At 42.5% G+C, this 120,182-nt stretch overlaps 3 protein-coding genes across 6 annotated transcripts; 2 read left to right on the plus strand and 1 right to left on the minus strand.

The window, feature by feature from the left end:
- The first annotated feature begins 17,905 nt into the window (after positions 1-17,905).
- PRDM11 (PR/SET domain 11) lies at positions 17,906-82,496 on the plus strand. Of its 4 annotated transcripts, none has more exons than XM_090032994.1 (8): positions 17,906-18,102; positions 44,462-44,580; positions 45,472-45,575; positions 46,806-47,068; positions 48,153-48,220; positions 67,982-68,169; positions 71,219-71,866; positions 72,794-82,496. In XM_090032994.1, the coding sequence occupies exons 2-8, from the start codon at positions 44,465-44,467 to the stop codon at positions 74,956-74,958; spliced, it is 3,552 nt and encodes a 1,183-aa protein (XP_089889120.1). In that variant the 5' UTR covers positions 17,906-18,102; positions 44,462-44,464; the 3' UTR covers positions 74,959-82,496. The 4 variants fall into 4 exon arrangements, with proteins under 4 accessions (XP_089889120.1, XP_089889119.1, XP_089889122.1 ...); XM_090032993.1 differs by lacking the exon at positions 17,906-18,102 and adding an exon at positions 18,185-18,458; XM_090032995.1 differs by lacking the exon at positions 17,906-18,102 and adding an exon at positions 38,973-39,058.
- Positions 51,993-62,365, plus strand: LOC149871704 (uncharacterized). The gene is made up of 3 exons (XM_090032997.1): positions 51,993-52,013; positions 56,167-56,579; positions 58,450-62,365. The coding sequence occupies exons 2-3, from the start codon at positions 56,171-56,173 to the stop codon at positions 59,034-59,036; spliced, it is 996 nt and encodes a 331-aa protein (XP_089889123.1). The 5' UTR covers positions 51,993-52,013; positions 56,167-56,170; the 3' UTR covers positions 59,037-62,365.
- A 9,366-nt stretch (positions 82,497-91,862) lies between the features above and the next one.
- On the minus strand, positions 91,863-119,982 carry SYT13 (synaptotagmin 13). Its single transcript, XM_090032998.1, has 6 exons — positions 119,455-119,982; positions 107,569-107,791; positions 105,390-105,530; positions 103,030-103,343; positions 98,971-99,100; positions 91,863-98,423 (listed from the first exon to the last, which is right to left on the minus strand). Exons 1-6 carry the CDS (start codon positions 119,635-119,637, stop codon positions 98,119-98,121), a joined length of 1,296 nt encoding a protein of 431 aa, XP_089889124.1. The 5' UTR covers positions 119,638-119,982; the 3' UTR covers positions 91,863-98,118.
- Positions 119,983-120,182: the final 200 nt, after the last annotated feature.

Below are 120,182 nucleotides of genomic sequence, written 5' to 3' on the forward strand. Positions count from 1 at the left end.
AACAACAGAGTAATAAAGACATTTTGACACATGTAAGGATGCAATAACAGAGTAATAAAGACATTTTGCTATGACTCTAGCAATGTGAGTTTAATCCTTGTTCTAGACACATTCTAAATATGATGCTGACTACAATGCTTCCTTCTCTGCCATTGACTGCAGAAAATAGCATGCCTACACCATACTAGGACTATGGACTAGTAGGTTGGATGGACCTTTGAACTTCTTTTGGAGTTACATGTGGGTCTAACCTAGTTAAAATTATTATGTGCGTGCAGAATACAGTCTTAGCCATACTTATATATATTTGCCAATTTCAAAGTGATAATTTCTCAAAGCTAAAAAACTTATGAACAAAAGTGATTGAAATGCATAAAGCTGGAAGATGTTGAAGAATATATATCATATTCCCAAAGCAATAATTCTTCACTCAGAGGACTCTTTTTCAGTTAAACCCTGGTTCAGAGGGACATGAAAAAAAGCAGATTAAAAAAATACTCAACAAAGAAAAGGGGAGAGCTGATAGCAGTGGAGACAGTAGATAAAGGAAGATAAAAGTATCAGTGAAATACCTCTGGAGTCAACAAAGTTAAGGAAACTACCGCATCATTTAAAAAAAAATATGGACTCATACAGTTTGAAGGGACCTCAGCAGTCTTCTATCTGGTCCAACCCCCTGCATGAAAGTAGAAATGCTGTTCCTAAAACATCCCTGTCAAATGTTTTTTTCCAGTTTGTCAATATCAGGTAAAATGAATCCTAAAAATGGTATAAAACCACTATTAGAAGGAGATGATAAAATAGTAATGATGAAAAAGAAGTCAGAAGTGGTCAGTGAATTTTTCCATCCTGTATTTGGAAAGTTTATGAATGGAAAGACTCTGGAATTAATATCCTATAATGATGATGAAATACTTTCCACTCAAATGGAAATGAAGGAGGACATTAAACAGCACCCATTAGGGTTAAATATTTTTACATTAGCAAGTCCAGATATTAATGCTTGGAAGTTTTAAAAGTCTTGTCTGAGGAGTTTCCCAGCCCATTAATGTTAATGTTTTTAATAGATCTTGGAAAACCTGTGATGTTCCAAACATCTTCAAGAAATACAACGTTATACTGATACTTTAAAAGGGATGACCTAAATAATTATAGGTCTGTTATTCTGGCATTGGTCCTGGTTAAAATAATGGAACAGTGGAAACACAAAGCAATTAAAGAACTAAACGGTAGTAAAAGAATTCTTACCAATTAACAATAATTCATAAAAAATAGATCTTGTCAAAGTGAAATAAAACTGATGTAATTCCTAGGGGTGTGCAAAGTGGGCCCTATTCGATTTAGATTTGAATTCAGCCCGAATCAGGGACAGTGATTTGATTTGATTTGGATCACTGTCCCTGATCTGATTCGGCTGAATCTGAATCTGAAGATTCAATGCTTTTTTCTACATACCTCAAGGTACCAGCGTGGCTCATGAGCTCTGTGATGCTGGGGCACATGGAGCTTCCCATAGGAGTGCGGGGGGTGGGGGGGCCCACGTGTTCAGCAGTGATCCTGGAAGTGGACCAGAAGTACTTCTAGTCCACTTCTGGGTCCGCCGGGGAGCGCACTGGGCCCCCCACCCATCCACCCACCCACACATCCTCCTGGCTTGGTGATCAGTCATAGGAGGACCCCAGGTCCCACCCCCCCCGGACTATAAATAAATAGTTTCTCATCTATTCCAAATGTTAAACATGTGCATAAACTCCCCCACTGTCCCCACTGGTGAGGGGAGGACAGATGCAAGAATGGGACTTGTCAGGGGAAGTGTGTATTTGATTCCTTCTTTCCATGTTGTTCAAAACAATCTTGAACCTGGCACTTCTCTGGGCACCAAGAAATTGTCCAGCAAACTCAGTGGAGCTGTACAAGTGGTGAGGCTGCTGGTTTCAGCTAAAGACCTCCCCTGCCCCTTGGTGGAGAAACAGGGCAATGACAGTTTTTCAGAATGCACAGCTCATCTGCCTTGGTTCAGATGAGCCAACTTTATAAAAAAGCCAATTCTATCACAGTTCTGTTTCTCAGTGGAGAGGGGGAACTTCCCTTTTACCCTAATACAAAGAATCATTTAAAATGTCAGAAAGATCAACACATATCCAAGTGGAAAGGAAATTACATCATTGCTATGCTTTGGCAATACATGTTTGATGATACACAGTGGGGGCATCTACATGTGTGCTTTACTGTACAACTGACTAAATAGCTCCGCAGTAAAGCATCACTGTCTACACATGCAGCACTATTAGGCCACAGTAAACTAATGAACTCCGCTCTAAGACAGTACTACCCAACACAAGTTATTTAGTATACCATGACACGTGTAGACAGTGACCATGGCTGGTTGGGGCAGGAGGGTGCAACAGTGTGGGCATTGCTGGCCGGCTAGCCCCACATTGTAGCACCCTCGTGCCCCAGCGAGCCCCTCTGTAGCACACTGATCTAGGGTGGAGCCTCCCTGGACTGGCAGGCTGACCCCCCAGATTCCCTGCCAGCTGGGGATGTGCTGCCTCAGCTCAACATGTTGCAGTCCCAGGCATACATGTAAACACTGTGCCCAGAAGCAACTGCACTGGAATTTATTCAGCTGCATTAATTACATGTGTAGATGCACCCAGTATATATTCTTAATTTTTTTTAAGGCCGGAAAGGATCCTTTATAATCAAAATCTGACCTCCTGCATAACATAGGCCATAATGATTACATTTATACTCAAGCTAGCTTTAAACTAGCTAGGGTACCAGTCTAACTGTAGCAATGTGGAGCCCAATGCAGGTTGGTGACTGCAGTGTAGATAAATATATCCAACATTTCATTCAGCAGTTCCTGTATCAAGCTTGTAATAGAATTAGCTTATATATTTTTAAAAAGTATTCAGTCTTCTTTTGCAGCATTTAAATAGGAAACTAATCTGACTGATATTAATGTTAAACACTAACAGATGTACCCAATTTTAATGCCAGGGCCACCACTGCTGAAACCAGTTCATGTTCCTGGTTCATGCTGGGCACACTTACACGTGCATTAATGTGCTTTGCCTAATGGACATTAAATTTAGTACATCCAATGTAAAGTACAAAATTAATGTGCATTTGGCTGCCCTAATGTGCAGTAGCGCAATCGCACATTTTTTGTGATGCTTAATGCACAGTAGCTTCTTTTGCTGCGAATTAAAGTAATGGCACAGTTTTTTACACAATGGTTTAATGCACAGTAAAATAGGCTACTGCACATTAAAGCCTACATGTAGACATGTCCACAGTTTACTTAAGCCTCTGTGTAAGGTGGGTGGTCAAGGTGTTTTTTTCACCAGGTTCACTATTGCATTATATTTCACTTTTGATGTCCTCTCCATGCTCTCTATTGATTCTTCTCACTCTCTGCTTTACGCCTGCCTCCCTTGGTTTTTCATTTCTCTACTTGCTGTCAGATCCTTTCAGTATCCACTGTGTAACTTCTCTCTCACAAATAACTTTGAGCTGTTACTTTTCTTGAAACAGAGCAAACTGAATTTAGGCTGGTGAGTCCCTACTTGATCTGGCCACGAGAAAGGTCTTAGAATTCATCAAAGAACATATCTGATGCTTAATCAAGAAAGAGGGAAATATGAATTATGGGAAAAACTATGTTTAGATACCACAATTTTGGGCATTACATATAAGTATACCAATAAGTGCCACAGAAAGAATGCACTGTTGCTTTAGTATTCTTTATGAAGCTTGAAAAAAGTTCAAATTATCCTTTGCTCTTTGGCAAATGTAACTATGGTGGTTTTCAATTTAATGTGTTCGTAATGAAGCATAAAGTGAATGAATTTGACTTTTAAAATTTCATTTCCTCCTTTGTGCTTTTCTGTCTCCAATGATGGCAACAGAGGAGCCCAAAGGAAATTCTGCAGCAGCCCAAAACAAAACTCTTTTTTAAATCTCTGTCTGACATAACTATTTGCTAATTTTCTAATGCTGTGCTTATTTTATATTTGTGTATTTCTGTGTTAAAAGCAGCATTACATTTTGACACAACCATAAAGGGATGACACAAAATTAAAGAAGAATAGTATTTTTGAGGAGTCAATAGACTTCCCTATTTTATTGAGTCCTTAAATAATCAAAACAAATCTCCAGAAAGTATACATGAAATCACAATGAGGAGGAAGAGATGAGAAGAAATACAGCTATGTTAGAATATGATAGTTGAAAGGCCTAGTTAGGAACAAACAATAATCTAGAAGGAAATACTTGGCCTCTGGCAGAGATGCCTATTACATTGGATATTCAAATTCAAATTGTTTAAGGTCAGGCAGGGAGGATGCATCTATGTCACTTGGTAGGATTATTTGTTCCTTGCCATATCATCATAAACACTCGGTAGGGATAGAGTGTGTCTTACAGTACAACGAAGAGCTATGTACCAAGACATTGGCATCCTTAGTTCTGTCACAGACATGCAAAGGCAGGCATTACAGAGGAGGACTGTGCCAGTATTTTGGAAATTAAAAACTAAACTATTCCCATTATTTACTGAAGCTTCAGCCATGTGTGCAGCCCTGGTCAGTGCAGAAGAGTTGCAGGTTGGTGCACTTTCTTTGACACAGTTCTCTGTGCCCAATGATTCCATTTTTGAGAGGTTCTGTGGATTTCCATGTGTTAATGTAGAGGTGGGCAAAAAACAGCCCATGGGCTGGATCTGGCCAAACAAGTGATTCTATCCAGCCCATGGCAGGTCCCCTGGCTCTGCCCAGACCAGGCCCAGGGGGGACCCTGGGATGTGGAGCTTGTGGCCAGCCCTGCTGCCCCGGGCACAGAGGTGCCACCGGGCACAGCCTGCCCTATCCCCATGCACGGCTCTCAGGCACTCTAGGAGCTGTAGTCCATGGGGCCAGGCAGCTGGGTGGTGGAGTGGGGTGATCAGACTGTTCTGGATTACATCATAGAAAATAGGGGTATGTATATGTGAAGGGTAAAGTCAGATACAACAATGGTACCAATATCAAAGGAAGCTGATTATAAGCTGTTACCATGCAACTATTATGTCTGCCTGATCCTATAATGATATCAGTCGGTCCAACTTCTAAGTGCCCAGGGGCTGCAAACCATTCAGGCAACACCAGCATGAGCCACAGATGCCCCAGGCTACACACCATACAGGTGTGTCATCCCTGGCTGCACTGTGCCAGGTGGGGGCCTTGGTTTCCCTGGCACTGTGGGCTGCACCACACTGTCCAGTCCCATTCCCTGGACAGGGACAGGAAGCAAAAGCCAGAGGAGGAAAGGGAAGACCAGAGCAGCTGGAGCAATGAGGGAGCAGTGGCCAGTTAGGAGTTTGTAGGCCATAAATTAATCATTTATAGGCATCTTGTAGCTGCCAACTGGACAGCCCTGATATAAGTATAGCAAAATCACTCCAACTTTAACTGTATTTCCTCCAGGGTAAAATGTAGAATGATTTACTTAACTTGTAGTGCTAGAGGCTTATGCAGACATAGCAGATCAGCTGCTCCATATTCCTAACAGTAGTTCTCCAGCACCCCTTAACACAGCCAAAATGTACACTTGTCCATATCCAACGTTTAGTAAATAGTCCTGTCCCCCTTCCAACATAAATATTCCCACCACAAATAGAGAGAACGATGTGAAGAGCCAAAGAAATGTGAGCAGAACATATGAGTATCCAACAACAGGAATTTTTATTCCTCCCAATAATATACCCTAGAGCTGGCCAAATGCCCAGCAGTCAAACCTTTAAATCTTCTTTGGACTGGTTTATGCCTCTCTTAATGCTACTTTTCTCTTTAAACCCCAACTCACAGCATTGTTTCTTGGGAACACCCTTTGCAGTATGACTCACTGCTAACTACCTCTCCCTTCTCTACCTGTCATCACTCATCAGCAATGCAAACTGTAATTTTGCAAACATCCACGTGGGGGAGGAACCATTGCATCTCCCTGGAAGGCCTGGAATTCTGCCTATGCTCTCATTCCTGCAAACCTCTATTTAAGCAAAGATAAATCTACCCAAGCTTTCATTTAAAAATAATGCCTCACATAAAAATTTAAAAGGCTTCATTTAAAAATCATGCTTCACACAAATTATGACACTAAGATGTGGGGATGACACTAAGATGTGGGGGGGTGTGGGCACGCTAGAAGGAAGGAACAGGCTACAATCGGACCTAGACAGGTTACAGGAGCGGGTGGAGAATAGGATAGGATTCAACACTGACAAGTGCAAGGTGATGCACCTGGGGGGGAAGAACCAGCAGCATACCTACAGGCTGGGGAACTCCCTTCTCATCAGTGCAGAGGCAGAAAAGGATCTTGGAGTCATCATTGATGCCAAGATGAACACGGGCCAGCAGTGTGGGGATGCAGTCAGGAAGGCCAACCGCACCTTGTCATGCATCCACAGACGCATCTCAAGCAGGTCCAAGGAGGCGATACTCCCCCTCTATGCGGCACTGGTCAGGCTGCAGCTGAAGTACTGCGTCCAGTTTTGGGCGCCGCACTTCAAGAGGGATGTGAACAACATGGAGAGGGTCCAGAGGCAGGCCACTCGCATGATCAGGGGGCAGCAGGACAGGCTATGGGACCTGAACCTGTTCAGCCTCCACAAGAGAAGGGTGAGGGGGGATCTAGTGGCCTGTTACAAACTAGTCAGGGGGGAGCAGCAGGCATTGGGGAAGTCCCTGTTCCCCCGAGCACTACCAGGTGTGACTAGAAATAATGGTCAGAAGCTGGCAGAGGGTAGATTCAGACTAGACATCAGGAGGGACTACTTCACTGTCAGGGTGGCTAGGATCTGGAAACAACTTCCAAGCGAAGTGGTGCTGGCTCCTACCCTGGGGGTCTTTAAGACAAGGCTTGACAATCACCTTGCTGGGGTCATTTGACTCCAGTACTCTTCCCTACCATGGCAGGGGGTCGGACTTGATGATCTGCTCAGGTCCCTTCCAACCCTACTAACTATGAAACTATGAAACAATATAAAGTTATCAGAGGAAAACTACAGAGATATTCTTAGTGAATTGGGAAGAGTACATCACTTCATCAAATATGCATAATGAAACACTTCCAGTTGCTAAGAACACACATGAAGTGGGCACAAAAGTCTCATCACTTAGAAACAAAAAAGGTGTTAACTACGAACAGCAGGATGAAAACAGCCTTGCACTGTGTTACAGTGCAGAGATAGACTCTGATCAACATCGTCCCTGGGTCCAGTCCCTGCAGAGTTTTTGGAGCATTTGAAATCTGTTTCAGTGGTACAGCTTGAGCTCATCCCTAAACTCAAGATGGCCTTAGCTCTTCTTGGAGAGAAGCTGATGGACTTGTCCTATCAAAAGCTTTGAGGAAAACCCATGGAGACCTTTGCCTCCCAACAGCTTGAACAATAGAAATCTATAGAAGTATCCACGCTCTTTTAGCCAGATCCTCATATAAACATGGTTCCTGCTAGAAGGGAGACACAATGGTTTCCCTGGCCAAGGGAATAGGCAGGGGTAAGTTGTGATATGAACCATGATACAGATCTGAGCTGTCCCAGCTCCTTATAAACAAAATTACGTCTAACAAAATTCTGGCTAGTCTGAGGCCTGCTTCCGCAGCTCAATGAGCACCACTACACATGCTATTAGCATATAGCGGTAAACTTCAGCACAGTTTGTGCTGGAGTTTAGTGCTCCCAGGTACAGTGTTTACATGTGCACCCAGGACCACAGCATGTGGAGCTGGGGCAGCACAACCCTAACTGGTAGAGGGTCCAGGGGATCAGCCTGCCAGCCTGGAACTTTGACCTGGTTTAATGTGCTATGGAGGGACTGGCTGGGGCATGAGGGTGCTATAGGGCAGGGCAAGCCAGTAGGCAACCCTGCACTGTAGCACGCTCATGCCCCAGCCAACTCTGTCCTCGTCTACACATGTATTGTGGCAGCATTATTTACTCTGCCATAGAATAATACTTGTGTCTAGGACTACTATCCTATGGCGGAGTAAATAAGTTTATTCCAGCCTAATAGTTTTGAACTTGTAAATGCAGATGCTTTATTAATGAGCTAATTACTCTACTCCACAATAAGCGTCTTGTATAGATGCACCCTGTAAGTAGAATCTTGTGCTTGCACTAGGTCTATTCACTTTAATGGGGAACTACCAGTGTAGATTTATTGAAAGATGGAGAGTCACTGTTTGAATGCACATACAGGCATGCTTACTCTAGTTCAGCAAAGTCAGGAAAGTATTTTGGGGACACACACGCATTTAATCCATGCACAGTCTATTTAGTATTTAAGCAGTTTTAAAAAGAATTCAGAGTAGTTACAGATATTTGTGATTTTTGTAATTACATTTTCCTGTTTCTTGTTACTGAATGAAGGGTCCACACAAATAGGAAAAGGAATGACTATATGGGAAAAACGTTGAGAGTGAATGTATACAATGGCTAGCAAACACACAAAGTTGAGAAGTATATCTTTTTAAAATTCTGAATGTAGTGACTGCTTGTAAAACAGGAGAAGCATTTGCACACATTTTGGATTAATTTGCTAATTCCACTTTCAAAAGAAAATAAAACCACTTACAAGGACAGAGACCTTTTACAGATTCAAAAGCACCCAGATCTACTCTCCTTAGAACGAATTAAATAAGAAAACATTTTTGCATGACAATTTGAAAATGTCATTGCTGCTTCCATTCTGAATCATTCAAGATTAATCCTTTTCTTATTTAATTCAAACTTTTCATAACATTTTCTTCAATTTTTTTTACATGTTATCACTATGATTATTGGAAATATCATAAATATTTCCTTTGACCAAGAACCTGGTTTTGGTAAACAAAATTGTTTGACAGTATTTTCACTAAAAATGTTTTAAAAGCAAAATAGTTTTTTTTGGAAAACAATCAAACTTAATTTTAACAAAAGGAAATTGTTCCACTAAAAACTTTTAATCTGAAAAAAAAATTAAATGATTTTAAATTTTCCTCCTCCCAACATTTTCCTCTTCACAACATGTTCTTTTTAGAAACATGGAGCATGCAGCACTGGCTGTAAGGAACAATTAACTTCAGATGTTTAAAAATCCAACCACCTTTCTGCAACTTTTACTCATAGAAAGACAACCCAGTTACAGCCACCTCAGTAAAGCTCATTTAATGATAACATACTTACAACCCTGATAAAAGGTTGCATATTCAGGCTTTGTCATCATGTTTCTAAAAGTCAATGCACGTCTTTAAAAAAATCCTGTGTAATAATTCATCATTATTATATGTATTATTGTAGTGGTTGGAGCTTTCTTCATAGATCAGAATCCTATTGTACTAGACAAAACAGTCCATGCTCCAAACAGTTTACTGTCTAAAACAAGATAGTTGCCAACTTTAAAGATTAAAAATAAGCAATTGGGAGTCAAAAATCTAAGAAACTAGATTTACAATCATGACATTCAAAAAAATTAATAAGAAGTGGGGAGTTTTTATTTGCCTTTCAGCTTCTCAAATTTTAAGATGCACTTAGCTGATATTCTTAAACTCTCCTTGGCACCCTCATGGCTAGAAATTGACCACATTTTTAAATGAAAAACAAAATTCTCTTATAACCAAAGGATCTTAGTAAAAGACCAAATATCATGAGACCTGGCAATGCATTTGTTGTGGCAGTCATCAATATGACATTACTGCACTTCCAAAATACTGATTTTTGGCTACAATTATACAGCTCTGTCTTCTTAGTTACTTCTTAATAATATAGTACTGTGTATAGCAGTGTGACTCTCTCTGAAGGAATGCATCAGGTTAAAAAACATTTTAAAACTAAACATCTTCACATATGGCATCAAAAACAACATAGATTAATACCAATCAAAGGATTTTAGACATCTTTTTTTCCTTTCCCAATTTATATCATTTTAATTTTGCCATTTCTTTCAATGTGGACCTGAGGATTATACTAGCTGTTGGCTGTCTCAGGATTGTTTGAAAGGCAAGGTTTCTTAAGGTGATCTTTTTTATTGGATCAACTGCATATTTGGGATAGTCCAACCCATTCCAGGAATGTAACCAGGATCTGACAGGACTGGAAAGTATCAGTCTTAAGTGGTTACAAATTAATTGTAAATACTCTATTTAATATCATTGCGATCAACGTATAGTTTCCTGAGTGACTTGGAAGACTGACAGACAGTCAAGGAATGTGTAAAGTAGATTTAAATGGTAATATACTGAATGACAAGAAAAATTAATAGTATCTAGCTGTGTGTATCCATGTGCTATCCCTATGATTGAATCACTCAAAGACGAATATTTGTATAAAGACTTGTGCTTTCAGGAGAGTTTGGCATTTATGTGTATTCATTTATGTCATTTGGACTGACCATCCAACTGATAGGAAACAAAGACTATTTTGGTTTCTATTTGGTTTCTTTTACTCACTGGCAAACCAGCAGCAGTGGAGCCAGAGAACTGTCCCTGGAATTTGCAACACTGGTCATTTTCCATTTTTCTTATAATTAGCTTCTAGTCAATATAGCAGCTTGTACAGGAGAGCACTCATGTTCTCCTGTATAAGGGAACTGTAAGGTTGTTTTGGTTGCAAACAGTTCAGAAAAAAAGTTTATTTAAAAAAATCTGTTTTCACTAGTGTTTGAAAAATACTTGGAACATATTTCTTCCTTGTAGGTTTATTTATTTGCTCTAAACAAAACCTGATTTGGAGATAAATTTGCCTGCATGCCTCTAATTTGGAAGAGATCATCCTGAGATTTTGAGATCATATTCTTATGATGTAATGCTTGTAACATTGTACCCTTAGTAAAGCACTATATAATTAAAGTTCTGTCTGTAAAAATCTGTAGGAACCATTTCCTTCTGGTTAAAAGAAAATCTAATCTTGTAATGAAGCTGAATAGCCTCTGTTAATAAACAAATCTGTTCTGTTTTTAATTGATGTCTGAGCTGAGTACATTGTGTTAATACTTCTTGTAGCACAAACCTCATTCCAAAATAAAATGAAATATTGAAATGTGACTTATCCAGGAGGCTTTCATCCTAGCAAATGGTTATCAGATGCTCAGCAATTCAAGTACTGAGAAACCAGTCTCCGGAGAAATGAAATAGAAAGCTGCAGGGGATGTAGCTAATGGGTGCCTGATGGATGTTCTTGTAGTAAGAAACAAGCAGTTGACAAGAGGTCCTTCAGCTACTCTAAGAGGACAAACCATTGTCATCAGTGACACCATAACAGGAAAGGTGGAAAGAGAAAGTAGCAAGGGGCACAATGATAACAAGATACTGTGTTCTCTCCCTGGAGCAACAATATGAGATTTAACCAGCAAGACTGATTAGGATTATAAAGAGAGAACGGTAGATTTGCACATTATAGACTAACCAAAGCATATGTACAATATATAACAAGCTTTCATTGGCTGAATCTCTCTTCATCAGATGCTGTGAAAAGACATGCATAAAGCTAGTATAAGATTATGAACATGTATAAGATCATGAAGTCATCTGTCAAGTGGAGTCCTGGTCCATGACTTGGGCTTCTATGAGCTATGTTAATACAAATAAATAAAAATAAGTTTTGGCGCTGATGATGGTACATGCTGAATGACCTGGTATTACATGGAACTATACAGATTATAGAAGACTTCAGGGGAACATTAAAAAAAAAGAGGAAAGAGAAGGAAATCCAGGTGATCTGCTAGGAAAGCCTCTTCCCATGACAGAAAAAGCTGAGAGTGCTGGAAGTGAAATGTGGCTGAGCAGGTGATGTAAAGCTAAAAGCGCTTTAGTTATGTGGAACACTGAGGCACAACCTGAAACACAGACCGGACAGAATGCATCTTGCAGGTATTTGTAACCCCATTTTTAACATTATAAAGGGTTAGGAATTAACTGCCTAGTATTTGAGCATGTATGACTGGCAACACATTAGAGTCCACTCCCTAAGCTCAGTGACCAGGTATAAAAACCTTATATTAATTAGAAGTCATTTGAATAATGTAACACACTATTAATGTACAGCTAGATCCAGTACTCCAGTCCTGACATTTATATGCATCTGGTTTTATGTGATTAGCACATGCCGCCTCTAATTCCGTAATGAATAAAAGGACTTAGGTTTGACTTTGGATAGATCACTTAACTTCTATGTCTCAATTTCCTGGCCTATAAACTGAACATAGTGACATTCACCTACCTGCTGAAAGGCATTTAGACTTAAGTCATTTGTAGGGGTCTACCGAAGTTGTGGCAGCTGCCATCTGATTTTGCAGGCAGACCGTAAGCTTGGCAGCCATTTTCACAGGCAGCACCCACCCCCGCCCCCTAGATTGGCTGAGGGCCCCCCTGCCAATTGGCTGTGAAGGCTGTCCATCATATGGCCCCTCCCCTCATGGATGTGAGGGGCGGAGCCAGCAACCCCCCTTCCCTCCCTGGCAGTCTGCTAGCCAGGCTGCAGTAGCCACAAGGACTGATGGGTCCCCAGAGAGAGGCAGCATTTTATTTTCAGTGAGTTTTTTTTTCAAAGAGCCCACACTTTTTTGTGGAGCCTGCACATTTTTGCAGGGCCTGCCCAAAGTCAGTTTCCGATTTCAGTTGGTCCCTATTCATTAGCCTCTGCACAACTCACTGAGAGCCTCAGATAAAAGCTGCTAATGCAGTTTTAAATTATTATTACCCTCCTAATTAAAAAGAAAAAAGCACATGGTAATGGGGTGGATTGTTGGATGGATGGATCAATAAGAGGGCACCCCAGTTCCTATTTCATAGTGGAAATATGCAGACCTTTCCAGCCTACCTTTATCTAAGAACTTGCCCCAGCACATCTTTCTAAACGGACAGCTCTAGATGACAGAGCATCGCCATTCCTGTCTGAAGTATTTGAGTAGGTATGAAAGACACAAATTTAACTGCTAGCAAATTTCATTCTGTTGACAAGTGTGAACTTGATGGCCCTGTCGATTTTAAACCTTTTTGTACACAGAATGTAAACCTTTTTGCAAAGAGCCTAGATAATGACAATACAATCTCCTTCCCTACCTGTAATGCAGAGACACCAACTCTGAAGAATGAGAAATATTCAGCCTCCAGGAACTCACCCTGTCTTTGACTTGTTTGAGAAAAAGGTGCCTAGCAGGGCTAATGATATTCATTTGGGGTTGTGCATTTCTTTTAACATAAACCATCAATATGGCAATGACTTTTAGTGACTGTCAGTCCAATGTTGCATTCCAACAAGTGAGCTACCGATGAAGAATTTCTCTGTCTATAACTAACACCAGGAATTGTTTTCTATTTTCCCAAGTAATGTTGTTAGAAAGGGGGGGAAAAAAACTTCTTTCCCTTTAAAAGCAGTGCATATAATTGGTATGCCAGCCTGGGATCCACAAGAGAAGGCTGAGAGGTGATCTTGTGGCTGTTTACAAATTCATTGGGAGGGATGGCAAGGAATAGGAGACACTCTGTTTACCAGGACACCCCTTGGAGTAACTAGGAACAACGGCCACAAAGTAACAGAGAGCAAATTAAAGTTAGACATCAGAAAGAACTTCTTTACAGTATCTAGAATGGGCTTCCAAAGGAGGTGGTGCTCTCCCCTGTCTTGGGGGTCTTTAAGAGGAAGCTACATATACACCTAGCTGGGGTCATCTGACCTCAGGTCTCTTTCCTGCCCAGGGCAGGGGGTTGGACTCGATGATTCTTTATGGTCTCCCTTCTGACCCAAACATCCATGAATCTATGAATGAACTTTATATCTGAATCTGTTTTGATAGTTCTGTTATTGATTTCTATGGCAGCAAAACTAACTTCTTTATACACACAAATCACTTGTACCCTCATATTGCCACTTTCAAGGTAGAATGCTGCAGCTATTGAACAGAGCAACACTTACTTCCTAACAGTTTCAAACAGGAAATCATAGAATCATAAAATCATAGAAAATGGAGGTTTTAAGGGACCTTAAGGGACCTTTAAGAGGTCTCCTTGTCCACCCACCTGCTCAAAGCAGGACTATTCCCAACTAGATTGCCTTAGCCAAGGCTTTGTCTACCTGTGTCTTAAAAACCTTCAAGGATGGAGATTTCTCAACCTCTCTGGGTAACCTGTTCCAGTGTTTTACTACCCTCTTAGTGAAAACGTTTTTTCCCCCCTAATATCTAACTTAAACTTGCCTTGCTGTGACTTGAGACCATTGCTCCTTGTTCTGTCATCTGCCACTGAGAACAGTTTAGCTCCATCCTTTTTTGAACCCTTCAGATAGTTGAAGGCTGCTATTAAATCCCTCTCAGCCTTCTCTTCTCCAGACTAAATAAGCCGAGTTTCTTCAACCTCTCCTTGTAAGTCATGTGCCCCAGCCCCGTTTTGTTGCCCTCCACTGGACTCTCCAAATTGTCCACATCTTTTCTGTAATGGAGGGCCCAAAACTGGACATATTACTCCAGTTGTGGCATCACCAGTACTAAATAGAGGGGAATAATCACTTCTCTCCATCTGCACGCAACAGCCCGGTATGCTGCTAGCCTTCTTCGCAACAAGGGCACACCGTTGGCTCATATGTGGCATTCTCCAGGATATTCTTCAGACCAGCAAGATGCAGTTATGCAAACTGCAATGTTGACGTAATTCTCTTGATGGTAGCATTAGTTTTGTGGTAAAAAACAGTCATAGGACTGTTAAGTACAGAGGATCTGTGCATTGCATAGATACAACCTATTTGAAAGAGTGCCTCACATGCAGTTGAGTGGAAATGTTGTGAGCAATATTCAATCACTAAAAGTATGACCCAAACTTGTTGACTCTCGCACAACTTAAATGAAAGCATATTTGGCCATGAGCAGAGCATGTTGCTCACTGCCATCAGACATTCATTTCTTAAAGAACCACAATGTTTCTCTTTTTCTCCAGTTAATATTTGATTCTGCTCCCACTAACTTCAGTGGCCCTTTTTGTACTGGCAGTCATATTCTTCAATATGCTGTGTAGTTCCAAGACACGCTGAGTACCCCTAACTCTTACTGACATCATCACAGATGGATGTATTTGCTACCTCCCTTTACTGGGCTTGGAAAACTATTTGAACTTGGTTAGAGAATTATCAGGCATTTTTGTCATTTGTTTTAACATGCAAATTATGTATTCCTGTGGCCTTGGACAATGCCAAGTGCCAGTAAAAGAACTCTTTAAGATCTCTGTTGGAAGAATGTCCGATAAACTTCTTGATAGCCACAGACAGTAAAGACCCACTGGTACTTGGCTTCTAATGAGGGCTGCTGGTTACATAGCTCTTCTGAGCACGGAAGACATGAAGGCACCTAAAGGTATAGTGCAGCACATCAAAACACCTGGGAACCTGGGGGATTTTAAAAAAATCTATTTTCTTAGTAGCACGCAAGAGAGAAAATGGGGTTAAAGAAAGGGCTCCCTCTGTACGGAAAGTGTTTTGCAGCTATAACTCAAATTTACATTGTGTTCCTCCTGCAGTCATTATTATTAACATCACTTTCCAGACAGGAAAGAAGACAAAATCCCTTTCACAAGGATTTTACAGTTTGAATAGACAATGTATACTGAAAAAGGGCAAAAGACAGGGTGAGACAAGGAACACGTAAAGGAGAGAGCCATTCAGCATGAGTCTGTATTCATTCCATTTTTAATTTGTAGGGTTTTTAATAATCAATTTCTCTTTCTGTATATTTGTTAATCACTTTACCAGCCTAATGGCATATTATCACATACTTCAGCACACAAACAGAAATTACAAATTAAAGGTAAACTACACTGGGATTTCTGAAGTGTCTGGAGCTACTGACAGCTTATGGCATTTTTCCTCCATGATTATTTATGCACGTGCCTCAAAGTACTTCTAGTTATGATGAGAGGCTAGGGCTAAAATTATACAAGAGACTTATGCTGTATGCAGGACCATACTCATGGGAAGTAGGAAGTGGGGAGCACAAAATACACCCACAACTGGAGAGACTACAAAGTGATACACATTTGGAATTCACTGCTAGCTGGCTCTTCTGTAACTCAAGCTCTTGGGGGAACTCAGTTGATTGTTTTGCCGACCTTTTGTACATCTAAACCACATATCGGAACCTTATTCTGCACTCCCAGCACCCCCAAAATTCAACTGAAGTCAGGGAAAATTCAGGAGGTGCAAAAATCACAGGATTGATTCTTTATATTGGTCAAAACACCAATCTCTTTATTCCCAGTTCCACTTATGTTCTCTCAACCCATCCTTCTCATGTACAAGGGGATAGTCCAGAATGGGGAAGAATCTCATTTATCATGACAGCAATGAAGGGCAATAGTTCCAACAAATCCACTGTTTGCATTGACATTGCAGTCCTGTCCATGTACGAGCTGCGTGATAATGTGAGGAACTGGAAAATTGTGGTGTTCTATCTATCCTCCCATCATCCCCCTCCCCAAAGTAGCCAGGCAGCCTGCAGTTTTAAAGCTAATGTTTGGTTTTATGCAGAACTTGGTTTATTGGTGAAATCCACTTGATTAAATGATGCCTATTTTTGGCCATTCATTATATTTTCTTCCATTTGTACCCAGAGGACACACATAAAAGATTTGAAACTTCACATGCTGTGAACACTAGGAACCCATTGAACTGCCAGGGCAAAAGTACATTTTATGACAAAGCTGAATGAGTTTTCCAAGGCTCGTGGAATAGATATTTCAGGTCTGGCCCATGCCCCAGACTTGTTCAGTCCCCGCATTTGAAGGGATGACCCCCTCTGGTGCATTTTGCAGCTGTTTAAAAAGGAAAACAATCCTTTCACTAGTAAAGAGGTTTTTTCTCATGTTTCAAGGAGACCTTTAACACCACCTCCCTCCAGAAGGCTGCTCTGACAGCTCCATCTCAGGCTAGTACAGCCTCTGTGTTCCCCAGCTCTTTTGTGGAAGAATGGCAGGGCCATGCGATTCCCTTCCCAGCCATGAAGCTGCAGACACTTGGACACCTGAAAAAGAAACCCACAGGCTAAAAAAACAAACAAACCCAAGGTCGGGTTTTTCTTTCTCCCCAACATTTTTTATTCTGGCATCCTACAAACCCCTTTTCCAGTGCCCCTGAAGTACCCAGATAACACTTTCCCCTTGGGACAATCAGGGTTGTGAGGATTTCATTGCTATTTGAGGGTGTGCATGTGGATTTCATTGCCACGGGAGGGGAGGGGAGGGGAGGGGAGTGTGTGTTTGTGTATGTGGACTTCATTGCCATGGGAGGCGTGTGTACGTATGAACTTTAATGCCATCTGAGGGCGTACGGGTGTGAACATCAATGCCATTCAAGGGGTATATGTGGACTTCATCGCGGTGCAAGGTGTGTGTGTGAACTTCAATGCAATTTGAAGGGAGTGTGTGTGAACTTCATTGCCACGTGAGGGGGGTGAACTTCAGTGCCATTTTAAGGGTGTGACTGTGAACATCAGTGCCATTCAAGGGGTGTGTGTGTGTGTGAACTTCAGATCCATGGGGGGGAGGGGTAGACTTCATTGCTATGCAAGGTGTGTGAACTCCATTACCATTTGAGGGGTGTAATTGTGGACTTCAGTGCCATTTGGGGGGGCTGGAACTGATTGTTATTCAGGGGTGCGTGTGTGTGAACTTCATTGCCATGCGGGATGGACTTTGTTTTGCGAGGTGTGTAACTCCAGTGCCATCCGAGGGGACGCATATGTGAGGGGTGGGGGATGTGGGCTTCACCGCCAACTGTGTGTGTGGAGAGGGTGGAAGGGCTCATCCTGCGAGGCTACCCCAGCCCCGAGCAGGGCATTAGCCAGCAGCTAACGCGCAGCGGAGAGCATTTCCTGGGGAGGTGGCGGGGTCTCTCCTCTCGCACAACCGCGCAGCGGGCACAAGGGGCACCCGGCCGGGCAGGTCCGCCGTGCGGGAGCCCGCCTTCGCTGTCCTCGCTCCCTCCCTGCCCCTGCCGCGGAGGCCGTGCGTGTCGGTGCGCGTGTGCCCCCGGCCGGGGCCGCGGGGCGGGTCGAGCCCGAGGGGCTCCATGGGCGCTCGGCGGCCGCCCGCCCGCCGCGGCAGGTGAGACGCGGGCGGGCTGCAGGGGTGCCCCGGCTCCGCGCCTGCCCGCGAGGTGGGGGGGCGGGCAGCGGGGCCCGGCGCCTCCCTCGCCCCCTCCCCCCCCCGGCTCGGGGGGTCCCCGGGCTCGGCCCCCGGACGCCCCTCTCTTCCGTTCTCCATGTCATTTCCTGTGCTAATAAGATGGTGGTCACGGCCGGGAGGGAGGGAGCCGCCGCCGCCTCCGCCGAGCCCGGCCCGGCCCCGGGACCTGCCCTCGCCCGGCGCTAGCGAGCCGGGCCGGCCGGGCCGCGCGGAGCTGCGCGCGGGGGGCCCCGGGCGGGACACCGAGGCGGGGCCCCCGAGCCCGCCGCGCCGAGGTGAGTCAGCCCCTTTGGTAGCCAAGGTGGCCACGAAAATGGCTGCGCCGCGCGGGGGGGGGGGGCGGGGGGACAGCGACCTGCGGGGCAACTCCGGCCGCGGGAAGCGGGGAGGGGGTGGCCTGCCCCGGCGGGCGGCCGGGCGGGCGAGCTGGCCTCTGGCGGGCGCTAGGCTAGGCCCCCGAGCTCCGCGGGCGCCTCTTTTCCCCCCTTCCTCCCCGAGTTGTTACATTGTATCCGGTGAGTGACGCGGCAGCGGGCCAATGGGTGGCGGGCCCGGGCAGCCAGCGTTCCAGATTGGAACGCGGGGGCGGGGTTGCGGGGCAGCTGGAAGCCGCGAGTGTGTATGTATGTATGTGTGTGTGAGTGTGTGGGGGCGCTGGGGTGAGGATAGTAATTTTGCGTGAATGGATGTGAGCTGGTGGGATCCTTGCGAAAGGGACCCTGCACTGAGGGGAGAATTAATGTGCAGCTATTTTGGCACATGCGGGTGGGTGGGTAGGAGATCCTGCATTAAGGGGAAAGTTGATGTGCAGTTGTTTTTTTGGGGGTGGGGGAGTGATTGTGTGTGTGTGTATAGGTAGCAGACCCTGCACTGAGGGGAGACTTAATTTGCAGCTGGGGGTGGGGTAGGGGACCCTGATCTACAGGGACAGTTAATATGCAGCTATTTGGGGGGCTGATTATGTGTCATACACACACATGCACACATGTGTGCAAGTGTAATACCCACCTCTGCCCCTCCACCGTGCCAGTGTGTGGGCAGGTTCTTCTGCCACCACTCTCACCTTGAATGCCTCCCCTGAGTGCCTTTCACCTGCCCCTTGAGATAGAGGTGTAACTGGCAGCAGAGCAGCTGGCACCACTTTGCATCTTCTTTGCTTGCTGAAGGGCTTTCTGTGCTGAGTGGGCTGTCCCCGAGTGGCTGGGATGTGGCACTGTGCCGCGTTGTGCTTGGCCAGCAATTCTCTGCTGGCCTCCTCAGGTTTTTCAGGATGTTAAGCTCTTGTGAAATAATGAAAGAACTAGGATTTGGAAGTAAATCCCTGCCTCCAAGCATTCAGCTGTTCACCTGTGCTTATGCCTATGTCCCATTGCAGCATCTGATGAAGTAAGCTGCTGCTTACAAAAGAGCCTGCATCTCTGATTTACCCTGCCTTGTGCTGATGTAGTAACTGCAAGAGCAACCACATACAGGTCAATGTGTGTTGACTCTGAAACCTAAGCATGGGCACTGAATTGCCAGTGTGAAGTACTTCATTAATAGAAACTTCAAACTAATTTAGGATTGCAAGCGGAGATTGAGCCATCACTCCTCCCAATTTCCAAAATAGCAACAGTCATCAGCTGAGTTACTTTCCTTTATGGAGACAAGGATTCACAACTTAAAACAGAACTTAACAGAGCTTCAGGTACCAACTTCAACTTCCACTGTTAATACTAGGATACTTAGGGGGGTTTACAGAATATTTAGCAACTGATAGGATTGGGCCCAACTGTTCCTATATTTTAGTTTGTTAGGGAGTCGATGTTACAAGAGTGTAAGTGGAGAGAGAAATGACTTTGCTACTTAAATTGAGTTTACTGGAGTGTTTGTGTGTGTGGATTAATATTCATTGTTTACAAGTATTCAGACAGGCAGTGTGTGTGTTTACTGAAAATTTCTGCAAATGAATCTTTTCACAAGTCATCCAATAATAGGCATTACTACTTGCTATTCATCACTTATTTATGTCCCTATTTAAGTTTGTTGCCACTCAGGAAGCAGAAACAATGTCATGTGATTAATCACACCTCATGAATAGTGCGAGAGGCTCACAAACACTCCACGGGCTAAAATTTGTTCACATCAGGCACTGGTCAAACACTTTATTAATAACAAACAGATTTGCAGACCTCGCAATTGGGTTGCAAATGACTCGAAGCCAAGAGATGTGTGAAATTTGCAACAACAAAATATTCTCGTTGAATAATTCAACAAGCTCGAGCTGCCTGCTTTCATTGTGCCTGTTACTGTGCTATCTGGTGCCTGCATTTAGCACTTGAAAATAATTATTTACATTTTGAAAGTAGCTTATAAATTTAGCTTTGTAGCACCATATCTTTGGGATGTAATTCAGTGCTGTCTTCACTGCATACAGGTTCAGAGATGAAGTGGCTTACCCAAGGTCACAGAATAAGTCGGTGCCAAAGCCAGGAGTAGAACTTGGAAGAGCCTGGTTCCAATTTCAATTTGGACTCTGATCCATATATGCTTTGATCCAAGTGACTCCACTCTGGGGTCATTTAAACACTGAGGATGGGCCAAAATTAAAGTTCAAAAACTTTCTGAATGTGGTTATCTTTCGTGGCATACAGGGAAAAGACATGTGAGTTAAAATTAAATCTGGAAAGTACACAAAACTGTTATTAAATGGTTAGAAACTTGCCAGTTCTTATTTAAAATAAGAGTGTGTGAGAGAAGACAAAGGAGGTCTGCAATACGATGTAACTCTTTTCTATGCTTTTATACTGTTTCAGAATGAGTTAAGCTCCCTACCTAATAAATGATTTTTACTTGTTTCATGTATTAAGGGTTATGGCATTGCATGGGCAGATGGGCTGTCAAGTTATATGATGTATATAACATGTTTGATTGAGAATAGGAAATTCACTCAGCATGGATTTCAAAGAGGACCGAAAACTTGGGCTCTCATGTAAAAGATCATTTTCTTGAGTTAATAAAAGCTCATATTTATTTTTCTAGTGTTATGTCAGTAGGGTTCATCTTGTCTGCTTTTAAAATTAAAGCTATAAAAGCCTGTTTTCCCTGCCCAAGATCCCTTTGCACAATGCAATGGAAAAGTTATTGCAGCACTGTTGAAATAGTTTATTTAACCATGTGAAAAACTTCCACTGTCTTTTGTCTAAGTTGAATACATATATTTGGCATGTTCCCTCTATTTTCAGTAATTAAATCCTTGTTGCTTCTTTCAGAAGAACGCAAGAAGCGAAGAGCAGAGTTCTCAGCTTGGGAGGAAATTAATTCTCTTGTTTCCTGGGGCATTCCAGAGGGGAATGTGATAACTGCATCATTGCTATAGTATATCCTTGCCTTGTTTGGATGAGGAAAGAGGTGAAAGAGGAAAATTCTGCCTTTAGGCAATACTGCTGGGTCCAGTGTTCCCTTCTTTATTTCTAGTGGCTAGGAACTGGATATGGTAGGAGGGCTAGTGTAAAAATATATCCCAGCCCAATCACCGCCTGCTGTTTCTTCTCTAGTGCTGTGACACCATATAGAGTTTTACCCTTGGTGCAGTGTGCTGAACAACTGGTTTTTATTCCAAAGATCTTGCATCTAAAGGTTGAATCGTGTCAAACCACCTTCAGGTACCAACTTCAACTTCCACTGTACATAGTAGGATACTTGGGGGACTTAGAACATTTAGCAAGTAACAGGAGCTGGCGTCTCTTCCTACATTTCAGTTTATTAGGGAATTGGATGTTACAAAAGAGTGAAAGTGGAGGGAGAAATGACTTTACTGAAGTTCTTTAAATGTACTGCTTAAATGATATATGAAACTGTTTCTCTGATCCAGACAGGACTTTTTTTTTACTTTAAATTACAGCCATTGATCTAAAACAAAGTCTTGGATATATATTTATTTTTGGCAAGGTTCATTTCCACCTAAGTCATTACTGGCCTACAAACTGTTCTTCTGTTTCTGTGAAAAACAGTTCACATACATGCACACACATACAGCAAGCGCAATGCTGTCTTGGCATTTCATGGGTAGTTCTCTTGATATTTCTGTTCTGAGTCATACTGGTTTTCTATGGCTGGCAGCAAGTCGGCTTTTTGAGCAGTTCATTGGGAAGGATTTTGGTGAGGGTGACTTCCATTTAAAAATTAGTTCAAAAACTGCCTTGATCTGAGGCAACTCATTATTGCTTGTTATTTAATGACCTAGTTATGCAAGATTGATATATATATTTTTGTGAAGGGTTATACCCAACAATAAAATGGTTGGACTTGACAAAATCAGTAGAAGAGAGAAAGAGGTGGCAATACCTACTAGTGCTGCAGTACAGATCAGCAACAGGGAAAGCAAAGGAACTCCTGTAGTGCTACAGCATAGGGATGAAATGAGGAGCCAGCAGTCTTGCTGTAGCTTCAGTTGCCCTTCGGAGTGAGGACTGGGGAAAACAACATGCCTAGACTGAAGGGGTCTTTATATATAAACAGTATGATGCACTTTTCTTACCCCCTTCTGGTTTTTCTGTCTTTTTTTTCTTTTTCATCTTGCAGCTCAACTAACTGTTTGCTTTTGGTTGGGGGGGGTTAAATGCTTTTCTAATATTTAGCAGCAGGACTAGGTTGGCATTTTCCACTTACTTCATTTGTACAACAGTGATCCATGCCTTTTTTAAGTGGTAGGTTGGATGGGGGCTATGCCTATGTTTGCTCCCAGTACTTTCAGCTGATTCAGGTCCCTCTTCTGATATCACCGCTGTTACAAACATCAAGTTGTCTAATATCTGAGCTATTTCTAAGCAGTGTATTTCATGCTGTTAATGTTGACCAGGTGTTCTGAAGCTTTGCTTGGCTACTATTAGTAGTTCCAAATGCATCATTTGTATGCAGTGCCAGTCTCGTGGTAGATGCACTGAGGACTGAACCAGCAACCTCCAGACCTTAAAGAACTGTCAACTTCCAGAGCCTCTTCTCAAGAGCTAAGGCTCTTGAGGGTTGGGCACAGACTGGGACCTGTATAATTCCCTGGGAAGTGTGTGTTTCATAAGCTTACTGCATCAGGAGAATCTGTTGCATTTTCAAGTGAAGTCAAGATGAGCAAAGACTTTTTTCACTGAGTTTGGTTTGCAGCTCTATGGAATTTTAAGAATTTGGGAGTTCTGTAGAGTGTGTATGACATCTGTCTAACAAGTCACATGAGTTCCCAGTATTTTGAGTTTTCTTTTCTCTAATCATTCCCCATCTGGTTAATATCAAGCCTGAGCACAGTTTCTTCTTCAAAAACTGTCCTTCCAAAGGCAAGGATATCTCCAATTAAAATAGCAGGCAGTACATTCAGCAGCTGTCATAGTCAGGAAAACTGCAGCACACCCCAGTACCTGATGTTATTATGTTAGTGCCACCATTGTGCTAAGGGCTGTGGAGACTCCTAGCATCTGCTGCGCGGTGCTTAAAAGCTAAAGAGATAGAAGGCAGGCCTAGAAAGTGAAGTATGATGACATAGCAGGTTGGCATTCATTGTGGAAATAAAGCATAGGTCTTCTGATGCCCAAGCAGTACCCTAGGTGCAGCTGGGGTGGTGTGGGCACTTAAGTGCACAGTTGACAGCCCAGAGGTCACAAGTTGGAGGCCATAGCAGATGTACTCATGGCACAGGTCTGTCAGATTCCAGCAAATCTGCAAATTCTGCTAAATACCTTGTCACACAAGGACGTGAAAAAGAAGGAAGGACTAAATCCCTGCTTGCTGTACTTACATTTGCACTGTGTTCCACCACATGTGGTACTTCTAGTATCATACAGTTTTTCACTAGAAGGAAACCCTGGGCCCCAGAATGAGGCACAGAAGTTTTCCTGAGCCAGGGGCTCCTATGCATTGTTAGGATGTAGCACCTTCCTTAGCACTAGCCTCTCCTCCAATAATAGAAGGTGCTCATTTTACAAGCTTTGGCTCTTCTCCATTTTTATCCCTGTGGCCCTTTTCTGAGACTGAAGGTTTTCTTAAAACTGAAAATTCCTTTTAGAGTGGTGGTCCTTTTTATAAGTGCTAAGCAGAAGGCAGTGGGTCCAGTTGAAGCCAATGCGGGCAACTGGGAGGGTTGGTTTCTTGATTTCACTGCCTAGAAGAAAATGCTGAGAGGAGTTGAAAGGCAGGTAAGCACCACACAGGTAGAAACTTTGGATGAGAGGGGCATGGCAAAAGGGACTCAGAGGGGAAAGAGTAAGCAGGCAGAAAAGACCAAATAACACAGAAGAAACCCAGAAAATCTCTGAAATGTCCTTGGAGGGACAGAGTGAGAATGGAGAGAAGGATGAAGGGGTAAGAGAGGGAAGGAAACAGAAGCCCTGCACAGTACTGATCATGTATTGTATTTGTTTTGTAAAGTATCTGGTGTATGTCAGGCACTGTATTAATAATAAAAAACACTGGAATGACAAGAGCACAAGGAAAGAAAACATGGCAATTCTGAAACGCAAGTTATTATTTGCTGTTGGAAAACATTTTTATAACATTATTGAATAGAGAGTCCGTGCATAGCTTTCACACTGTAGACTGCAAATTTTGTTAAGGGATGCAGGCTACAGCAGGAATCTGGATGAGAGAAGTACTAGTTCTCCAAACTCTAAGCTCTTCCCATGAGGCAAGAACCTGTAAGTATCTGAAAAACTGAAGCAGTTCAGAATGTCAAGACTTAAACTGATGCCATTTAGGCTTTCCTTGTCCACACCACAGTGAGGTTAAGGGCTGTTAATGAAAGACTTTCTGCCTGCAGCTCAGGAAGGCAACATTTAAGCATTTCATATTCAAAAAGTTTTCTTTGCATGCAGAAGGTAGGAAGTTGCCTTTTTAAAATGAAAGCTAACATTTGGAGAAAATAAGGGCCTTTGAAGAAATGTCAGTAATGCGTACCACAGAATACTGCCTCAGTGCAGCCTTAGGTCACAAATACCCATCAGTTTTATAATGTGCCCATTGGCAGGGTAGCTAGATGCATACTTCTAATTTAAGCATCCTTATCACACAGGAACTATATTCTCCACTCCCCCTCCTCTTGCTGCTGCTTCTTAGATGGAGAAAAACTTAACTTCCGTTATCTATCCATTGACAATGAAGCCTATTCTGCAGATACTATCGTGAGGCAAAACACAGCATGTTCAATATGATGATAAAAATTTCTGCAGCATATTTGACAAACATGCTTTAGGCAGTTGTGAACATTTAACAAAAACACATCAGTAAAGAAATGTAAACTGATGCCATGCTAACTTACAGTGCTAAGATTATCTCTGCCTCATTAAAAGCCTTGTAAAAGATACAGACGCCTTGCCATGGGCTCTGGAGGCCAGCAGATTGAAACTCTTGGACAAAAGAGGGGAGGAGCGAGTTCCAGAGTCAGGGTTCTCTACCAAGAACATCTGGTCATTATTATATTTTCTTCTCAAGGACTTCAGCTGATCAGCTGCCAGTGCATAATGTGGAGAGAGAAGCTGGTCTTCTGGATTTTTGGGCATAAGTAATAAAAGGCTTCGGAAGTTAAAACAGCAGCTGTTAATCTCACAATTAGTGGGGAAGTTACTGCGGTTCATAGAGCATGTGACAATCCGCTAAGGCAGGGGTGGGCAAAATACAGCTGGATCCAGCCCACCAAGGAATTTTATCTGACCCACAGTGGGTCCCTTGGCCCTACCTGGCCCAAGCTTCGGGGGCAGCCTGGACTGTGGTGCATGCAGCCGGTCCTGCCATTCTCGGGCATGTAATGGGGCTGGGGCGGCACGGCAGCCAGACTTGCTTCCTGGCACCCTCCATAGTGGCAGCTCTTTCTAGCTGTCACTGCTGGACATAGCCCTGGGCACCTGGCCCATCCGCTTTACACCCACTGCCAGGGCACTGGACAAAGCAGGTGGGAGGGGTCTTCATGGAGACAGGATGGGATTGGGCTTCTGGTGGGTGGGGAGCAGCAACCGGGAGTGAGATGAGCAGGCAGGGCTGGGGTTGGGACTGGGATTGGGATGGCGAGGCTGTGACTGGGCAGGGCCGGGGCTAGGGCCTGGGGTGGAGTCGCGATGCGCTCCCTGTGCACCCCTGTGCCGGGTGTCAGTTCCGCAGACAGGTCCGTGCAGGGAGCAGATCACAGCTCTGCCTCAGGCCCCATGCTGCCCCTGCCCTGCGAGCCCAATCCCACCCCTGGCCCTGCTTGCCTGTCCAGCTTCTGGATGCTGCTTCCCACCTGCTCACAGCCCTATCCCATTCACTGAGCTGAGCATGCTCTGCCCGTGCGGGTCCAAGGCAGTCTCCATGGAGACCCTGAGTTCACTGGGTAGTGACGGTCAGGGCCATGGCCCAGGGCAGAGCCACGATCTGGCTCTGTTTCCCGCATGCCACTGCCCACGGAACTGGCACCCATCACAGGGGTTTGCGGGGAGCATATCACGGCTAGACCCATCCCTGCCCATCCTCCCTGCTCCCAGATGCTGCTCCTGCCTGCCCACAGCCCCATCCCATCTATCCAGTTGAGCACAGGGAAGAGCCACTTAGGGAGTTGTGGTGAGCTGTTGCGAGTGGTGGGGGGGGGCACGCTGACCTTACCCTCAACAGATTGCCAAAACTCCCTAAGTAGCTCTCCAGTGCAAATAATTGCCCACCCCTGCTCTAAGGCAAGATGTCCAGCCAAGCAAGTGAGTAGCCACATTTTGCTTTAGCTAAAGCTTCAAAATGTGTTGACACTGGTAGCTACTGATTATAACCAAATGTGCTTCCTTCCCTGCCATGACCTAGCACCATCTGTGATGCCCCATGTCCCAGGTATGCTGCATACAAAGTCTTGTTATTCAAGTTGACTGAACAGCTAAATAGCAAGGGGTGGTGTTGGATGTTACTGAGGAGTGTCAGCAGAGCTGTGTGAAGGGAGCTCAAGACTGGAATAGCAGGGAACATTATAGATCAGAAAAGTTGCACTGGCAACTCTGGGTGGTTATGGTTTTGTGTGCTCTGGCTGTGAGCAAGCACATTAGCTGGCTTAGGTATAAGGGTTATACTAAGGCCAAAAAATGGCTCAAATCCATGTCACTGGGGTTATACTCAGTGTAAACTGCACTATATCATATTAAGGCTTTTTTTCCTCCAGATATCCAGTGAGAGTTAAGGCAGATATAGGCCCATGAGACCAGAGATAGAGATCCAGAGACATTTCTGTAAGTGTTGTACACTGACATAACATTGATTAAACCTGTTTATTTTCACCTCCTTCCAAATACATGAGCCAGGTCACAAGTGTGCTTTTGGGTGTGTTGCTCCCACTCCTCTGAAGAATACGAGCATTACATATGTGAAACCATCACCAGGCCCTGATAAGTCTCATTTCCAGCTGTTTCTTATTGAATCTTAAGATAGGAGCTGCTGTTGCTCAGTGACCTCAAACATTTCCATGCTGACCAGCTAAGACGAAAATTGAAGTATGGAGTACATTCCCTTTCAGTACAATGAAGCTTCGTTTTGAACACCATTCATGTGAACAGCAATTGTAACTAGTGTTAAGAAATAGGAACACAGCTGAAAAATCCAGTAACATGGCAAGAATTACTGTGAATATGCACGAGAGAAGATGTATTTTTAGATGAATGTGTGGCTTATTTGAAGGATGGTAACTGTTTATATTTATCATATGTATTAGACACTGCACATGTACTTGCATTTGCATGGGGATTCATTTTTCAAGCCCCAGTGAGGAAAAACTGAAGCTTTCCTGAGCAGGTCACATCAGATCTAGAGAAATCTAAGCTTTCTTTAGAATCTAAGCTTTCACTTTTTAAATTATTGAGCTATCTATCCCTTATGGTAGTGAAGAAGACCTCCCAGTTGCGAACAGGATGAAACGTAATTAAATGTTTCTTGCCTAAGTTTAGGCTGCTCTCATGCCTGTTATAGTACAAGCACTTTTCCATCTGTACAAGTAGGCCTTGGAGCAGTGGGAAATGAATGACTTTTTCCCCGACCCCCAGATATTGTTTTTAATTTCCAACCTGTAACATATATATGTTTAAAGAGCTGTATATGTGTGGTGCATGCTGTGTTGTTCTCTGAGAAATCTATTCTGTACAAGTGTAACAGAAGAATTACCATAGATTTCTAGTGCAGTGGTTTCTGCTCAGTGCAAAGTACTTGCAGGGCAGTGTTGCTTTTATGCTGTTAAAAGTGAACTCAGCAAAGAAACAAATACTTCCTGGATCTCTTTCTTGGAGACTGGTACCAAGTAACTCAGATGCTAATATTTTGTTCTCGTTTCCATTGTAATTTGCTGATACTGTTTGTTGTATAGGTTTATTCTGTACCCAAGTTTTTGAAAGGTTGTCCTGGGGGCAGCTGGATGTTTTAGATTAGCTGATAAGGTTTCCATTTAAATTGAATTTTCAAATATATAATTAAATGGGATATTGTGAGTTCTGTCATTGACTTTTGGCAAATGAATAGATTAGGCTGTTTTGAAACTTTCCTTGTTTGAACTTGTGTGTGTTCTGACAAAGTGTCCATATCATGAAGGGCCTACATTTTTTTTCCTGTGTAAACTGCTTTCTTGGCTTATAAGATATCCCTTCAGAAGATTAAAGAAATAACTTCAGAAATGCCTGGTCTCTGCGGAAAGCTCTGTGCAATTAGAATAACACCATGAGTGAATGCAGTACCCAAACGTCCCCTCCTCTATATGGAAGGGAATGTGCAGATCAAATGATGGTGCTAGTGAATTCAGCACACGGATATCTGATTTCTTGGCAGATCCAACACCGGGAGTATCTGGACTGCTGCCTACGTTGAGAAAAAGGGGGTCGATATGACCTGTGCTTAGCCAGTACCGATGCAAGCTGTGTAACATGAACCACTAACCTGTAGACAGATTTACCAGCTCTGAATAATGTCTGTTGTACTGTGTGATCTTATCTTCTTAATGGCCTGCAAGAAGGTACAAATGAGAAGGAATACATATGGCTCTTGCTTTGGTTTCTTCTGCAGTGTCGACAACAGTTTATTTGCTCTTGTGACTGTTGCTGCTGTTCTGCTGTTAAACAGCTGGTCAACTTGTTAGAATTTTATAAATTCGTGAAAATTATATAAAGTTTGGATAATGTTACCCTTTTCCTGCCCAAAGCTGCTCCAACCCTACTTATTCAGAGAACAAAGCTAAGCAAAGCACGAAATGAGGTAACTGCACAATATGCAACATCCTGTAACATCAATAGAGGAGAAACCACTACAGTAAATGTAAAGAGCCTATCTCAAAACGTTATCCTAGAAGTCACAGATGAAAGATTTCTTGAGTCCTGCTCAAATCACTCTCTCTGAAATCAAAGGCCACCAAAAGACCTCTGTTGGATGGGGATTCTGCCATACCACATGCTGTCTGAACACAGATAGAAGGGGTCTAAGGGTCTCTGCTGTAAAGCATTTAAAATCTGAGGAGTGTTTCCTGAAATAAGTTTGTCATTTGGGCTATAGTTGTATGCCTATTGGTTCCTTATCTGCCCCAGGAATCAAGAGATTGTTCCTATTCTCTAACTTCAGGGCGAGGGCTCAAGATTGGAATAGATAATGCATTTTGGTTCTAGAGACCTGACTTGAGATGTGGGTGGATCATGTAGAAAAATGAATTTTTGTGGTCTCTGTTTAGTTCCTTGTGCTCCATATTTATCCTGTGATTTCTGTCACTTTGACAACATGACAAAAATCATCGTTCTGTGTAGAGAAACAAGACTGAAATGCATTAGGTCCATTATGAGAGTTGCATAGGACTCCTGGGTATGTTGAAATGTGTGGTGAAAACAATAAGTCAGAGAGAGGGAAACTGACTGATTTCTGCATGGGAAGGTTGCACAGAGCCTGCTCATCCTCTGTCCGCCTCCCTCACCCCCATATTCTCAGTTCATCCCTTTCACCAGCACTCAACTCTCAGGTATGTAAGGGAAAAGAAAATCCTGCAAATGAAGTAAAAAATCGCTTGGCCTTGTATGAAAATGGATGAGTGAAAGGCTGTCTCTCCAGGAGTCTGGCGTGCTGCTGTCTTGAGGGGTGAGTTCAGACACTTAAGAAATATGACGGAAATCGTGATTGCTGGCTGTATGCCATTCTGTGAAGGGCACCGGATGCTGAGATGCCGAGCAGTGCTGGTAGTGCTGGCACTTTGGCCCATGACGGTTGGGCTACATGAATTATCTCTCTACCTTCCAGCTAATTTTATCCTGTGGATTTTCATGAATCATTTCCCATCCCTGGGGGTAAGAAATTAAAATGGAAGCTTACCAGCTACAGTGGCCACATCTGCTATTTAAAAGGCTGTTTCCGGGGTCTGCTTCCTGCCCATACCCTTTTTCTCTTTGGGTAGATGTTGAAATGCATCAATCACTAGTGTCACTTAGCCAGGCATCTTACAGTAGCTAACCTGAAAAACTGCAGACTGACTCTTTAGGACTACATGAAAATGGATTTGGGATGATTTAAAGGTTTCCTTTGAGGAGTAAAGGAGGCAGTTTGATGTTGACCTGTAGTGACGAGTGTTCTGTAGCAAGGTCCCAGGGTCACGGTGAGCTGGCAAAACTTGGGAGTCCCTTGGATTCTACAGGTGCGTTTTATAAATTCGCAAAAACACTCGAGTGTCTCCCTTTATCTCCCTAAATGGTATAACAATCATGGTAAGAGAAATCCTTTGTTCCGGCACAGATTAACAAATAACGGGCACTTCCTAACACTGGCCTCCTTCTTCTCCACAAGTGAGACCTAAAAGCTACTGGTGGACTAAATCTTCCTATGTGCTTCATATGAGAACCTTTTAGCCTTTGCAGATGATTGATCACTGTTCTGTGGCAGGATGTAAGAGAAAATATTTGTTAAGAGACGGCGTCTGAAGCCATATAGTCCTTAAATTCCTCAAATGACATTTGCCTGGATTCATGATTAAAACTGTCAAGTTCTGAGAAAAGTGCATGGTGCAACTGGCAGCATTATTTTCTAGGAAATAAGATTGAAAGAGACCTCAATTTTGGTCCCCTGTTGTCATAGGCAACCAATCCATATACAGGCAGTCCTCTTGCTTACAGCAGGTTATGTTTCTGGAAAAGGTGTTGTAAGTTAAAACGATGCAAGTCAAATCTGCTTTTCCCATAGAAACAATGTTATAATAGGGGGCTATGTTCCTGACCAAGGACCTGATGCCCAACTTTTTATAGAAATAACCATAAGCACCATATTTAAATCAACTATTTAATCAACTATAAATTATATACTCTGTACAGTACTGAAAGCTTTCTAAAGTGTACTGTATATAAATCGATTAAACAGGGCAATACTGTAACTAATCACATAAACTTTTATTTAATTAGAAGATGAAGGAACACCATCAGGGTCGTGGAATTCAGAAGGGCTGCTTTGGGGAGATTTTGAGGAGACTTAGGGCTACTTGATGGCTCTTTGAGAAACTGATCCAGGGATGTTTGTTTTGCTGCCCTCTTTCTCATTGTAAATTTCCCTGTTGTGCCGTAAGTGCGCAGATCCAGCGCCATAAGTAATAACATGGGTGTAAATGGCGGAGCGCTGCAAGTGCAAATTGCTGTAAGTTGAGGACTGCCTGTAATCCCTTTTATTAACTGATCTTTTTACAACTTGAAACCTGCAATTCCTCTTGCATTCAGAACTTGTGTTGGTAGGCTATGCCCACACCTCAGTCCTCTAATGGCTAGTAATCTAATTTCCAGTATAAATGTATTCATGACAAGTTTATACTCATTTGCTCTTATACCAACTTTTTGTGCCTTAATTTTAATATCATCCCCTTTTTGTTGTTTATCCCTTTATGTATTTATAGAGAACAGTAGTCTTCTCTCAGCCGCAGTTTTGCTAGGCTAAGCAAGGCAAGCTATGTTAGGGTTCTTTCATAAGATACACTCTTCATTCCCCGCTCATCATCATAACCATTTTTTTTTTAATACCTCTTCCAATTTGAATTAGTCGGTGTGACCAGAAATGTTTGGAGTATTCCAGAAGAGGTCTGCCTTGCACAGGGTATTAATGCTTCCCTATCTCTGCTGGAAATGTCTCTCCTGTTACAACCGAAGATCTTGTTTCACACATTAGTGGTTCATAGGCTTTCTGTGATCTACCATTGCAGCTGTGTTTTAGGGCCATGTCATATGTTACACTTAGGACGTGTTGACTGCACTTAAAACATGAGTGTCCATGTGTTCAAGCAGTAAAATGGGTGCCAAGTGATATTGGAAAGTTATCAGGGATATTTGTTGTAGCCAGGTTGGTCTAAAGGCATAGGCAGATAAAACTCTTGGGGTAGAGGTGATATCTTTTATTAGACCAATTAAGCAGCTTTTTTACAAATTAACTTTCCTACCCAGGAGAACTGTACCATTTTTTAGTTCTCCTGTGCAGTATGAAGTTTTGTTTCTACGTGGGAGAAATTTTACAATCTTTGAATTCTCCTTTGCCTGATGAAGAATGTTTGCACCTGAAACATTGGAAAGTTTTGACTTTTTTCTCAGGAGGAGTATTTCCAGATCAGATTAAGTAATACATGTTCAGCCATTGTCTCACTGCTGCACAGCGATAATACAAATTCAAGACCCTGGTGCAGTGTGGGGGCTGGGACCAACAATCAGCTGACTGTTGGTCCCAGCCCCCCACACCACAGCGCACCACACTGAACCGGGGCTGGTTCAAGCTTGCCAATGACCAAGATGCTGCTCACCCCACAGATACTGTGGCAGGAGCAGGGCTCTCCCTTGGGCTTGCCTCCCTAAGCTTCCCTCTGCCCACCACCAGTGGCAGAGACCCAGATTACAGTGACATGGGGCAGGTGCTTCTAAGCTGGGCAGTTGTGGACCCACAGTGGGGATAGTGCTGGCTCCAGGCATGGGGGTTGTGCATCCTTATGTGTAAACATGTGAACTGCAGTGTCCATTGCTAGGGTCAGTGTCGGGTTGGGGGGGCACAGCCAGCTCCAGCCTTCTCCAGAGCAGTCTGAGATTGTAGTAAGTGACCATTCAGAACATGTTCTAACTTTTTATACAACACAGTAATGCTGCTACAATCTAAATTAGGGGTTCCCAACCCCTAGCCATGGCTCGGTGCTGGGCCTTGAAGGTTTGGCTGCCAGGCTTCAGAAGGGCTGGTTGCCAGACCAGAAGTGACCACAGACCAGCAAACGGCAGACTGGAAGTGACTGGCATACTGTGGACCAGCAGCTAACTGTTGGCTACCTGCCCACAGTATGCCGGTCACCTCCAGTCTGCGGCTGATCCACGGCCACTTCTGGTCCACAGCTTGCTGGTCCGCAACCTAAAAAAGTTGGGAACCGCTGATCTAAATGTAACTTGTGAAAAATCCCGTGTTAAAATGCCTTAAGTTGTGAGCCCCCCAGCTATAGCAGAGATTCTTGTGTTAGTCCCTAAATGCATTATCTAACACTGCACTATTGAGTTTTTGTCCCATTGCTGTTATTTCAGACCTCAAGTTCTTTATGCTATTCCAGTCCTCCTCTATTTTGTCAATACCTCCCAGCTTTGCGCTGGCTATAAATTTCTTTAGCATGCTCCTGCTTTTTATACCCAGGTCACTAATTAATATGTTGAATTGGTTTTTCAATGGATTTTATTTTTTCAGGATTCCACTGGGCACATCTACACATGCATTTGCATCGCATTAAGTTTACTGAACACACATACACACAGTGTTACAATGTAGTAACGCATATACACGTGCATTACTGTGCAGTAACTAATCAGGTGTAAATATGAGACCTGCATGATGCAGGTATCACATTTATGCCCAAGTCAGCGTAAGTCACCATAGTTAATGTGCAGTACAGGGATGCATGTGTAGATGCATGCCCGTACTGCACAGTAATTTTAGATTACTGCATAGTAAATGTGCATTTGTTCACATGCCCACTAATAACTTTCATCCAACCCAACACTTCTCCTTTCAGCACAACCCATTTAGGTTCTCTATTAGTTAGTTCTTTCTTCTTCTTGCAATCCTTCTGTTTCTAATCTTCTCTAGTCAGTATAGACAAGATGCTGAAAAGAAGTGTAGGACCAGACTCTTTAAAAGAAATCAATATATTGAGTGCCTGAACCCTTTTTTAAAAAACCTGGCACTTTTAGACCTCCCATCCTATGTGTATTTCATCTTCTACAGGGCTGCAGCGTGTATGATACCAGTAGCAAGGGAGGGAGGGGTATGTTGTACACTGATGCTACAGAGTAGTGTAGGTCTGCTCAGACAGTACATGTTCCTTTGAGATAAGGTGTCTACTAACTTGATAATCTAGTGGGAGGGGATCTCTGGCCCACTGCTGTTCATTTTTAATAAATCTTGGCAAGCAAGGAGAATTCCAGTAGAGTGGAAGAGTGCTAATGTTGTGACAGTATTCAAAAAGAGCACGTAGGATGACTCTGCTAATGATAGGCCAGTTAGCCTGACATCAGTCCTGGGCACAATAGCAGGAATATCATTAATGCCAGCTAATGTAATTATATGGCAAATATGCCTTGTCAGACAAATCTGTTTTTATTCTTTGAGAAGCTTACAAGGAGAGTTGATTAAAGGTAACTATATAGATATAATACACTTAGAATTTGTAAGGCATTTTACTTAGTACCACATGACAATCCAATTAAAATTAGCACTACACAATATCAGTAAAGAATAAATGTATTGAGAATTGACTAACTGGCAGATCTCAAAAGAAGAAATTACTGTAATGGGAAATTATCACCAAATAAATGGTGAGGGGGTCGGACTTGATGAGCTGCTTAGGTTCCTTCCGACCCTACTAACTATGAAACTATGAAATACATCCATCAGGGAGGTAAAAACCTGAGGAAAAAAGAAAAAACTGTTCAAGCTAAGAGACATTGTTGAAAAGTCAGAGGATGGAGGACCACCAAAATCACTGGAGGGCTGGAGAGACACTTTACAGTGAGAGAGGTTTAAATAGTTCTAATTTATATAGATCCTTATACTACACTCATCACCATAATATCTTAGTGCTTCCCAGAAGTGCTGTAAGCAACAAAGCTAACATCTGGCACATGTTGTTCTGTCAGCTTCTCTTTTGGGAGAGAAGAGTATTGAGTGGCATGTCTTGTTTTGGTAGGGTTTTTGGGTTGTTGTTTTTTTAATAAACACAGTGTTTGTATGTTTATGTGGAAAAGGCATTGACCAAAGAATTAGGCTTTGCACTTGGAGCAGAAAGTGATGAGGTTTGTGAGGTTTTTCAATTCCTGGGAAGTTCATTCCACAGCCTCAGAGTGGCACCTGTTAAATTCTGTCATCCCTGCAGGACTTTTTTCCCTCCTTTTTAAGCTAAGCAGATTTGTCCATGAGTTCTTGATAAAGAACAGATTGAGAAATGACTTGATTACAGAGTAGAAGTAAATTAATGGGAAGAAAATACCAGGTACTAAAGGGCCCTTTAATCAAGCAGAGAAAGGCATAGCAAGAACCAAAGGCTGCAAGCAGAAGCTAGACAAATGTAATCTTTTACTACTGAGGGTGATTAAGCATTGAAATAAACTACAAGTGAAAAGATTCTCCTATTGATATAATCAGATCAAAGGTGGATACCTTTTTGGAAGATATAAGCATAGCTAATGTGTGTTTTCAAAGTTCAGTACTAGGGTCACTGGGTTAAATTTCAGAGCCTGTGGTCTACAGATTAGAGTGGATGATATAATGGTCTTGCTTGGCCTTAAACTCTAAATATCTCTGAGATCAGTAGAGACAGGTCAGCTGGGGAAGAGGGAGAGCTGAGGATACCAGCCTGTACATGGTTTCACAGTTTGTTTTCATTTTTAACTTAAGGTTGAAATGTCCTTTTTTTTAACCTCAGATATCTTACTGGCTAGAATAAGCAGCTTTTTTTCTCCCATTTGCAGGATATGATACCACGCGAGGGGGCTGTTCTGTAGAACTTTCTGCCATGTTCACGTCCTTCTATGTTGTAGGGTCCTGATTCAGCTCTTACAGAAAATCCACACTAAATACTGTGGACACACATAAATATCCTGCTTAGAACAGCCTGTGCTCAGCCAGCAATGGGATGCCATGGATTGACAGAGATATAGGATTTTGTATCATTTCCACCCTAGCTAGAAACAATGGTGTGTAATGAGATGTGATTATAAAATCAATTGAGGATTGGTTTGATTCCACCCTAGGCTAGAATGTGGCAGAAGCTCATCAGCAAAGCATACCGTACAACCCTTTACAACTGATGGTGGTCTGACATGGTTAAGGGATTTTTCTATAGCTAGCAGCATGACAAATGAGTGATATAGCTGGCATTGTATCTACTTGCTTTGGAGTCTTCCATCTAAATGACCAAACACACATTTAGAACAGGGTTGACTGTAAGGTGGATAGAAAATGAACTGTAAGGTGAATAGAAAACTGGCTGGAGCATCAGGCTCAGAGTAGTAATCAATGGGTGAATGTCTAGTTGGCAGCCAGTATCAAGTGGCGTGCCTCAGGGGTCGGTCCTGGGGCTGGTTTTGTTCAATGTCTTCATCAACAACCTGGAAGATGGCATAGAGTGCCCCCTCAGCAAGTCTGCAGATAACATCAAGCAGAGAGGAGTAGTAGATATGCTGGAGGGTAGGGCTAGGATTCAGAGTGACTTAGACAAATTGAAGCATTAGGGCCAAAAGAAATCTCATGAGGTTCAACAAGGAAGGACAAGTACAAAGTCCTGCCCTTAGGACAGAACAGTCCCATGTATCAGTACAGGCTGGGGGCTGACTGGCTGGGCAGTAGTTCTGCAGAAAAGGACTTGGGGGTTACAATGGACAATAAGCTGAAAATGAGTCAACAGTGTGCCCTTGTTGCCAAGAAGACTAACGGCATACTGGGCTGCATTGGTAGGTGTGTTGTCAGTAGGTCAAGGGAAGCAATTATTCCCTTCTATTCGGCACTGGTGAGACCACATCTGGAGTACTGTGTTTAGTTTTGGTTTCCCCACTACAGAAAGGATGTGGACAAATTGGAGAGAGTCCAGCAGAGGGCAACAAAAATGGTGAGAGGGCTGGAACACATGACATCTGGGGGAACTGGGCTTATTTAGTTTAGAGAAGAGAAGACTGAGAGGAGATTAATAGCAGCCTTCAACTACCTGAAGGCGGGGGTTCAAAGAAGGATGGAGTTAGACTGTTCTCAGTGGTGGCAGACGACAGAACAAGGAGTAATGGTCTGAAGATGCAGCACGGGAAGTTTAGGTTAGATATTAGGAAGAATGTTCTCACTAGAAAGGTGTAAAATGCTGGAACATGTTGCCCAGAAAGATAGTAGAAGCTCCATCCTTGGATGTTTTCAAAACCTGGCTAGACAAAGCTTTGGCTGAGATGATTTAGTTGTGGAAGGACCTACTTTGAGCAGGGGGTTGGACGAGATGACCTCCTGAGGTCCCTTCCAACCCTAACTTTCTATGATTCTATGACTGGTGGCAACCTTCGGCATGAGTCTCAAGCAGAGCTCAAACTTGCATCTCTAGTCGTTTCAAGACACGTAAACTAGTGTGCCATAGTGTCTCAACAGGGGATAATATAATTGCACTGAATGGAATTGCAGGATGGGTACTTAGGAAAGGAAGGGTTGGTGCAGTGTAGAGCAGGTTTCTAAAGGCCCACAAGTCAGTGTTCCCAAGCTTTATCTGTGTTCTCACCACTTAAATCACTGTAATTTTGGACAAGTCTTTTGAGCTCTTCTGTGCCCTCAGCCTTACCAACTGTAAAATAGATTTAATAGCGGTTGGCCAGTGACCAAAGCGGGGCCTAGTACTGACTAGTGTCACAGAAGTACTGAACATCAAGTCAAGTACTGATACTGTGTCCGAACATTTAACTTGGACAGTGACTTGCTGTACCGCTAGCTATTCTAATCTGTAGTGCCCCTCAGCTGAATTCATAACTGACATTTTTGCCTATTATGACACCTCCACCTGTTCTCAGTGGTGGCAAGTGACAGAACAAGGAGCAACGGTCTCAAGTTGCAGTAAGAGAAGTTTACGTTAGATATTGGGGAAAACTCTCTCACTAGGAGGATAGTAAAGGACTGGGACAGTTTACCCAGAGCAGTTGTGGAATCTCCATCTTTGGAAATGTTTAAGACCCTGCTAGACAAAGACGTGGGTGAGATGATATAATCGCAGATGGTCCTGCTTTGAGCAGTTAGATGGCCTCCTGAGGTGCCTTCCAACCCTAATTTTCTATGAGTCTCTGATTCAGTTAGGCAGGTATCTGCACTTCTTTATGAGAGTAAATTGTGCAGCTTTCAGAGAAGAATCTGACTATGTCCCAGACGATCACCTGACAGGTCTTTGTTACACAATTTACTCTCATAAAGAAGTGTAGATACCTGCGTATCTGAATCACAGAAACCAATGATAAGAAATTAAGTGAAAGGCCCAAACATTGACAAGGAGATGGGGAAGAATTTAGGGGAGCAGGGTGTAATTTTAAGTGGCCTTTTCAAAATCTAAAAGATCCAGGTCTGTGTAACGAGACTGTATGTTCTGCCACACTGGTGAATGGGCCACATAGAGAATAAGACTACTACTGATAGCTGATGAAATAACTGCTGTCATTTCACTGGTAAAGGTCTCTACTGTGAGAGAGAAATTCCCAAGTTCCAGTTGCTGCTTGAACCCTTTTGGACATTATTTCTGCATTTCAAATTAACAGCCCAGAAACTCCTACATGTGTTTTTCTTTCTTTCATTCTTAGCAGAACCATAAGGCAACAAAATGTAGTTCAGAGTTATTCTTCCTTAACATAATTCTAGGTTTCTGCACACGCTGACACATCTGCCACAAGATGGTGTAAGTATCTGTATAGCCACATGTATCATGGAGGTACTCTCTTTTATCTCTTCAGAGTTAATAGAACGTTTCTTTTTTGACTTGTGTCTCTGTGTTACCCTAAATCTAAGGAAGCATTTCAAATTTAGCTATAAAAATTAAGAAATGGAAACAGGAAGCTGATAGCCATGAATATAAATTAGAAGATAGGCACTATAAAAAATGATGCCAAAAGAAAAAAGATTAAAGGTCAAATCAATGGTCAGCACACATAAGGACAATTTAAAGGGGTTTAAGTATATTAGGAATTAAAGGAATCCTAATAGTGATATTGCTCTACAGATGGAAATGGTAAACTTGTTAATAAAAAAGCAGAAGCCTTAAATAAATATTTTGTCCTATATTTGGAGAAGGAGCCGGATGATTTATCATATTATCATCAAATACTTCCCATTCCAACAGTAACTTAGATGCTGTTTAACATCTTCCTGCTGAAATTAGAGCTGATATTAGCTGGTCTGGATAATGTATATCCTAGAGTTTTAAAAGAGCTAGCCCTAAAGCTCTCTGGATCATTGATGCTGATTTTTCCAGTAAGTTGCACTACAGAGGCATTTTCAGTGGAATGGACAAAAATCTAGTGGACCAATGCTTAAAAACAGTTAAATAGATTTACCCATTTAATGTAACCTTAACATTAGTTGCAGGTAAAGTAATGGAATGTCTGATATGGGACTTATTAAAAGATATTAATGAAACCAGTGCCACTCTGTATAGGCTTATAGCAAATGGGTCTAACTTGATTTTGATGAGATTAAAGGTTGGCTTTAAAGAAACAGTATTCATAAAATGTATAAGACTTTTGATTTGATATACCATGGCATTTAGATTAATTGACTAGAAAAATTAAAATTCAGTGTGCTTTAAATGAAGTAAAAGCTGGTGTACTGCTAGATCTCAGTGTAATTGTGAATGAGTCACTCGCTGGAAGTGTTTTTACTGGTTTCCATTTATCAATGACCTGGGGAAAAATATAAAATCATAACAAATAAAAGTTTGCAGGTGACACAAAGATCACAGGAGTCATAAATACTGAAGGATCAAGTCACAGAAAAAGAGCAATCTGGATTGATCAGTTAGTTGGACACAAGCCAGCAATATGTAAGGCCATGTGAAAAGTCATACATTTGGTAGCAAAAAATGCAGGGTACATTTATGGCATGGAGGACTCTTTTTGTGGGGGAAGCAGCGACTCTAAAAGGTATTTGTAACTCTGAGCACCTAGTGCAATACTTGTGGCCGGAATCCAATAGTCCTTCCTTTTTGGGAAATCTTTGCTAAGAGAAGGATAGCAGTATTGCCTTTGCAATTAACACTAGTACAAACTCTGTGGGAATACTGAGTCCAGGTTTTGTGGCACCAAGTCAAAGGGAACAATGATAAATTCAGAAGTGTTCAGAAACAATATGCAAGAATAAAGTATTGGAAAATGTGCCTTAAGGTGAAACAATGAATATTGTTACCTTGTCTGAGAAAGGGAGAAAATGAGACTTGATCAATGTCTAAAAGAACCTGCATGAGGCTTATCATATTTCTATATGATAAGAGGGTCATTCGGTTTAGCAGACAAAGAAAGGTATAACAAAATTAAATGGTTAAAAATTGAAAATGGGTGAAGTCAGATGAGCATTAAGGCACAAATATGTATTACTGTGTGTAATTAGCAGGGATCCTGGTTTTCTCAGATTAAAAAAAAAAACAAAACCCAATTTTCTGTTTAAAAAAAAGTAACCCCAAATCCCCATTTTTCTGTGGTTGTATCTATATATTAGTGCTGTTTCATTTAAATCACAGAAAAATGAAACACCACTAATGTGGTAGATATATTAGTGGTGTTTCATTTTAATCATGGAAAAATGTGGATTTGGGGTTACTTTTTTTAACCGAAAATTGAGGATTATTTTAAAGCAGAGTAAACCAGGATCCCTGTTCATCACTGGGTTTTGGGGGGGTTGTTTTTTGTTGTTGTTGTTTTTTTTAAATCAAGACAAGATTTTTTTAAAGATAGACTGGTTTAACTGGAAATTAATCCAGTCCTACAGTCTGTTACACAGATCTAACTAGACAATTTGGTTCTGCTTTGTAACCTTGAAGGAAGTAGCAGGGAGAGGAAAAGTGTTGTTTGCTCACAATGAGGCATGCAAGTCTGCTGAAAGCCTCTGGTTTGTGGATGCTCAAACTTTAAGGGTTTGTCCTCTGAGCCTCTTCTGCCATGCAGTCATCTGAAAATGTAGTTGAATGTCTGTCCCAATACTGACATTATCATGTGCCTCCTGTGCTCTAAGGGACATAGTTCCATGTTGCAGCTAGCCACTAAGGGAGGATATTTGGGGAAGTATCCCTCACAGCCCTTTTTCTTCTTCATTGCTCTGCTCTATTATTTATTCATTATCTCCAATACATTCTTGTGGCAAGCTCTTTAAGCAAAGCTTTTCAGCTTCTCTAGGGAAGACAGGTTGCCCCTTTCTTCAGCCAAAGTACGTAGAATCAGTTATTTGAATTATTTCATCTCTTGGTGTGTGGAAAGGCAAACAAGGATCTTAGCGCCCTAAAATACACAGGCCCAGGGAGTAAAGGCAACAAAGATTAGAAGTTTAAAATTTCTTGGGGTATCTTGGACTTGTCATGACAGTTTTTGATTGTCTTTTGGACAAAAAAAGCATAAAGTGCTTCATGTAGATACGTGTGAATTATGGTACTTACAGTGTGGCTACACTTTCATTGCACTCCAGGGGTGCTTGTACACACAACAGTCTTGTCCTTCAAAGTGGCCCTATTGCACCACTTTAATGCCATCGCTGTTTACACCTTTGGAAGCGTATTTCGCTTTAAATGACCTTGTTACGTAGCAATATAAAACACGTCCGAGGTATTTTAGTTTGCTGCATAAAGTGCAGTGGCACACGGGCTGCTGGAAGCCCTGACATGGTCAGGGAAGCTTGAGGATGGCGGGTTTCCAGAGCCCCGTGCACTGTTCCCGCCACCTTCTCCCACCGCCTGCACATCCAGCTGCCCTCCTGCCATCTTGCCACACTGTCCCGGGGCAAGCCAGCCCATTCCTGGGCTGCCCCAGGTGGCGGGAAGGCAGTGAGGATGGTGTACGGGGCCGGGAGGCCAGCTGCCGGTGGACCAAGCAGCCCCTGAGCTGTGTGGGACCCCAGACCTTTCCTTCTGGGCGGTGGCACCCGGCAGGTGCCTACCAGAATCCCGCCCAAGGGTCGCCACCACCATGGAGGGAAGCACCGCGTGCCATGCAGCTCAGGGGCTGTGCGACCTGGCGGCAACTCATGCAAGGAGGCTCCACTGAGGGAGAACAAAACTCAAAAAGCGGCGAGGAGCCTGATCTTCTACATCCCCGCCCCAACCCCTTCCCAGAGCCTGCCTGAGCTGTGCGGAGCCTGGTGCTTCCCTCTGTGGTAGCGACAAACTGTTTCCCTGCCCTCCGGACCACCTGGGTGCACTGCTAGTGGGCAGGTGCTGCCCAGAGGGTACCGCCACTGCAGAGGGAAGGACCAGCGTGCCCCGCAGCTCGGGGACTGCTCGGCCTGCCAACACCTCGTTTCCCCCCTTCACCTTTGCTTTGGGAGAGTCAGGTAGGCTCTGCAAGGGGGGGGGGGGCAGGTTCGGGCACCTCACCACTTTTTTCTGGTGGAGCCTGCCCACGGCAGCACGGAGGGGGCAGAGGCAGGGGAGAGGTGAGTTGATGGGGGGCCGTGATGCACTGTGACATCACATGACATGACAGAAGTCCCTAAATTGAAGCAGTGGGTTTTTAAATGACACAATTAAAAACCCACTGTTTCAGTTTAGGGAGAACTAAATCCCCATCATGTGTACAAGTACCCCATGAGTATTAGTTGATGAAGTAGGGGATCAGTATTAGTCGTCCAGTTTACAGATTGACAGGTGGGGAAATAGGGTCTGAAAGCCACTGCCTGAAGGAGTTTACAAACCAAGAGTAAGAATTCCAGAATTTAGTCAGGATTAGAGCTCCGAGACCAGATTCTGGTCCACCCACGAGGTGTCTGCGTGGATTTAGACACCTGACTACATCCTATTCCATCCTGTTAGAGTCCCAGAAATTCTGTTACTCCAGAGGGTGGAGAAGTCAATCTTATGGGTAAGATGACAGCATGTTACAAAAGTAGATGTATTCATGAATTTTCAGGGACATGACACGGTGAAATAGGATTGCATTTAGGTGCCTAATCAATGGCATAGGGTCTGGATCTCAATTCTGTACTGCAACAACCGTTCCTCAGTGAGCATTTCCGAAGGAAGGATTCTGACTGTTAGAGGTTGGGTGCCCGCAGAGTACTAGAGTGTGTGAACATGACGCAAAAGAACAGCCCTGAGGGCCATGAAGTGTAGTACCCAGTCTGATAGTAACCACTACCGGGTGCTTTAGAAGAAGGCGTAAGAACAACAGAATAGCAGGTGATGGATAGTCTCTGTGCATACACACTCCCATTTGTGCATACCTACACATGTATGCATATTTGGTCTCGTTGGAAAGCAGGACATTTAGATACTGTCTTAAGCCACCGAACACAAAGTTTAATATCCCTTCCAAAATGTTGTGAGCATCAATTATGCTGATTCCAGGAATTCTTGATGGCCATATAAATGCCCAATCCTTTTCTGAATCTGGTTTAAGTTCTTGGTCTCAGGAGCATCTGGTGGCAACCACTGGTGAGAAAAAGCCTTTCCCTTTAATTGGTTTTGAATCTAAATCTGCCACCTTTTAATTTCATCAAATGTTTCCTTATTGCAATGAGCCAAGACGGTAACATTTATCATTAAAATAATATACTTCCAGGAAGTATGGTAATAACTGGTCTCCATTAATCACAAGGAGCAGAGAGCTGAAGAACCGTAAGGCATGCAGGTCTGGTGAATTCCTGCATGCCTTTGAACGTTAAGGATGCTTGACTGCATCTAGCTATGTATTACTCCTCCCTGGACTCTGAGTCAGGCTGGAAAGTTGTGTAACCATTCTGCTAGACAAGCTGTAGTTCATTGCCCCCTTACATTCTGTTTCTCCACGTTATTTAAAATTGCACTTCTGGTTATATGCTATAATGTTCTAACCAGTGATTTCAAAGGTTGTCGTTCTATATTAGCTTTGTCATTGTATTATCAGCACAATCCTGATTTCCAGTACCCCATTCGGTTCCCCACATCTTGCACACTAAGTCTACCTCATGATAGAATTGCTGTTGTCTCTTGGTTCTAGAAGGGATTTTTCACTGAGCGTGGCAGTGATTTCTTGTCAAAGGGAAGGTAGCAAATAACTAGATATTTGGGTTAGGAAGGAATTTCACAGCTTCTCTACCCTTCACCTTCCCCCCTCTTCTCTTTCAGAACATGAGTGAAAACCTGAAGGACTGTTTGATCCAGACCCAGACTTCCTTAGGGGAGATGGTAACAATAAAGACTGAGGCCTGTTCTCCACACCGGGACCAGGAATATGGACACCCCTGGTAAGCACTCTTGCTTTTCCTGTCTTCTCTTCTTCGTTCATAAGTTCAAAATGGATTTGATGGATTGTGCTCCCCTTAAAGCTACTGGCATCCCAGCAGGCTGGGATGTTCAAGATGTCTGTCTGAAGCCACTAAGTGCTGTAAGCATTAGTTACATAATACTACCTGAGCAACATGCTCTGGCAGGCTGGGGCATCAAATATCTTTAGATTAGATCATGGGATCAGCCTTGGGTACTTTTCTTTCCTTTAGGCCTGGGGAGCAGTGCAAGGCTGTTACCATCCCTTCTCTCTTGTCTGTCGGAGAGTTCTTCTCTATTCTCCATTCAGGATGTTGTACTTTAGGCTAGGGACAGAAGTTACACACAAACTGGCATAAGTGATTGAAAACTGGATCACATTTGTAACACAACAGAAGTTTAGTGCACATAAACCACGTTCAAAATGGCCACAATTGTTTTAAGATAAATCTGGATGGATGTAATATCAGATTTAGTTGTTTTAGGTTAAATAAATTTATTGAAATCTCTCAGATCCCCTCCAGATTCAAGTTAACTCACAGTCCCTCAGCATCCCAGGATGTTTTGCACCTCCCCTGCAAACTCCACCTTGCAGGTTGGGTGGGCTAGCCTTGGCCCAAGTTGTCTGCTCCAGCTGAGCAGGGAGGCATGCTCTGGCACCTCCCAGCTTCTTGCCTGGGCTACTGGAAGCATGTGGTTGCATTTTCAGAATCGAAAGTGAATGTCTGTTCACTTGCTTATTGGTTCAATCTACACAGCTTAAGAGTAACCAGCAAAGATTGAATCGATTCAGCCTTGGGCTTTTTAACTGTCTGTATGTAGGCCTAAGAATTTTTTTTTCTTCCCCCCACCTCCTTTTGCTATCTTTTCAGCTCTGGGAGGCCTGACCCACAGTCCATGGAGGTAGAGCCTAAGAAACTGAAAGGGAAACGGGATTTAATAATGACAAAGAGCTTTCAGCAAGTAGATTTCTGGTGTAAGTATTTTACCCTAGAGATGACTCCATCTAGATAGCCTTTCTTCTTTTCTGTGTCCACCCCTTTCCTCTAGAATGAGGGAATTTGTCACAGAATTGATCTAACATCTGCAGTTAAGCTGCAGTGAAGATGCAGATGCTGAAGCTGTCTGTATATGGTGTGTGTGGTCCCAGATTCACTAGGAAGAAGAAAAGAGTCAAAGCTCCAGGTCACTCCTTCTGGGTGCAGGTTAACCTCCCAAGGCATTGCCTGCTTTCAGCCTTTTGAATTCTGAATTTTCCTTGAACAAGGGGCCTTGCATGTCAGGTTCCCACCATAAATGAAGAAATGTTGTAGTCAGACTTCGTCCTAGCCCCCAAGGCATAGTAATGCCAATTGAAATCCATGGGAGTTACTTTTGCTTTGCTGGGGGGAACAGGATCCTTGACGTGGTGCTTTCTCCTTAGTGAGGAGGAAGAGTTTTTAGAAAGCTATTTTAGAAAGCTTTCTTTAAATTCTGTCTTTTGAAACCCTGTGTTTTCAACTGTATTTCATAGGGGAAACACTGCCAGCAGTGGAAACCATTATTTTATACAACCGGACAGTGGGTCATGTACTTAGCAAGAAAATGTCATGTGTGTCTCAAATAGTTACTGGTCTAAAGGGGTGAGACAGCATGGTACAGAACAGCATGTAATCCAGAGACCTGTTTCACTGCCATGCTTTCTGGAGCAAGAGTGCCTTCAAGATGAATTTCAAGGAGAGGATGCTAGGCAAGTTTCTCCAGGTGCAAGCTGTGGCAGGGATAGAAGCTGGGCTAAAGCTTGGGCAAAGTGGTAGAATGCTGTAGGAGGAAGTATGGGAGGAGGATTAGGTGAGAACAGAGTTGTAGGCATTCTAGAATAGAAAGAGGATTTATCTGATACAGAAAGTGAGCAGGAGATAAAGCCAAAGCATCAGGGAAAGGAAGCATTTTTTTCTACTGAAGTGAAACGGGTTGTGGTTTGATACATGCCCCTGCACACATTTCTGCACCCTAATGAATAGACTTGGAACTGCTGGACTGTGTCGTAGACCACGTGTTCATAACAGATTTTCCTTTAATTTGGGTAGCAGGTGTCTTAACTTTTGGAATAGGAAAATCTGCGCTCTGTCCTCATTGGGATAGTCTGTATGAGCTATTCATTGTTTTCAGATGTTGAAACTTCTGCTGAATCTAATCCTGTTTTCTCCCCACCTCACACCTACAGTTTGCGAGTCCTGCCAGGAGTACTTTGTGGATGAGTGTCCAAACCATGGTCCCCCTGTGTTTGTGTCAGACACTCCAGTGCCCGTTGGGATCCCTGACCGGGCATCACTGACCATCCCGCCTGGCATGGAGGTGGTGAAAGAACCCAATGGGGAGAATGACGTGCGCTGTATGAACGAGGTTATCCCCAAAGGTCATATCTTTGGGCCATACGAGGGGCAGATCTCCAGCCAGGACAAGTCAGCTGGATTTTTCTCTTGGCTGGTAAGTGTCCTAACTGCCTTCCTCATTGTGTACTATCTAAGCACGCATCTTAGCACAGTAAATTATGGGATGGGAAAGCTAGAAATTGAGTCTCTAAGAAAGCAGATGCCTTTCTGCTGCTGTTTGTTTACAGCAGCCTTAGGTTGGGGGTGGTGAGAAGGAGTCGGGATTCCAAGGTTATAGTCACAGATTTGGGAGGACTTGACCACTAGTGTCACACAGTGCATGCAGTACACAAAGGAGCATCTTTCGTGTTTTGTTTCATCAACTGAGAAAGCCACAGTTTTGTAGTAATGAACGTAGGGGGAATAAATAAGTAAGCTTGCACCTTCTCTCAACTTTCCTGCTCTCTTTCTTGCCTTGCCTCCCACCATTCAGCCTTGAGGAGCTTCTTCCTCAAGCATCTTCTTTCTCTCTGCTTATCCTGCATATTATTTCTAGAGATGGGTGAGCTGTCTGCCCAGCCTCTTGAAGTAGAACTTTCCAAGAGCAGATCAGTGAGTGGGAGAAGCTTAGGATTTAGGAGTCCCAGTATCTCGCAAGTCCATCCGCTTATCAGGAACAACTTCATCTTTTGCAGCCGTAACATAGTGTGGGTTGCTTTAAGCAACCTACAGGTAGATTTGGGATTGTGTTTATAAAAAAGTTGACAACTGTTTTGTAAAGTAGTTAGAGCAAGGAACTGGGAAGCAGGACTCCAAAGTTCTGTTCACAGCTATCTCCTGGGGATGCTTTATGATCTAGACTTAAGTCACTTTTATCTTAGTACCTAAGTCTAGCTGCCTGTAAAATGTGGGGATAAACCCCAGCCCTGCTCTGGAACAGGGCAGAGGAGGTGAGAGTTCAGTCTCTTGCATCTTGGTAAATGGAAAATGGCCTTAGACTATCAAATTCACTTCATGAATGGAAGGAGGCCCGGCAAACATCTGGTGGGAGTAACCTAGAGTCAGTAATGCTCCAGGTGCATTTGAATTGATGAACTAGAGATGAAAGACTACCTATGCTGACCAGCACCTGAAAAGTTCTGCATCCCATTCCCTGAGACAGCCCATTGACCTGCTGTCTTCGTTTTATTATTCTTCAGATTGTTGATAAGAACAACCGCTACAAATCCATAGATGGGACAGATGAAACCAAAGCAAACTGGATGAGGTGAGTCCAGCTGTCTTATGCCTTCCCTTGTGGGGTTTTATGGTCTTGACCATTTCTTGATCCTTCAGTGTGACAATAGCAAAGGTACTCTTAAAAGGTTCATTTATTTTTTCCTAGTAAGAGCTGTTGTGAGAGTCCTCTGCTGTCAGATTGAATGCAAGGGTGTAACATGGAAAGCATATTCAGGGAATATCTGTTGTTTTATTAATAGGCATGGTGAAAACAGGGAGTAGAGACGTACCACAACCCTCTTAAAAATTAATAGATCTGGCTTACATTATCTTTAATTTTTTTCCATTTTACTTTCCAGTGTTTCCAAAAGACTTCATATAACTTTGAGGAGAACGGTCGTAACATTTTTTATCTTTTCCCATTTGCTAGAAATTGAGAGAGAGATGCCTTTTTCTTTGAATTTCTAGTGGAGAAATATCCTAGGCATTCTCTTGTTTTGTTGTCCACGTAGTTTGCTAGCAGTACTGAGCATATATAAGAATTCATTAGTATACCTGAGCTCCCTCTACTGGCTGAGTGGCTCCACAGCAGTGGAACATAAATCGTTGGACCATGGGCAGAAGAATCGTTTTGATTCTTGTTCTTGGATGGAGCAGTGAGTGAGGAGTGATGTTTAGCATTTACACAGCATGACTAAGTTTGAAAGCTCTTTACAAGTATTAATGTTACTCATGCAGCCTGAACATGAGGTAGATGGATATCATTTCCTTTTCAGAATGGGGAATTTGAGAGAGAGTTGATATGACCTATCCAAAACCACTAAATGAGGCAATGACTGAGCTGGAATGAACACTGCTGGATGTGTGGCTGCCCCTTTTGTGCTCTGACCACTCAATCGCATTAGCTCTTCAAAAATTCACCACTGAAGGCAGATTGTTGGCCCAAATGAACAGTTTCCATTATTAACTTCACCAAGGAAAGACATGAAATATAGCATTTGTATGGAAATACCGCAAAGGTACCATGGAAGGCCTGGAGTATGACACAGTGTGTTCTGCTTGGCTTATTTCTTGGATAGCACTTCTTGTGTTGCCTACATCTATAGGGTTCAGGCAATGCCTGTGTTATGTGAGAACAGTTAGACAAGGAAGGCTGGATGAGTAGATTAGAAGGCTGAATGGAAATGACACAGACAATAATGGAGAAAATATGAGGTTGGATCACTTGCCTGTTGTAAGAGAGCCTGTTGTAGAATGCGTGTCAAGAGTCTTAAGATAGATCACACTCTAGGAAGCAATATCTTTCTGGTCTTTCTGTGTATAACATAAAGCTCTCTGCAATAGACAAAGGGAAAGAAAGAGTTAGTAGGAAGGGTTGACTGTTTAGGAATGTGTCTATATTCAGAAACTTTCAGACAGAGCAGGCATGCAGTGCCTGCCTTAGGATTTTACCTGTCGTTGACACCCATCAGAAACTATACCTTTAGGAGTGCTGCAGTTGCATCTGAAAAAAAGCGAGCAACTGTCTCCTTGCCATAATTTCTAGATCGACTGCTTTACAGATTGGATTGATTCACTAGGATGGGTGACAGTTGCATGTACAGAGCAGCAAGGGTTGATGCCAAGTTTGTTCTACATTTATGTATCAGTTTGTATATGTTTGACCCACCAAATCTGAGACCATTTTCATATCCCTGTGATGAAATTTTGGACTTCCAAGTGCTTGACATTCAGAGAATTTAGATCCTCTTTAACCAGGACAATAGACACAAGTAGGGAAAGAGCATAAGGCAGGGTGGGTGACACTGTCACAAGACCAATATAATGGAGCATTTCCCTTTTTGTCTTTCTTCATCTCTAAGAATTTTCTGAAGCTGGACTGCATGTTCTCCTGAGATGGCCATTATCAAAAGAGCAATTCCATTTTATCTTCAAAACTCTATATAATCTCCATTTAGCATGACAAGTTGTTGTAACTAGTATTGTGTGAAATTTAGTGACTTTGGTTTGCAGGGTTTTGTATTAATTTTTTCCTCTGTTTCAATTCCCATAGTGCTTGGTTTGAACAAATGCTGTGACTCAAAGCAAACCTCAGTTAAAATCTTTGCTTCTTCTGACTTGAATAGGAAACTAGCAACTTATTTCAAGTTCTTTAATTTTACAAGGGCCTTCAAAAAATCCAGCACCAGACCCATTGTGTCTGGTTACTTGTGGGACATGGAGAAAGAACTTTAAACAGATCCTGGTGACCTTTTATAATAGTGGATGAGGCAGGGGATTCTTCTGGGAAATGGTATGGTCTTTGCAATAATGCATGAAGGTGACCCTTTTTGTGGTACACCTCACCAAAGGATGGAGGAAAGGCATGGGTGGAGAGAAGTAACAGATATTGTGACAGAAATGAGCCCTATATTTCTCAAAGCCTATTGCATGGCCTAAGTCCCTTAACTTATGCAGTCTGTGTGGGGAAGCCATACGGGGAAGGATTAACCAACATACACAATAAGAGATTGCAGGAGCAAGAATGTCTTCATTTTTTTCCTTCTGCATGGAAATGTCTGCATGTGGGTTTTTCAGTGGGTTGTTTCAAGGCCTGTACTGTTACTGTAACTCCCCAGTTAGACTTTTCTACCAGGATAATCATGGCTGTCTATGAACATGAGAATAATAATCATGGCACTCTCTTTTCAACTTTTCTGCCCTTTGGATGTGGCCAAGGATAGATGCCTGATTCCATGAACTGTGCCCATTTAATTTAATTTAACACACCATTTTTTGTAAAAAAATTTCAGACAGGACTGTTGGGTTTTTAGGGCCCTTCTGTTTCAGCAAATTGCTGTAAAGGAGTAAGAAGTAATACACATGTAAATCCCTCTGAAACTACAGTAGAGCCATCAGCGTCCTTCAGAACCTTCCTATGGCACTCAGAAGTAGTACTACACTTGCTGCTTAGCAGGAGAGGGAAGAGAGGTGACAGCGTGTCTTGCTAATGGCTTTATGGGCAGAATGGTTGTGCATAGTGATCATTAGCATTTTTCAAACATTGCATCATAACTGTAGAACTTCAGAAAAAGCAAGCCCACAGAGACACCTTAATGAGGTATATAATCAAAATGGTGCATGAGCATATGTGGTTCCTGTAGAGCCTGGTAAAACCCATGCTCTGTGCCACTCTTCATTCAGTTATGCCACAGGACACAGTACCAGACTGATAAACTCTTAAATGAAGTGACAAAACTTTCTCAGCACTGAAACCAACTCCAAACTCATCCTGGGCTTCTGGAAACTATCACTGTGCTATGCAAGCTCTTTATAAGTCTGTGCAAACCGTGTCTGAAACCCTTCTGTTCACTGGATTCACAAAATTTGCCTTAAAATTGGCCAAACTGGCCTGTTTTTGTGGCATTTCATTTTGTGTTTCATGACTTAATTTGATTCACAGTGGACATGTCTCCACCTGCAATTAATGTTAATAATAAACTCTGGTGCAATTTGAGCCAAAGTAAACAAATCCCAATGTCACTGTCTACATGTGCATTTAAATGCAGTAATTTACTCCACCATCAGATAGTATCTGTCTGACAGGACTATCCTATGCCAGAGTAAATTAGTCTACTGCAAACTAATTGCAGCGCACATGTAGATGATGATGCTTCACTGCGCAGTAAATTAGTCTACTGTGCATTAAAGTGCACATGTATTCATATTCATAGATTGGAAGGGGCTGGAAGGGACCTCGGAAGATCATCAGGTCCAGCCCCCCTGCACCAAGCAGAAAAGACAACTGGGGTCAGGTGACTGCAGCAAGGTGACCATCCAGTCTCCTCTTGAAGATTTCCAGGGTAGGCAATTGCACCACCTCTGGAGGGAGCCTGTTCCACAGTCAGGACACCCTACCTGTGAAGAAGTTTTTCATAATGTTGAGCCTGAAATGGTCTTCCTGGAGTCTGTGACCATTACTCCTGGTTTTCCCCAAGGGTGCCCTGGTGAAGTTGTTCACCAAGCCCTTGATGTACGTCCCTGATATAGTGGTAAGCTGCTACCCAGTCCCCTCTCAGCCTACTCTTCTTCAGGCTGAAGAGTCTCAGGTCCCTCAGCCTTTCCTCATATGGCTTGCCATGCAAGTTTCTAATCATACGGGTGGCACCATCATTTAGATGTGCCCAGTGGGAGGAAAAGAGTGGTACACTCCCTGAAACCCCAAACTGCTTTTTTAGATACAGCTTGTAGCTGAGTGCAGCTGTTCCTTTTATGGTATTGGCATTGGCAGCAAAAATTGGGACCTGTAATTCACTGCCAGTGCAGCATACTTTGGCTTGAACAGTTAGCTAACATTCATGGTCTCGTGGGTTATTTCCATTGGGAAGAAATGATGAGGGCCTAATGGGGTTTTTTTAATGGAATCCTGTTTGCTTACAAAGAAAGGTCCTAAGAAAGTCCAGTCTCACTGAAAATGATAGGAAGCAGTTTCCATGCTCTGGGTTCCAAGCCTCTTTACTACTTTATCCACAAGCAAACTCTTTATCCATAACAGCGTTTCTTAGCTTTCTCTCTGGGTCCTACTCTAAAACTTTTTTGGTTCTCCTTGGCTTTGTTGTTACCTTCCCTGAATGCCTGCAAGCAAAACATTTCCTCATCACCCCTGCCAAAACTTTACCCAGACATCTGCCTTTTCTTTCAGCCCAAGTGAGACATCTTTGTCCATTTTAGCTCATCTCCTGACCCACCTTGCTTGTGGCCTGTATTTTGAGTGGTGGCTTATATTTGTTTAGCAACTTACTCCTGAAAGAGCTGAACTGCTTCTTACATTTATCCTGAACAAAGAGCGGCTATAATATCCACCAGCTTCCTCTAGGGTCTGGCAGAACAGCAGTAAGGAATCTAGATAAATGCATCTCACAGAGGTCCACTTACCTTTCCACATGTTTTATCATATTTCATATTTTGACTAGCATATCTTAACATATCCCAAAGCACCTTGTTTTGTGTTAGACATACAGCAGCACTGGAAGGCAGACACGTGTTAGGTGGCAAGTGGCAAGTATGTGACAACTGATGCATATCATGAAAAGGAGGCGAGTGGGAAACTTTGGGCACAACACTGACTCGTGCTACCTGTCCCTTCCAAAAGCATATTAAGATTTTTAACGTATGCAGGATAAATGGGATGCTATTTTAAGATCTGCATTTGACTCAGGCATACAACAAACTCCATAAAATAAAATATAACTTCTTCATAAGGTGGAAGGTTTGAATCAACTCAGCCCATCTTTGAACTGGTTGTACTAGCCATGTCATTACAATGAAGCCATTTTATTGTTGTGGTCTCAAATAAGATAAAACTTTAAAGCCACTTTAGCTTTCTTTTTCTGCATGGAGCCATTACGTGATAGGTATGAAATATTCTTATTTGCGTTTCCATACTTTATAGAATTTCTTTTACCCCAGAATTTCCAGAGTTAGTAATAATTGTGGGTGTGGTGGGTTTTATTTTTTCATTTTCTTTTTTCTTTTTTGATTATTTTTATTATCACCATTTTCTATCTTAAATTACTAGTAGGTATGCTCAACTTCCAACTTCATTTTGATATTTATTTTGTCTGTGATTCTTTATTTTTTAATGATCAGAAACTTCATACCTGAACACTAGGCAAGAAGCCCAAAGAGAACATTTCCTTGTGACATTTTTAATTATTTGAACATACATAACATCAACCTTAAATTACTGTTTTTCTTTTAGGGTCAGAGTCACCAGTGTACTCTGGCTGCTTTCCTTCCCCTGGAATAGCATAAAACAACTGCATACTAGTTGATTAACATGGGCTTACAACTGCTTATATTACCAAACCAGTGTGAAGACACCGAAGTGGACTCTGGTTTCTCTCAATCCTTTAGTCTTTCATATTCTGTGCACTTGTTGCCACCTCTTCTTCCCCCTCCCCAGCCCCCAACCCAACACACACATTGATTTACTATGTACACATACTTATTTCCATTGTTCCTTCAGCCTACATTCCCCTGCTCACACCCTGGCTGACTCCTCTCTTCTGTCTCCCACCATTCTCTGCATACACATGTACATACCCTTAGTTTCTCCTTTCCTTTGAGTAGTTCTAGTACAAGAAGTATGCTTTTTGGAAGGAGGAATTTAAGAGTTGTCTTTCACAATTGAATGCTTCTGTCAGTGGAGAATGAATTTGCACTGGAGAGCCAAAAGACTAATTGCTCTCTTCCAGAATGGCTGCCATTTCCTACTTTTCTCAATGACTTTGCACAGTTCGGAGGTGCCCTCTTTCAAAATAGCCACTGGTTCAGCTTGGGAACAAGGAGAGAGCTGCCTCTGGGCAATATGGTAAATCCATTGTGCTGTCAAGAGGTAGAAAGAAAGCAGTACTTGGCTAAGTCTTATTTTACCATCACATGCCTAAGTGGCAAGTACATAACCATATAACTGAAGTTGGGGGCTTCAAGTTTGTGTTTTAGCCTAGCTTGGCTTACTTTCACGTTCTCAATTCAGCAAGGTCAGTAGGCCACACTGTAGGTGTTTGGGGGCAGGGGAAGAAGGGGGAGAATTGAATCGTCCAGACACGTAATGTTGGGCAAGTCCCAAAATTTTAATTGCAAAGAAACCATAATTGTTGGAAGGAGAGAACCTCCCGTCTTTTAAGGCCCTTGTCCAGGGAGCAGGAGACTCAAGTTCTAGGTTGACTTCTCAGCTCATTCTCTGCCTCTCTTACTGCAGATGACATACAAAGCAGCCAGGAAGGCAAGATGGTTGGGGCCAGGAACCAATGTGCTAGAGGGAGGGCATTTCACTGAGAGACATGTTTACCTGGAAAGAAAATGGCTCTAGGGTTTAGCGTGGGCCCCTGTTCACAATGGTGTAAAAAATATTCCAGTGCGACTTTATCCAATGAATGATAAATACAAGGTGCAGTGGGCCAGTGTCAACTGGTGAGCACTCTGGACAACTCCTAGCCTGTGGCCTGGTGGTTAAAGCAGTTTGCTGGGAAGTAGGCAGCACTGGTTCAGACTGCCTTTGGGTGAGGGCAAGGTAAAAAGCCACGGTTCCCTGCTTCTAGGGCTTACTCCAATGTGTATACTATCTGGTGAAAAGGTGGGTGGTCCCCCTCCTTCGTTTCACTTCCAGAAATATGTATGTAGAGTGATACTGTTCAACTACAGTTGGGATAGTAACTATGTGACTGTCTACAGTTGCAATTATGCAGCTACATACATTCCACTTGGGAATGTGATAAATAAGATTTAGCCCATTGCAAATGGTGAATGGAAGCAGTGGCCACTTTTGAAAGAGGATAGTTCAGAGAACTCCACGGAGAGGAGCATTATTTCTTAGCCGTGCTGGAGAAGAAACTTTCACTGGTCAAAAATAAAAGTAGAAGAGAGACCACTATTCTGTTCTAAAAAAAAAATCTTCAGATGTAGCCCATGCATAAAGTATTGCTTTTAACAGTGAGGGAAGTTATAAGAGTTTGTATTATATTTCCTTATTAGGAACATTCAGAACACAAAAATAAGTCTGATACAGGATACTAAATTTCTTTATGATCTCATTTATAAAATAACAGTTAATTCATAAAATAATTGATTTAAGTATAAATTCTCACACTTTATTTTATACTTAAAGTGCTGTAGTATTAGCAAGGTTATGCTAAAATTCATATATACATTACAAAGACTTTGAATCCCTGTTTTATGTGTAAAACTCAGTTTAACCTCAGAGCTGAAACTGGCACCTCTATAAAAGTCTCATTTTCAAGCCTGAAAGCTTCCTTTAAAAAACAAAATGGTTGCCCTTTCCTATTTTGACCAAAGAAAACTGAAAGCTTGCTGTAGGTAGAAGAAATTAGTCCCTATCCACATCTCTTGCTGGGGTCAGCCCCACTGCAGCACTGGCTATATGGTTGGATGTGAGGGATGCCTCGCGCTGATTTCCTTTTACCCAATTTTGCTTTGTGGGATATTCAACCCAAGGAACATGGCTGAACGAAAGAGGAAGCCCAAGTTTTCCAAGGAAGAGCTGGACATTCTGGTCACTGAGGTGACCCGGAACGAAGCCATGCTGTTTGGGAGGGAGACGATGCGTCTATCCCATGCTGACAGGGACAAGATCTGGGAAGGCATAGCAAGGCAAATCACATCCGTCAGCCAGGTCCCTAGGTCTGTAAAAGACATTAAGCACAGATGGGACGACATGAAGAGAAGGACCAAGGACAAACTGGCATTCATGCAGAGGTCCCTCTCCAGCCCCAGCAGCATGGGGCGGCCCTCGGCCATCGTCCTGACCGCCCACGAGAGAGCCATCGAGTCGACGCTACATTCGTCACGCCAGATGCACGGCTTCCGGAGAGCGGATCTGGACGTGGTTGACAGCCCATCAACAAGTTGTAAGTATCATTGCCTTAACAACTCTTTGTCTTTATGCTTGCACATCTCAGTTTTGACATGAAAGTGCCATTTGTGTGTAATCCAAGATACTATGTTGCTTTCCTGGTCAAGACCCAACTGTGTAATAAGCCTTCTCTGTTGATCATAGTGCAGTGAGATGGGATGAAGGAAATTTCCTTACCAGTTAATATTTTCTTCTCTATCCACACCTTCAGTTCCTTTGCCCTTATTGCCTCTTCCCCTTTCCAGTGACTTGGTATTGCTGAGGTGCTTCTCTAAAGGACAGACATGGGCTATCAAATCTTTAACGAAGCCAGCTACAGCAATTGACAGCTCTGGGGGAGGGATAACTGGTCCCAGTTGGCAGACAGGCATTTATGAAACAAAATGCAGTTTTTCACAAATGGGCATTGCAATAGACAGGAGTCTTGAGCAAGCTTTCCACCAAGTCCCAACACTAAAGGATCTGCTGCACAGTAACCAACTTCTGAGAGGCTTTTTTTTTAGTGCAACAATTGACATTTGTGCTTTGGTACCTGGTCTCTGACTTTTCTTTTTTGGGTAGCGTAATGATTCAATAACAGTAATAACAATAAAAAGAGCATGTGATGAGTGCTTTTCTATTTATTTATTGAAATAAGAGGCAATAAAGCTATTATACTTTTTAGTTATAATTAAACTCAGTAATTCCCGTGAATGCTGAACACACAAGCTGATTTGTAAGGGCTTTTAGCCTTTGCTTATGATTTTTTTTCCTCCTGTGTGTATGTAGAATTTGCTTGGCTGTGAAATTTTGGTGAAGTAGGAGAGGAAAGGATATCTTTTATTCTAGAGACTGTAGTAGTTTCAGTTTTGGGGTTCTCTCACCATGTTGTATCACTTACCTTACCTCTTCCAATTAATTAGTGGTGTTAATAGAAAGGCAAGGACAGAACTCTGCAAGTACTGGCAAAATGGGGGTTAGTTGTGAGACAACTCTTTGCACCAGTCTTTGAAAGCTAGAATGTATCTTTCAGAGTGGAAGGAATAATGGGTACATTTCTACAGGGTTTATAGCCTTTCTCATTCAGAAACTCACTTCTAAACTGCTAGCCTTTTTAAAGTTCATAAATTTTACTAGGGCATCATCAGTAGGGAACTGGACAAGCCAGTTGTCAATCATCCTAACTTTTTGACTTGTGTACACCCATGAACAGGGTTCTCATTAGATTTTTATTAATATTGGTGGCATCAAGTTAAGTTGGAATTTCCTTTGGTGTCGTTTCTTCCATCATTTTGATGTGCCTAGCTAATGGGGGAGGCAGGTGGGGGTGTCCTGTTGCTATAAAAGAGTTTCAGCATTTGATAGGACCAAGGCAAAAAATGATGACAGTCAGTGAAAACTTAGGAAGCTCCAGGTGCTGTTTCATAGCTCTTTGTCTGAAATATTTTATGATAATGCATAACCAGGTGTTTGGCATCAGGTACGTGCACATTGCTGGTGTCTTTTGAAACACTAGTCCAAAAGCCAGCAACCTCCATTTGACCAAAACATGTGGGCACTTTAGGAGAAAGTGGATCATTGCTACTGTATACAGTTAATTTAGTTCCTGCCCCACTCGGTTATACTGGATACCTGCCAGTTTGGGTTCTTCAGAAAATTTGGTTTCTTCACTCTCGGCACTTGGTCACAACATTGATTGCCTCGGTATTCATTTTTGTGTCATGTGAGCAAGCATGTTTTAGGTATGCACCAGAACATGTAACCAGAGACTTGTCTCTAATACCAGAATAGTGAAGGGAAACTTTTCTGACTGCTATGAGATCTCTTGACACCATTGATGAGAAGTTTTCATGTTAATAATTTATACTTTTTGTTCTGTTTTTAAGCTGATGAAGATGAGGAAGTGCCAGGCCCCTCGCGGGAACATCATTTCTCATCGCTGCAGAGGGACAGTGCAGAAGCCAATCAGCTCTCTGGGCCCTCTCTCCTCTGCACCTCTTCTTCATCTGATCAGTCAGAAGCTGCCAGCCAAAGGCAGGAAGTGCAGCACCCATCCCCACGAGCCCAGTCGTCCTGCAGAGCCCCTCGCCCACGCACCAGGAGCCCACCCCTCTCCAGCTTTGACCGGCAACTTCTCCATTCCCACATACAGCAGACAGACCTGTTCAGGCAGTTCTGCCAGGAACTGGTAGCTATCCACAGAGACATGGCGGACAGCATGCATGTCATCAGCCAGAGGATGGCTGACCTGACTGGACAGGTTGGCCAGATGTGTCAGGCCCTGACTGAAATCCAGGATGGGATCCAGGCTTTTCAAAGGATGCGGGACCCAAATGCCAACCAAGGGACCCTTCAGCAGGCAGCCTGCTCAAAGAATAGTCCCGAGCCCAGTGCAGAATCCAACCAAAGTCCTCCAAAGCAGACCCGTCTTGCACGGACTACCAGGTCACGGAAGAGAAAACACCATTTTTAGTCAGCTTTATATTAAGTAAAGAAGGGTCTCCCCTCCTGACCTGTTGCAGATTTACAGGGCCTTCACACATGGTTCAGTATTACATGGAAAGGGACAACAGGCCTCCTTCCACCCTTAGGTATAAAGTAGTAAGAATTATGGCAGGTGAGTAGACCTGGTCCTGACAAACCAGAGCCTCAAACTCTTAGAATCTGGAATGTAGGGCAGCTCTACTACTTCCTAGAACAGTGGTTCTCAACCTTATTGGACTCAAGGCACCCCTCCATTGCTTCTATGAATTGTGTGGCACCCAATTTCAAAAACTGATTCATAGATTACAATGCTCACTTCCTTGCAGAGGGGTCCAGTAGTGAGGGTGGAGAGATGGCCAGGCAAGGACAAGCCTGAGCCTGTATTTATCTGCTTATCTCTACACAGCATCCTGGTTGAGAATCATGGGCCTGTAGCATAGAAGCTATTGTCACCCTTCTTCCCCCAGCTTAAGTACTCTAGACACTATGAGATGCAGTAGGGTTCCTTTTCCTGATCACTTTAATGCCTGGGAAATATTATTTACTAAAACAGCTTATTTGCAAAATTCCTAACTAAAACTCTCTTACCCCTGTCCTCCCGCCGTCATCCTGCCAACTGGCATGTGTGCTGTGCAGTCTTAATTAGTCAACGCATCATTACAGCTTTAAAGGCTCTTATTGCTCGTTAGTTCATCTTGTGCTCAGTAATAATAGGAGATCAGGGCTTTCAGCAATCATTACACAGGGTGTTGGGAAAGTAGTGTAAATGCTGAGAAGGGGAGAAAGTGGATGCAAAGAGAACTCTTCTTGCAGTGCTGCTGTGAGAGAGAATATCTGAGCACTATTTGACACATAAATCCCTTTAAGAAAGGGTGGTCTGACACTTGGCCAGAATCCTGCAGTTCTGCACATACTTGTACTGTAGGATTTAATCCTCCTGTTCCTCCTAGTGTATCTGAAGCCCTGATTATACTTCACAGCTGTAGGTAAACCTGGGTGTTTGTATAATATGATTGCAGTCAGAGTCGTACCATATTCTTTTCTTGCATGTTATAACCTTTTTATTTTTGAACATCCAGAAATGTGCAAGATATTCGGTAGAAACAAGTAAAGACACAGGGCATGAATCTGACCTCATATATGCCAGTTTTACTTCACTGTGACTCTTTGGACATTAGGGGAGTTGTTTTGCAATTAAACTGGAGTAATTTAGGGCAGAATTTGTGCAGTGGTCTCTGCCCTGAAAAGCTTACAGTCTAATGTCCTGGTAGACATCCAAGCTAAGACCCTAAGTCACACTTTCTTTTTCTACTCAGACAAGAGAAACCAATGTTGTAACATCTTAGTTGTTTAAGTGCAGTGTAGTCAGGACAAGAGGCTCCATCACTCCATCTGCCTTTATGTGTACACTTATCATTTCAAAACCAGGTTTAATGCTCTTACTTGACCTGGTTACAACATGTAGCATCTTTTTCTACAACACACCTATGTGTCTGCTTTGTTTACATATCCGTGCCATGTTGCTTAGATCTCTAGAAGTTACTCGGCAATTCCGTCCTCCATGGTCCCCAACATTTGTTGGCCCATTGGAGAGAATACCAAGTAAGTAGGGCAGTTGTAGGCAACCACATACTTTGTTCTCCCTGTCAGCATTAGTTTAAATATTTTAATTTCCTGTGGCCTCAAGCACAGGTTCTTGTGAGCACACAAGGCCTGCAAGCCATGGGTTGTGGACCACTGCCTCAAGAGGAAACAATGTATATATAACATTCATACTGAGTAGCACTAGCAGTGTGTAAACCAAGCTATCAAGGGTATCTTTCTGTTCATAGAGCTAGGTAGGACACAAATCAGATTAGGATGCCACAGTGTCACAAGATAATTACAAACTGAGTTAAAGGTTGTTTGGGCAGTGAAGTTAGGCAACAGAATAAGGCAAAACTATGGGTTGCATTACTTCCCTTAAATGTTTTGTTCTTTTAGCTGTTTACTGTTTCTCTTATATTATGGTAATTGTCAGAAACTGGGTTCAGTGTATGACTACAGAATTTGAACCATTCCTGGCACACAATTTTTTGTCCTTCATTCAGTAGTCATAATACAAATAGGTTATTTGAAATGGCATGATAAAGGGCTTTTGTTAAGACAGCCTAGGTCTGGTAAGAGCTCCTTCTTTCTTCCAGGAATTAATCTAGTCTGGAATCCTTTAGAGAAATTTTCACAGTGCATTAAGGCCAGACCCCTTTCACTTCCCTTCCTGGCAGTCTGTCATTTTGTCTCTGTTGTAATATTTGAAGTCAGTAAAAAGCCCCCTCTTTTTTCATTCTGGGGGGTTGGAGAACAAGGAGATATTTGATCTTGGCAGTTGTTGGAGAGTCTGCAAGAAACTGATCTAATATTGTGGCTTATGGAGAATCAAAGAAGTGGCAAACTCTTTAAATGGTTTTATGAGCAAATCCAGTGCGGCTAAAGAGTATTCATATGTTATATTTTTTATACAGTTGGTCCACACTGGGCACATTTACACAAGACACTACATTGCCAGGCACAAACAGTGATGCTGCAGCAACATCATCATAGCAACACACTCCCTCACTATAGCATGTTGCTATGGTGACATAGCAGCTAAAATTTACTGTGTGCCACCAGCACCAAAAGGAAGTACTAAATGATGGCACAGTAACAATGGCACCATAGGGACACGTGTAGACGTGCCCACTGAGGTCTTAGTGCCAAACCTGCAAGGTTGGCCACCTTGATTGCATTGTCCTTGGGGACCATGGGAGCTTGGAGACCTGGTCCCTGCAGCTGATAAGCACCCACAGCTCCCATTGACTGTTAGAGGAGTCATGGGTACTTTTATGATTAGGCTATTAATGTCAAGCTCAGACATACAAAAGCACTTAGTGTTTTGTCTGATGGTAGGCCAGACAGCTTTAAGAGAATTCCCCTGAAGTATCAGGGCCTGGTGGATTGGTTAGGAGAAAGCACTATGGATTATAAATTCAAATGACTAGTTGGAGATGTATCTCTGAACTTCCTCTGTGAGGTTACACAGATGGGCCCACTGCCTAGGGACAGATTGTCTGCCCTGTGAAGGTCCTCAATGAAATGGTTTCTCTGTACTATCTTGAAGTAGGGTACTTCTTCCTGTACATATCATGTTAACTGGTTATTGAAGCCTTGCAATTAAGTGCCCCTGTTAAAGCATATGGCTTTGCTTACTCAAGTATTTCCATTTCTTGTATATGCTGGAAAAGTATTTCTTTAAAAGTATTTTTGTTAAGATTACAATAAATATATAACAGTTTTAACACGCATGCTTGTTGAGTCATTTGTTTCTCCTATTCATCTCTGCCTGAACTTGTCCCAGGGAAGCAGTTGCTTAGTTAAAGGCATGCAACAAATTTTGCAAGGATATCTTCCTTGCTGTTGCAGATGCCCAGGCATCCCCAAAACTACCCAGTGCCACACAGCTGGAGTGACATTCATACATTTGCCAGCCCTCTTGCTGTACGGCTGGGTTGCAGGCAAAGACTGCCTGTGCTCAGCTGGAACGTGAGCGGCAAACTGCAGCTATTCAGTTGTGCCATTGGGTCTGATGCAGTTCCTGGCTTCCTTTACTTCCCATTCTGGCCCAATACCAGCAGAGGCAGCCCCTAGGGAGGAGACAGCATCTGATAGGGAGCAGAAAGGAGCAAGGTGGGATATGGGGCAAGAAAAAGAATGTGGCCATACTAAGGAAGTTGATGGGGAGGTGAATATGATAACTGAGACCCTGATCCCTGCTAAGGATCACCTCCCCAAGCTCTCCCATTATCTAAAAAAAACAGCACATCGTTGCAATGGCTCCTGGCTCCCTTCAGTACTTTAGACTTCACTGAGTACAGTGGTTCCCTCCAAGTCCCCTTTTTTCTGAGGTGTGCCTCTCTGTACCAGCTGCCACACAGATCAGAAGGACCCTGGGAGTAGCTTTTCCTCAAAGAAGGGATGCACGTGGAACTACATAAATACTATAACCCAGGCTACAAATTTCACCTAGAGAGAGAAGCAGGTCAAAAGGAATTTAGAAGAGCACTGAGCTGACAGATTGAAAGTATATACTGCAGGGACAGCTTCTGTATAGCTGGGGTCACTACTACTTACTTTTCCAACAGCTAAGGAATTGATGCAAGTCAATACATACTAGCAAGTACAGGAAAGGCTCCTCTATATCTCAGTACTACAGTGAATACCTGTCCACTCTTGGGTCATGGCATTTAGCTGAATTTGAGGAGGCTGGACAAAATCTTCATTCAGTCTTAGAGATGGCTTTGCTGTTACTCGGCAATTAGGCCTGTCTAAGCCAGGAAATATAGAGAATGAGACTGTCGCACATGAGAAAGCTCAAGCTAATTTTTTTCACTTTACTCTGTGTGCCTCTCACCAAAAGAGAAATGACTACATGAATAGGTTTGTGTGTCCAGGGTCACTAGTATCGTTCTCCGTGTGGAATGGCCAGTAAAACTTAGAACAGTTGCTTGGGAATAGGATCTTCCATTTATGTCTTAAGCTCTTGCCTAAACACTAGGACTGTGCAAAACAGCACCGTTTCGTTTTGACTTCCATTTCACTATTTTGAAGGGACAGTGTTTCCTTTCACTTTTGGCACATTTCAACATTTCCCCCATAGGCTATAATGGGACTTGCGAAAATGCCTATCACTTTGTCATTTCTTGCCTGATTTGGATGAAAATTGCAGGGAGGGTAGCCCCGCCTGAGGGCATGAAGCCTGTCAGGTTTCAAGGAGATAGGTGCAGGAGTTTCTGGGAAACTGCACCTTAAAATGTTCAAAACAAACTCATATCACTTGCCGGCAGCAGCAGCCTGCTGTCATCCCTCATCATCTGGGATCCCATGCCCCTGGGAAGAGCTGGGGCAAGTGATCAGAGAGCTGGGGGAAAGATCGGGGAGCTGGGGAACCCAACCGGGAACTGGGGGACCTTGAACATTCCCCCAGCTCCTTGTTCGAGTCCTCCAGCTCTCTGATCATTTCCCCAGCTTTTCCCATGGGGCGCGGGCCCCTGGATCTGCGCACCGGGTTTCATCAGGCTGCCGCTTCAGGCTAGGGCCGGCGGCAGCACTGCAGTTTTCCCAGCACTCAGCATAGGCAGCGCCAAGTGGCTGCTGCTGGCCCCAGCCTGCAGCAACAGCCTGGTGAAACCCCACACACAGATCAGGGGCCTGCACCCCCTGGGAAGAGCTGGGGAAATGATCAGGGAGCTGGGGGATCAAACCAGGAGCTAGATGTCAATAGCAGAGCAGTCCTTCCCCCCCACTTAGTTTCTGTTTAGCTGTAAGCAAGCCCACACAATTTGAAACTTGAAACGTTTCAAAACTTTCTGAATTTTCAAGTGCCCTTGTTTTGTTTTGAAGCTGTTTCAAAGCCTTTCATTTCATTTCAATTTCACTGTTTTGAGTTTGTAGCGCATAGAAGCAGCTTCGAAACAAAACACCTGTCGAAATTTTGCATAGCCCTACTAAACACAGAATTCATTTCAAGTAAATCTGTTTTGATATGACTCCAGCACCCTCATGTAGCTGGCCTTGCTTTGAGTTGAGTGCCTTGTGCCCACACAAAGGGGATGGTCTGTTTTAGCTACATCAGTTGCCAGAAACACTGAACTATGTCACTTTAGTGTGTGTGTAGACAAGGCGCAAGACCTAGACTAATCACTGGGTGGTGTCTAGTAGCTAGGGAAACAGCTGTTTCCAAGGTTGGCAATGACAACAGTGGAGTGATCTGCCCAGGAGGGAAGGTTTCTGGCAGCCTTTGCCTCATAAATTCTATTAGACTTTACCCAGATCTGTCTGGATAAGGTCTATTAGGAAAAATGCAGAATTCTTCCAACCAGGAATTTTCTGTCTCCTTCATTCAAACATGCCACAAAGTCTAGGATGTTCTTCCTTGCTCTGATGACAGTTCTTAGTTCAAGGACTTTTGATAAAACTGAATGTTTTAAACTGGTGAATAGAAAAGCGTTGTTGTTTGACGCATATCTAACACGTGGAACTCACTGCCATATGATAACCCTGAGGCTAGAAGCTTGATAAGATTCAAGGACAATTTGTTATGAAACTGTCTCCATTTAGAGTAGGTAAGGGAAAATATAAAGGCTCTAAGCCCTCTTATTTCAGGGTAAAAAACAACCACTTGCTTCCAGGGTTGGCATCCATTTCTATAATGGCCCTTTTTGTGCTTTTTGCACCTTCCTCAGAAATTGCTGCTATTGACCACTTTCCAACACTAGGTTGATATGGATGGACTCCTGGTCTGATCCAGGATTTTACCATCTGCTGCGTTTCTCTGTTTGCCCTTCCTTCTCTCTGTCTCTTCCCCTTTCCCTAGTTCACAGTACAATGGAGGTCAGGAAATGGCAATTTAAACAGTTTGTGTTTAGAGCCATGTTAGGGAAGAAGTAGTGCACAACCAGTGTGATTTGTAGGTGGGGAAGCTGGGCAGGTGAAATAGAAATGTTAAGGGAACATGAGAGGTGGAGTTTTGGGTCCTTAGAGCCTCTCATGAGCAAGCAGAAATGTTGAGTGGTTTGGGGAAGCCTGGTGAACAGTGAATGGGGAAATACAGTTTTAACATTAGTTGTTCCTGTGTGCCCCAGTAGGAAATGCTACCTAATTTCTTCTCGACCTCCTCCATATCACAAACTTTAACTTAACGGAATTTTCTTTGGCCAACTCCAGTTATGGGAATGTACAAAACTATAATGCCCAGAAAATGCACTGTTGTCATCAGCAAATTGAGATGTGGCCAAGCTGCAACATGGGTGCCACAAATGGAGGGGACAGGTAGCCCTGCAGTAGATAGAACAGGCAGCAGAAAGCAAAGCAGCAAATTGGTCCGTGAGCACAGGGCTGGGAGCAAAAAGCAGAACAGAAGATTGGATGGGAAAAGTGGATTAGAGTGGCACTTGGGTAGGGAGTAAGGCTAATTTGTGGCACAGCCTCCAAAAAGGTTGCTTCCCACTGGGCTGATGAGTTTAAACACTAGATGTTCCATTAATGTCTGGTGAAAGATGTTAAGTAGTTGACACTTGTGACAGCTTGTGTATAGGACCAGACTGACTTTGTCATTGTTCCCACTGAAGTCAGTGGGCAGTTGGAGATGCAGAGCAGCTGCAAAATCTGGAAAGCATCCTGACACTTTAGTTGTGCTGGGGGTAGCCATCCTCCTCTGCTAACCACTGACAACTGCAGTAGGGCATCGTATCTCCTGGGTGTTCTAGGAAGTGTTTTCTGAATGTCTGACTATATGTTTTGTGAAGTGACTAGCAGCATAGAGAGAGGATGTCCTGACACAAGCCAAATGTTAACTCTCACATTTGGTTTTGGTACTACATTCCTCCAACATGGTGCAGGAAACCATGCCTGTGGTTTGAACGGATTATCAATGATTATAGTGCATCACAGAGAACATGCACAATAGTCTAAAACACAGCTGATTACAGTCAACCAGACTGTTGTTTAGTATGAAAACCAAAGGTGCTTGAATTTCATTTCAGGCCTTGCAACCTCCTTTCTTGTATTTGCAAAACTTGGTCAAGTTTATGAATTATTTCCCCTTTGCAATTTTGTGGGAGTGTGAGAATTCAAGTGAAAATGCACACATTTTGCTAGCCAAAGAGAAAATTGTGCTATGTTTTGATGCTGACTCATAAAGAGTAATATAATAAGAGACTGTAGGAGGAGGCTTATGTTGAAGTTTGAATCTCTGAGATCTGGAGTCTTTTAGGGCTGAAGGGAAAAGCACGCAAAGGAGAAGCAGATTCTATGTTGTAAAATATTCCTCTGCACTGTGTTCAAAAATATCAAGCAGTCGTATGTGTATAGTGACAGGGGCCTGTATCCAATCCTATGTAACTCTGAGGAAGTTGGTGGTGGTAATAGTTAAGATCTTTAGGGCCTATGGGATGTTTTTCTTTCTTCCACCATTTAAAAAAAGGGGCACTAGTAGGAATGCTGTGAGCCTTCCTCTAGATTTATATATTGTCGTATTACAAACTGCAAATTGACTGATTTACATGTTTCTCATGTTCTCAGTGAGCTGAAATTTGAGAGCAGGTAGTCAAATCTCATATCTGAACTTCAAACAGTTCAGGATAGATAAACCAGCAGAATAGTATCAATATGGGTATCAGCTTTCAAGCATCTATGGTTTTTCCACACTGGCACCTTTTTTTGCATTTGGATACCAATATGATGCAAACCTGTCAGCATAGGAGTCCATGCTTTCCTTTTTAGCCATAGTCTAGACATTTGTCTCATATACATGTTATTGCCTACCAGGACCTCAGCCCTTTTGCTATCTCAGATATTGCTTACTCAGTAAAAGAGAGGCAAAGGAATATAGCTTCTACTGAAGGGAGAGATGATGTTTAGAAAGCTGTCAGATGGAGTGGTGGGAGTCCATGATGTTCTGGTATTTTAAGGAGATTCCCGGAATGTGGGGGACTCCTAGGATGGAATGGGGTTCGGTGGATTCCAGGCATTCACCATTTCTATTTAAGACATATTATGCAAGAAATTTGCTGAAGGTGAGTGACTGTATCACCAGCACTAGTTCTGATATCCCTTCAGGTCAGCCACGTGTTGTTACAGCAGCAACAGTCAGAACCTCTTTCCTAGGCAGAAACAAGCACCCCAGACCAAAGAAACTATTTAGTATTCCTCAGTTGTTCGTGTTCATTGTCCTGTATCTCTAGCAATTTGCATATCATTACCTATAATTCCATACCCTCCAATCTTACTGTTTCTCTGGCTCTCTTTGAAGGTCATTCTGGCATGATCGCGGTTGTGGTTCAGTAGACTTTGGCTGTGAAGGGTTGGAAAAACAGGATAGAAAGTTTTTTATTCAAATCTGCCTTATAACCTTACTTTCAGGTATGTGATCATATCCCGAGAGGAGAGAGAGCAGAACCTGATGGCCTTTCAGCACAGTGAGAGGATATACTTTCGAGCCTGTCGCGACATCCGGCCTGGGGAGAGGCTGCGGGTCTGGTACAGTGAGGATTATATGAAGCGGTTGCATAGTATGTCCCAGGAGACTATTAACAGGAACCTCACAAGAGGTGAGTTTCATCCTTCCCTTCATCCCTTTTCTTTTTTTTTTTTTTTTGCCATTCTCTAGCCAAGTTTCCTGCACTCTGTGATTTGGATCATAGACATAATATCAATAAATAATACATAGCATGTGCAAGAAGTGCTGAATTTCTAAAAGCAAAGCCCATAAGTAGAGAGCCCCATTCAGCTTGGTATGTGTGCAAAAGAAAATGCAGTTGTCCTCAGGGTGTCTGAAATCACAGCAGGACATCTTCACTTTATGTTTTGTAAGAAACTGAAATAAAACATGAATATTGGAGCTTCTCTCCTTCATAAATCTCCCTGTTGTGAAGCTGCTGCACTGACATATATTAGACTTACCCTTTGTAAGATGTCTAATGCTCTGGTTCCTGTGAATAACTGTTTAAGGGAGCTCTTTGGATAGGTTTGTGTGAATGTGAAAGTGAAGTTTTCTTGATATGTTTGTATCTCTGATTTCCTGGCTTAATTTATCTCCTCTTTCTTCCATGAGTTAATTTGAGACCAACACTGCATCAACAAGAGACTCCTCAAGCACACAGCCTTATAGGGCTTATATGACATATAGGAGATTTTTTTACTGTTCATTAGATTCAGACCAATTTTTCCCTGAATTAGAATTGGTGTCTCATTATAGGAATAGTCATGCTGGAGCAAATCCAGTGGTCCTTTAGGCCAGTATGAAATTACCAATGCAAGAAACTGTAGGAGAAGACAAGATATTGCTATGCATGTATTTATCTATCTGATGCTACAGCTTTGGGAATGAAGGAATTTCTTTCCAAGCCCAGCCACAGAATGGCAGGGCCTCTGAGAGGCAGCAAAACTAAATATAATTTTATCATTAAAAATTCTCTGTGTGCTATGGCACAGCTGCTGCTGCCTTGACTTGGTAAAAGGTGTCTCCTATTAAAATAGGGGGAGGACAGGGCCTCTTGGAAGCCCTGTTGATTCTCTGTCAACCTGTAGTTTTTACACTTTCTGAATGTCATGATATATCGTCGATAATATTTGGTGAATATGCATGTATTACATTAACAATTATATTAACTATTGTATGCGTATGCACAAGCATTAGGGATTTTGTTTTCATCCCATGTGCACACCAGATGCTCAAGTATTTTGAAACTTTCAGAAAATGTTAAAAGGAAAACAGTATGTGTGCAGGGTCTACGGTGGGTTACCTAGCAGGGAAGTCTTCCATTGATGTTTCTCCCAATATTAGTCTTTGTATGAATGCCCCTTACCAAATTTTATGTATCTCTGGCCCCCACCACACAAACATATGCACTTGCATTTGGATCTTGTGTTTCTACAGATTGAGAATTTTAAGTGATAGTCTACTTAAGTGAAGCGATGAGTGTAATAGAGAACTGTATCTGGGCTCACCAGAACCTACAGTATCCAGCCACTTGGAGCTTGTTATATTGAGATAGATGGGAATGCCTATATAAAAACCTCCAGCTGTCCTAGTGAGCTAGTCCCTTGCTACTCTGGGCTCAGCATCACACAAGAGAAATGCAGACATGATCATCACATGCATTTTTAATTTGGAACTCCTGGTGTCTGCTCTGAAGTGACTCACCTCATAAGTCATTAGAAAATAAGAATCTGTTTTAAAAAAATGTTCTGTTTAAAATGCAGAGTTGTCCAAAACATGTCAAGAAAAAAAAATGCATTCTAAAAAAGCTCCCAGTGAGTGACAGAGCTTCTGTTGTTTTTCCTTTTGTTTCTGCCCTAATTTCTTGGCTTTATGGGAGGGTTTCTTATGTGCTCAAATAGCGTAACGAGGCCACAGTATTTACTTAATTATAAAAGAGCAATTGATTAAAGGAGACCATCTCTTTTAAGGTCACTTGATCAGTGGTTGAAATCCTCTGCAATGAAGAAAACAAAAAGCTAAAAAATCCAAGCTCTGCCCTTAGAAACACAGTAGCAAAATATGTTGAGTCCGTTGCATTGTTTCATACCAGAAGGCAAGTGGGGATGCAACCTTACCCTAAGAACCCAGCATGAAATCTCTGCAACGTCCAGTCCAGCCCTCCATACAGTTCCATATCTAAGTTGTTTTCAGTCTTCCATCTTTTCTGCATCCTTAGCATTGTTCTCCTCAGCGAGACACTAGTAGCGCTTACACTGTAGCTGTTTTGAAAACATGAACTTATTTTAAAACCAAACAAAAAAAAATCAGCATAAAGCAACGTCTTGTTTGGGAAGCCACCAATGCTTGAAGTTATTTACAAGATAGAAGAAAGATGGAATTGATCCAAACCTATCATCCTTTGAATTTCCAGGTAAGGAAATATGGCTATTCCCTTTATTTTGAGCAATTAATACTTTGTGTAATGTCGCTTTTATTTTTTGTCTTTGAGTGATGGCCACTTTCTTAGAGTCCATAGGGACGAGCTAGATGTCCCAGCTTAGGAGAGAGTCCATCAGTTCTAGCTCAGTTGGAGACATGTACCATGGGGATTAAGAGGGCAACTTTTTGTTTCCTTTGCTCTCTCATCTCTGGAAAAGCCTCCAGACTGAAACAGAATGAGTGCTTCTAAGCTTCTGGTTGTTAATGAGCAGACATTTGTGGTTCTTGTGGAAAACTCTGAATCTCATGCTTCATGTGCTGTACACCTGATACCTTTTACCAAGTCAAAACAGTCGCTGTTCTTCCAGCAAGCCTGTAGGCATTTGGGCACAGGGCATAGGGTTCGACTGTAATCAGTAGTTGACCTTATAGTTTTAATCCAGCACAGGTTGGTTATACCTGTTACATAAAACAAGCTGCCTGTATTTTTACTTTTCTTTAAATGTGTGGGTCCTACTCCTGTGTGGTTATAGAGACTGTCTCTTTTGAAGGCTTGCCCAGTAGTAGAGCTTATCTTCTTGGTTTCCGCTGAATTTGCTGTCAGTTTCCTTATTTGTAACACCACATACAAATCTGTAGGGACTCAGCCTGCCTTTTCTTTTCTTTTTTAGTTTTAGATTGAGGAATATTGCGTAGTTCCCAGTGATAATCCCCGACACCCTCATTTTCCTTTCTAGGCGATAAAAAATCACAGAGGGAAAAGTCAGGAAAAAATGTGGACAATCAAGAGGACATGAGAGGCCCTCTTCAGCTCACCACATTGAAGCAAGGGAAGAGCCCTTACAAGCGCAGCTGTGAAGAAGCAGAATCCCATCCCCAGACAAAGAAAAAGAAGATAGATCTCATCTTCAAAGATGTCCTGGAGGCTTCCCTGGAGTCAGCAAAGCTGGAAGAGCACCAGCTAACCACGAGCACCCCACTTTCCATTAGAAAGGCTTCTAAATACCAGACTGAAGATGTCTTTGAAAGATGTGGAACTACCATTCAGCATAGCTCCCCAAACCTCAGCAGAAACCGAAGTGAGGGAGAATGGAAGGTCCCCCATAGTTCCTCTTTTAGCACAGCCAAAGAGATGGGTCTCCTGGAAGATGAAGAAGAGCCCCTGTCACTCAAGGCAGACAGCCCTACTGAACCATCTCTGGCATCCACTCAAGGCAATTCACATGAAATCCCCACAACTTCCTTTTGTCCCAACTGCATAAGATTGAAAAAGAAGATCCGAGAGCTGCAGGCTGAGCTAGACATGTTGAGATCTGGCAAGTTACCTGAGCAGCCTGCTCTAGCACCTCAGGTACCTGAGCTTCAAGAGTTCTCTGACCCCACAGGTAAGTCATGGAGAATAAGAATGTTCTTCAAACACTGCATAGGAAAATTTAGGACATCACTGTATACTGTGTGCAGGCCTAAAATGTTCCAGCTTGGCCATTGCGTGGAACACTGTATTTTATAGAAACATTAGAGCCATGTTCTGCCGAGTTGGGGGGCAGGAGCTGATACTGTGAGCCCACTGGGAAGACATTGTTTGGGAAAGTTTCTGTAATGACGACTTGTTCTATTTGTTTCCGTTGTAATGAATACACTGTCAATAAAAAAAAGAAATTCCATTGCAGCTGGCTTGTCTGCTGTATTTGTGATGCTTTCTCTTTCAGTGGCAGCAGCAGTGTGATCCTTTCGGAGCTACCAGGAAACTGTACTTGAAAGTCTGAATTACTTTAAATGTTGAAACTGAAACATACTGACTCCCTGCATGTGTGTGAAGCGTTACAAATCCATTCTTTCCTTTGGAAGCACTCACTGTGTACTCTGCTGTCTTAATGCAAGCATGCATTCCTTTCAGAGACTTGTTTCATTACCCTCAAGAATATGCTGTCAGTTACTAATTTTCTTTAGCAAAGCAGCATCATGTTTACTTTTGGGTACCCCCCAAAGTGGTCAGAATGGCATTTATCTTCTTGTTGACCAAGAGACATGATATGTTTAAGAGTTATATAAAATACCTCTTATTTCTCTTCAGAACTTACATTCAGGTGGCCATATTCTACTTTTAATGTTGGGCATGCAACAGAATTTGGCCAAATCATAGAATCATAGAAAATTAGGGGTGGAAGGGACCTTGGGAGGTCATCTCGTCCAACCCCCTGCTCAAAGCAGGTTAGCATTCCGTGTTATTTTTTTAATGTTTGCCATAGCTCTGAAGCTTTGTAAATATTTTTTCTCATTTCTTCCTTTTAACGTTTCTTCTTCTTTTGCAGCTTCGGAAAGCATCATCTCAGTTCCTACAATCATGGAGGATGATGACCAGGAGGTGGATTCTGCCGATGAATCAGTATCCAATGATATGATAGCTGCTACAGATGAGCCTTCCAAGATGTCTTCTGTGACTGGCAGGAGGATTCGACGCTTCAAACAAGAATGGCTTAAAAAGTTCTGGTTTCTGCGGTACTCCCCAACATTAAATGAAATGTGGTGCCACGTTTGTAGGCAGTACACAGTGCAATCCTCTCGGACTTCAGCCTTCATCATTGGCTCTAAGCAGTTCAAGATACACACTATAAAGCTTCACAGCCAGAGCAACCTCCACAAGAAGTGCCTGCAGCTCTACAAGCTCAGAATGCATCCAGAGAAGACAGAAGAGATGTGCCGAAATATGACCCTGCTCTTCAACACGGCCTACCACTTGGCTTTGGAAGGCAGGCCCTACTATGACTTTAGGCCTCTTGCAGAACTACTGAGAAAGTGTGAACTCAAAGTGGTGGATCAGTACATGAATGAAGGAGACTGCCAAATCTTAATTCATCATATTGCCCGGGCTCTTCGAGAGGATCTGGTGGAACGGATCAGGCAATCTCCCTTCCTCAGCATCATCCTGGATGGGCAGAGTGACGACTTGCTGGCTGACACAGTTGCAGTTTATGTGCAGTATACAAGCAGTGATGGGCCTCCAGCAACTGAATTCCTGTCTCTTCAAGAACTGGGTTTTTCAACAACAGACAGTTACCTCCAAGCATTGGACAGGGCTTTTTCCAGTTTGGGAATAAGATTGCAGGATGAGAAGCCAACTATTGGTTTGGGAGTAGATGGTGCTAACATTACTGCCAGCCTGAGAGCTAACTTGTTCATGACAATCAGAAAGACATTACCTTGGTTGCTTTGCTTGCCATTTATGGTACACAGGCCTCACTTGGAAATTTTAGATGCAATCAGTGGAAAAGAGCTTCCATGTCTGGAGGAGTTAGAAAACAATTTGAAGCAGTTACTCAGCTTTTATCGTTACTCCCCCAAGTTAATGTGCGAGCTGCGAGTCACTGCTGCCACTCTTTGTGAGGAGACTGAGTTCTTGGGAGACATCCGAGCAGTGAAGTGGATCATTGGGGAGCAGAATGTCCTTAATGCTCTAATCAAGGATTACCTTGAAGTTGTGGCCCATCTCAAAGATGTCAGTGGTCAAACACAAAGAGCGGATGCTTCTGCCATTGCCTTGGCTCTCCTGCAGTTCCTGATGGACTACCAGTCAATTAAATTGATCTACTTCTTGCTGGATGTGATCGCTGTGCTTTCACGCCTCGCCTATGTCTTCCAAGGTGAATATCTCCTTGTGTCACAAGTGGATGACAAAATAGAGGAGGCTATCCAGGAGATCAGCAGGCTTGCAGACTCGCCTGGGGAATATTTGCAGGAATTCGAAGAGAACTTCCGAGAAAGCTTTAATGGCATTGCTGTGAAAAATCTACGGGTGGCTGAAGCCAAATTCCAGTCAATCAGAGAAAAGATCTGCCAGAAGACCCAGGTGATCCTAGCCCAAAGGTTTGATTCACGTAGCCGGACATTTGTGAAAGCATGTCAGGTATTTGACCTTGCAGCTTGGCCCAGAAGCACTGAGGAGCTCATGAGCTATGGAAAGGAAGATATGGTACAGATATTTGAACACCTGGAAACAGTCCCATCATTTTCCAGAGAGGTTTGCAGAGAGGGAATGGACATCAGAGGAAGTTTGCTGATGGAATGGCGAGAACTCAAGGTGGATTATTATACCAAAAATGGTTTTAAAGACTTACTTGGTCACATTTGTAAATACAAACAGAGATTCCCACTGTTAAATAAAATAGTTCAGATCCTTAAAGTCCTTCCCACCTCATCAGCCTGCTGTGAGAAGGGACGCAATGCCCTTCAGAGAGTACGCAAAAACAACCGCTCTCGCCTCACTCTGGAACAGCTCAGCGATCTTTTGACGATTGCTGTTAATGGGCCAGCCATTGCCAACTTTGATTGCAAGAGAGCACTAGATAGTTGGTTTGAAGAGAAATCAGGCAATAGTTACGCACTGTCAGCAGAAATGCTGAGCAGAATGTCCTCCCTTGATCAGAAGCCGATGCTGCAGAGCATGGACCATGGCTCTGAATTTTACCCTGATATTTAGGAAGGAATGCCTCAACTTCAGAAAGCTGTTGAATAATTTTTTTTTAAATCTATACTCTAAACTTTGATATATTATATAAGATATATATATATATATATATATATTATATATATGAAAAACCCACACTGAAAATTTAAAGTTAAGGCGATGTGCGTCTGATAGAAGCTAAGTGGAATTTTAAGAATGAGACAATGTTTGAAATTTACTGATGTCTCCAAACATGGCAGCTGCAGTGTAGGTGGCAACATTTCATTCTTCAGAAGCATGTGCTGGGGCCATACTCTACATGTTGAAACGTAACAATCTATAAGCTAGATGACAGGTCTCTGTCAACCTCCTCCTCACAGTAGCTTCCTTTGTATGTGTAGTTTTTTATTTTCATTCCCTGATTCTCTTTTCACACTTTAGTCCAGTCATTGAGCCATTTGAGCCCTTCGGTGACAACCAGTAGATTCCTGATTTCCGACAGAGCACCCTGTTCATATGCGTTGGGATCTCTCTTGTTTTGAACAGAAGCTTTATTCACTTACAGAGGCTGTTGAGGGGCTTGGTTTTTCTTTTTTCTTTTTCTTCTATTTTAGAAAAGAAAAGTCTCAGCTAAACTGTGATATCCCATTCTCAGTTCTCCCCACCGGTGGGCTGTGGAGTAAGGCAAGGCTTTCAGCTCCCCTTGTGATAACCCAACTACCAGTTATACATATTATAATACGATGTCATGTGCAGACTATAAAATAGCATATTAGAGAAGGCGGGGGAAATTTTGCATTTATATTTTTATATTATAGGAGATTAAAAAATATATACAACTCTTCATTAAAAACCAGGGCTGCTGTGGAAGCTAGACAGCCGGTGAGTCAAAACCCATCATAGGGTGGAGATTCTAGGGCTTAAAAATTATATTCTAATTTACATTATTTATACTATGTCTTTATAATCATAGATTGTTGTGGTTTTTGTTTCTGTTTTGTTTTGTTTTTTGAATGAGTGAAAGAAAACCTGCTATAGTTCTGTGGCAGGGGATATCAATGCAAGATCCATCTTGGGTTATAATCATGTGATGATGTCCTTTAAAGGTTCATGTACTCTCTTGTGACCAAGGTAATGTGTCCCACAACATGGCAGAATGATGACAAAAGGAAGAAGGAACACTGTACTTCTTCCTGTAAAATATTTCTTCCTTTTTTGAAAAGGGTGCAAAGTCCAGCAGAAATTTGAAAGTGGGACTAACACTTTAAATGATAAATGATCTCATTTTTTAGAAGCAAATGAGATCCATATATTTACATAATGTCAATTCAAGTTAGAAAAAGCAAAAATCAATAATTAAATAAGATGCAAAAATTCCACAGATGCTAGTGCCTTGCTCTGCTGATGTGGCATGGGCAGCATCAACCTAGCTGGAGCATCACAGGGGTGAAACATAGTTACCCAGAAGAATCAGGCTGGCATGTTCTCACTTCCTAGAGGGATAAGTCGTGTGCCAAGCTGTGTTATTTGGAAACATGGTGGTGTCAGCAACACTGAACCTTTCTTTTCTCCTATTACCCCCTGCCCTTGGTCTTGGTGCTAAGATATCTCTAGAACCGTTGCTGCTAGTTGATAGCTTTTCATTTATATAAATATATATATATATATATAATTATTTTTTAAACTTTTGTTTTCAATGGTGATGTAGCATGTCTGAAACCAATCTCTCTTGGAGTCACTTTCACTGCCAGGGTTCACACACTGTCTTCCCCAACAAACCCCCACACCTCTACCTGGATCCCGTCCCCTCCCAAACTTTGCCCTGAACAGGAGCACACAGGTCAGGTGGAGACATGCAATTGAGCTGCCATCTTCCAGCTCAGCTCCTCAACCCCTAGACATGGCAGAACTAGTTATTCTGATGCATTTGAAAATGCATCCTGTCTATCTGTAAATTATCCTTTTTGGGGTATGGTGAGGAGGAGAGATGAACACTGCTTGAAGTACATATTGCAATGATTCTCTATACCTCTTGTCCTTATTCTGTGCTATATGTTATTATAATAGAACAGTTTATTTGGTCAGTTTTGAAAGGGTCAAAATAGACGATGGAGCCTGTGATAGCTGCTGGGATGGAATACAGTTTGAAGCACTTAACTCCTTCCTCTCTGTCTCTGCCTCACTCCATACAGTAAATGAAATTCATATCCTAGGACAGATGCACCAGAGTGAGCTTGGTAGATAATGTCTAGTGTGAATCCAAACAGCTATTTGTATTAGAAACCAGGAACTGGAATGCTTTTCCCTGAAATCCTCATACAAATCCACAAGCAAGTCAGGTCAAGATACTGTTCCATATAAGCATAGGGAAGGCATTATGTAATACCTGGCAAGTGAATTATCATAATATATTGCTGAGGGTCCGCTTCTCCCCTTCCTCTCCCAACAGAGACTTTCCTCGGATTGATTCAGCTTCCCAGATGCGGAAAGCTAGATCAGATTGTCCTCTGAAACTGTGCAGACTCAGGCAACCCCTTGTTCAGATACACAGGAGAATTTCTTGTAGAGACTGTTCTCAACTGCTGCTGGCCTGTGAAGTAAAACACTACCCATTTCACCATCACAAAGCTACCCAGATCAGTTTTCCTTTTGGAATCTGTTCTATACCTTCTTTACCCAAAATCTGAGAAGATAAAACAAAACAAAGTCCCCCCAAAGAAACATTGCCTATGCTTTCTGCTGTAGCTGGACAATGTGAATTTAGATACTGAGGAAGTGCAAGTAACCCAGCAGCAGGAATAGGATGGGCTTATTAGTTTCTTATTACAGTACTTCCTAACTACACTCAGATATCTGGGAAATCTTCAGCAATAGAAATGGCAACCGTAAGAAAAGGTACTTGGTGTAAGCTACTCTGAGTTTAAGGGAAACAAAAGACAGCTTCCACTGTCTTTATTTTCTTCAAAACAAGAGCTTAGGAGGTCCAAGGGATCCATACTCTTCACCCTAACAGATCTGTCCATTATCTTTCAAACAGAAAAAGTTAAATGGCCTATGGCTCTTTTTCAGAACAGAGCTTCAGATTCTGTGGCTGTCTTGTTGGAAAGAGACATGTGGCCAATCCACAAATACGTTTATAAACAGTAAAGCTGAACTACTTCTTGTTCAAACCAGTGTTCAAGCCATGGAAAAGCCTGTTTACAACCTCTACCCCATCATCCTTTTTTGCTGATGTTGCAAAAGAAGACATCACTATTCTGGAAAGGTACACACCACCAAAAACTGGCTTAGAAATGACATTTGTGACAGTCACATTTCATTTTCTAATACAGTTTATCATTGGTGTGACTTCTCTTGAGCTGTACACATTCTCACTACTGGAGTAATATAGATGTATAAGGTGTTTTCTTTCTAGACTGTCTGGAAAGCAGTGGTGTCTTCTCTTGCAAAAATTACCCTACACGGTATCAGTGAAGTAGTGCCAATGAAATGAGTAATTCCTAGTGGCTGCATGCTGCTAAGATATGTTAACAGAAAAGGCAAGAGATTCCTAGCATTTAACTATTAAGGGATGCAAGAGTTTTGTTCAATAGTCAGGCTTGTGCAACACAAAGGAGTCTTCATTGTGCTTCACAAAGCAAATAACATCTTTGCACATGATTAATGTAGGGACCTTTCCTTGCAGATTTATTTACCTAAAGATCTGGGTCTACAACCCTTTCTCATGTAGGTAGGCCAAGGGATTTAAATACAACTGCAAGAATAAGCAAGGTCTACTGTAAGGTTCACAATATAAGGGCCCCAACTGAAAAACTGTTATACTTGTAGAATTACTGTTGATTTTTAATGCCAAATGCTTTATTCATCCCCCTTTGTTTTTCAGAACTAGTACCAAGTAAGGCTTTTCTGAAAGCAGATATGTTCCATTGCTGCTACTTTAAGTCGTCTGATTTCTTATGCAGGCCAACCTAAAGAGAAGTTAAAAGGTTCTGATGTAGTGATATCTGAGTGACAGCAGAGGGTGCCAGTTCTCAAGGCTGGTGGAGATCCAGTGTAGCAGTAGTAGTAGCAGCAGCAGCAGCAACCTACTGCACTGTACTACAGCTCTGATGGGGTAGCAAGAGATACCTGTCATAGAGTCTGCCTGAAGTTAGGAGGGGAGCTGTACAAATGGGATCAGGTTTAACTGATTCCCCCTCCTGCTACTTCCAGCTAGGTGGATATTGTTTTGAAGGTATTGCTCCTGGTATTGTGAACATCCTCAACAGGAAAGATATGATGATTCTGTTATTCCTTGAGGTTTTTTATTTTTCCTTTTCCCTCTTACCTGAGGTATCTGACTGTGACTAATACACATTTCTCCAGACACTTGATTTTATACAGCTGTTCTTTGGGGGGGATTGATGGCCAGTTCACCCTATGCCCTTTTGCTCAGGCTTCTCTACTCTTATCCTGCTATTTGGCAGATACCCACTAAGCACACAGCCAACTACAGGGGCTCCCAGTGGCTGCATATAGTCTAGGCCTCCCGGCCACTAGGCTGAATACAACAGGGACAATCCTCATGGAAAAAGAGACCAAAGCTCTTCCCATATTAGCAAAAGTGCAAGAAGAGCAGATGCATGTTGCAAGGATCATGAACCAAATATGCAAGAGTGTCCTTAAGTAGGCAGGTTCCTGGAATGTTCTTTGCTTTAAAGGTTGAATTGATCTTTGCATTACCCACATGTACTGTTTGCACAGTTGCTGGTCTGGGTTCTCAGACACTGTTCAGACTCAGTCCATTGCTAGCACGCAACACAAGCTCAACCAGTTGGCCACCAGAGTTCTTTGGGGTTACATTTCTTTCTTAACTTAGCATTGCTTTTTGCTTGGCCAATGGCTAAAACCACCAAGACAGCCAGCTTGCAAACAAGTAGCAACATCCTCTGCTTTTGCCAGATTTCCCTCTCAACTCTATAAAAACAGAGAAATGGTACGTTGCTCCCCTGACCATTGTACTTTCAATCCAGTAATGCCTATGCAATTCCTGTCTCCTTTGGAGACATGTATAATGTGTGTGCATGTAAGTTAGTGTATGTATACAGTAAATACGCATACAGTCTATATATTGTATATACGCACATCCCAGTACATATACACACAGTACAAGAAATAAAATCACATGCCTATATATCTATAAATAAGATCTTATATATTTATATATTTCTATGTTTTCAATAGATCTAAAGATATAATATAGAGGTAGAATCAACCACCTTTGTGTAAGGCTGGCCCTGTGTTCTAGCACAAGGCATGTAACACTGAAATCCAAGTACTTCAGTATAGCTTTAGCCTTACACTGAGGTCTACATTTGTCTGTATAGCACACTAGTGAGAGAGACTTTGTTGTGGTTAGGACAAGGGGATTCATGGTAGTATGTTCAATAAGGTGCTAAATGAGGCCTGTGCAGCAGTAGTTTTGGGAATGTGTCTTGGTGAGAGAAAACAGTAAGCACCCTTGTCTTTTGACTAAGCCTGCCGTAGGTCCTGCGTATTCACACTTGGGTTGATTGATACATATCCCACCTCTTTATGCACTTTTCTTCCCCTGCATGGACAGGGTTTGTTGACTTGGTGGTCCCAGTGCCATGAAGATGTGGCTTTTCTGCTTCACCTGGTTGACAGTCCTAGGTGGGCATCAACAGGCTGCAAGAGGGAACTAGTTTTCTAGTCACTAGTACAGCACAGTACAATAGAGTGTATTTATACTCAGCATATTCCATACAAGATATCACCCGATACTTTAGAGGTGCAATTAGAATAAAGAGAGACGTACTTTACATAGTTGAAGACAGTTGTTCTCATGTGGTCAGATAGGAGGAATGAAATAAAAGAAACAAAAGAAAAGCGACTGAATTGGGAATGGTAAAGATCTTAGTGTTCAAACTCCACTGGGAATCATGCTTGCAGTTCTGCTAGGTAATTTTTACAGTCTGCTCACTTTACAGTAGACCCAGTGAATGCAACTGCACTGTTGTTCCTCAGTGACAGCTGTTTCATCAGGTTCTTTTAAAGACAGCTACTTCTTAGCTGTTAACTAGCCTGACTGACTGATCTAGATAGTTTTATTGGTGGAGAGGGGAATTATTTGGTTAAGTAGGGGCCACTGTAAGTGATGCATAATGGTCACATAAGCCAACACAAATGCTAACATTGCTGATTTGAGGCATTTAGGTATTTCACTCTTTCATCCCCTCCATTGAAAAGAGAACCAAGAGAAATATTTTCATATGAATGGCAGTTTCAAGTTAAGGACATCTTGCTGGATCTGGGCTGTAGTTTTCATGGATCAGCTTTCCTGGAGCATATGTTGATGTCTGCAGGATGGACACCCACCTCTTTCCTCTCTCTGCATCAAACTCAGACTGCGAACAGAACCATTCATCTTCCAATGTTCTTGGCTGCATGGCAATGCCTAGGGTAACCAGAGAGGTTTCTCTTTCAAAGCTAGTAAACATGATAGTGTCACTGCTGCTTCTTCCCAAGAGGAAGCTATCGTACGTTCAAAGGAGAGGAATGGAGATCTGGCTTTACGGCACCAGCATCAGCCTGGTAACCACTTCTTACATTTGTTTTAATTTTTTATTTCTTTTGGGAGGAGGGGGAGTTCAGTGAATTTTAATTCTAATGATCGTGACTAATTACACTGGTATTGCATGAGGAAATGCTGTGTAAGCATTTCCCACACAACTCTGTCAATGCACCTCAATTTCTGTCTGTTGCAGGTTTCTGTCTCCACACAACTACAAATCCACCTCAGTTACAAACTTACCCTTCCTGAGTCTCTCTGAGCTGTGACTGCCAGTGTGCTGAACAGCACCTAATAAACATACACAGCAGAGAGAAGTTCTCCCTAGCACCCGTTCTTAATGAACCTCATAAATGGTTTCCCCACCCCCAGCTTCCTCCTTAAATGCCACTGACATTTTTTTTTAAGCTCAGTTAGTAAAGCAACCCCCAGTCCACATGCTGCCAACATAGTATTCACACCTGGTATTGGGATCTTTCATGCACTGCACCTCATGTTGAGTAAGCTTACTGGGCTACCTGGGGGAACCATATCCCATATGCTGTAATATATTGTGATAGGAGGGCTATTCAGGTTTCTGACATTCAGGCATCCTCACAGACTCATAAGCAGTTTTGCAAGATACATATTTTTTTACTTAAAGCAGAAAACAAAAGGTTTCGTCTTAACCTCTCCCTTCCCCACGTCCAAGCACAGCCCTGCTGAACTGTTAGTTTCAAACACACCAACACACACACATACACAAAATGAGAGAAAAAAGTATCTAAAAGTCTATTATTACATATGTATTAATATGTTAATATCACACTCTTTTGGAGAACATTAAAATGTTATTACTTTGCAGACTATGCTTTATAGTACCTGTGTGAAAGGACCTAGGACACTGGATACGAATAGAGCTATGTTGATATATCATAGTATGTACACGAGAACTTTCCTTTTGTCATATTATACTTGTAATGTAAGATGATTGTTAATAAAACATTTAAATTTATCAGGATGAGGTAGTTTCTATTTTTTTCTTTGATATTAATATAATTTAACTCAGGAAAAGCAGGAACACCAAAGCTGCCCACAAAAGACCCACTTTGGCAAATTACTAAAGTACCTCCAGGCAATAATAGTTTGCATCCAGTGAAAGAAATTGCAACCACCCTTTATTAATAACTTTTATGTGTGCAGATAATCCCCTGGCCATGTCATATCAACCTCTGCCAGAAACAAATGTAAGGTTCCAGTCAGTTACTTCTTGAGCATGATCAGAGAAGATGTTCCCTAACAGTTCTGCACCTTTTCAGCTGTGATAAGGAGGTATGACTACAACATTTATTGCTATACCCAAGTTGACTTTGATCTAGGTAGCTTAAGTACCAATAGCAATGAAGTTATTGTGGCATGGGCTTCAATCCCCTAGCATGTACCAGGAGTTCTGAGTTGCCTTTTGCAGCCTGCACTGAAGATCATGCACTGCTATCGGGACCCTGGCTACAACACGGTGTAGATATATTTAAGAGTCTCCACGTATGTATCCGTTGTAGTCTTCTTGCCTTATATTCCAGCTACTACAGTTGTTTATATTCTGAAACTTTGTGGTGTCTTCTTTTAGTGGTCCAGTACACATTTTAACTGTCTTCGCACATTTAGAAATGAGATTCTTCTCTGCTTCCAAGGGAGAGCAACTAGATTTTCCTACCCCTTAAAGGAATGATGTTTTATTTCAGGGTGCTCTTGAAATTTGGACATCTCTGGTCCCAATCCCTGTACCCAGTGGGGCAGAGGCTATCCCAATAACATATAAATGAAAAATGCAGAAACACCATGGAGGGGCAGAGGCAGAAACAGAAGCACTCTCCCATTCAAAGTAATGACCATCAAACTGAGCCATATTTCCCCTGGCCTACTCTTCTTTTGGCCCAACACATCTTCCCCTCCTGGCTGTGGAGCTGGGCAGGCTTCAACAGGAAGGGTGGCCCTACCTACCCCCCATCTTAGTGATGAAAGCACTTGGGTAGGAAGTGGAAGATGTTGATTCAGACCTCCTCTACAGGAAGGTAGGCCTGGAACTTCGTTCTTCTACTTCAGAAAGTGCTCCTACCTCTACACCAGGCCTGCCGTTGTTGGTGTCAAATAATCACTGATCACGGTTTGTAGTCCATAGTGACTAACATTTCAGGGGCTTACATGGAGTTTGTGTACTTTCCTGGGTGGAATAGGATCACAGAAGCAAATAAGTTCCCATAGCACAGCCCTCAGAAGGGCAAGGCAAGTCCTACAAGGGAATAAGATCTGAAACTTCATAATGGGCCCAAAATTCTGCTTATGTAGTTGCTCTTTATCTACCTAAAGGGGAACTGGATTTGGGCTTCGGTTTCTGTTTCCTTGCAACCTTCAGTATCTGACCAACCTGAACATTTAGCGTGAGATTTTCAAAAACACCTGTATTGGTCTAACTGCTCTCACAGAGCACTGAAATATCCCATCCTTTAAATGCATCTTAGCTCCACTTATCCTACTTAAGCAGTTTAACAAAAAGTAATTGAAATACTTCCCTGTTAGCACTGGCCATAGAATCAGTACTAATTACAGCTTTATCAATTTTTGAGAGAAGACTATGAGAACTTCAGAGGAAGTTGGGTGACAGGGTAACATATAGCACTGATTAAGTGCAAGGCAATGAACGCTGGAAGGAATGACTGGAACCATGCTTATTGCTCACACACACACTGCTATGTTCAAAAATAATGGTAACTACTCAGCAAAAAGAAACCTCCTTATTATTCTGTTCTCAGCTGGGCTGCAGTTGAAAGAGTTCAGCTATGGACCTCAGCAGCCAGGGGAACAAACTTTTATCTGAGGGGAAATTGAAAAGATTGGATCTGTTTATTTTAGAAGGGAAACAGTGTCCAAACAAAATAATGGGGTAGCTGATAATTTAAGGATGCCTCTGTTTGAACATAAGCTTCGCCATGTCCAAATGTTGCACTTAGACTGGTCTAAGTGAACAGAAATCAATCTAAATCCATAACCATACAGAAGTTTAGTGCACATAGATTGGTCCAAAATTGGTGCAAATGATCTAAGATAGACCTGGTACAAGGTATATTCAATTCAGCTTGATCTAGGTTAGACTGGGGCATCAGACTTCTGTACTGGGAGGATGCTCAGATGGAAACAAAGGGACAATAAATGTAAATCTAGTGAAAGAATATGCTTTCTTAAACAGTTATAAGGGAAGGAATTTTGGACTAGATGGACCATTGCCCTGATTTGATCTGGCCCTGTTCTCCTCCTTCCCTACTACCTCTGAGTCAGAATACTAGTAGATTTTACAAAAGGGAAATTTACTAACCTGGAAGGCTTCTCTCCAAAAATGCTATTCTAATCAGTTTTTCCCCCAGTCCCCTCCAAGTTTGATGATTAGATTTTTTTTTTCTTTTTGAAGTATCCCAGTGTTTTCACCTTGTTTGTAACATGTTTTAGCTCTGATTCATCATCCTGAATTGTCCGGAGAGCTTGGCTTTGTGCTACCAGGAGCTGTAATTGGCAATCCTAGTAGGGCTGATAGGCCAGGTGGAGTGAATTAGGCTGGTTGTGCTTGTACACCACTGGATTGGGTGACAGGGGACAGAAAGACCCCTACTTAAACTCACCTAAAGGCAATGGTCAGCTGGCTGCTCAAAAGACTTGTTTTAGGGTGCAATCTGCTTTGCCTTTGGATGGTCTGCAGCTGTTTCTCACTGTGTGACTAGTTCCAAACCTGGCTTTTGCTATTAGGTCTGACTGCCTTTGTAACATCTGTTAGTATGTCTAGAGGGTAGTATTTGTATGTAGGGTAGGCCTAGCTCACATTCTCCCCCATGACTACTTCCATCAGCTCAAAATTGTTACTGAGGGTGTTCCACCAATTTCACTCTAGGGAGCAAGAGTTTTACCAGAATGAGATCATCAGGTAGGAAAACATAGAGATGAGTTGCTTTCATGAAGTGCTTGCCTTGTACTTTGTGTTTTCAATTCCAAATTCTACCTAAAAAGGCAAAATTTTCAAGTGATTGATTACTGATTTTGGGAGCTGTAGTTTTTGAGTGCATAAAACTAGAGCAGGGAAAATATGTTTCAGAGATGATCAGCCTTGCAGTTCTCATTAAAAAAGATGGAAACTGTAGGTGCCAAAACCTGGAAGCCAGAGCCAAAAATAAAAACATGCAAAATCACAAAAGTTTGGCACAGTGTCTTGCTCCAGGCCACCGAGCTAGTGAAGTATTATAATAGGTTGCCCTTTTCCAATGGCTTTCTTCTTTGGGATCACAAAAGATATCTTATTTAAAATTATTAATTAGCTCACCCCAGACATATGTATATGAGGTAGATAAATATCCCCAAATTACAGAAAACTGAAACAGAGGTAAATGACTTACCAAGGTCATATGATCACTTTAGGGTAAGGCCAGTAATGAGACCCAAATCTCCTACATTTCTTACTACAGTGCTGGCAGTGGCTGAAGCAGTGAAATGCTCCATCTCAAGCTGATAAACCAGTATGCAAAACAAGTAGGCAAGTCCCTGTTCATTTCCTAGCAGCAAAGAACCCATGGCATAAAAATGGTCCCCACCATTGGCACTAATCAGCTTCCTTGATGGGCATCTCAAACCAAAGACAGAATGGGCAATGGAAGCAGAGTATGTGGGGTGAAGCAGTAGGGATGCTAGCTTGCTTTGTGGATGAAGATCACTGCAGGCTAGCCAATTTTAATATCAGACTTACATAAAAATGATTAAATAAGATAAAAAAGAAACAGGAGCTCTGACAGTTATATTAAAATTACAGCCACTAGCAAAAAGAGTGTCCCATCTCTGCTGATGCCATGGTAATTTTCTATCAGGATGGTTGCAGTTAGCAAGTGTCTGTATAATGCTGACATCTGGTATTGAAAGCTCAACAGAGATCAAACAAACAGAAATGTAGTTTCTTTTTGACTAGTGTAATGAGGTTCCTGCCCCATTACTGACAAGAGGGAGGGAGCCTACAGCCTGCTGGCCAGCCTAACCCCTTTAAACTGGCTTAAGGGTGAAAGGGATCTAAATAAGATGGCCACCCACCACAGGTGTACAAAGTGATGGGCAGACGTGGAGCAGAAGTAGAGGCTTAAAAGCTCAAGGGCTTAGACCAGAAGTAGTCTAGCTGTAGGAGTTGCTTGAGGTAGAGCTGGTCTAGAGGCAAGGACTGTGTACCACAGCAAGATGGAAGAGGCCCTACCTGGCAAGCAACCTGGAATAAGTACTTTGCACCTTTTTCATTTGTGTTACTCTAGGGCAGGGGTGGGAAACATGTGACCTGTGGGCCAGATGCAGCCTGCCAAGCCATTGTATCTGGTCTGTGGAGCCCATAAAAAATTTAGAAAATTAACATTTATCTATCCCTGGTTGCATGTTGTGTGGCCCTTGATGGCTTACCAAAACTTAGTGAGCGGCCCTGTGCCTGAAATAATTGCCTGCCTCTGCCCTAGGGTGAGAGTTAACCCTGACAGGGGAGATTGTGCTTGCCAAGCTCAATGTTTGAGAGCGGATGCTCATATTTTGATTTTTGTCTGCACCAAAAGATTGAGGTGGCTGTAAGGCTCGGAGAGGATTAGAGGCCCCTGGGCTGCAGCAGAGGTACTCTTTAATGCTCAGAAATGTGAGAAGCAGTGCAAGTGTCAGGGGGAGAGGAGAGAGATGGTTAATGGGCTAACATTGTCCTCTCTGGCTTTTCCTTGTCAGGTTAGGTGTTAATTTCTTCTTTATGTAACAATGATTCCCTTGACTTCCTTCGGCTCAGCAGAGCACTTCAGGACAGGCTCTGTATGTGAAGACCAGATTTGCAGGCACGTCTCTGATTCAGATAAGTTAGCAAGTGAGCTTGAAAGAAAGCAGCCCATGATGTGACTTTCCTATTAATGTACCAGACTGAGAGGAAGGCATCTCCATAGAAACCAAGGCTCCATTTTCCCTTCCCCCTTTCCAGGTAACTCACGCAGGCAGTGGCTGAATATGAGGTATTGTCAGCAGACGCTCGCCAAGCCCAACATTTCTGTATGCACTGACCTGTATCCAGTAGGCTAAATAAACAGACCCCATCTTCATTGAGGTTGTTAAATCCTAGGCTCCCTTCAGCCTTTGTGGGCTGTGCCACGTGCCTGTATCCATGTGGGGATACTGAACGGTGGGCGCAAGAGAACAGATGCTGTTTTTTGCAGATGGGGAAGTTGCTGCACGAATGATGCTGCAATTCATTTACAAGGGGCTCTAAAAATATGTGAAAGAATATCAAAGGCTCCAGGCTGCTAAAGTACCAAATGCGATGCACTAGACTTCCTGTCACTCGGGGGCTTGAGGCCACTTAAATCCAAGTGAAATCCAAATTAGTTGGCATTGGCCATGTTGGTTACAGCTACCTCCCACTTCAAAATGATTAGGAAACACCAGGGAGATGGTGGCATGCAAGAATGTGTGGAGGGTAGAGAAAAGGCACCGAGTTCAAGACTGAGTGGACATAGGGTAGGACTGAAGGGCATCAGCCAAGCAAAATGTGCAGGGCTGGGAAAGTAAGGGCAGGAGGTGCTTCAGGCCAAGAACAAGGTGCAACAGATGCACTAGGCTGCTCTGAAACCTGCCCCAAGACAGGAATTGCAGCAGCTGCGGCAGGGTTGGGATTGAGGTGTTAGCAGAGCTGTCCTGGAAAGGGAAAGGCTAAAATAACGTACAGGCTTCTGGTCCGAGCTGTGCTTTCAAGTTCACTGGAGCAAACTTTGTTAGGCCCTGGAGAGTGGTGTCAGTCTTTGATTTTCGTCCTCCCCTCCCTCTCCCTCCCTTTCCCACCATAAGATTTAAATGGGAAAATGGAGTAGTTTGGAAAGAGGTAACTTTTATTTTTTCTTCTTCTTCAAAGTCCCATGTATTCTAAGGCATGTGGGTCTCAAAATCCGTGACGAGGATGATCTCCAGTCTGTTATGTCATGCTGGAGATCTAGGGTGGTCATCAAGGTTCCTCAGGAGTTGAAGATAGTTGCATTTAATGTCCATGAATGTTGCGTGTCTCCTGATGCTGAGGAGACACAGTGAGCTCCCACGGACAGGGGCATGGCAAAGGCAAGTGGCAAGCTCCTGCAGGCAGCCACAGCAGTGTTGGCAGGGTGGGCTGAGCAGGGAGCTCCTGCAGGCGGCCACAGCAGTGTTGGCGGGGTGGGAAGGCGTGCCGAGCTGTGAAAAATAGAGGACAGAAAGGTGTCTGGTTTCATATCAATAAATGACCAAAAAACCAAACTGTCCTCTATAAAACCAAATGAATGGCCACCCTATGAAGATCCCAACACAGAAGTGTTTTAAATAACAGAAACTCTTGATGAATTTGATATGAAAATAATCATGTTACAGCAAGAATGGTTCTGTAGACCAGACTGCTGCTTCAAAATACGGTAGGCCAGTCAGTCTCACCTCCATCCTTGGCAAAATCTTTGAGAAAATCATCAAGGCTCACATTTGTGAGAGCCTGGCAGGACAAATTATGCTGAGGGGAAACCAGCACGGGTTCGTGGCAGGTAGATCGTGCCTGACCAATCTAGTCTCTTTTTATGACCAGGTCACAAAACGCCTCGACGCAGGAGGAGGGGTGGATGTCGTATACTTGGACTTCAGGAAGGCCTTTGACACGGTATCCCACCCCATACTGGTGAACAAGTTAAGGGGCTGTGACTTGGATGACTGCACAGTCCAGTGGGTGGAGAATTGGCTGGAGGGTCGCACCCAGAGAGTCGTGGTGGATGGGTCGGTTTCGACCTGGAGGGGTGTGGGCAGTGGGGTCCCGCAGGGCTCGGTGCTTGGACCGATACTCTTTAATGTCTTCATCAGCGACTTGGACGAGGGGGTGAAATGTACTCTGTCCAAGTTTGCAGATGACACTAAGCTATGGGGCGAAGTGGACACGCCGGAGGGCAGGGAACAGCTGCAAGCAGACCTGGACAGGTTAGACAAGTGGGCAGAAAACAACAGAATGCAGTTCAACAAGGAGAAATGCAAAGTGCTGCATCTAGGGAGGAAAAATGTCCAGCACACCTACAGCCTAGGAAATGACCTGCTGGGTGGCACGGAAGTGGAAAGGGATCTTGGAGTCCTAGTGGACTCCAAGATGAACATGAGTCGGCAGTGTGATGAAACCATCAGAAAAGCCAATGGCACTTTATCGTGCATCAGCAGATGCATGACAAATAAGTCCAAGGAGGTGATACTTCCCCTCTATCGGGCGCTGGTCAGACCGCAGCTGGAGTACTGCGTGCAATTCTGGGCGCCGCACTTCAAGAAAGATGCGGATAACCTGGAGAGGGTCCAGAGAAGGGCCACTCGTATGGTTAAGGGCCTGCAGGCCAAGCCCTATGAGGAGAGATTAGAGAAACTGGACCTTTTCAGCCTCCGCAAGAGAAGGTTGAGAGGCGACCTGGTGGCTGCCTATAAGTTCGTCAGGGGGGCACAGAAGGGAATTGGTGAGTATTTATTCACCAAGGCGCCCCCGGGGGTTACAAGAAATAATGGCCACAAGCTGGAGGAGAGCAGATTTAGATTAGATATTAGGAGGAACTTCTTCACAGTTCGAGTGGCCAAGCTCTGGAACGGGCTCCCAAGGGAGGTGGTGCTCTCCCCTACCCTGGGGGTATTCAAGAGAAGGTTGGATGTGTATCTAGCTGGGGTAATGTAGGCCCAGCACTCTTTCCTGCTTATGCAGGGGGTCGGACTCGATGATCTATTGAGGTCCCTTCCGACCCTAGCATCTATGAATCTATGAATCTATAATCCTGGCCAACCCACACCAAAACAAATTGTCAGGAAGGAAGCCATGATGGAAAATTGCCTCAGCCTTGGAGGCAAGGGTATTGTCAGAGCCATCCTTCTACTTCCCTTTTTTTCTGTGAAAAGGATTTTAAGTAGAACTGGCCTGACTGTCCCCTCCAAGCAGTCCAAGGACCATAGTATTTTGCTGGTCTCGTTTGTGACCCCCAACATGAGAAAACAATTCCTCTCAACCATGCTATATACCTCTTCCTACCATACTTTAGTTCTGACCTAACAGTCAGAATGATGTCTCTATAATAGTCAAGCTGCGTTTCCCCACTATATCTCCACTATGGAGCTTTCCAAAACTATTTCATTGGCACTTTGGGCTCTGCCCCTTGCACTGGGCTGTGAGAGGAAGAACAAATGCACGTGCCCAATGTCTGCTCCGACACCTTCCTAATTAGAACAATCATTGAATAATTGAATCATTGAATAATCGTTCAAATTATTCAAACTAATCAGAACACTCCAGTGTGCTGCAGTGTCTCATATATTCAGTGCCCCCGTATTTCCAAATGGCAGTGGGGGTGCATTAACTCAGGGTTTTCAACCTTTTTTGAGAAGTGTACCTCTCCTGGTGGGTACCCCCTTCTGGATGTGGAGTGGGGTCTCCCAAGGGCCAGTAGATGACAGGGGGATTTAAAAGATGCCCTAACTCAGTGGTGGACCAACGGGGAGGTGGGGGACCATGGCCCCTGGGTGCCGGCATGGAAGGGGGCACTGGCCAGGCCCTTCAGAATTCTTCTTGCGCAGCCTGACTTTAAGTTTTGCTATGAGAGACAGGGTGGGAAGCGCAAATGCAAGCATTGCCCCAGGCACCAGAGACCCACAGTACATCACTGCCCTAACTCCAACTCTAAATGGATGACACTAGTCTCGAGTGTCTCGGGCTCCTATCCTCTTGTCTCTCATCTGTGTGAATCTCTTTTGCTTTTGTTCTTTCCTTGGGAAATACCAAGGTGGACACCTTCCAGGTCCATAAGGGCTTTGGATTTTACCGACTACCAGTGTGCCAGAGGAAGGGTTTAAAATGGGGACAGGGGATGGACTCAAACTAAAATCTCAAACCTACACTGTGCAGGGATAAGGTACTACAATGGCACTGCAGCTCCCCTTACCCCATGCATCACCAAGGATAATCAGACTAGAATCCTTAGATCCAAATGAACTGTTATCATTTTAGGATCTGGATCCTAATCTTGCCGTGGATTCATTTTCAGATCCTGTCCCCTCATCTCTCTCAGTCCTTGTCCTTTTCAGAGGTGTAAGGAAGTCTCTCTAATTTGATAGGGATGGTTTTTATATTGCTTCACTGAAAAGCAAGGTAGGAAGTTTCTGGTGCTTAGCATGGGTGCAATGCAGTTACCAAACACTATTCCCATCCATCTGGTTAAACAGTACATCTCAAAAGGTCTTCCTCAGCTTTCCAGTTAACCACTGAAAAAATTTACAACTGTTTTACAAGCTTGAAGCATAGGGAGCACAAAGGAGACAGAGAGACCACTGACAGTTTGGAATTATTTATTTACCACAAAAGCTTTAGGTTTGCTCTGTAACATTAGACACATGACTGCAGTTTCATGCTCTCCTTTTGTGCTTTGGACTGTGAGTACAATAGAAACAACCAATACCTGATTATTTTACAATAAAGACTGGCTGGTTAACTGACCAAGTAACTGGGAAAGTTTGGTTATTCATGTTGAAGGCCACCGTCACCATTTTTTCTTTGCTATTCTTTATTTTGAAACGTATCAATGAAAATGACCATATCAATGCTAAGAATTATCATTATTAACTCATCACAATTAGACCTTTTAAGTGAACCCTGTTCAAATGTGATTGAGCTAAACTTTAAAACATATAAAATGCTTCATTAAAGTTCTATAATTAGAGGTAATCTAACTTTAAAATGACCTTCACAGAAGTACAAGAAATGTGACCAAAGCAACTTCAGCTCAGGGCCTTTAGTAAATGTCACTGTGACAGGAAATATCATGTTGAATTCAAGCCTCTGCTACTGATATGGACTGTGCCTTCTTTCCCACAACATTACTGAATCATGTGTGACTCATGCACTTGCTAAGAAATACAAGTGGACAAGTAATTTCAAGTGAATCCAGTACATAGTTCTCTATTCAGATGGAGATAATGGGAGCCAACAGGTAATGATGGTTGCAATTGTAATGCACTGAATATTCTCTGTATCATTTCATGATGAAAAGCGGCTCAGTCTGGAATCGTGGATCCAAACATGGTGAAACTCTGGACAGGGGCCCTTTTGGGTCTTGATCTAATCTCTCTAATGGGCAGAACTACAGCTTCTTTCTTCTTGGGGGGGAAAAAGCATGTATCAAGCTCCAGTTTCTTTATACTGATGGTGGCAATACCCTGAGTTGTTTTGGGTTTTTTTTCCAGCACTATTCCTCAGCAACTTTCAAAGTGCCTTAAAAGCACTGTCCCAGATTCCCCTCTCACTCCTGCTGTTCAGTTCCATTGACTTGAATGGCATATCACCTCAAAGAGTGCAAGCATAATTGAGTGTGCTGAGCTTCATACATATCTTGCTGAAGATTTATAATGATCCCTTCACTTGTCACTGAAACACAACCCCTTTGCTTATCAAACATAGCTGTTTTGCAGCAAGAAGCCACAATACAGAAAAAATTAGGACAGGGAACAAGAAAGAATACTGTAGCCAATTGAAACTGCATGGGGATTTCAAAGGTCTTGGGATGTAATAGGCACAGTAACAGAGAACAAAATATTTCACGGACATCTTAAAGTCCACCAACGATTCATGATTTTACATCACACCTGCCTTAGCACAAAGCTCCCGGCTACTGCACTGGAACATTGATTCAGTGCTAAAAACTGAAGGTAGAGCTGGCCTCACAACTCAGTCACCAGCATTATACCATCATAGAGCATGTTGGAATGGTACACCTATTTTTTAACATAGTGGACACAAGTTAGTTCATTTGGGCCACTATTCCCCTCCCACGTATGAAATGCACAAGAGGGAAACGCCTACCACAAATAGTACATTTGGATTAGGGGAGCTGTATTTCCAGTGCAAAAATTTTTCTCCCATACACGGCCAATATCAGGAATTGGATCTAACCACCTGGCTAGCTTGCCCATCCAAGCCACTCCACCCTATTCAGTCTCACTCCCTTCTGCACTATACAAGGGCCACTGCAAGTGGTGTAATCGGTATAACCTCTCTTATTACAGACATAGCTCAGGAACTTCAGTTGTTGCAACTGTAAAGGCATCTGACATTAACACCCTTTTCATCTCTGCATGCTTAGCAAGAAGCAGCTGCCAAAAGGTGCCCTTTCATTTGAGAAGACACAGTAAAGGTATTCCTTGGTTTTCCTGTAGTTATAGACTTATACAACAAAGCAGCTGAAAACCGAAGGACTGCTCTGGCTCAGCTTTCTGGAACCACCTGGCTCAGGTGATATTTCCAACAAACACATTTCTAAAGCACTTTGGGTTTAATAATGCTTGGCCTTTACTGAGCTCTTTGTTGTTTATATTTTTAGTATTGCCATGGGTGACTTTGGCTCTACGTGGTTATATTGTTTATAGCAGTTGAGCTTCTGAAGTACTTTAGAAACATGTGGCTTTGCTTGCTATGCAGATATTTGCATGGAGGATAGACAGATGGATGATAGACAGACAGCCTGCAAAAGCAATATTCATATGAAAAATGATGCATACAGCTTCCATTAACATCATGGGCAAAAATCTCCATTTCTGTACCTGATCCAAAGCCCGTTGAAATTAATGATTTTCCTTCCAGTGACTTCAGCCCTCTTTCCTCCCCCACAACCCAAAACACACACAGAAACACTCAAAAACATCCTGTACATTTGTCTTTGTTTTCAGTGCAAACCTGAACAATAAAACATGAGTAATAATAATTTAACTTAATACATACCACATTTTAGTTTAAGAGAGACTGTTCCCAGGCAATAATGTGAAAGAGCAAAGAGAACCAGGCCCTCTACTTTTTACTCACTGCCTGTTACTGATTCTGATTTCAACATGAGAGATCTGAGCCTTAGAAAAAAGATTGCATGGTTTTATCTGGAACTGCTTTACCTAGAATTTGATTAATATTTTTTAGGCAATAAAAAAAAACATCCTTGAAAAGAAGATCTTTCTTTTCACAGCCTGGCATATACCAGGGTTCACCTAGTGACCACCAATTTTTGATCTGTAATAAAGATTTTGCTTTAAATCACTGTGGGGCACTGGGAGAAAATATGGCTTATAATATATTGCCAATCATTATAAATGACTTGTTAGTGTAAGCAGAAGCCAAAGTTAGACAAAGCTTCTGACAGTGAGATGACTATTTGGCCCTTTGGGTATCAGCCAATCTTCATCATACCAAATGATGATATAACTCTTATCCTTATCTTAAGAGAGAATTTTTAGCATGATTCTCAAAATAAGAAAAAAACCCCCCATCATTCATAGCAAGCTGCACAAGACACCTGATCTTAAAATGAGTTTCATGATTAAAATGAGCTGTAGTAATTCTAGAACCAAATCATGAATACAGCAACTGGTTGGGCTCAGACATGTTGAATGATACTTTTGCATTATCATCTTAACTTTATTGTAAGTGACTGTATCATGTTTGGTTTATTCACAGCACATTGCAACTTTTTAATTAGAAACGAACAGAAAACTTGGCTGAAGTATCTCCCTAATCTCCCTGTTGAGTTTGCCCTTTTACCTTTACCATTGTCTATGTAGATTGTGGAAGGTGAAAAAATAAAGAATCAACTGAGAAATAATTAGAGGCTAAAGCGTAAGACATAAGATTTACAATATAATTCCTAACACTGCAGCCAAACCTAGTCTTACCAATTGAAATAAATGTTCAATGTTATGCAAAAAGCCAGCCTGATGTGTGCTCCAGTTTACACCACACAAAACCTATTATATCTAAAGCACAATATCAATATCAATAATAAACAACACAACTTTTTGTGATTGTCTGTCTCCATGGGTCTTGTTTGAGTTTTTCCCCCGTCTTGTTCACAGTTTTGGTTCTTGCTTATGAATGAAAGGTAATTTTCCATAGACAAAGGAATAAAGGACACATTAATACTTGTATAAACATGAAGTGTCATCAAATGGATGATTGTTAGCAGTAATACTTTAATCAAATGATCCAGAGACTGCCCAAATGAAATGGGGGATTGATTCAATCATTGGTAGAATTAAACAGAAAGCACTACAATTTTATTCTGATGTGTTTTCTACTTTGAAGTATTTTAAAGTTACAAACAACACGGTGATACCTTGAGTTCCTTGCACACCTTGTCACCATGTGTGTCTCTCAAAGCTGGACTCATTATTTGCAACGGAGTGACAGTAATATGTGCACAGACCCAAAGCAGCATTCCTGTTAATGACACCCCTTCAAGATCCCAAGAAATTGGAATGAAAGGGAAGGCAGCCACCTACTGCATGTCAGTTTCATAGTTTCTAGGGTCGGAAGGGACCTGAGCAGATCATCAAGTCCGACCCCCTGCCATGGCAGGAAAGAGTTCTCAAAAGCATTTAAGTAACAAAGAGATGATGAGTTGTAGTCAGTGAAGTTGGGCCAAAACATGGAAGCTTATAGGCCCATCTTAGAGCAATGCTGGTAACTAAGAAGGTTTGAGTATGACATTGAAGTACGACCATGAATTGTCAACTACCTGCCAAGGTGATCCCACATGTTCCAAGAAACACCTGAGACTAACTGAAACATGGACATATCTTGGATGTTTTGTCTCAGACACCAGTTTGTTTCTAAATGGAAAATGTGGAAATTAACAAAAAGATTTGCACCATGTCTGTGAAAAGAAGGAATGCCAACAAGAAGTTTCTGCATTGTGCCAAAGACCTGCAGGAGAGAGAGAGAATACAGCTCCTTGAAGGCAACAGTGGTAGAAAGAGAAACAGAACATTTGGAACAAGGATTCTTAAACAGGGTGCTGCAGCAGTCCTTTCAGGGGCACCACACAATATTAGCACTATTCGGTGTGCAAACATGATGCACAAGGAAAATCCAGATATTTAAAATAGGAATTCATAATGTTAAAAGTATTCTAACCTGGTGTGATGTTTCTGAGTTCTTTGTAACAAAAGAATTCCTCTATTTTTTTTTGCATTTAAAAAAGAGTGAAGAGTTCTTATTTTCCAAGGGATGCCTTGAGTCTATTGAGGGGTGTCTCAAGTCTAAGAAGGTTAAGAGCCACTGATTTAGAAGATGCAGATAGGTGTTAAAGGATCCTTAATATCTCATGTTTTCAGCAGCTTTCAGCAACCCTAAATCCAAGACTGCAGGCAATAGAGGGAAAGAAAGGAATTCAGACATAAGGTTTAGCAGTACTCATTTCAAAATTTGGGTTTATTCCATAAATCCTTGAGATAATACCTATGTCTCACAAATCATCTATTGCTTTCTCTCCCTTGTTTTCTCTTTGTGTGCATCTCCCCTCTTTCTGCATCTGTCTTCACTTTCACGTGACTTCACTACCTTTTGTACTTCTGTTTCTCTCACAGGAGCCAGATTATTTTCATAATCTTTGTTTTTTATGTCCATGCAAATAAAACTGTGGCAAAATAGGCAACATCAGTCTGCAGTTAGAGAAACCACCCTTCTTAAGGGGGCTTAGGCAAGAATGGCTCCTTGTCACATCAGGAGTGAGCAAGCAGTAACTTCTCGGTCCATCTACTCCCATTACCTGCTTGCTTATTTTTTCCTTACGAGCACCTATTTTATGTCCATAAAGATCAGCAAAAAAGTGCGCCTGCTAATCCTGTAAGAGCAACTTGCCTGGGCAATCTAACTACTTCAAAGAAGCATGGACAAGACATCCAGAGGTGGAAGACGGCCTGAATTTTGAACCAACTGCATTGCCCTGACTAACTTGGAGCTCCTGTATGTAAAGACCTAAGAGAGCAAAAGAAAATTAGGGAAGTTAAGCGCTTTTCCTTCTATTTTTATGAATAGAAATTTCCACATTTATTTTTTACTTTAAAAAGGTTGGTCAGTTGTTTTCTGTTTTGCTGGAGGTCCCTGTAGCAGACTTAGACATGCAACATGAGTGCTCTCTTGCCCTAAACTGAAAGGATGGAAGTGTTGAGAGTCTTTAAAAAGGAAGCTTTCTCCTAACCTGCTTGTCAGCTGCTCAGATTAAAAATGTTTATAAAAAGATAAAAGTGCTTTGAACAATATGAATATAACTCACTTCCCTGTTTACTAAATCAGGTTTCATGTCCATATCCATATGCAAAATCTTTGCTATGCATCTTCTAAGTCTTCAGTCAGGCACAGTCTTCCAAGGAAAGCAAGGTAGAGAAGACCAGAACTTACCATAGATAACCAGACAACTAAAACTACTTTTTAAGCCTTCTTGAAAGTGGAACACCTATGCCAGCCTATCTGCCAATACCCATCAACTTGCCAATGTGAGATCCTGTCCCTGTAGAAGATAGAGGATGACTTGCTCCAGGCTATCTATCTCTAGGAACTAATGAAGGATTATCTCCAGACTTTCCCTGATCTAGCTTGAGAGTATTCTTGTGGCAGGGAAGGGGAGAAGACAGTGTCAGTAACACAGAGTGCTGTAATTCACCTTTTTGTGCATGGGAGTGGTTCACGTTCCTGCAAGACAAAATACAACTCATCTTATTCCTTCGGGCTCAAAGACCTGACAGCAGGTTGCTCAGTGACAACTGCGTGGCTACATGTGAAGTTGATGCCACATGGCTATCTGCCTCCTGGGGTTCCTCAGCATTTCTTCCCAGTGGTTCTTCTCTGTGCCAGTAGCATGCAGACCTAGACTGCACTTGCCCAGTGACTGGTTCTGCCCTCCACCCTCCTGGGTCATCATCTCCAGCTCCACAGTCGAGACGCGCAACAGCTCATGAGGCACCTCAAACATGATCATCTCATTCCAGACAGGGTTGATTTTGTGCTTTGCATGTTTTGTCTGCTTCTTCTTCAGCTTCACAGACTGATGCTTCAGTGTCACCTTGACAAACACATCTGCATGGAAAATGTAGGGGTGGGGGGAAAGACACCGTGGTGATGAATATGCAACAGGGAGAGACTAATTACAGGACGATACAAACGCAATGACTACAGATCTAAATAAAAGAACTTGAGCCATTTTTATTTGTATGCTTTTTCCCCCTCTTAAAAGTATTTTAATCTGTTTTGCTTTCTAAAAGCAAGTGGCATTTTTATAATCCCGGGCAGAAGTTAATAAACAGTTCCTGAAAATGTACTATAGAACGCAATGTTTGATACCACTGCTTTCCATTAATCCTGTCTGTAATTAGACTCTTTGTGGTCTTAACATGGGATGGTTAAAATGAGCATATGAACGTTAACTATAAATCTGCTTGTGCAGCCAGATGAAAAACATGATGCTACTCTTAATTATGGAGATGGCTTCTAGGTAATAGGATGAGGGGCATTAGATTAGATTAGATTAAACTGACTATATGGATTCCCAGTAAATCAGGCTGCACTGGTAGCATCATGTCCAATAAAAATTTACTCAGTCTCCATATTGACATTCCTTACTCACCATTTCCCAGGAGAACTTTCAACTGTTTGGAATGGAGATTCTTGGCCTTTATGATCACAACTAGCAGCCGGTTTGCTGCTGGCAGATAGCTGATAGAAAGAAGAACCTCCCCATAGCCTGTTGATGGCACCTGGCAATCAAAAGAAGTATGAGAGGGAGGGCAAATTTTCTCTCTGCTTTTTCAAGTAATTCTCAGAGAACAGCAATGAGAGGGCAAGGGTCAGTGGTAAACTCTCAGATATACTGAATCAAGACGGAAGAATCCCCCAGTTGGCGCGACAAGAGTCTGATGAAACCAAGAAGGGTCTTGGGAGGACTCAGCTGACAGGTCCCCCAGTTCTCCTTACCAGTTAACCTGGACACAGGAGTTAACTTTTTCTTTTTTTTCATGCTGAAAAATAATTGTCTCCTACCAGTTGTTTTCAGAAAAGCATTTACTCCAAAGAATGGAACAATACAATGTCACATGAGCAGTATTCTGTGCAACAAAAATGCCTACAGAGAAATTTAGCTGCAGCCTTAGTTCCTCCCTTCCTTTAACAAAAAAAATATGGAACAGCTGCTATCTCTGTCTTTAATTACTGCCTTTGGTCTTCTGTGTCTTTTCTCAGCTACTCCTTGTGTGAAGAATTCTGGCTCAACGTAATCTTTGCCCTCTGTAATCAGAGTGTGAGATCTGCTAAAGAGCAGAAAATCCCCAAAGGTATTAGATTAATATGTACTGCTAGGGTATGTAGTTGATAAACCAGATTTGGCCACTTAAAATTAGGTTTCGGTTTTTGTTTTGAATCAAAACCTCTGTACAATCAGCACTTGTGCCACTTGCTTTGCTTTGCCTTCTTGACATGTCTGCTCCCAAACCTGAGAGTGATTGTCTACTTCCCCAAGCTTCAGTATCACTAAGGAAGAGCTGTGAATGATCAAACTTCCACTTCATAGGGCCATTTCTTTTATTCCCTTCTTCCCATTAGTGACTGCCCCCTTAGCCTTCTGACCTTTCTCCCCTCTATGCTGTAGACATGTATCCCTGAGGCAGAACGGGGGGTAGTAATCACACTTTCCTTTGAAAGCAATGCCATTTTCGTAAGTAGAAAGTCAGAGGAAAGGGAGAGAATATGCCACAGATCAGACAGTGGGAAGCAAATGGGAAGTAATTATGCACTCATGTAGCATTAGCTTTTGACAGAAATCCACGTTTAGTGTGAGGTTTAATGACCCAGAAGAGTCACTGGAAGCCAATGCTAGTTGAATCAATTCCCTTGGTTTTCTCAATACCAACTACAACCTTCAGAACAGCAAACTCCTGCCCAAGGCTTTTTTGTGCCCTCTACTCTCAGTTTTAAATGGGCTATAAATATTTCAGATTAAGTTTTCACTAGAATGGCTGCTGTTGACACAGATGAGCTCCCTATCCATGCTTTAACAGTGGACTTACTCTTTAGAACAGTGTTTTTCAACCTTTTTTCATTTGCAGACCCCTAAATAATTTCACATGGAGGTGCACACCCTTTGGAAATTTCAAATGGAGATGTGGACTCCTTTGAATTGCAGATGTGGACATTCACATACTTTTGATTGATCGTAGTCATCTTTCATGGACTCCTTAGGCATAGTCTGCAGACCCCTGAGCATTCGCAGACCACAAGTTGAAAACAACTGCTTTAGAAAATATGACTGTCAGCACTATCAGACTGGAATAACTCATACATGCACAAAGACAGAAAGTCATTACCAGGGAAATCCAAAACTCAAATAAGTAAAAAATCTTAGAGGAGACAATGTACATCTTTTTCATGAATTTAGGCAGGAAGAACAGACAGCACCCAATAAACTGTGCTCAAAACACCTTATACTAATCCTGGCCTAAATCATAATTTAGGTCAAAGGAAGCAAAAGCATGAATTTTAATCCAGTACTGAAAAGAGCCTTATCTTCACTGCAGCAAGTAGAGGTCTTCTACATGTATATCGTTCTCTCAGCATGAAAACCCAGTGGGGAAAAGGAACATGTTTTTACCTTAGTGCAGTTAGGCAAGGTCAGCTATATATCCCTCATCCAGGTTTTTCACCCACTAGTTACACTGACTACAGTACCTCATCCCCCCACTAAGATTTGACATTGAGAGAGTAGTTTCAAGCCAGCTCTCCGCAGGTGGTAACTCCTTTCCATTTTTGTTATCACGGAGAAAACGTATCTGATGGTTTGTTCTACCACACTGGGCACTTCATTTAAAGCCTCCTGTGCCTCAGCTTCCCCTTCTGCAAGTAAGAATAACTACCAGGTGTCATTAGGTAGAACCTGTGAATAATGTGTATGAAGCAGTCTGAGCTCATGAGATGGGAGATAGGAGCGATTATCATCTTTATAATTAGTAAACCAGTGGGAGGGGAGGAAGCCTGCAGCATCTACAGTTTTCATTGCTCTAACCAAGCAACAGCAATCCATACTTTTCCAAGCAGAAATGACATTGCCTGGGTAGCTGTAAGCTCCCTCCTGGGTTCTTTTATTTGTGATGGACTGTTTCAAAGAGGATGGCTTTCATATTTTTGAAGCTTTTCAAGGAAATGTCAGACTTTAAACATGTCCCAGGAACCTTGTTCCTGGATGCAGGCTGGCAAAAATTGCTCCTATCGCTTTTGATCAGCAGTCTTTCACTCTCTCATTCCCTACTGCTCTGGTTCTCGATTAATGATTCAGGACCTCTTTGTGAGCAATGTGTGTAATGGCTGGCTCTCCCAGGTCCCTGATGACGCAAATACAGCGTTCACTGCACATTTTTCAGCTCAAACTGGGGCATTGTTAACAGCCAGTGTTAAAGTTAACCTACTCCTGTCAGGGTACAAAAGAAATCAGTTTTGTCCTTACTATGTGGGCAGCTGTCTGTAGAGATGGATGAAATCAGAATGACTAACATGTCTGCCAGCTTATGGTTATATTTGGATGATACCTGCTAATCACTATATACACACAGTTTCCTGGTACTTCACAGTATGTATGTATTTAACCCATTACCACTACACTGGCATAGCCCTGTACAAACCTTATACCGCTTTATGTTCCTTGGGAAGGGATTTAAGCTAAACCAACAAAGCCATTTCTATACCAGAATAAGTGCCCTCATGGAGGGTGCTGAATCCATTTAACTATGTTGATGTAATTCTGGGGTGAGTAATTATTTCGGGCTGAGGGCCGCTTACTGACTTTGGGCAAGCCATTGAGGGCCACATGACAGGCAGCCAGGGACAGATAAATATTAATTTTCTAAATTTTGGGGGGGCCCCACAGGCTGGACAGAACCACCTGGCAGGCTGCATCTGACCTGCAGGCCGCATTTTGCCCACCTTGGTGTAACTGGTGAAACCTTCCTCTTTAGAGAAGGCCAGCAAAACCATCGAATAAACAGGTCATTCCTTTATTTCCTTCATACAGTACACAACCTGGTTAGTGGCTGAACAGATAAATTAGCATTATTGTAAACTGGAGTCACAGATGAGTTCTGTGATTTAAGCAAAATGAGCGTGTAGCCCTCACAAATGACAGTGCCAGGTGGTTACTTATTTTAGTGCCTGTAGCAACACTATTAGTGCTATTTCTCACTGCCTCTGTTGCCTTGCCCTGTCTGGAATTACAGTACTGATTGTCCTGCCTTCAAGTGCTCCAAACTGCTAATGGGCTATTTTTTTAAAACAATGGCAAGGGAACTTTGGGCTAGATCCTATCCCACCTATTAGACACCTAACTGGATGTAGGTGCCCAAGTGTGATCCTGTTCCATCTTGCCTGAGTCTCTGGAAAAAAAAATCACACAAAAGGCAGCAGTGCTTATTTAACTGGAATAGTTTTAACTATCTTGAGTCAGGTCTTGAAGAGCACATAGTACTTTTGAATTCAGAGGCACTGAGTAGTTGCATATCCATCATCTCTGTGAACTGGTTCAATGTAAATACAAACGAGGTTATTGTATGCTCACTGAAGTGCAGGCATATTGAAAAAAACCTCCCTTAACTTTGGCACTGAATGATTTTCTCGTTATATTGCCTGAGCTATTGCCATGCAATACCTTCTCCAGGGTCTTCAGTTTCTCCCACTGGGCTGTTCCAAAGGGTTCCCCGACCTCAGCCAGGCTCAGTTTAAGTTCCCCAACAATGCTGTGCCTAGAGAACTTATCACAGGTCCTCAAAGTAAGAGTCAGTGTCCCCTCTGGCATCTCTTCCTCGGCTACTGGAAACAGCAGAGCTTCTTCCCAGATGGTGTGAAGTGCTTTCTTCTTCAGCTCTGTCTGGGCCTCGGTGATGCCTGACTTACTCACCACAGTGCCCAATATGTAGCAGTGACTGCCAGGGTCCTGGTCCCCCATCATACTTCCATGCATAGCTAGAGGAGAAGAAAAAGGAAAAGGAAGCTTTAATTGATTGAAAGATGCTGTCACAAGGGTTAGCCTTACAAAGGATTTGGGGCCTTTGCCTCAAAGTGCATTTTATGGCTCAGAGTGCTCATAAAATGAACTAAACCATACAAAAACCCTCAAAGCACAACTAATCCTCCTGCTTTTTACAGTGGAAAGACTCTAGTCTTTGAGGCAATGTTATGGACTTCACTTAAGTGCGTACAAGAATATTATTGTCCACTGTCTTCAGGAACAACACAAGGATACTGTTATTATTGTTCTGGAGAGTCTGCATCATACTCAACTAACATGCTCAGATTCAGGGCACTGAACAAGTAGCTAGATGAGACACAACATAAGATATTCTCAGGGGCTTTAAACTTACCTTCACATCAGGGCAGAAAGAAAGCCTGTTACATTTAAAAGGGAGCAGTTAGTCACAGGAGCTATAGAGGAGGTATAAGACCTCTTAGTATATCTGCTCCATCCCTGGAGCTAACTATAGTATGCCCCTAAAGTTCATTCTTCACTCTTACATCCAGTTCATTTGCAGATGGCTTCCCAGAGAGACCATTGCACTGCTCAAAGGACTTCAGTGATCTTAGCCTGAATTTTCCCATTTATTTTATCTGAAGGGTGAAAGATCTAAAATGAAAACTACACGTGAAAAATCATTTTTGCATGTCTCCTTAAATACAGAAAAAAAATCCTATTGTCCTTCCAAGACAAAGGTTACAGTTCTGTCCTTAGGTGGTTAATGCAATAGGAGGCTTTTGGGGACCACTGGTTCTGTAGTTGTGAGCTGATTGACCTCCTGAGAGAATAGAGTAGGATCCAGTCTATGGCTGAAATACACTGACAGGAAAATCAGCAAGAGCATACATGCATATGAGGACTCACTGAACATACACTTCCACCTGAAAAAGAAATCCAGCACTACAGGTTAGCTATTAGCAGCTTGTCCAGAATGGGGGTTGCAAGTCTTTGCTTGGAAAAGTGATATCTAGGTTTGATTTGGGGCAGCTGAGGGAGCTGCTATGAAATAGATGGGATTTCTGAATTATTTACATAGCAAGTCTTACCTTCCCCATAGGATGAATGACACTACTACAGTTATCTGTCTTCATTTCAGACACAACCACAGAGCCCAGTTCTATGGCCAGACTTATCTGGAGAGAGTTACCATACTCAGAAGGAATATGAGCATCTCCCACTTGACTTGAGCAAGGAGATTGTTGTGGTTAATGTTAGAGCTTTCTTTTCATCTGGTAGTGGGAAAATGCATATTTTAATTTCTGCTAGTTTATCTTTCAGCTGGATTTGCCTTAAGGACCCATACAGAGGGACAAAACACCTGCCTGCCACCTCCCTCGCCATGTCCCTTTAAAAGATGTCCTCTTATGTCCTCTCATTTGTGCCCTTTTAAACCTGAACAGAGTAAGATAAAACCAGATTCCCTAGTTATGTGCTTAATGCACATAAGCTGTTTCTGGTTATTGCTAAATGATGGCATGTGCATTCTTTTCAAGCAGTGAAATATCTCAGCATTTCTACTTTGAAAGCTTCCTGGGCAATAAAATGTTCCTCTGTGGGTTCTGTGAGAACGTGTTGGTTTTTACATAGGAGGCAAAGTATTTTTACAGTCAGAAAATGCCTTCTATCTTCACAGACAAAGGATGTCAATGCAAAGCCTCCGAGGAGCCTTCCAGAAGGCATGGGACTCTTGAGCCTGGAGAAGAGAAGGCTCAGGGGGGAAGACAAGGTCTAATAGTCACAAACTGCTGGAAGACTGTTTTAAGACTGGACATAAGGAAAAACTTCTTTACTGTCTGAGTTTCCAGAGTCTGGAATAGACTCCCCCCAGAAGTGGTGCAAGTACCTACTCTGGATACCTTTAAGACATGCTTGGATGCTTATCTTGCTGGAGTGATCTGACCTGCTCCTTGGGCAGGGGGCTGGACCTGATGATCTTGCAAGGTCCCTTCCAGATCTAATGTCTATGTAGTCTATGAAATGCCACACCTTCTGCTTACCTTCCAGAAATGCCACACACAGCTCAGCTTTCTGTCGGTCGTAACCAAGGGAATAGTGGAGCTCAGGGACCTGGTTACAGCTTGCTGCTTTCTCAGGATTCAGGCGCTCTGTGACACACACATCCTTTACCACACCTGGAACTGAACAAACCCCGTTAGGAAACCCTCAGCTTTCACCAGGACCAACTCTTCACCTCTTTGTATTCCTCCTTGCTTCCCTCCTTCCTGCTCCCATTTCCTTCTCCCATCCCCTCTTTGCACATCTGTCCATATCATTTGAACAAGCCTCCCATTTTTTCCTGCTCTGGGACTGCAAAAAGCTTGCCACATATTGATCACTTCTCCAGCTTCCCTCCCATTAATTCTATATGTGTTGTTGCTCTTGCACTGTTTTTCCACACGTTGCTTGAAGTATGTGGTCTCTGGGATAACAACTTTAGGGTTGCTCCCTCCCAGGATGCTAAAAATACAAAGCAGCTGGAAGGAATTCAGTCACGTTCATGATACATTCTTTCCCACACAGAAAGCCACTGCTGCCTTGGTTCACACAGTCCCTGGCTAAGCAGATGATCGTGAGACAGTGATGGGAAGTTGTGAAGCTATTTCCGCTTGCAGGATTTTTGTAGTGGGATATATTAGCCCGGCTACCACAAAGAAGGCTGTATGGGCAGGTAAGGCATCTTGCTTTGACTCTGGAAGTGTCAGTCTATGTCAAAGGCTGCCCCTGGTTGACCAACTGTTAAATGGGTGCCTGGTCATTTGGGCTGGGAAGTCAAAGGCAGCCTGATGTGATGATGGCTACATCACTCCCTTTTGTGCCGTTGGCTATGGAAGTGTGTTGTGCCTTAGCCCTGTACTGTCTGGCAGGGCAGACCTTTGACTGCCCGATCTCGAAAAACACAGCCTGCAGGATTAAAAGGACAGCCAATATTTTGGTGCTGGACATTTCTGTCTGCAGGACCAATTTTGATCAGGACAAAAATATGAGGGAAGTTGAAATCCCATCATCATGTGTCACTCATGATAAAAATCAGTGGGATATGGTATAGAAAGGAGAATTCAGATACTTAAAATAAAGCACAAGAAACTTGCGGCACAGCAGAAAGGAAGATCATGTGTGGAGCTGGTATTGCACAGGGATTAGTGCAATTGCACAAAAGTACATTAAGTGCTGTACTTGTCTCCATGGGAGCCATTTTGCTTTGGCATCCCTATCCTCCTGTTTGCCCTGTGATACCTCCAGCACAGCTGCTTCCTGGGGCATCCCCTTATTCCCTACAAGACCTGTTTCTGCAGGCAGAAGTTGGGATAATGGCTCTGTGCCCAAAAAGACAGAGAGAAACTTAATCCCTAGTGATTTCTCAAGTTAAAAATAAATCTCTCTATAAACCACACACAGACAGTATTGGGCCTTCTGGAAAATCTCCAGGAAGGTTGTATTAATGTTATAGTCACCAGGATCAATTGTGCCGTTAAAAAGGCAGCAGGGGAGGCAAAATCAATGTGGGCACAAAACCATCTGAATTAAATGCTGCCAAATGTGAATAATTAAAATTAGATTGTCTCTAAGTTTATAAGAGTGGTTTTGAAACTATTCAGGATGCTGCTGTGTTATGCCTAGGGCTGGCTAGAAATTAAGAATCCCATTTGGTGGAAAATTTTTGAGGTTTGGGAGGTCTTTTTTCTTCAGCATCAGGACAAAAGTAAGAACTTGAAAAAATATTTCTGAGAAAAAAGCAGAGACTCTACTCTCAAAGTTCCCAAGACTCATCCTAGACCTGAGAATTTTTTCTGTTGAAGGTTTTGTTTAAATGGATATATCCCCAAAAAAGTGTTGTATTTAATTAATTGGGATTTTCTGGCCAAATGTGTAGTTAAAAAATTCTCAACGGACTCTGGTCACAGCATTGTGAATGGAACCACCCAGTGTGTTGCCATGCCCCCCTGTTACTCACCCACATTTAAAATGATGGTGGACAAAAGAAAGCTTTAAATGATTTGTAAACAGAGAACATTTATACTGGAATCCATAAGAGAAGGGAATACTGGAGCCTATCCTCATTATTTACCTCTCTTATTGTAATTTTATTTAGTCCTATGGATCAGGACACCTGGCCATCACCACAATGGTTACCAGTCTGACTAGGGAATAGTGCCATTGACTTGGACATGTACACACCATTTTGAGGGAGAACAAATAACTCCTCGTTGACTTGTATCTTCATCCTGTTCTCATCCAAAACAGTATGTTTTCCTTTAGCTGGTTCTTCAGTTGTCTTCAAGGCATAATCTGTGTAGTTGACAACTTCTGGAGAAGTCACTACTGGCTTTGGTCCGTAGATGTTGGGAAATTTCAGGAGGGTCCGAGGCTGGACAGGTTCTGCAGTCTTCTTAATATTGAACTGAAAAGAGATCCAGTTGAATTATTCTTTACAAATTAAACTAACACTGCTGAGCTGTCTCTGAGTCCAGACCAAGATAAAAATGTTTGCTTTCAGACATTCTAAATGTCATTGCTACTTCTCTGCCAGAACTCGCTAGGGTTATCAATCAAGAAAATTCCCTGCCAAGCCTGTTACCCCATTTCTTGGACTTCATCTTCTTCAGATTCATCATGTGGCCAATGTCTGTTTGCAACAGAAAAAGGAAATGTTCTTACTGGTTGATGATTTCCCCTTCACAGTACTTTGAATCCTTAATTTATATGCCTATGCCACCTCCTTACTAGTCTTAAGAGACTAGAGACTGCTAAGGGAGTTGCATCTGGGCTATAATTGATATGCAGCTTCTGTTGCCTTTTTGTGTATGTCAACACGAAGATCAATTGGCTACATTTATGCATTCCTTTACCAAGCTTTTCAGATGAGGGTATACTACGCATTACGAATATCTGGCCACTGTGAATCCTATTATTTGCAATATGGAAAACTAAGATACAATACAGCACAGGGGAAGTGGCTGACCACAGCAATCTTATACTCGTTCCTGCAATTTAAGACTAGCTCACCCAGAAACTCATCCCCCACCCCCTGTAAACTGCTTGGATTTTGTCATGGCTCTATGAACCAGAGCCCCAACTCCCCACTGGGATACCTTTCTCTTGATCAAACAGGCAGACAAAATACCTTTGATAGTTTTGAAATTATACTTACACTTCCTGCTTAGAAACTCAGTATGCACTTCCTTCATGTTTACCAACTACAGCCTGCCAGCTATGATAATAGACAGACTGTTTTAACCTTCCCTTTCAGCTGGCCAGTGTTACTTGGAGTCTATCTGTCCTTAGACTCAAGGATCACAAGGGTTTGGATGGCGATTGCTTTCAAAAGTCAGTTGCTCTCTTCAGCCTCATACGCCCAGCCCCAGGAATGTAGGATTGCTCCCCTCTGTTCCTTCACCAGGATGCCAATGAAATACCAAATCTTCTCATTTCTGAGTTCAAGGAAGTGGTGGAAAACTTCTTTCACCAGTTATTGATTCCCCAAGCTATCTGTTCATTGCTTCTAGCTACTCATTTAATCCTGTGGTTACATTTAATATAAGCAGCCTATATTATGATGCTCAGTTTGCAGCTCAGAGGGCTACGGGTTGGAGCGATCACCTGGTTCAATAAACATAGGTATACCTGAATGAAAAGAACTACACAGCAGGTTCTGGAGCAGTAAGTAGCCCCTGTAGCCCCTTTGCCTTTCTCTGACTAACTAATTTAACTGAGGGATCATCTCCCAACTTCCAGCCACTGTAGTCTAAGTAAGGAAGTGTCTCCAGACTACAGCATCAACCATCATGTCTTCCCTCTTACATACCAAAATCAATTAACACTCCTCTAAAGCAAAGCAGTTATTAGCACATGATTCTGTAGTGAGTTTTTACCATTCTCTTTTCTAATCCCCACTTTTCTGCAGCTCTTTTAACAAGTCTCCAGTGTCTTTCAGGAAATTTCACTTTCCTCCCTGACCAACAAGAAGCTGATCCTGAGGCACCCAAGGGACCTACTTGTTGACCTGGTTCTGTTTCTATTTCCAGTGCTAAGGTAGGAACCATTAACTGAGAACAGTCCAAGTCCATCTCTTCTCTTAGGTCATGAGTTTCATGGGAGTGCTCATAGATCCTAAAAATTTTGCCTCACCATGTTGTCCTGGTCCATTCAGAGTAGGGACTTGACTTGGGACTTCACTAGGCACTTGACAGTACCACACTGATGGTGATATTTGAGACAATTCCTCAGACTCACTCTGTCCCCAGTTTTTAGTACTGAAGCTCCTAGGTTCCTCTATCAAAATACAATTTTTGTTTCTGTTTCTGAATTTCTTTTGTCTCCCAGTGTCATAATCTTGATCTTTTAGTAAGTTGCCACAGATCAGCAACTTAGAACATATCCATCGACCCATTAAACAGCTGTGATGGTGACCAGCCATTTACAAAAGGTAACCTTTAATATGCCAATAACCCTCTCAGAAAGTTACCCCTACTGTCAAATGATTCCTTTAGTAGGTTTTTGTGGTCTGAACAGAACATTACACAAGGCCATTTGATAGGGGTAAGTAGGGCTTGATGTATTGTGCCAGAAGTCCCAATCCTCAGCAAACTGCTTAAATTCAGAACCAGAGAACCAAGGCCCATTTTCACTAAAAACTTCCTCTGAAGTCCCATGGCTTGCAAATATGGCCTTCAGGATGGATATCACTGACTTCTCAGTCATACTAGACAAAGTGCATACTTCTGGCTACAGGGAGTAAAAGTCAGTAGCTATCAAAAAAGTTTTTGATTTCTATGTAAGTAAAACAATACCAACCTTTTCATATACCCTGGATAGAATCGAGTGAAATTGTAGGAGCTTGGCCTGCTGATGTAGCTGAAACTTTAAATAAGTGTGACAGTTTTCTACTATGTTTGCAATGTCATTATTGATTCTGGGCCACCACCTCACTTTGTGATGCTTGGTTTTATATTTCTCGATTCCTAAATAGCCTATGTGGATCTTCTGCAGCACTTTCTTATGAGACTCCTCCATATCACCAACTTACTGCCTTTTACCACCAAAAGTTCATGTCTACAACTCCAGTAATTTGTTATCTCTATGTTCCACTGACTTTGGGACCCTGGCCAACCTTTAACTATCATTTTTTCATGAGTCTCAATGAGTTGTCCTTCTCCATTTCTATTTTTATTTGCTGAAGTTTCCTCTCTGCTACACAGAGCAACTTGACAATCAAGTCTACATAAGCTTGCACTTCTGTCTCAGAGGTCTTTTCTGGTTTCATAGCCAAATGTATATCTCTAGAAAGTGCACCTGCAGTAATCATAAATGTATCTGATAGATAGGTCACAATTAAGTTATACTTCTGCAGCTTGAGCACCATTCTTTGAATCCTCAAAGTACAGTCATTTAATGGCTTGTTAAACAATGCTATCAGGAGTTTGTGGTCTGTTTCCATATACGCTGTCTGGCCATAGATATATTGGTGAAATATCTCACAGGCAAACAATATTCCCAGTAACTTCTTGCCAAGCTGTGCATATCTGATTTCTGTCTTGGTATTGGATCTGGAAGCATATGCCACTGGTTGCCAGTCATCATTATATTTTTCCAAAATTGCTGCACTGACCCATGACTGAGACTCCTCCAGCAATTTTTATAGGTTTTCCAGCTGTAGAGAATTTCAGTACAGGCTCTTACATTAACTGTTGCTTCAGCACAAACCGTGGTACTTCCCATTCTGCATTCCAGCACCATTCATTTCTATTCTTGAGGAGTATCCTTAATGGTGTCGTTTTTGCTGATAAGTTTGGTATGAATTTGCCCAGAAAGTTTACCACACCAAGAAACTTCAGCATCTCTGTCTTTATAATTTCATAGTTTCATAGTTTCTAGGGTTGGAAGGGACCTGAGCAGATCATCAAAGTCTGACCCCCTGCCATGGCAGGAAAGAGTACTGGGGTCAAATGACCCCAGCAAGGTGTACATCTAGCCTCCTCTTAAAGTCCCCCAGGGTCTTTGACTGGGGACATGGCATCATTTCAATGTCTTTAATTTTTGCCTTGGCAGGTTTCACTCCTTTGTCGTAGATGATATCCTCTACAAAAATCAGACCAGTGATATCAAGCATGCACTTTGTTCTATTCAATTTCAAATTTGCAATTCTAGTGGTCTCCAACACTTTCTGAAGATTGCAATCATATTCTTCTTTGGTGGAGCCCCATATAATAATATCAGTCAAAAAGATGTCCATCAATCACAAAGGTGTCCAGGAATATGCATAAATCATACATATGGTTTTATGATACATGTTGGGGTCAGAGGAGATACAAAAGGTAGATGTTAAAATCTTTACTTTCCAAAGGGAGTGTTAAATGTACATAATATAGAGCTTTTCGAAAATGAATTTCAGCTGCCAAAATCTTGAGGCAGCATCCAATTTACTGAAAAATCATACATTTGCACCTTGAGCCATAATTTCTTCTCTAGTTAGGAATTTAAAATGTTCTCATTTGATAGTCTTGTTGAGGTGCCTCTGATCCAGGCATATATATATATGTGACCATTATTTTTCTCCACAATAATTAAAGAGATTACCCGTTCTGTAGGCTCCTGAATTTTCTGTGTCACTTGTAATGCTTCCATTCCTGCTAACTCCACCTTGAGTCTATCACAGAGAGCAAAATGCATGGATGAATAAAGGGAGGGACTTGCTCATTTTTCTGAATTACATGTTCACCTGGCGAGCAATCCAGCTCTTCAAATAAATCCTTATACTTTGAGATCATATTCTTAGGCTGTGGCTTCTTGTGATGTGGTGATAGAAGTTGTAGTTTGGGGTTGCTACCCTACTTAGACTACAGAGGTTGATAATTGGGAGATGGCCCCTCAGTTAAGTTAAAGATGGACATAGAGCCTGCAGTGGTTGCTTACTACTCCAGAATACAACCTATCATACAGTTTTTCTCATCTAGGTATACCTGTGTTTATTAAGCCCAGTGATCACATGGTGTCAGCCAAATGTGGATCCTGAGGTGGAATGCAGTGGTGCAGTTGTACTTCTTCCCCTTTGATTCCTCCTCCACCCAAACCTTCAAGCCAAATGCTTGAGAGGAGTAGCAGAATTTCTATTCAGGCAGTGCTGAGAGAGTCAGTTGGTTTCATGGTTCATTATTATTTCCCTGATTACTGCTCATCACTCTTTATGGCACAGGTGTTAATGACCCTCTATCCTTTTCAAAGGTCTTGATGTTCCTCTATTCAAATTATCCTTTCTTCCAAAATTTTGCTACCAGTTATCCCTGGTAAAGTCTGTATTCTATGTCACAGCCCAGCAGATAGTTTTAAGCTCTAGCTGAAAACCTTAACTCTGTCATGGTAATATTATGTCAGGTAACATTAACTCAGAGAAACTCTCTGAAATATTGTAGGCACACCATCTGTTCTACCTTTTTCTAAATCCTAGATCTGCCCATGGTGTCAGGACTAGTAAGTGAGAAAGAACTTGAAAGAATTTGAGTTCCAAACTGAAAAAGAAGCCAGAAACTGAGAGCAAGTGGACGAACACAGTGATATGGAAAGACAAGGACTGCTGTAAGTGATCTGCCTACACAGTTAAGTAACAGGACCACTATACACGTACATTCTGCAACCTCCACCTCCCATTCTGATGTTGGGCAATAAAGCAGAGAACTGGAAGGCATTCCTACAAAGATTTGAATGGTACCTATCAGTCAGTGGGAGAAGTTGACATCAAGTAGGACTGTGTGATCAGACTAATTTTGTTTTCCATCTTTCTTGCAGTCATTAAGATGGTCATCCATGACCATCTGCCACATGGCACTGGCAATGAGTACAGGATGGATGGTAATCTTTTCAATCTCTCCTGCCTTCCTGCCAAAACCAAAGTTACTTCAGCCTCAATTGTGGAACTTTAGTATTCCAGTGATTGTGCTGTCATTGCATATACAGAGAAGGACCTACAAATGGTCCTTAACTGCTTCTCCCAATCATACTAGTGCCTGGACCTGACTCTTAACATTGGAAAAACAGAGGTGCTTCACCAGGTTACTCTGGACCAATCAACTCCCCCAGCAAAGATCCTCATTAATGGACAGGAGCTAGAGAATGCTGAACACTTTGCATGCCTCGGCAGCCGTCTCTCAAAAAACTTCCCACCAAAAACAAATTAAAAAAAAATTAATTTGATACCTCAGTCTGAGAAGAAACCTCCTGAAAGACCCATAGAGCCTAGCTTAAAAGAGCTGCAGAAAAGGGAGAATTGGAAAGTGAGTGGTAGAGGCTCAGTGCCGAATGACGTGCTAGTAACCTCTCCTCTGTAAGTGAGTATTAATGGAGTTTTATGTTAATTTATTTTTGTACTTTTGTTAAGAGTGGAGAGGTAATTATAGAAATTATAATTTATAACTGCTCCTAACAGAAAATGGAGGGAGTTGGGAATTTGAAGATGGTCTTTCCAGGAGTAGCTAGGCAAGAGTCAGTTAGTGAGAGAAAGACTGAGTCTGCAGATGTTGCACAGTGCTCCACAGATTAAAGTGTATTGTTCTTCTCATTCACTTATACCTGTCCTTATTGAATCCAGTGATCACTACATCAGTGGCTTTGTTTCACAGTGAAAACAGCAGTGTCTTTATAAAATGAGGTGTAGCCTAACAGGGCACTGGACTGCAAATCAGAAAACCTAGGCTGTAGTGTCTTCTTTGCTACTGCCCTGGCATGCAATCTTGGCCAATTTGCATCACCTCTGCTTCCTTCCAACCTATTGTTCACCATGTCACTTTGGACTGTAAGCCCTTTGCATGAGACAAGGCTTTCTACTATATCAGTGCACTGTCTAGTGTAGGGGTGGGCAAAATGCAGTCTGGGGACTGGATGCGGCTTGCCAGGCCATTCTATCCAGCCTGCGGAGCCTCTAAAAAATGTAGACAATTAATATTTATCTTCCTCTGGCTGCCTAACATGCAGCCCTTGATGGCTTGCCAAAACTCAGTAAGTGGCCCTCTGCTCAAAATAATTGCCCGCCCCTGGTCTAGTGCAATGCACCTCCTCTCTGCATACTTAATTGAACCCTACACATGCTGTAGGACAGATCACAGGACCTTATCAGCAGTGCCTGAGAGAGAGGATCTGGAATTCAAAGGAGGCCTGAGTCACATAGCTGAGATCTAAATTTTAGGACTACTAGGAGCTTGGTTTTCTGTTTTGCTGATCGTACATAGAGGGAACATGTCTGGAATGAGGATAGACCCACCTATGTTTTGGACCTGCCTCCCACGGAACACTCACAGCAGTATATCAGTACTGTCCTGTATATGATGGGTATTTTTGCTACACCTCATTTCATTCCCTTTGAATCATAAGGCATTGGCCCCTGATCCTAGTTCTGATACAACACTCATCAGTGCAGAACAAATTCAGGTAAAATTTTCTCTGTTAAATGAAATGGTATTTTAATGTGATTGGCCAGAGCTCATGCTCTTATCATTCCAGCCTGTGGGTGGTTCACAGAAGTGGAATCAACAAGGGGAAACAGAAGGACAGTGAAAAATGTGTATCCATGTTCCCAGCAATGTGGAATTGTCTGCTCACTTGGCAGAGGCTCCGTCCTTTGTGGAGGAGAAGCTAGTAAAGTTCTTTCAGCGGGACATTGCATTCCACTCCCACCTCCAACCTAACCATAACTCCCAGCTCGGGAGAATTTAAATCATTCTTTGTAAACACAAGCTTGGACTGAACAATGGAAAGGTGCAGGGCCTGCCTAGGAGCCTGCCCCTGCCACTCAGCAAATTTGCATTAAAGCACTTAGAAAGCCTTGCACGAAAGACAATGTGCAAATGTAAAATGTTGTTTCATTCTGATCTTGCTGTCCTAGATGATTCTCTTGCCCCAGTAATTGCCAGACCATTTCGTGTTAAGCTTAAACTGAGAGGGAGCAAGAAAACCTTCTTAATTGTAATGAATGCTTTCTTTTTTCATTAGTTACTTTGTTTCCTATTAATAATGAATGCAGATGAAGCCCTGGGGAAAGCTTTCATCTGGGTTAGGACACTTTGCCCCCAGATTGCATGTCCTTAGGGAAGAGTACCATTCTTCAAAGAGCAGACAATAAAGTGAAAAAAAACAATCCCGGACCTTGATTTTTAGCCACCCCCCACCCCCAGCCTGTGGTGCTCAGAGAATTAGTGTCATAGCCATTAGCCATGGAAAAGAACTAATTGGGTCACTGACTCTGTCTCTCCAGGCAGCCAGGGCAGCATTGTTCACCAGTGCCCATTAACTAGTGCTTGCTTCACCCTAGCTTTATGACTTCCAGCCTATGATCTTCAAAAGCAATTCACCCCTACGCAGAAGACAAGATCTGGTCTGAAATGACACTTTGGCTTATATAAGCCTTGTGCAGGCAGCCTGCAGAAGAGTGAAAAAGGGGTCAGCCTTGGAGATTTTTAAGCCCCAAGTCTGGAAATTCCTTGAAATCACAGGTTGTTAAGTTCAAATTTTCATTTTCTAAAGAATTTTTTTTTAAATGAGCTTGTTCTGTGCAGGACATGGGAATCTCTAACTGCTCTCTTAACAAAAAAATAAAGGTTCTGTATGCACTTGTGCTAATTTTTGAAAGCAGGGTGTGGGTCTGCCCTGATAGCTCTGGCCAACGTCTCTTCTCCCTTCCCCTTTATAAGATGTGGACTCTGTAGCAGCTGTCCGTCCAACTGGCTGTAACCCACCACACCAAAGGTGGTTGCATGTCAGTGTTGTTATATGTCTCTAGCATGGAAAGCATTTAGGGATGATAGATGCTATACAAACATGATGTATCATGATTACTAGGACTTTTTTTCTTTCTAGAAGCCAGGCACGATCAGCACACAAAAACTAACAGCTCCACTGGGTTTACACATTACCCTAGTCTGTCTGCTCTGCAGAATTAGAGATGAAAGACATATGCAAACACAGTAGGGACCAAACCACCCCCTCTTCCAAATGCATCTGCTTCTGTTTATTATGCATGCTGCCAGCTCCGCTTCTCAAGTGCTGTCAGCTAATGCAGTCATATAGTATTGCCTGTGGAAAGTTCCCTTTACAAATCAAATTTCAACAGCAATGTCTTAAATAAAGCAATGAGCAGGAAAATTCAGTCAGTTCAGCATAAAATATGGGAAATGAGATAGACCTAAATTAGTTGCTAGACTGATGACAAGCCTTTTATGTCCCTCCCTGACATCAATTGAACACCGTACCAGATTATTACCTTGATTGAACGTGTGTCTTATTGCCAAAGAATCTGTGTCTTTACCGTCTCCTGTCCTCTGATACTTCTTCAAAATGACAGTACAAAAGCCACTTGTTCTGAAGATATACCTTTATGTTTGTATGAGCTATAATTGTGTTCATAGATGCCTTTCATAACCCAGGGGCTTCCTTGATACCACAATAGTGTATAAAGTGTACACTATTCACTATCTACCTTCCCCTCTCTTTGGCATCTGTACTGTATGTATCTGAATCTGAGACTGACAAGCATCAATAATTAGGTGTTCCAGACACTGACTAGGTTACACCATGAATTTAAGTCATTTTCCACCACTGCTTAAGAAATTAAGAAAAAAGAAAAATCCAGTACACAGTATAACAAACATACACATGATATACAATACTTTAATGACATAAATATAGGTTGGAACTCTATCTTTGTAATTAATATGGCCAAATTTTAATCAAAAACTTCTTAACAGATCACATCTCCTGGCAATTGGATCTTTTTAATTAGGAAAAAAACCAAACCTAGCAAACATATGGAATATGGGAACTAAAGACATTTTGCACATTTGGTGACAGAATGCTTTGTTCATTCTACAGGCAGTATTAAGCCAGAATGTTTGCTAAGAGATAAGTGCTTCACATGCAGAAAGCCCATAGTGCTAAAAAATATTGATGACCAACATGCATCTACCCTGGAGAATTCAGGTGGAAATAATGTTACAAGAGCTGGGTAAATAATAAGATATTTGTCAAGTTCTTTATTAAAATATTGCAAAATCGGCTAAGGGAAAAAATATTTTCTCAGCCTGATCCTATGATCTTACTGGCATCATGAGCATAATTTGACCTTACGGGGAGCTCGGGGTTCTTTGGAACATGTATAATGGAGCCTTAAAGGGAAAGCTACAGATATGTATTAATACTTTGTCTAGGCTTTGGATAAAGCCTCTCCCAAGAGATAATTATGGAAAGTCGGTCAGTTTTAGGATGATGACATAACAAAGTTTAAATCAGTTAAAAGAAAAAAAAATTGTGTTAAACAAGTAGGAAGAGGATAATAATGAAATGCTCAATACATTGACAAGATGGAAATGTGGGTGAAAGATGACATACAGGATAACATTTTAGAGTGAGGTTTTTCAAGGCTGCCTGGAGGTAGAAAGATCCATTTATCATTTAAATGGTAAACTATGCAAATCTCAGCCTTGTTACACAAGAGTTTGCTGGAAAAATCAGAGGGCAATTAGTTTGGATAGCCAAGGCTAGTGAGGAAGTGGAGACACACCTAACAGAAATGGGGAACTGGGAATACATTAGCAGGTGAAATTCTTAATAAATAAATGCAAACAGCTAATGAAAGGCACATGTCACACTACTTATCAGGCACATTGAAGGATTCAGAAATGGTCATAATACCTCAAATAAGAGTTTAAATTCAATAATCTGCTCAATAGCTGGTGGACGCACAAAGGAATAAAACAAAACAAACAATTTTAGTGCCAGCAGACATATATCCCTCCCCACCACCTCACCACACACACATGCTATATGATCTTTTGTTATCTTTTAGCAGAACACACTGCAGTAGAAATATGACAAGATTAGATCTATTTTCTTTGGAAAGAATAAGAGTAAGTGGCTATTACTGAGATGCTGAATACCTAATAATGAATGGAACAAAGACAGCCAACTAGGACTCCTACTACACTGTTCAATACTACAAAAATAATAGTGCACTCTATGTGATTGAAAGGCAAATAAATAAAAATTGTGTCATCCAGTGTAGCATGTCCATATGGAACCAGCTGCTTTAGAAGATTACTAAGAGAAGTGACATAATAAGAATGAAAAAGACTTAAGGTAACATATAAATAACAATAGCACCTAAGGTAACAACAACCAAAATAAAACTTTCAGTGATTGCTGGCCTTATAGTTCAAGCTAAGGACAAAATCAACTAGGAAAACCAATTGAAAATGAGACAGCAGACCATTGTAAGCTGTATTTTGAGGTTTTATATTTACACTTTCCAATAATCCATCTGGCATTAGGTATGGGTACTTATAGGACACAGGAGTAAATTGTTTGTTGGTCTGTTCCATCCTGGCAATTTCTGTGCATCGAATGTGGTCGAATCCTCCTAGTAATTAACTAAGATCACGCAGGGTGTCTGACATTAGTAGCACTTTGCACCTGCTGCTTGAGTACATGCACAAGAAACAGAAAACACAGTTCACAAGAGGATGAGATAGTAAACTCTGCATTTAAGGGTCTTGCTAGATTTTCATTATAAGCTTCATTCTGACACATTGTCCTAACTTTTCCCCAAGCTTAATCTGTTTCCCATCCAGAGAAGGATTATTTCCATAATAGACATCCTTATACAGAAGTCCTTCCACTCCACTGCAGCAACTATAGGTGCCTGTGTGTGCAGCTGAACATGGGTAGCTATAATGAAAAATTTTGGTAGTATTACTCTGTGCCTATTATTCCCATTGCTGTCTTCTTAGGGCATCTTAGTAGCATCCAAGTTTCTGTTTTAGCCACCTGATTTACCTTATGACCTAACCTGACATCTCAAGAGGGATTTCAAATCTTCTCAGTTTTTTTGCCACTAGCAGTTTTCATGCTGGCAAAATGACAGCTGTCTAAATCCCTCCTCCTCCCATTGAAAAATTGTTACATCCTGAATTCTACAAAACAAATAGGATGTCTTAAATCACATGCCAGGCAGTCTAGCACAGAAGTTGCATTCCCACCCTCTGCACTTAAAGAAAAGTGGCAGAAAAAATAGAGAGACTGGTTTACCTGCTGGACTGGCTGAAGCACGCTGGGCTTAGCATTTTCCAGGTCCTCATCTTGGTCCTTTCCTGAGAGTCCTTTCCTAGGCTGCCTGCTTTTGCAAAAGCAGGTGAGACCACAAAGGGCAAGGATGCTAGTAGCAGTCCCCAGAGTGGCTCCCAGAGCTATTACTGGAGCAGACAAAACCATTGTCCTGGGCTACACAAAAATAACACAAGAATCAGGCAATTCTGCTGCTTCTCAAGTGTGGTATATCACAGTTGTTCGCTCTCAGTGTTTAGCTTGGTTTCATTCTCTTCTGAAGAACAAAAAAGATTTCCTGTAGCAGCAGGGAAAAGAAGTGACTAAAGGACAGAAATAGATTATTCCAGCTTTGCTAGGCAATGAGACAGCCTCTCTCACCTGCAGATGATTCTGGCTTATGCTCCAGATCAGGTAGAGGAAAGCAGAGGAAACAGTGTTTATAGTGTCTGTAATCCCTTTAAGGCAGCAAACAGGCAGTTTTCAACAAAGCTTGATCTTCAGCTCCACTGGGGAAAGTCTGATGTGTGAGAGAGAGGAAAGACGTCAGCAGAAGGGGATGGGCCCTGCTGGCTAACTCATAGAAAGTGGATCCAAATGTTGGTTCAGCCCTGGGTAGGCTTTTGGAGAGCTGAAGGCTGTGTGTGTTGCAGTGAGGGGAAGGTTTTTTTTTCCCCCTAATCTTAAAGTGAATATAGTGGTTGATGAAAGAT

Source organism: Crocodylus siamensis, chromosome 2, assembly GCF_052110815.1.
Source record: "Crocodylus siamensis isolate JL-2025a chromosome 2, ASM5211081v1, whole genome shotgun sequence".
In the NCBI taxonomy this organism is placed as follows: Eukaryota; Metazoa; Chordata; order Crocodylia; family Crocodylidae; genus Crocodylus; species Crocodylus siamensis.

What these genes read in the sequence shown, in the direction of transcription:
- SYT13 (XM_090032998.1), bottom strand. Translation starts at nt 119,637, where the DNA reads ATGGTTTTGTCTGCTCCAGTAATAGCTCTGGGAGCCACTCTGGGGACT. An exon ending in TGCTTCAGCCAGTCCAGCAG is followed by an intron (nt 107,792 to 119,454) that starts GTAAACCAGTCT and finishes ATCTCTTTTCAG; the next exon opens with TTCAATATTAAGAAGACTGC. An exon ending in GTGTGTGGCATTTCTGGAAG is followed by an intron (nt 103,344 to 105,389) that starts GTAAGCAGAAGG and finishes CTTCTCCTCTAG; the next exon opens with CTATGCATGGAAGTATGATG.
- LOC149871704 (XM_090032997.1), top strand. Translation starts at nt 56,171, where the DNA reads ATGGCTGAACGAAAGAGGAAGCCCAAGTTTTCCAAGGAAGAGCTGGAC. An exon ending in TGACAGCCCATCAACAAGTT is followed by an intron (nt 56,580 to 58,449) that starts GTAAGTATCATT and finishes TCTGTTTTTAAG; the next exon opens with CTGATGAAGATGAGGAAGTG.
- PRDM11 (XM_090032994.1), top strand. Translation starts at nt 44,465, where the DNA reads ATGAGTGAAAACCTGAAGGACTGTTTGATCCAGACCCAGACTTCCTTA. An exon ending in CTGGATTTTTCTCTTGGCTG is followed by an intron (nt 47,069 to 48,152) that starts GTAAGTGTCCTA and finishes ATTATTCTTCAG; the next exon opens with ATTGTTGATAAGAACAACCG. An exon ending in ACCAAAGCAAACTGGATGAG is followed by an intron (nt 48,221 to 67,981) that starts GTGAGTCCAGCT and finishes CCTTACTTTCAG; the next exon opens with GTATGTGATCATATCCCGAG.